Source organism: Bombyx mori, chromosome 10 (assembly GCF_030269925.1).
Source record: "Bombyx mori chromosome 10, ASM3026992v2".
NCBI lineage: Eukaryota > Metazoa > Arthropoda > Insecta > Lepidoptera > Bombycidae > Bombyx > Bombyx mori.
Genome location: NC_085116.1, coordinates 9,551,671 through 9,679,413, shown reverse-complemented (window position 1 = coordinate 9,679,413; position 127,743 = coordinate 9,551,671). Strand labels below are relative to the sequence as shown.

Genomic DNA, 127,743 nt, shown 5'->3' with positions numbered 1-127,743 from the left:
TCCAGTAGCCAGTTAACACCGGATGGGCTGTGAGCTCGTCCACATATCTAAGCAATAAAAAAAATTAGAGCAAGCTCGCTTTAGACTTTAGACGTGGATATCAGAAACCACTCTACGTGGTGTTTATCTATTATCGGAAAGCCTTCGACAAAATCCGACACTCTTTCTTCTATATGGACCGCCTTAAGCTCACAACGCGTTGAAAACAAATATATAGTAATAATAAAGTATTTGCACAAGTAGAGTTAAACTTGAGACAACAGGACCACCGATACCCATAAGGCGAGGCGTGTGTGAGGCAAGGCGACCCACTATCCCCGAAAATGTTTATAGCGATACTGGAGATGGTCTTCAGCAAATTAAATTGGGAAAGAATAAGGCTGAATCTTAATCATTAAGCAATTTCATCAACCATGTAACATTTGACGATATTATTCTACTATGCGAAAGTGCTAAAGATATGGAATCAATGATACACTCACTAAAAACAATGAGCTGCGAAGTGGGTTTGGAAATGAATTTAAATAAAACAAAAATTATGTCCAACAGTATAAAATATCCCATATATCTCGACGAGAAACCATTAGAATACGTAGGTAGATAGTTACTTAAACCTAGGCAAACTTTCCTTTGGAAAACAAAACAATGAATTAGAAGTTGAACGAAGAATTTCAGGCGCATGGAAAAATTCTAGTGACATACTAAAGGGAACCATGCCTATTAATTTAAAAAAGAAACTAATGGACACATGCCTGCTCCCCTCTATCACCTACGGCTGCCATACGTGGAAATACGCGCTATGCGTAAAGAACAAAATCAGATCAACGAAGTATGGAGAGAAGCATTACGAATGTAAAAAAAATACAAAAAATGCCACACAATATCATACGGGAAAAGACAATTTTTTTTTTAAGTTACGTTATGAAAAACTGATGAGAGTGAAATTTTACGATGCGTGCGCACCGTGACACAGAATTAACAGAATGAAGTTGCCCACTAAATCGCTCATTACAATACGACCGACGTAACTTGGCGAGTCTGAATATAGCCGCTGCCCCGCTGGTGAACTATCGCGCATTCATTTTTTAGTAATATAAATGACAAAATTATTATTTATTATTCATACTAAATATTATTAAATTATTAACGTTAAATATTTATTATTAATTATTTAAAATTAAAAAAAAAAAAAAACTTACGCGCGTACATAAGTATACACGCACCCTTTTTTTTATTGCTTAGATAGGTGGACGAGCTCACAGCCCACCTGATGTTAAGTGGTTACTGGAGCCCATAGACATCTACAACACAAACGCGCCACCCACCTTGAGATATTAGTTCTAAGGTCTCAGTATAGTTACAACGGCTACCCCACCCTTCAAACCGAAACGCATTACTGCTTCACGGCAGAAATAGGCGGGGTGGTGGTACCTACCCGTGGGGACTCATAAGAGGTCCTACCACCAGTAATTACGCAAATTATAATTTTGCGGGTTTGATTTTTATTACACGATGTTATTCCTTCACCGTGGAAGTCAATCATGAACATTTGTTAAATTTCATTAGAAAAATTGGTACCCGCCGGTAGGATTCGAACACCGGCGCATCGCTCGATACGAATATACCGGGCGTCTTATCCTTTAGGCCACGACGACTTCAAAATTACTACGACGACGACGACTAGTTGTAGATGCACTAAATTTCTGACAAAAGTTAGTGGCGCTGAACAGGCCATATGAGCGATGACCGTTGGACCTGTAGACTCACGTTATGGCGGGGGCCTGCAGGTATTAGAAAGAAAAGAAGACCGGTAACTCGTTGGGACAATGATATAATAAAAATTGTTGGTAAAAACTGCAAGACAATCGCCAAAGATAAAAACAAATGGAAAAGTTTGAAGGATGCCTTCACTCTCACATAAGAGGCGTTCTTGCATGTCTGCACGCTATATTAATATAACATTTTTTTACATATTTCACAACAATTTTATGAACTGAAGTGACCCGACTAATATTATACACATTATATATTATGAATTCTAATTAGTATGTAATATTATTAACAATCTTTAAAGTTTAGTAATGTCACTTTTTAAAAATACGAGAAATAAGCCTTTTTTTTTTTATTGAGAAAAATTAAGTATCACAGTAAAATTTTTATTAACAAAAAATATACAACTAATATACAATACAGGTCTACCTTAACATATTAATCATATAATGAAAGTAGTAGATCTCTTAAGTATACAAACATTTGCACACTAGCAATTGCAAACAGGTTTAAACAAGCTTGGTTTTTTTTGGCCAAATAAATTCAGACCCCACCGTTAACCACAATATTGAGTGAAAATGTCCTATAGTGTTAAAGGTTGGCATTTAATTCATATCTTTACATAGGTCTGATCATCAATCTCGATGATATCTTGTCTATCATTTCTTTCTTTCCAATGCAAATATAGTACACACCCTGTTATGATAACTATAATTGCAGTTAGTACAAAAACACTTTTGAGAATCACTTTGCTAGGTGTAACAAATAGTTGTGCTTTCCATTGAGATGGATCATAAGGTGGCACAGGTATTACAACTATTTGAGAATTTGGAATAATTTGAGTCCAACTTTTGGAATAGCCAGATAGCCCAACATTTAGTGTATCCACAAAGTTTGGTGTTCTGTCAAGACCAAATATGGAATAAGGAAGTTGTAAAGCAAAATATGCAGACTGCGGTAACTGTGCACAAACACCTGTTCTATAAGTTCCTTCTTGGGACCAAGTATTGTATCCAATTTTCGGTCCTGGTAAATTAGTACCTGAAAATTAATAAAAACTATTTATAACAAAGAAACCAAACAGCAGTTAATAAAAAAAATAACTTGTCCTTGAATAAAACTTACCAAAAGTAGCCTTTCTCTTGTATAAAGTAGTGTTTAAGATTGGCACTATAGCATTAGTTAAGCCAGTGACCACAATAACCTTGATAAAGTTGGTATCATATTCTAACTCATTTCTAAATGAATGCATTGTGTGTGTTTGAGATGTATAATTTTTCTTAACATAAATTATATCTAAAACTCCATCCATATAAAAATCGTAAAAAGTGGCCATTACAATATCATTACCAAATGAATCAAACATATCCCAGTGTATTTGAAATGTTCTGACGAATTTACATCCTGGTAAATTGCATGGTATATTATGAAGTAGGAACACTCTAGTGTCATTACTGTGGGTCGGACTTAGTACCATTAAAATATCAGGGTACCCATCCATATTGTAATCACCACTACGCATTGTAATGGTGTCTAAGTAAATTTCATCTCTTGGAGGAGTAAATCTCCATAACGTTCCTTTGCCATCATTAAAGTCCACTTGGAGATCATGCCACTCAATATTGTCATATATTAAAATAGTGCTGTTGAAACAATCAATGTCATAACATACAGGTATAGCCAAAAAAAATTCTCCAGATAAAGAAACATCTAGAAACAATGCCTGGCCATAAATAGCAGCATGGCCAATCAAAAATTCAATACTACAGTCATACTTAAACCCATTTGTATCTTCATTCAGCCACACTTCAACTTCTGATGTGGTAGTTATCAAGAGATCTGCTGCATCATCATCATTTACGTCCAGAAAAGAATGCGAGTGAGGTTGTTTGATTTCTTTGTATAATTTTTCATCTCCCATTGGTTTTTCTTTGGGTTTGTTACGTGACTGGTCAAAAATCCAAAACACTCGTTTGCCCTCAACATTGATACCAAACAAATCTAAGATCATGTCTCTATTGTAATCCATGACTAATGGCTGTTCAAATGTTATTGCTTTCGTTTGAAGAGCATCAGAACAATTTAATGTGGGCATACCTCCCCAAAGTATACTCACATTGTGAAATTTTGAAGTATTGTTTACATTTTGAGTGGTCAATAGTATATCCATGTAAGCATCTCCATCGTAATCTCCTGGTACAATACTAGTGATAACAATATCAGAAAAGTTGCATGCAAATTCGGATGGCCTTAGAAAAGGCTCTTTGTCATATGCAAGAAAAACGTTGACAGTTGAACTATTTTTAATAACGAAGGCGTCAGTTAATTCGTCAGAATTAAAATCACCGAATGCAGCTATAATTCCTTCGGAATATTTTCCAAACGAACTGCTAGTAATATCACTTACAAAAGAGCTTGTCGACAAAATTACATTAAATAACAAAATAAAAATTGTGTACACCATTTTCGAACATAATCTTATCTGATAAATTAATTTATGTGTTTATGTGTTTTAGGTAAATATACGAATTGGAAATCTGCTATTGAAATTTTACACTTTTGTCACTAAACTTATTTAAATGCTTTATGTCACATATTATGTACGGTACATTATTTACTAAACTTTGTGACCATGTTACATTTTTTTTTAAGAGATTTTATGACCTGGTAACTAAGACCTTTAAGTCATTGCTTATTTTACTTTATATTCTTAATTTTATGAAAAATGATAATATGGAGTGAAATGAAATGAAGATGATTAATTTAAGACATTAATCAACTGGGATGAAATTTAATGAAATGATATGGGATGAAATATAATCGCAGTAAAATGGTGGTCATTTACTGAGATTTTTTCAGTGGACTTTTTGGAGGAACCCGAGAAGTTACGTCCAGCAGCTTTGTTTCATTTTCCCACATTTGTGCACTTTCACGGATATTAAACAGTTAATAAACCACCGTTATTACACATTTAAACCTGAAGAAACACTAAATAGACAAAATAAAACAAATCACACAACTTCACTGCTCGCGTTCCCGCCAAAAAGTCCACCATGTTACATTTACGAATTACACCATAGATTATACACTTAAAATTACACTTGTCTCATCTGTGAATTGTTAATGAAAAAATATCTATACATACCTATTATTTTTTCAATGTGTCGATATTTTTGATAGATATTTAATATTTCGATATATCGATAGAAAAAGCCAAGTATCGAAAATGTATAAAAATCGATACTTTTTTCAGATCAATAATCATTCATATGTTTTAAGATGAATAAATCCTAAAAAAGAATACTTTTTTTATACTAACACATCTTTTTCAAAAAAATATAATGTGTGTATTTTTTGTTTTAGGTCGACTCGCTTTGTGGTTTTAAAATTTGGTTTTTAAGTTTCTTAAAACTACGTTTTATAAAATTTCTTAATAATTGTTCTTGATTTATTAAAATTTAAATGAAAACAAATATTTTCTATTAAATCATACCGATATATCGATCGATATCGGTATTGATATTTTCAAAAAATATCGATACTATATTTATTTATCCATACATCTCTAGTTGTCTGTTTATGATGCCGGCCACTGACATGCGCGCAAATATTCGTATATTGTACGAATGTTTGCGCGCATGTGAAGGGCCGTCAAACATTCATTCGCAAGCTTAGTGGCTGTGCAAATGGGTTCGGAACTCAATTTGCGAACCCGTTTGCGCTTCCTCCTACACTTGTTTACGAATGTCTCACGAATTTCTCCTCCTTTTTAATTCGTCACTAGAACATTGAAGAGAAAAAGAGTTTTTAATTCTTTGCCAGACATCCTTAACAGCCATGCTGTTTTTATGGGATTTCTTTTGATGAAGATACGCTACACAGTAGACGTCACGATCTATGAAAATAGCGAAACGTCCGTTGCCTTCGCAATCCTGGGCGCAACTGGTCACACGAATGTGTGGGAGACTACGCGAAGGTTCGCGGTTCGCGCGCTTTGATGTCTGTTAAAAAACCGACAAAGCTGGGAAAACCACGAATGCAGCGAAAACTTTGCATAATCATTTGCAAATGTCGTCCTACACTTGCGGGTTTGCGTATTCGTACGAATGTGAGTGACCGGTATTAGAATAATTAGAAATCACTGAAATTTCTATAAGCTTGTTAATATTCAATATCATTAAAAATAACTGAATTTATTAAAACCGCACTAATCTATTGAGTAATTGGCCGTCTTCACTGACATTTTTTTGTTGAAGTATTGTTAAAGTTTGTTGAAGTTGTCAATATTTTTTTGAACTACTTAGGAAATAATTAGACAGTATAAATGTACCTGTTAACAAAACGCTAGTAAATACGGCCATTGCCAGCTGACTGACAAAACCGGCCCATGCGCAATGTAGGCGTAAGGTGATGGTTTGCTTATTAGATAAAAAATAATTAATAATTGGGAATTTAATTGTTTTTATGATCGAACAATCACCAATAGTCGTCGAACAAACGACAATTGATCAAAATTAATTAATCTAAGATATCTAGTAAGGGGGCCGACTTAAGGGTGATCATTTGTTTAATTAAATATAAATAAATAAAAGACGAACAAACCATTTTTATATTCGAACATTAACGACCAAACGACGAACAAATAGTTAAAAATAAAAAAAATCCGAAAATAAAAAAAGAATGGGGCCAAATTCAGTGAGCCGGTAGATTATACACATAATACTTGAGATATTAAGAGTAGTTTGGTTATTTGATTTACTTATTACCGATAAAACGGGGTGATTAGGGACAAATTCCAACTTGATGAACAATTCTAAGGTAGTTGTTGATGTTTAAAATGTTATATCAGGATCAAAATGATTGAGTCTGAGAGATTGAGGGTATCTTTGTTATCCAATTTAAAGCTTTTAAGCATTCCTTTTTAGCATTCCAGTTTAAGCAAAAAAAGCAGAAATAGGTGCTATCTCTATTTAACCGGAAATTGCGGTTAATGGGGACGAAATTCGTGTTCATAGAGTAAATTGCTAGGGCTGACACTACTTGGTTTTAATTAATTAATTAATTTTGTTGCACCAATAAAGTGATCGCTGACAGTCAAAAAACTGACAAAAGTACATGGCAGATGTCACCTCAATTATGGTGCAACCGACGGTGCATTGAGAACAAAAATAAAAAAATAATATATAACTAAAACTTGAATACATTTAATTACTTATGATTAATTTATATTTACTTGGGACTTCTAAATCTGCGACAGATTTTTCCAGTAAGTTGTGAGACAATTATAAAAAACATCTATTTCATCACTTAAAATTGTCGGAGACCGCGCTACCGTGGACATTATCGTAGTCCCAAAGGATTATGTTTAAGGGAGAGTAAGCACCTAAATTCAAACGAGCGGGCTTTCTTTAAAAAAAAAATATCTTATAAAAGCGAGTTTATATTTCTTCGTTCTTGGTAAGTACTTAGAGGCTGATATTTTTATGTAGATTAAGAGATTAGGTGTGTCGATTATTCTATGGATTAATCAGATCTTTTTTGCCACGTACCATCCGGCTATGGAATGAGCTCCCCTCCACGGTGTTTCCGGAGGGCTATGACATGTCTTTCTTCAAACGAGGCTTGTGGGGAGCATTAAACGGTAGGCAGTGGCTTGGCTCTGCCCCTGGGATTGCTAACGTCCATGAGCGACGGTAACAATTCTCCATCAGGTGGACCGTAAGCTCGTCTGCCTATACGGCAATAATAAGTTAAGTTAAATTGCTTAGCTATTTCAACCAAAGACTTATTCCCAATTTCATAGGCTTCTTTTGTTGTCTTTAATATCAAGGGATCATATCTCTTATAAGGCTTTGCACTCTTTGATACGTACACGCAGAAGATATATCTATAAATAGAAAACAATACGTAACTGATAATATAAATATTTGCCAAACAATAAAATAACACTGCATTGATAATTTTGAATAAATTTTCTAGACAAAAACATCATGAATAAACCAGATTCCTACCAACACATTTAAAAAAGATTGTAATAACTACGTAGACAACCCTACAAACCTGTACCTATTTATACTTAGGTCGCTCCCATTTAACTTATTCTCATCCCAAGTGACCCCTTTTTCGTTGTTATTTGTACCTGAGACATCCCCATTATTTCCAAAAACAACAAATTTTTACATGTATTTTTATATTATCAAAAAACATTAAAACCAATAACAACTGAGTTTTACCTATAATATATATGATGGTCCAAACACTAAACGTTTATAAATCACAGTCGTCTTCTATTATTATCAAATAAATAAAAGAGAGCAAAGTTTCTAGCACTAAAATAATTACCACCACAAGAAGTTAATTTGAAATGCGATTTTTTATAAGTTAGCCTCTATTATCATGCATATTCAGAGATGTTTTGTAAAGTTTCAAGATTCTACTATTACACTATAAAAAATGGAAGATTTTGCAACGGTTTAAAAATTAATATTGAGCGTCGAAAGATTTCCTGGTTTTGTCCCCATTCACCTCTCAATCCCTAGTCACCTCATTTTACGGTACTTTCTTCTGGGAGTCACTATTTTTAATCCAAAGTAATGAAAAATACAGGTGAATGAAGTTAGCCCCTCAAAAAAATTTTTTTTTTCTATTTTATACTTCTTTTCTATTAATTCGTTTGTTCATCACTTGTTCTTGATTGTTCACTGTTAATAATTGTTTGTTCTGCATTTATTTATTTAAAAAAAATATTTAAAAATATATGTACAAGTTAGCCCCTCGATTGCAATTTTTAATATTTTTTCGTCCTTAATGACTCGTAAATATTCATTTTCGATTGTTCTTATATAAAACACGTTTGTTCTCTTTCGAAATTACTCGTTTTTTGTTTAATTTACTATTTGTATTAGTTGAATAAATGTATGCAAAATATGTGTACTGCGCATGCGTCAACTATAATGCCTAAACTTTCTACGCGGTTTTAATCGTGAAAAAAAAAACAAATATAAATCCTGAAGGAGCAATTAATTGGTATAAGTTTAATTAAAAAAATTAAAAAATAAATAAATGAAATAATGTACATTGGCGTAAAGTTAGACCAAATACATTTTTTCCATCCTCCTACCTATCGTTATGAAGGTATAAAAAAGATAGGGAGTTCACATAGGTAATATAAACAAATAAGTAAATAATATGTTCATTATTTATCTTTCAAGAGATAATGTAGGTATACATTATAATAACTTTTTTACACAGTCGAAATTATATTCCTAACATTAGTAAAATAAAATTTTTTTTTTTATAGGTTATGTATTGAAAGTGTTGGAAAATTATTTCATGTTTTAGCTGGAAAACCACATTGAGAATTATATGCAATACAAGATAATGGGCTCCATCAAATGAATTCGAATGAAACCAAACTGTTTACCATCCAAATTCGATTGTCGGGCAGATAGAAAACGAAAATTCACTCAAAGTGAACCTCGGCCTGCATTTGTGAAACGGCAAAGACTCATTATTGTCAAGGAGATTGAAGAGACGACTAAAAATGAGATGTGTTATATTATTATACCTTTGCCATCTTGTAGTCAAGGTAGGTGTAACTGTCAATAATTAGTAACACTCACAGATCTCATAATCAAATAACAATATCAGAAAAAACGAGAATAGTTAGTTAGTTAGTGGAAGTAGCTAAAATGGGCAAGTGGACCTCAGTTCCTATTACATAAGGTACTCGGAAGTTTGTGATAATGAAAATTTATCACAGTGTAATATCACTTACTTACTTTAACAGTGAAGGAAAACATTGTGATAAAACCTGCACACCTAAATGTGCTTAGGATTTTCTTATGTGTGTAATCCACCAACCAGCACTAGGCCAGCGTGGTGGACTAAGGCCTAAAAACCCTCTCAATGGTAGTGGAGGCCAGTGTCCAGCAAGGGAATATATTATATGGGCTGATGATTATGACTAGGAAGTTACATACTACTACTACTACTACTACTACAGTACACATATAATCCTATATATTTTTTAGGAATATAATTTCGACTGTGTAAAAAAGTTATTAAAATGTATACCTACATTATCTCTTGAAAGATAAATAATGAACATATTATCGATAGGTAGGAGGATGGAAAAATATATTTGGTCTAACTTTACGCCAATGTACATTATTTCATTTATTTATTTTTTTATTTTTTTAATTAAACTGTATACCAATTAATTGCTCCTTCAGGATTTATATTTGTTTTTCTTTTCACGATTAAAACCGCGTAGAAAGTTTAGGCATTATAGTTGACGCATGCGCAGTATACATATTTTGCATACATTTATTCAACTAATACAAATAGTAAATTAAACAAAAAACGAGTAATTTCGAAAGAGAACAAACGTGTTTTATATAAGAACAATCGAAAATGAATATTTACGAGTCATTAAGGACGAAAAAATATTAAAAATTGCAATCGAGGGGCTAACTTGTACATATATTTTTAATAATTTTTTTAAAATAAATAAATGTGGGACAAACAATTATTAACAGTGAACAATCAAGAACAAATGATGACCAAACGAATTAATAGAAAATAAGTAGAAAACAGGACAGAAAATTTTTTTTTAGGGGCTAACTTCAGTCACCTGAAAAATATTCGGTTCTCAAATATTAAGCGTATAATCTATGATTCGGAGTCCTCTGTCCTCTCTCTCATATTATGAAAGGATTTTTTTTGGCTAAAGCTAAAGTTTCTTATAATTCTAAAATATAAATAATAGTGGTAGAGGTGAAGCATAATTCAAATAAGTGCCGTCGTAACTATCAGAGGCTTGTTAACATTCGAACCAGTATAGACAAACAAAAGTATCTTGTCGCCATTCCACCAAAAGAAATGACCGACGGAGTTCAAATACTCCGACGCAATCGACCCGGCACCAAAGCCAAGGTATGCACAGCAAATGTAACTGAATTAAAACAGGTATTGTGGCGTTACTTATGTGCCACCATCATATATCAATTAAAATTATTTCAGGATTAAACCCTAAAAGTAGTTTCTATTGTGTTTATTATTTTAATTAAGACTCGCGAATATCGAAGAATATTCTAAATTACAATCATTGTTCTAATCAGGACTTCTGTCGCTGGCCTGATGAACCCTTTGAAGAAATGGATAGCACATTGGCTGTTCAACAATTTATTCAACAAACTATTCGACGTGACCCTTCGAATCTCGAAGCTATTTTGAAGATGCCAGAGGTGTTGGATGAAGGTGTTTGGAAGTATGAACATCTAAGGTATTTTTCTTGTGTTTATTTATAACTTACAGCTTGTTCTAATGTAATAGAATATATTCTATCATCTTGCTGCTGAAAGAACATGTTACACTGTTAAGATGTAATTTGGATTTACTTATAGTGTTTGGACTAAATTATATTTGATCAATATAATTATATTGTTAACCTTCTCTCAATGGCTGAACTTGTAGTTATTTTAAGTTAACTAACAGTGTAGTAAAGATTTTTTTATCAATTTTACTAGATGTTACATATTTACTATACATTTTTGTGTATGTATTTGCAATTTAATATAATTTTCATTCTACCTACCACTATTTACTCTGCACTACCTTTGGTTGACTGGTCGAGTATGCCTTAGGCATTTAGTCCACCTTTGTAAATGTTACATGAAGTGTAATAAATAAATAACATATTTTACAGACAATTTTGTATGGAGCTCAATGGATTGGCTGTGCGCCTACAAAATGAATGCAAACCTGAAACATGTACACAAATGACTGCAACAGAACAGTGGATATTTCTGTGTGCAGCACATAAAACTCCTAAAGAATGTCCAGCCATTGATTACACACGGCACACTCTAGATGGAGCAGCTTGCTTGTTGAATAGCAATAAATACTTTCCAAGCAGGTTTAAAATTTATATATTCTTATAATATTATACAAACCAAATGTTCTTTAATACAGTTAAATAAAACATTAATTAATTTTTTTTAGGGTGAACATCAAGGATTCATCAATTGCCAAGTTGGGATCTGTTTGTAGAAGGGTTTACAGGATCTTCTCACATGCATACTTTCATCATCGTTCAATTTATGATGCATTTGAAAGAGAAACTCATTTATGCAAGAGATTCACATATTTTGTAACAAAATACCCAATAATACCTCAAGAAATTCTAATTTTACCTAAACTTGATGATGAAGTACCAGCTGGTGAATCAGAAGCTTGAAATTTGTTTAAACAATTACAATTTAAACATTTCTCTGATGGAAAACAACATTTAAATTGAATTTATTTATTTACATACTTGTGTTTCTTCCACTACCAAGGTTAAATTATATATTTAAATTTAGTGTGAAAAATTGTGTACACCAATATAAATTAAATTATTTATATGCATTAACACAATACAATGTTCATTCTACATAGGTTTATGGTATTGATAGATCTGTAAATCAAGTATAAATAAAATGTGCACAAACATTCATTTATTTGCCAATTTCACTTATTGGATTCACACCTTTTATTACAAATATACACATAAATAATATCACAAAAAACATTGTGTCTATTATTGTTGAAGAAATAAATATTTTATTACAGGATAGTAATAGAAATTCATAGGAATTAATAGTTCACAGAAAAATATTTAATTTTTGCTATTTTGAATCTGCTTGAATACCTTTTTTCGTTTTGAGTGTAGTTGCTGTTTTTTATTTGGTTGATTCTCATTTTGTTCCCAAAACTTTTTTCCATTTATTGATTGACAACTAAAAGAGAATACAATTTGTGATTATTTACATAACCTACATACTTTGTCAGATTAATAATAGAGAAATAAATACTAAAATATTGCAGGAAATGAATTAGGTTTAATATAATAGATGGTGAGATTTTTGTGATTTGATTTTTCATCTAGTTTTGCCTATTTGCATAAAATAATATTTAAAGATAAATTAACAAATGGTAATAGTTACATATATCTAAAGGAAAGCTTAATTCAACAAAGATGATATACTTATTATTGTTTCGGTAATAAAATGAATATAAAAATGTGTTAAAATGTATATACAAGACTTGTTATGACAATCAATGTATGTAAAAGGCATACAAATTGAAGAAGGCTATTAATCACATATACTTGAAATTATATGTACTCCTAAATACCCATATGCAATGCCAGACTTTTAAAAAACACCAAGTTGCATAGGACAGCCTATCTATCTCTTAATCTAACTAGCTTACTATGACTCTGCAATGATCATCCTGCCTGTTCCAACAGCATAGCTGTCATTAGAATAAAGATATTCTATTGGTAATTAGTAAATAATATAAAATACGGCACATGAGAAGCAAAAATGAACTTCTTAATTTTCAGATAATGGCCCACAGACTTATATACATTGCAAGGCACATATTTATGGCAACAGGCAATAGTTATTATGGACACAAATTGAAAATGAAATAACTCACCCAAGTTGATTAAAATCTTTCAAAGGTTCACTTGTTAAGAGAATATGAATAGCAGGTATTTGGCGTTTAACTACTAACGTTTCTAAGCCTTCAATTTTAGGCTCCCAGTGTTCTTCTACTCTAAAGGGAAAAATCGATGTTTAATTAGAAAATAATGAGATTTTTTTATTTAAACAGATAATGATTTATCATACATTTGGTACAGTAGTTTGGTCACTTGGTGCTGAATAGAAAATTGCCTTTTTATAATTTCTGCACAAGATATTGTTTTGGAGATAGCTGCACCAACACCGCTCCAAACAACTGCTGTTGCTGTTTTATCTTCTAGTATGCCGGTTACGTGGTTTAGGAGGTTTGACATCTTACTTCCTCCTCTGACCTGTATCAAATAAGTAAATAATAATGTATATATAATTATAATTTCTTTATTTACTACATAAACTCTTAAATCATGACCTAGAATACTATTTACATATTTAACAAACTTAGAGATTACGCAGATGGCATCAACAATATAAAATTAACCAATGATCTTCACACTAGGCATAGCGTGTATCGTGAGGACCAAAATGCGATTTACGATGTATATAATTGACCTCAAAACGACATCACTATTATTAATAATTATTACGCTCAAAAACATGCGTTAGAAGATTTAACATATAAGATAATAAAAAAATTTGAGTATTAAAAATAACACATCAAATAATTACTCATATGTGGGGAGCGTAGACATAAACAATTATAAAATAAATTAATAAGAAAAAATAAACAAAAAGATACAAAATTAAAAAATCTACTGCTATTTCTTGTTTTTAATTAAGTTCTCTGTGTCCATAGAGTTCAATGTAAGCAACCATTTTTTCACTAGTGGTTTAGCTTGCCTGACCGTTTTGTGTTTTAGGTTTTCATTACAATGTCTGATTTAAATAAATTAATATTAAACACCCTAACCATCAAGTTTGACTCTTTTTTAATTAGAGTTTGCGATGTACCTGCATCCAAAGGAAATTATCAGGTAAGCCTTCAATGGGAATTTTATCTCGTTCAAACTCCTGTTCAACATTTTTGCCTTTTGTATAATTTTCCATTAGTGGTGATAATTTATACACAATACATTTATTATGTATGATATCTGAGGTTAAATCGTTGTGTTGAGGTTATATTTACGATTGTTTGTTTGTTTGAATTCGTCCATTAGACAGGCAAAGGGAACAAAGTTCATACTGCAAAATCTTTTGTAACAAATGCTGAAGCCTGTCGCATGAAAAGTGAAATGGACGGAAATTAAATTAAATTAAAAGAAGTGAGGAATTTTTGGGCGAGAAAGCGAGATACAATTTTTTTTACTAATTTAATATTTCTTGGAGTTTAAGCGTAGCATAGTGGTGGCTTGTTAACCGCTTACGATCTGTGAACGTGCAGAATACTGCAGAAGTGTAGGATAAGGTGTTTAAAGTCGTCGTGGTCTAAAGGATAAGACGTCCGATGCATTCGTATCTAGCGATGCAACGGTGTTCGAATCCCGCAGCCGGGTACCAATTTTTCTAATGAAATACGTACTTAACAAATGTTCACGATTGACTTCCACGGGGAAGGAAATAACATCGTGTAAAAAAATCAGACCCGTAAAATTATAATTTACATAATTATTGGTGGTAGGACGTCTTGTGAGTCTGCACAGGTAGGTACCATCACCCTGCCTATTTCTGCCATGAACCAGTAATGCGTTTCGGTTTGAAAGGTGACAAAGTCATTGTACTGTTGATGACCAACTGAGACTTTAGAAATAACATCGTGTAATAAAAATCAAACCCGTAAAATTATAATTTGCGTAATTACTGGTGGTAGGACCACTTGTGAGTCCGCACGTACTGTAGGCGCGCGAGTTCATGTCCATCCTGAGAAATACGGTAGTGCTGTGACCTAATTAAATATGGTAATGTAGATAATAACTACCGATTTAGTCAACAGCTGTCGATTTGGTTTAATGTAACTTAAGGTAATTTTGCAATTTATGGAATAAAATAAATGTGATAAGTAATTACTTGTTTATTTCTAATAGAGAAAAATATTTTTTAAATTCCTGTTCAATCACTATCGAATGAAAAGACAACCGACAGATCAGAGTCGGAATCAGCATGTATCTTTATCTCTATCTGAACTTATTGGAAGCGGAGTAGTCATGGTTAAATAACACAATAGCGTTAGCGTAAATTTTCGATATCGTTATCGTGCGTTACAACCGTGACGGACAACACTCGACGTCAGACAAATGCGGGGAGACGGGTGAAGGTGGGGCGGGCTGCCACCGCGCGTCTCCTCTGGCCTCGATGGACATTAACTCGCGCGCATACAGTGTACACACTACCTAAATGCGCCACCCACCTCGAGATATAAGTTCTGTGGTCTCAGTATGGTTACAACGGCTGCCCTACCCTTCAAACCGAAACGCATTACTACTTCACGGCAGAAATAGGCAGGGTGGTGGTACCCACCCGCGCGGACTCAGAAGAGGTCCTATCACCAATAATTACGCAAATTATAATTTTGCGGGTTTCATTTTTATTACACGATGTTATTCCTTCACCGTGAAAGTCAATCGTGAACATTTGTTGAGTACGTATTTCATTAGAAATATTGGTACCCGCCTGAGATTCGAACACCGGTGCATCGCTCAGCACGAATGCACCGGACGTCTTATCCATTAGGCCACGACGACTTCAATAGGCCAAGACGAATTCGTTGGTTCTTCGTGGTTCTTCTGGTTCCTTCAAAAGGATGACTGAAGTCTCAGTAAATCTCCACTATTTTACTGGGACGTTATGACATGTCATTTAATCTCGTTTCCTCCGATTTCATCTCAATAGATTAGTATCTCAAATAAAATACGATACGTCGTCGTCGTGGCTTAAAGAATAAGACGCCCAGTCCATGCGTATCAAGCGATGCATCGATTCGAATACCGCAGGCAGTTTCCAATTTTTCTAATGAAATACGTACATATCAAATGTTCACGATTGATTTCCACATGGAAGGAAATAACATCGTGTAAAAAAAATCAGACCCGTAAAATTATAATTTACATAATTATTGGTGGTAGGACGTCTTGTGAGTCTGCACAGGTAGGTACCATCACCCTGCCTATTTCTGCCATGAACCAGTAATGCGTTTCGGTTTGAAAGGTGACAAAGTCATTGTACTGTTGATGACCAACTGAGACTTTAGAACTTATGTCTCAAGGTAGGTGGCGGCATTTACGTTGTAGATGTCTATGAGCTCCGGTAACTATTTAATACCAGGTGGGCCGTGAGCTCATCCACTCATCTAAGCTATATAAAAAAAAAACCATTTCATTCTGGGCCATTTTCATATAACGTGTATATTCCTTAATTGAAGATTTTTTATAATCTCGATAGTGGCAGAAATAGCATTTCAAGACGTCAATTGCCATACTGAAAAGAAGAAGAATTTAGGTGACTTAATACAACATCTTAACTATTGGAGAAGATGATCAGAAATAACCTCTCAGTGATGATAGAAATTTTCTGAGAGACTTAATGGATTTTGAAAGAACACGGGAAGCAACTTTGTATATTTTTTTATTAAGGTCGAAGTTTCAAGTGTATGATGGCCATCCTACCATTCAAGCCCGAACCTATGATCGTTTCGTTTCGATCGTTCTCCCAAGAAATAGGCAGGACGGTCGGACAAGATAGTCGAGGGATTAGGTGTATGAAGTGAGTACAAAAGGTACAACGACCATCAAGAATAAGGCCTGGGAACCTCAATTTTACCCTAACCTAACCAAAGTAATTGTGATGAAACGCTAGTTCGACAGTTAATATTATATTTACAATTCTGACTTCGATCTCAAGTCTCAAGATGGTTGGCAGCATTCTCCTTGTGATGACGGCCTACGGACTCAGGTAGCACTTCAACGCCAGGTGAACTTTGATTTCGTTCGCCCATTAATATTGAAGGTTTGACACAATGTCATTCCCTCATCGCGAAAGTCGATCGTGAACATGTGTTAGGTATGTAGTATGTCTAGAAAAATGGATACCTTTCTGTAAATATTTTTTTATACGAGAACACCGGGCGCCTTATCCATAATTAGGTCTTTAAGAGCTAAAAACCAAATTTTTTCAACTCCATTTACTGACCTAGAAACTGTGAAGATATATATATATATGGCTGTAAGATATGGATATATGGTAAGAAAATAATTATTAGATTTGAATTTCCCCTTTTAATACAAATAAGTAAGTAAGTTATCAAAGTAACGCCGACGCACTAATGTTCATAAAAAATATTGTTAGTCTGGATCTTAGGGGATCCTTTAAAATATTTATAAAAGATTATTACCATGCCCAAAATGTGCTTAAAATTTAGAAAATGTACTTAATGTTCTAATAATTATCTAATATATTATTAATATTAGGAAACATATTGTTTTACTAATAAGTGTGCGTAAACCACAAACACTATTTATTTGCATGATTAAAAGATTAAAGGTTATCGAAGGAGTTGTAAGTACAGAGCAATTGCGTTATTTATGTCAGGGCTATCGTACAATAATACCGTTCGAAGTATTTTCCCGTTTTCCAGTTAATTAAGTTTCTATCTAAAAGCACTATGCAGTGTTCTCGAGTTAAAGTAGCGTTTTTATTTTTATCTGTTTTACCATGGACTATTATGGCAGCGAAAAGACCGTTCGTTATGGATGAGCGCTGGGTATGTGCTGTTAAGGTCTCATGTTTTGATTGTTTGAAATTATCCCAATGCTCGTGGTGTGTAAAAGAAAACAAATGTTTCTCAAACGAGTTGTGGGGTAACAAAGGCCTCTGCGTAAACGATACTATCGAATTTACTGATTTTGGACGTAAGTACAAGCTCTTAGGTAAGTTTAGTTAAAGACCTCTTTCGCCTTACTCCAGTTTTTTTTTTTTTTTTTTATATTGCTTAGATGTGTGGACGAGCTCACAGCCCACCTGGTGTTAAGTGGTTACTGGAGCTAATAGACATCAACAACGTAAATGCGCCACACACCTTGAGATATAGTTCTAAGGTCTCAGTATAGTCACAACGGCTGCCCCACCCTTCAAACCGAAACGTATTACTGCTTCACGGCAGAAATAGGCGGAATATTATTATTTTTATTAGTGAAAAAAAAACACCTTTTTTTCAAGTAATAGAAAAAAAACATCATAGCACTGAAATTTCCAGTTTATCATGAAAAAGTTCTTAAATAGATTTTATCACGAATTCCTGTAATAGGATTAATTTACTTAAGCAGTATCAATGTAGGTATTGTGTGCAGGAAAATTTATTACCTACCTAATTGCTCTACTATACCAAAATAATATAAATGGGTTTTTTTTACGCCGTGTTATTTTCGAATACCTATAGAAATATATTAGGTAGGTAGGTATATTAAGAAAGAAAAATGGTTAAGATGAGTGAAGAATGTCTTACTTCGTGAACGTAACCAGGAAGAAGCCGAAAAGGACACATGAGCATATTCTACTCTCTCAAAATCCGGCAGTTCCCATGAAAGCAAAGAACTTTAAAAATAGGACTAATACAAATTGATTTTTTTCAATGTTCATTCATACAGGCACAGGAAAAATCTAAAACGTCGTCCATTTATTTATGTATTTAAAGATTTTTTATTGCATATATGGGTGTACGAACTCACGGATCACATGATGCTAAGTGGCTATTAGAACCCATAGACATTACGATGTCAAAATCGCCACCTATTTCGAGTCGTGAAGTTGATGTCTTAATTGTATTGTATTAAATAAAAGCCGTCCCACTCTTCCTGTGAACGCCTCGCAACAGAAATAGACTGTAATTAGTACCTACCTACCCGTGTGAGTTTATGGGGCTTAGAGTTCGTCATACTATGAGTAATTAAGCCAATTTATATATTTCATGGGTTTGTTAAATTGCACTATGTTATTTCGATGGATGACGTGAAAACGTCTAAAGTAAGTACATATCTTGGTACCTGTCACGAAATTTGAACACCGGCACCGTCGCCGCGTCGTGTCACTTATGCTGGGAGTCGTACAATTTAGGCCACGACTACTAAAATAATTATTAATTTTAATACGGGCTCAAAGAATATTCGGTAGACTGCTCGGGTAAGCAGGTAGGTATTGATTAAAAGTTTTATTCTGTAATCGTTTCAAAATGAATCGTTTTCAGACTAGAGGATCTTGCTTATTTATCAGATGTAAGGGCACGCTATGGCACCAATTTGTCTAGGTGAGCTGCGGTATTTATGTTGTGCGTTTACAGATTCCGGGAACGGGCCTCTTCTGTCGAGCCTGAAGTTCATTTAATAACTAATGATGTTGTTTTTTCAGTTAGTATCGTAGAGAACGCACAATGTTCATGTCAGAGCAAAGAAAATGAAGATAATTGCTTCTCTCCAGAGGTCACGAAGGGATTGAAATGCTCTGGACGGGGAACCTGTGTTTGCGGTCATTGTGTTTGTGATACTGATGCCGCTAATCCTTCTAAGGTAAATCGATGAGGTTTTAAAGTATGAATATTTAATGTAATGTAGTTTTTTTTATTGCAAAGATTGGTGGACGAGCTCACGGCCCACCTGGTGTTAAGTGGTCACCGGAGCTAATAGACGTCAGCCACGTTAATACCGCGGCTCATCTCGATACCTGAGTTCGGAGTCTCCATTTTTACAGTATAGTAGTTACCTATTTCTCAATATTGCTTTCATTATCTTTATAGTACTTTAGTTGATAAAAAATATTTTTTTTTTATTGCTTAGATGTGTGGACGAGCTCGCAGCCCACCTGGTATTAAGTGGTTACCGGAGCCCATAGACATCCACAACGTAAATGCGCCACCCACCTTGAGATATAAGTTCTAAGGTCTCAGTATAGTTACAACGGCTACCCCACCCTTCAAACCGAAACGCATTACTGCTTCACGGCAGAAATAATTCTAATCAATGTTGTTATCAAAAGCGGTTTTGACTAATAATATTCACTGTTATGGTCATTTTGACTGGTTCAGAATTTTGATTGTAACATAAATGTATGAGACTTATGGTATTTCTATCTTGATAAATTTAAGTTCGTTTCGTTTTATTATATAATATCTTATATTATATTTTAAGAGATTTGTATCAAAATTGCGAATCACTTCGTATATTTTTTGTTTTATAGATGATCATGGGGGAATACTGCGAGTATGATAATTTCTCCTGCGATGGGCCAAAATGCACCGAAGGCCCATATCACATCAGCCAGGTGTACGAAAACGACGGGTCATTTAAAGTATACAGAGACGACAGTTTAGTTGAAAAAGACTACTCTTCATAATTTTTGTAAATCATCTACTTCAACGCACCAAAGAATAAGAAATAAATGGAATATCTTAATAGTAATACGCTGTTGTTTTTCAGAAAACCCTTTATCGGCACTTAATTTCCATAAAACAATCACTCGAGTGTCTATAAGAACAATTTTAATGTCGTTTAAATCAAGCAAAACATCTTAAAACTAATAATAATAAGTTTTGAACTATTTTAGGTGCTTATAAATTAAAAATCATTCATAGTATTATGATATATATTAGTGGAAAAAAAAACTTCGTTTAACACTACAAGTCCGACTGGCGGGCTTTTGTGAGTTTTCGTGAGTTCGTTGTTCCGGGCTGTTGGCGAAGATGATATAGAAATAATGTTTACGCCGATTTGGTATGAGGTTTTAATATAAAAGCGACACAATAACTAAAATAAAATACAAAATGAGTTGAGAATCGTACACTTAAACTAAGACTCGCAATATTTTACTGGTCGTCGTCGCGCGCGCTGAGGGCGTGTGTTTTCGCGCTCAGAGAGCTCTGTCTCAGCGGGCGGTAAGGTGGCGGCGGGGGCGGTATCGCACGTTCGGAAATTACGTTCCGTTATATCCTCCCCCTCCGAGTCACTAGAACGCCTCGTTGGTGGCTCGGCAGAAACAACAAGGCGGGGCCGTCCACGCAGGCGCCGAGGCTGTACTGGAGCTGAGACCTGACCGGTTTGATTATGATACGGCTTCAAATGAGAAGCATGAAATTTCCCTAAAACCTGCGAATTCAAATCAGTAACCTCATAGGTAGTAGGACTAACGATATTACTAATCTGGTAGGGTCCGTCACGCTTAGGCATGAACTTCTTCGTTCTACCTTTGGCGGCATCACTTAACAAGTGCGTAGAGAGAAGGACTAGATCACCTACTTGGTAACTGGGACCAGATAACTGAATTTTGTCGGTTTGCTACTTCCTATCATCCTGATGATGTTCAGCGTAAGGCATTGGGGCTCCCCCTGGTCTGAAGACATCCTCGTTGCACTGCAGAAGAGAAGCTAGGCGGTTAACGCTCTGGAGGACACAGCATAGTTCCCTCGTCTTCTCTTAAGAAATCAGCAGCAGAACAAGGCGTGAGGTCACTGGGGTACTCGAACTCCAATGGAAAAACTCGTTCAGAACCATGGTAGCGCCATGTCGAAGTATGGAAGTCGATGGCTAAACCAGCTGCTACTAAAAAGTCTACACCCAATAATGTGTCATTATCCTGGGCGTCCGGAAATACGACAAATTCCACGGGAATAACTTTACCCGGTAATAATTTTACATCAAGTGTCGTTGTCAGCATTTGTCGTGTTTGCATTGAACCATCGGCGAGCTTAACATGCATAGAACTACGCACAAAAGGTTGATTATGCTGTTGCAGTAGGGCGTAGAGTGAAGAACCGGCAACAGTTCGCTTGGCTGCGGTGTCGATTAAACCTCTACCTCGGATTCCTAAAATCTCTATACCTAAAATAGGTCGTCGCGCGTTGCCATTTTGCGAAGAAGTTACAGACGAAAAGGTGACAAAACTATCACAATTAAAATTTGTGGTCCCTTTAACCGGTGCACATGTTTCCAGGTTGTGTCCTGAAAAATTTTTGGTCACCCTACTTTTATTATCGAATTCCTGGTTTTGTCCTGAAAAAATCATGGTCGCCCTAGTTGGTAACGGACCACGTGATGGACACTGACGAGAACGTTTCGTTTTCCATTTATGTCTATTATTTACGACGCACTGATTAACACAAAATTCCCTAGGAGATACTGATTTCAATTCGCTAGGTACATGAGTGCGGTTAAAACACTCCCCCTGCTTAACAGGACGAGATAAGTATGTAAACAAAGGCGTATCGTCGGAACGCGGCAAATTTGAAATAATTTGTTTATCAACACGTTTATGGGACGAGTTTACATTACATTTACGGGCAAAATTATTATTTACGGGGGGTGTACTTACATTATTAAGTGATACCAAACTTGGCTGAGCAGTGTGTAGCGATGAATTAACATAATTTGGGCGCTCAGTATGAACACTACTGGATAAACACAAGTCAGGTACAGCCCCAGTAAAAACCATAGGTAAACTTGCCAAATTACTCACCTGGGCGGACGGCTTACCAACAGCTGATGTCTCAGCGGTCGTTGTACTTCGCGATCGTGTTCGCGGTATTTGAATAAAATCGACCGCGCTAAAATTTGAACTACATTTGGAACAATTAGAACGTATGACTCCGCTCGCGCCGCAACCGTAACATTTAATATTATTTACTTTACTAACTACGTTGTCATTACTGTCATTCGCGGTTTGTTTTAATAACAATTTACGACACTGATCACGCGTATGACCGTAACTTTTACAATAAACACAGTATCGACGTTTCTCGGGTTTTTCGGCGGTCGGAGTGGCGTCGGCGTTATCGCCTGACGAACGTTGGCGCGGGGAAACTTCTACAGCGGCCGTAGGTACACGCTGCGTTGCAGGCCGCGGCGGCTCGAGTCGAGCGCGGGCGGCGGCGGCGGCACCCTTTGATGTCTCGGCGACGGCGTTTGAAGTATGCGCTTCTTTCGTAGAATCCTCAATACTTCGTGCTTTTTGCAGGAGAACATTGAAACTGGTGATTTCCTCTCTACGAAGGCGTTTACGAATTTTATGATGCAATAATCCGTATATCATATCGAGCTCCACTTTTTCACATAGGTCGCCTCGAGGTAGCTTCGCGAGGAGTGCTCGAGCCCTGGCGACAAACAGGTCGGTTTTCTCCATAGGCTGCTGGCCGTCTGCGAATAGGTCGACATAAATTCTGTGGGGTGGGCGGCGATCACCCAAAGCACTTCGTAGATTTGAGATGACGTCTTCCCATGTAGAAACTTGATGCTTGATACCCTGCCACCAGGTAGCGGCGGTGTGTGTCAGCAACATGGAAATACCTTTTACGGCTACGTCATCGGGAACATTGGCGGCGTCTCTGTACGATTCTATTGCGTCGATAAAACCTTCTACTGACTCGTCTGCGCGTCCGCTGAATACAGATTTGCAGCGGCTGAAGTTGTTGGCGGGCCGATGGTCGAATGTAGGAGTCGCCGACTGCCTGACGCTATCTAACAGCTCCCGGAACGCGTCTAACTGCGTTCGTTGAAGGGTGTCGATCAGCATGGTGATGTCTTCCGGGCGGAAGCAAACACTGGCGGGCGGCGCGTCACTCGACGGCGCGTGGGGTGGCGACGCGGCTCTCGCGTCGCGCTCCTCGGAGTTGGGCATCTTCTTCGGCGGCATTATTTGACGACGGTTTAGTCGGTAAAGTCAGGAAAACACAAATCGTTCATGCAGGCACAATAATTTCTTATAAATATCACTTCACAGCTAAACGTTCGGGCGCCATTTTTAACACTACAAGTCCGACTGGCGGGCTTTTGTGAGTTTTCGTGAGTTCGTTGTTCCGGGCTGTTGGCGAAGATGATATAGAAATAATGTTTACGCCGATTTGGTATGAGGTTTTAATATAAAAGCGACACAATAACTAAAATAAAATACAAAATGAGTTGAGAATCGTACACTTAAACTAAGACTCGCAATATTTTACTGGTCGTCGTCGCGCGCGCTGAGGGCGTGTGTTTTCGCGCTCAGAGAGCTCTGTCTCAGCGGGCGGTAAGGTGGCGGCGGGGGCGGTATCGCACGTTCGGAAATTACGTTCCGTTATATTCGTTAAAAAGCGTTTACCATGTTAAGCGAATGTGTGTGATAAAATTAAAACAAAATGCTTTTCTTTTTAATACGCTTTTATTAGCTTCAGACGTATATGTATGTGAGTATGTAACGGAATCTTTGAACATGATTTTGACCCCCTTCAAAACAACGGATTAACTCGAAATTTGGTATACTTATTAAGGAACGATAACAGTTCAACATTTAAAAAAAAAGTGGAAAAATTGAAATTTAACTAAAAAATGAAAAATAAATAATAGTTTAAAAAAACTAACAAAATACGCTTTTATAGAAAATCCAATTAAAAAATGGAAAACAAATTTTAATGAATTTGAATTAAAAATAGTGTAAGAAAAATCATTTTATTGTAAAAAAAAGCGTGGGATGCATGGTATCAGTAGTTATAAATATTTTATGAACAGATATGATATGGTTAATTTGATAATATCCTGAAAAGCACCCCAAATTTATTTTTAATTTTTTAGTTGGATTTTCTATAAAAGCGTATTTTGTTAGTTTTTTTTAAACTATTATTTATTCATTATTTAGAAAAATAGACGTAATCATAATTTCAAGGTTTTGTAAATGATAGCGTTTATAACAGTTAAATTAAGAACGGTCTGTGTAGGTATTCGTTGTGTGGAACGACTGAGCCGGGAACGAGAGGTTTTCAGAAGAAGCGTTCGAGCGAAGAAGCCTCGCTCAATTAAGAAATTGATATCAGCGGACGTCTGTCGCGGATGGCCCATCGGAGTCGAGTGCCTGCCCGTTATGGGTACGCGAAATTAGATTTCAACGAGTCTATTTTTCTCTCCGACAACGAGTTCACCTTTTATTTCCTCAATATTGAAAGTTCGTTCCGAGACGACATAAAAAAAATACCGAAACGAAATTATTAAGAACTTTACATTTAGATTTGTAGGTACAATGCTAACGAATTTTTTTTTATTTATTAAATACTAGCTGACCCGGCAGACTTCGTAGTGCCTCAATCGATAAATAAAAGACACATCAAGGGGACACATCAAAGGAAAAACAAAAGTGTTTTTTTTTTTAATTCCGAGCATTTTCATATTTTTTCACCTTTTAAACCTTCTCTGGACTTCCACGAATAATTCAAGACGAAAATTAGCCAAATCGGTCCAGCCGTTCTCGAGTTTTAATGAGACTAACGAACAGCAATTCATTTTTATATATAGAGATTAAAAAACGAGAGTTTTTTCAGTATCAAATTCAAAAAGAAACCCTACTAACTAACTACTTTAAGTTTGATCGCCAAAGTAGTAATGGAAATAATCCGAAAAAACCCTATCTGATTATGTCTAGAGAAATGAATGTGACGCATCGAAAGCTGACTCAAAACTTCAGCTTATAATAGGTGCGCTAGTCATCTCTTTATCCGATTATTGATAAATGATTAGGGTGATAAAATCAAAACAAAAGGGTACACAAAGTGAAGACACAGATTTTCTTTCTACCGACTAGTCCTTTTAAACTGGCTTCAAAAAAGGAGTAGGTTGGCAATTAGACTGTATTTTTTGCAAACCTTAGAACTTTTTTCTCGGAGAACCGATTTTAATGGTTCTGTTTTTCTGAAATTTAATCCTTCTCATGAGGTGCTATTTAAATTTTGATCAAGATTTGATTAGTACTTTTTAGTTAACCTTAATAATACATATTTAATTAACTTCGACAAAGTTAAATAATATTTTCATTTTATAACGGTGAGGTCGGTTTTATTTTAAACTAGCTGATCCGGCAGACTTTGTAGTGCCTCAATCGATAAATAAAATACCTAAACTTTTGTACAAAATAAACTTAAAACACACAAAAGGATTCCGTCCGACGGGGGACACATCAAAGGAAAAACAAAATTGTTATTTTTATTTAATTCCGAGGATTATCATAGTTGTCTACCTTTTAAACCTTCTCTGGACTTCCACAAATAATTCAAGACCAAAATTAGCAAATTACCAAATCGGTCCAGCCGTTTTCGAGTTTTAGCGAGACTAACGAACAGCAATACATTTTTATATATAGAGATTATTATATTATGTTAAAAATTTGAATTATTGACTATTGAACAATATTTTAATGAGCATGATGATTGATTTGATGCTCAAAGTTCTATAGCAACTTATTTATTGATCAGTAGGCCATTATAAGAGTTCGGTGATGTATGATTTCGGGTATTTGTGTTCGTCCTTTCAAGGTGTGAACTTTGGTATTTCAGCTGGTGATATAGCGCATTTGTTAGCCCGCATCGGCAATTAATACCATCGTGCCTATATCTGCCGCGAAGCGAAGCGAGTGACACTTCAGTTTGGGTTGAGACTTCACTCATCGCGAAGAGGTGGTTAAACCTTTTAATAACCACCATGTTCCAAACCGAAAATGTTCTTTCATCAAATCCTGGTTATAATGCTCGATCTATACAAACATAGCTTTAAACGAATGTTTCTGACCTGACGAGAACTGAAAACTTGTTGTTTTCTAGTCCTGATCTTAGTCTACATTCGATAGTCTCTTTAGGTTTGACATTATTGCATGCTCTAAGCATCGTGATAATTGGGGTGTCCCTAAAATCCTTCCATAAGATTTTCAGTGACAAGCTAGCAAAACCTTGGAAAAAGTACGATTTTCAAAGTTAAACGACTTAAATTCGAATTAAATTCTATATTTCAAATTTCATTATAAAATTGTGTTCACTAACGCACACTTCAGTAATAAATATTTCAGATACCTAATAAAAGAACAGAAAAAAAAAACGTTTTCCTTATAACACTTGTTATTACAAAACTAAGCATTAACTTCGTTAACATTTCAATCTAAATCTTAAATGGGAATTAAAATCGTTATTTTATCCTCCATTTCCAATGAATTAAATAGGGATGACTGTTCGCGGCAAATTAGCATTCCGATGGTTAATTTAAAATGTTGAATTTTAGGTTTAAATCAATTTGTGTTTCGTAATTGCGGTACTGGAATAAGGGCGATAGAGTTAATGGCTCCTGCCGCTCGATTCGATTACGGAAGGAACGCCTAAATTGTTTTAGAGTCTGTCGGTACAGAGAGAGCCGAGAGAGAATGTGTTCAAACAATGTAGTACGAAATAGGCTTGTAAGTTATTTGTTAGATTAGATATGATTAATGCGGAGAACTAATTCCGACGTCTTCTACTGTCTGGGAATGGCAACATATTTGATATAATATGAAGCTGTAAAATTCGTGAATTTATTGGTAGTTATATTGTAAGCGCGGCTAGAAACAACTATTTTGTGTGTACAACTTTCAGTGTAATTGCTTAGCTTATGTCGCTGAAATGTTTCACCCCGATTGAAATTAAAGACTGGATCAAACACCTAAGTCCTCGTAAGGCTCCTTGGCAAGGACCTCTTGTGTGTCCGCACGGGTAGGTACCACCACCCTGCCTATTTCTGCCGTGAAGCAGTAATGCGTTTCGGTTTGAAGGGTGGGGCAGCCGTTGTAACTATACTTAAAATAATAAATAAATAATAATAGGTGGCGCGTTTACGTTGTAGATGTCTATGGGCTCCAGTAACAACTTAACACCAGGGGGGCTGTGAGCTCGTCCACCCATATAAGCAATTTAAAAAAAAAGGCTCCCGGTTCCGATGGTATATATAACCACGTCATTGAGCTTCTACCCGTACAACTCATCGTGATGTTGGCATTTATTTTCAATACCGCTATGGCGAACTCTATCTTTGCCGTGGAGTGGCAAGAAGTGGACGTTATCGGCATACATAAGCCCGGTAAACCAAAAAATCATCCGACGAGTTACCGCTCGATTAGCCTCCTCATGTCTAGGCAAACTGTATGAGCGTCTGCTCTACACACGCCTCAGAGACTTCGTCTTATCCAAGGGCATTCTCATCGATGAACCATTCGGATTCCGTGCAAATCACTCATGCGTACAACAGGTGCATCGCCTCACGGAGCACATTCTCGTGGGCTTAACCGACATAAACCGTTATACACGGGAGTCCTCTTCTTCGAAGTCCCAAAAGCGTTCGACAAAGTCTGGCACAACGGTTTGATTTTCAAACTTTTCAACATGAGCGTATCGGACAGTCTCGTGCTCATCATACGTTATTTCTTGTCGAACCGCTTTTTTCGATATCGAGTAGAAGGGACCCGCTCCTCCCCGCGACCACTTACAGCTGGAGTCCCGCAAGTCTCCGCTCCTATTTTTTTTACTAACGACATTCTCCGGTCGCCCGTATTTCGATTAGGCTATGCGTCATGATAATCGCCTTATCGTTGCCGCCGCTGACTACTCCCCGAATTCTGATCACGCAGGAGCCAGTCACCGTCGACACCCTAGACACGTCCGTACTGATCCATCAGATCCAATAACATTTTGTATTAGACGCCTTCAGCTCTAATACTAGGAGCAGGCTTAGGGGCCCCGGTAACCGTACTCATCGAACTCGACAAAGAGGTCGATGTGCAACCTAACCCATGCATCAGCCCGCTGAGTTTCTCTCCGGATCTTCTCAGCAGGTCGCGATTCCAATCCGGTAGTAGGTTTATGTATTCTTCGGAGGCGTTCGGGCGCCTGTTAGAGAATCCCACCCCTTCTGGCTGAGCCTTTGCTCGCCCACCCGTCCTGGTGAAACTGGAAAGGCCTCCGGGTCACAAGTAATCCTTCAATCATAAAAAAGTCAACATATTTATTAATAAATAGAAAACAAATTATTCAGAAAATTACTTAACTTAATTTTTTTTTGATAAAAGCCATCCTATATATTTATTTATATTCATGTACTTACCCAAGTACTGCCCTATTTTATTTTCAACTGAATTTAGAAAGTACTTATTGAATAATTCGCGCCTGAACGTGATCGGAGTCGGTAAATATAGATGAAAATGTCAATGGGACCGGAGATATAAACGTACAGATAGATATCGCAATAGCGGCCGGGTTCACACATAATAATATTCTATTGGTATTCCGGAGTGAGGAAGAATGCACATTCCGAGACGGGCGCCTGCTCGGCGTTGGTACCTCCCTGACTTAGTGTCGCCGGAACTCGAACCACCCTCAGCCTGACACACGTATTTTTTTATACATCTAAAATAGACATGCATAATTAAAAGTATTTTTACGATTTAATAATTGTTTTTTTTGTAATTTTTTCGTCACTGTTTTCGTGGTCACGGACGCCTGAAGCCTGAAAAGTATATAGACGATAGTTCCAGAAGATAATAATGCAATTTTATTAGTATTTATTATTTTTATTTATTTATGTACACACAGAAAACAAGACACAGTACAGAGTAATAGGAAAATTATGTACAAAGGCACTGCTTATTTCTTTGAGAAATCTCTTCCAGCAGACCTGCGAGAGGATAATGAGAATAATAATAAAAAGTGATAAGTGTGTGTAGAACAAATAACACATAACTAAAATAACAAATACAACATGAGAATTATAGCACATACCCATAGCAAATATTATAAGTAACACAGTAACACTCGTATATGCGAAGAGTATAGAACCATGATCATTCGGTTGATGAGAGATAAAATTGTTTGACCTTGTATTTAAAAACAGAAGCAGACTTACAAACTCGGATGTCAGCCGGCAACGAATTCCACAGTCTGACCGCGTGCACAGTAAAGGAGTGAGAATAGAAATTGGTTTTGTGGGAAGGGAATAACAAAACAGAACGTTGGTTGGACCTGCAGGGAGCATCAGGAGAACGAATGAAAGAGAATCGCTCACGTAAATATAAGGGAGAAGTGGGCTTATGTAGGATATTGAATAGGAGACATAATATTCGAGTTTATTAGTATGAATAAATGAAACGTAAAAGTCTAGAATTTTTTTACAGAACAGGTAACTACCGTTTTTTTGTGCACAATTTACAAATGTTTAAAAGCATACCCCTTAAACAGGTTATGTATTTACTTTAAGTTAATTAGAGTTCAACGTCACTAAGAATATCTCGATACACGAACTCACAGACATTTAAATTACGCTAACGCTACGTAATATGTTCTTTCTGTCAATTAGTTTTTCATCCATTTTCGTCATTTAAAGAAAACCATTTCCGAAAATGGTGTGCCTTAAGGTAAAAGTAGGCACAAGTGTCAATCTCAAAGGCGCAATTGTGGAATATTCTGGGTGAAAGCACGAACCCTGTATCCGTGAATATTCATGATGGCCGCACTTCTAGACCCTTGAAAGGCAGCAAGTTCTTTCCACCATCTTCGCGCTATTTAAATTATTAATAGCAAATTCCGTCAGGTTGGTTAGAGAGAAACGAATTTTAGGTTGATTTAACTAAACGTTTATAAAAACTGTATTCGCTTTGGTTTTTAATCCTCCTGTTCAGTTACGTATTATCTGATGTATTTTTAAAAACATCTAAACTTTAGAATCTGTAATTATTTTCAACTCGATTCAGGACGAGGTTACGTAATTGCTATAAAATATTATGATATGAAAATGATTAACAATTTAATAGTTCAAATTATATTTGTTGATTCTAAAATGTGAACTGTATTGTGTGAGATTAGTTTTAATCATGTACCTAATTGAGAAAGTTTCATCAATTTTCTATCATTCTATGGGGCGACTATGGTAGATAGCAGCAGGGCCTTGAAACTGCGATAGTTTAAGACAAATATTTTTGTAAATGAAAACTATCGACATCTTGTAGCGGATGCCCCTAAACTTATATGTTGTTAAAGTTAAGACATTTAGTTGTTGTGTAACTAAACCCATAAAATAAAATAAAATCAACAAATCATACAAGACTTTATTTGCTGAAGACAAATTGATTGAATTTTATCAATTAGTGGTTTCTGTAAATTTACAAAACCTTCATTAAAAATAAAATATAGGATAGGTAATATGTTACTGCCATCTACAGGAGCAATGAGAAACGAATCGAAGCGAAGCCATGTAGTGGCCGACGCCCGTAAACATTTTTGTTGAGTGATAGAGTCGCTTATCTATAACTAATTTATCTGTACTATCTATGGGTAGCAGCTTGGCTGTGTCCCTGGCATTGCAGACTATTCCATTTTTTTTTTTTTTTTTATGATTGAAAGTTTACTGGTGGCCCGAAGGCCTTTCCAGTTTCACCAGGACAGGTGGGCGAGCAAAGGCTCAGCCAAGAGGGGTGGGATTTGCTAACAACTGCCCGAGCGCCTCCGCAGGAGACCTAACAACTCAAGAGCAATTGTTTCGCGAATGAATCTACTACCGGATCGGAATCGCGACCCGCTGAGAAGATCCGGCGAGAAACTCAGCGGGCTGATGCATGGGTTAGGTTGCACGGTTACCGGGTTACCGGGGTCCCTAAGCCTGCCCCGAGTATTAGAGCTGAAGGCATCTAATGCAAAGGTTATTGGATCTGATGGATCCGTAAGGACGTGTCTAGGGCGTCGACGGTGACTGGCTCCTGCATGATCAGGATTCGGGGAGTAGTCAGCGGCGGCAACGATAAGGCAATTATCATGACGCATAGCCTTATCGAAGTATCGTTCCGACGCTTACTTCATGTATTTCCGAATTGATTCGAGGCCCAGGTCGTCGTGTAGGTCAACGTTCCTCACGAACCACGGAACCCCGACAGCTAACCTGCAAAAGCGGGATTGTAGGGATTGGAGGGTGTCTATGTGTGTGCGGGCCGCGTGAGCGAACACCACACTCGCGTAAGTCATGACGGGCCTTATGCAAGTTTTGTAAAGTGTCACCTTGTTCCGAAGGGACATTTTACTCCGCTTACAGATCATGGGGTAGAGTCTACCGAGAATAAACGCGGCACGGTCACGGACTGATTTTATATGCGGGCGGAATGTCATCGATGCATCCAGGGTAACGCCCAGGTACTTGACCTTCCTGGCCCAGGGTATGGGTTGTCTAAAGAGAGTAATCGGGGGTGTGAGATTCCTCCTCCTAATCCGGGAGGAAATCCGTGTGGAGCTTCCCCTCTGAAATAGCACCGCAGTACTTTTCGCTGGGTTGATGTCTATGCGCCATTTTCGGAACCACTGTCCTAGGGCTAGGGCTGCGCTCTGAAGCTTCTTTGCGATTAGGGACTTATTTCTACTAGAATAGTAAACAGTCGTGTCGTCGGCGAATAAAGCTAAATGGGTCGGCGGCGACCGGGGAATATCGTTGACGAATAAGCTAAATAGGAGGGGTGACAGGACAGAGCCTTCGGGACTCCAGCTGTGAGAGGTCGTGGGGAGGAGCGGGTTCCCTCGACTCGATATCGAAAAGAGCGGTTCGACAAGAAGTCCCGTATGATGAGTACGAGACTATCCGGCACGCCCATGTTGAATAGTTTGAAAATCAAACCATTGTGCCAGACTTTGTCGAACTATTCTAAGTATTGGAGTATCTAACTCATACAACTAGTATCACAAAATAAAACTTCGAAAAAAGAAACATTTTCATTCGAATAATCTAAAATCACATAATAGGCAGTTTTTCTCAAGTGAATAAACTTAATTTTGAAATCACCCCATAAAAACTAAAATCGAGATAATGTTAATAAGACATAATTTATTTGAATACCTAATTCTAGTAGTGCTGTATCACAGCAAGCTCATTACTATTTTTCATATTATTATACTAATAAAATCTGGATTTTAATTTTTTTAAATTCCCTCAAACGGTACGTCTCATCAAAATTTTCGAGCTCCAAGCAAGACTTGTAGGATTCCTTAACAAGTTTTATGTTTTGGTACCTAATATAAGACGTAAAAAGAGGCTCAACTCATTGGTGTTGATCTTAGTTTACCCATTAATAGCTCTAAAATATACATATTTTAATTTCCTTAAGTGTGTAACAACGTAAAGTATAAAACGAATTTTAAAAAACGCTTTTTATCTCTCGCCGTTGTAGTCATAGCACTTCATAGTTAGTGGTCACCGCTATTGAGGCACACTACTGGTGGCAGGACCTCTTGTGAGTCCGCACGGGTAGGTACCACCACCCCGCCTATTTCTGCCGTGAAGCAGTAATGCGTTTCGGTTTGAAGGGTTGGGTTAGTCGTTGTAACTATACTAAGACCCCTGAGACCTTAGAACTTATATCTCAAGGTGAGTGGCGCATTTACGTGGTAAATGTCTATGGGCTCCAGTATCCACTTAACACCAGGTGACCTCGTCCACACATCTAAGCAAAAAAAAACGCCAGAAATATCAAAGGCTACGCCATGGTCATAGCCAAGTCTCTGCCTACTGCTTATTTTCTTATTTTTTGTTGTTCTTTCTCCATATTTTCTTGCACTGTCATCGGAATCTAAGCTATGATTACAGAATTTTATCATATAGAGAAGTTTAACTTCAATAATAAAATTCCACATGACATCATAGAAGACAGTGATTTATTAATAAGGTATTGAAATCGAAATCGTTTTTTGAATCCCGATTAATGACTACTTTTATTCGATGAAGAATAAAAAGTTGAAAATCCGCGAAACTATACTATTTGGTTTGCTATACTAACTGAATGATCCTGTAGTATGGGGAAGGTACACTGTCAAAATTCAAAGTAAATAATAGCATGCTTGTCACCTTAAGCGGTGTTTTAATAAAATGTATAGTAGTGATCATTTAATAAATATAAAAGTTTCTATGTTTGGATGTATAATATTACACAATCACGCAAAAATAGGTTGAGCATATATGGCTGAAATTTCCCAAAACTATAGCTTAACAACTATGATATGAACACATTTTATGTGTACTTATTTATGGTAAGTGATAAATTTATATAATATGGTAAATTAGGCGCATCGAACAACGCCAGGTAGTTGTGGTGTAATAAAATGTACGTTTATTGGTTCGTGATTTTATATCCCAATGAATCGATATTTCGACTGATAATTTAAGCATCAGAGAGTGATACTCATTCCGATAGAGGCACCCGTCACGTGCGGACGTGCTCATCGACCACTCGATCGCCCGGTCTTTGTTCGCCCGGCTTTTGTTAGCCCGGCCATTGTTCGCGCGGCCTGTGTTCGTGGTACATCTGCCGACTAAGTGCTCTTTCTGGAAGTTTTTATTTTTTTTTGTTTCCTTTTGTTGTTTCTGTGTCGTGGTACATCTGCCGACAAACTGTTTTCCTGGAAGTGTTTAATTGTTCTGTTTCTTTTTGTTATTTCCGTTTTCTTGTGTTTTTTCTTTGTCCTGTAGTAATCGTGCCGCATCGCCACCTGTGTTCAATAGAACCGCTCAGGTCCGAGAAGTTGGGGCCTCGCCGCAAGGCGAGTGTTTTCAAGACCCGGGGCCGCCCCACCTGGGCACTCAGCGATCATGGACGCTGTATTCGCGGAATTCCTCCGACTTCGCCACCCACAGCTCGCCTCAGAGTTTCTGGCCTTCAAGGCCGATCACACCGCGAGCCCTCTCGTGGACTCCGCCGAGCTCGCTGCTCCTGCGTCGCCTGTACCTGCGTGCAAAGCTTCTGCATCGAGCACCGCAGCCTCCGTCGTGCCTGCCGTTCCCGCGTCGCCTATACTGGCGAGTAAAACTGCTGCGTCGTCCGCCGTGGCCACCGTTCCAGCAGCGCGATCATCCGCAGCCTCCGTCGTGCCCTCCAAAACACCTGCTCGTAGGTCACCTGCGCCCGCCTCCTCGTCCTCCGACTCTGACTCGGAGATGGAGGTCGACCTCGCTCCCGCCTCATCGACGGATGGATTCACCCTGGTACAAAAGGGTAAGAAGCGTGCCGCGGAGTCTCGAGCTCCCGCGGCCGCTAAAATTAGCAAAGCCGCGAACGCGTCGCGCCCCCGCCCTCAGACTCCCGTTGCGCCTCCAGCCCGTGCCACTCCGTCGCCGCGTCCGGTGGCACAAAATAAAACCCAGACCCCTCCCCCGGTAATCCTCCAAGAGAAGGCAGCTTGGGATCGAGTTTCCCTGGCCCTTAAGGCCAAAAATATCAACTTCACGAATGCCCGTAACCTCGCGAACGGCATTCAAATTAAGGTTCGAACACCCGACGACCATAGGGCCCTCACCTCTTACCTCCGTAAGGAGCGTATAAGTTTCCACACGTATACGCTCCAGGAGGAGCGCGAACTCCGTGCCGTCATACGTGGCATCCCTAAAGAGTTGGATGCCGAGCTAGTCAAGGCCGACCTTCTCGAACAAGGCCTACCGGTTAACTCCGTACACCGCATGCACACAGGTCGCGGAAGGGAGCCATATAACATGGTTCTCGTCGCCCTCCAGCCTACCCCCGAGGGTAAGCAAATATTCAACATCCGAACGGTCTGTAGCCTTTCCGGAATCGCCGTCGAAACCCCACACAAGAAAGGCACACCTAGCCAGTGCCATAACTGCCAATTATACGGGCATTCTTCCCGTAACTGTCACGCGCGCCCCCGATGCGTCAAGTGTTTAGGAGATCACGCCACGGCCCTCTGCACTCGCGATCAAAAAACCGCGACGGAACCGCCTAGCTGCGTCCTGTGTCGTACACAGGGTCACCCCGCAAATTACCGCGGATGCCCCCGAGCCCCGAAAACAAATCGCCGCGTCGCCCGCCAAAACCGCCTCCGAGCTTCCGGCCCAGACATCAAAGCCTCGGCACCCTCTGTGTCGCAGGCTAAGCCAGCGTTCGTTCCGGCGCCGGTGCCCAGTGTCTCGGCTTGGGCGAAACCGCTGCCGTACACGAACACGGTTACAACTCCCTCCTCCGCGATTTGTCCCGCCCCCGCAACTCGTCCCTCTCCCGCGACTTGCCCTCCGACCGCGTCCGACAATCTCGCTTTAGCGATCGACTTCTTTCAGTCGATCAACTTTGAGCGCGTTAACGCTTTGGGCGACGCCATTCGCGCTGCCTCCACTGCACAACACTTTATCGCCGTTGTGCAAGAATACGCCGACGTATACGCGTCATTAAATACGTACGTCCTCCCCTCACTCCGCCGGTAATCAATGGCGTATATAAGTAGAATAAAGCCCCTATCCGTAACGATAGGATTCTTTAACGCTTACGGTCTCGCAAATCAACGTGATCAGGTTTCTGATTTTTTGCGTGACCATCAAATTGATATCTTTTTAGTGCAGGAGACCCTACTTAAGCCCGCGCGCCGTGACCCTAAAATCGCGAACTATAACATGGTCAGGAACGACAGGCTCTCTGCTCGTGGTGGTGGTACCGTCATTTACTATAGAAGAGCCCTGCATTGCGTCCCGCTCGATCCTCCCGCGCTCGCTAATATCGAAGCATCAGTGTGCCGAATCTCACTGACGGGACACGCGCCGATCGTTATCGCGTCCGTTTATCTTCCACCGGATAAGATCGTTCTAAGCAGTGATATCGAGGCGCTGCTCGGCATGGGGAGCTCTGTCATTCTGGCGGGCGACCTAAATTGTAAACACATCAGGTGGAACTCACACACCACAACCCCGAATGGCAGGCGGCTTGATGCGTTAGTCGATGATCTCACCTTCGATGTCGTCGCTCCGCTAACACCGACTCACTACCCGCTAAATATCGCGCATCGCCCGGATATACTCGACATAGCGTTATTAAAAAACGTAACTCTGAGCTTACACTCGATCGAAGTAGTTTCAGAGTTAGATTCAGACCACCGTCCCGTCGTTATGAAGCTTGGTCGCGCTCCCGACTCCGTTCCCGTCACGAGGACTGTGGTGGATTGGCACACGCTGGGCATCAGCCTGGCTGAATCTGATCCACCATCCCTCCCGTTTAACCCGGACTCTACCCCGGCTCCTCAGGATACCGCTGAAGCCATAGACATCTTAACGTCACACATCACCTCAACATTAGATAGATCATCGAAACAAGTTGTAGCGGAGGACTTCCTTCACCGCTTCAAATAGTCCGATGATATTAGGGAACTCCTTAGAGCTAAGAACGCCTCGATACGCGCCTATGACAGGTATCCTACCGCGGAAAATCGTATTCGAATGCGTGCCCTACAACGCGACGTAAAGTCTCGCATCGCCGAAGTCCGAGATGCCAGATGGTCTGATTTCTTAGAAGGACTCGCGCCCTCCCAAAGGTCTTACTACCGCTTAGCTCGTACTCTCAAATCGGATACGGTAGTAACTATGCCCCCCCTCGTAGGCCCCTCAGGCCGACTCGCGGCGTTTGATGATGACGAAAAAGCAGAGTTGCTGGCCGATACATTGCAAACCCAGTGCACGCCCAGCACTCAATCCGTGGACCCTGTTCATGTAGAATTAGTAGACAGTGAGGTAGAACGCAGAGTCTCCTTGCCACCCTCGGATGCGTTACCACCCGTCACCCCGATGGAAGTTAAAGACTTGATCAAAGACCTACGTCCTCGCAAGGCTCCCGGTTCCGACGGTATATCCAACCGCGTTATTAAACTTCTACCCGTCCAACTCATCGTGATGTTGGCATCTATTTTCAATGCCGCTATGGCGAACTGTATCTTTCCCGCGGTGTGGAAAGAAGCAGACGTTATCGGCATACATAAACCCGGTAAACCAAAAAATCATCCGACGAGCTACCGCCCGATTAGCCTCCTCATGTCTCTAGGCAAACTGTATGAGCGTCTGCTCTACAAACGCCTCAGAGACTTCGTCTCATCCAAGGGCATTCTCATCGATGAACAATTCGGATTCCGTACAAATCACTCATGCGTTCAACAGGTGCACCGCCTCACGGAGCACATGCTTGTGGGGCTTAATCGACCAAAACCGTTATACACGGGAGCTCTCTTCTTCGACGTCGCAAAAGCGTTCGACAAAGTCTGGCACAACGGTTTGATTTTCAAACTATTCAACATGGGTGTCCCGGATAGTCTCGTGCTCATCATACGGGACTTCTTGTCGAACCGCTCTTTTCGATATCGAGTCGAGGGAACCCGCTCCTCCCCACGACCTCTCACAGCTGGAGTCCCGCAAGGCTCTGTCCTTTCACCCCTCCTATTTAGCTTATTCGTTAACGATATTCCCCGGTCGCCGCCGACCCATTTAGCTTTATTCGCCAACGACACGACTGTTTACTATTCCAGTAGAAACAAGTCCCTAATCGCGAAGAAGCTTCAGAGCGCAGCCCTAGCCCTAGGACAGTGGTTCCGAAAATGGCGCATAGACATCAACCCAGCGAAAAGTACTGCGGTGCTATTTCAGAGGGGAAGCTCCACACGGATTTCCTCCCGTATTAGGAGGAGGAATCTCACACCCCCGATTACTCTCTTTAGTCAATCCATACCCTGGGCCAGGAAGGTCAAGTACCTGGGCGTTACCCTGGATGCATCGATGACATTCCGCCCGCATATAAAATCAGTCCGTGACCGTGCCGCGTTTATTCTCGGTAGACTCTACCCCATGATCTGTAAGCGGAGTAAAATGTCCCTTCGGAACAAGGTGACACTTTACAAAACTTGCATAAGGCCCGTCATGACTTACGCGAGTGTGGTGTTCGCTCACGCGGCCCGCACACACATAGACACCCTCCAATCCCTACAATCCCGCTTTTGCAGGTTAGCTGTCGGGGCTCCGTGGTTCGTGAGGAACGTTGACCTACACGACGACCTGGGCCTCGAATCAATTCGGAAATACATGAAGTCAGCGTCGGAACGATACTTCGATAAGGCTATACGTCATGATAATCGCCTTATCGTAGCCGCCGCTGACTACTCCCCGAATCCTGATCATGCAGGAGCCAGTCACCGTCGACGCCCTAGACACGTCCTTACGGATCCATCAGATCCAATAACCTTTGCACTAGACGCCTTCAGCTCTAGGAGCAGGCTTAGGGACCTCGGTAACCGTACTCGTCGAACTCGACAAAGAGTTCGCCGTGCAACCTAACCCATGAATCAGCTCGCTGAGTTTCTCGCCGGATCTTCTCAGCGGGTCGCGATTCCGATCCGGTAGTAGATTCATTCGCGAAGCAGCTACTCTTGAGTTGTTAGGTCTCCTTCGGAGGCGCTCGGGCAGCTGTTAGCAAATCCCACCCCTCCTGGCTGAGCCTTTGCTCGCCCACCTGTCCTGGTGAAACTGGAAAGGCCTCCGGGCCACCAGTAATCCTTCAATCATAAAAAAAAAGAGTGATACAAGCAATGCTTTTTAATGGGATTTTGCATTTGTAACGTCTTCCATTGTTTTCCAGGTGAACTTGTGGAGCGCGTTTAACTTTGTTTGTAGTCTCTTAAAGCAGTTGTTGAAACTTCGCTGTTCATTGGACGAACTTTTGTCAAGAATGAATTACAGATACATTAAACTCCTAGATTTCAACTAAAGTACTGTATGCAAATAGAACCCACAGAAACACAGTTCTATACTATTATCACGCCTGCACAAAAACTCCGGTCATCGTTCTCGTCGAACCCGTCGCTTGCGACGATGAAGGGCTCGACGAGTAAATTAACCCACAGACACAGCCCACTGAGTTTCTCGCCGGATCTTCTCAGTGGGTCGCGTTTCCGATCCGGTTGTTGGTTCTGTGAAGCACGGCTCTTGCTAGGGTTTGTGTTAGCAACGTCGTCAGGTTTGAGCCCTGTGAGCTCACCTACTAGTTAAGGTTAGGCTGAAATAGCCTCTCAAGGCTATCTATCAGCTTCATCATCATCATTCTTTCCTATTACCCTCTGCTGGGGTGTAGGGCTCGAATCAAATTTTTCCATTTATATCGGTCTTGGGCAGTCTGTTCTAGTTCCTCCCACGTCGTGCCCAAGACCCCTAGCTCCTGCTCCACCGAGCGACGCCAAGTTGTTCTGAGGCGGCCTCTCTTCCTTTTGCCAGACACTTTCCAGATCAGTGCTCTCTTATCTATCAGCTTAGGTAGGAAAAAAAAACACTTACAAAGCACAGTTCCGGGCTCGCGTGATGTTCTGTTCTCATCTCTGGTTCTAGAAGCTACTTAAATTTTACTGCTTAACGACAAGCTACGTTCGTACAGGCCTTGAAAAATAGAACAATAGGAACACAAAATTAACCTTTTTCTTATATTGTTATATAATTAGCTGAGATATTTTATTAGTCGAATATTTTAAATTAATCATTAAATGTTGCAATAAAACATAAATCAAACAGTACACTTCGGCCTGTGTGTACATTGAAGAAAAGTAATTAAAATAGAAAGAAGTAAATCAAGAAGAGAGAAGAGAATACAACATAAACTAATGATTTTTAGAAATATTTTCTGTCTTCATTCTCGTAGCTTTCGTAAGTCGATAGAGATTAATTAAGAGCAGAATATCAGCATTATTTCATGAATATCGTATATTGAAAAAAAAAAACATTCTTGATCTAAAGATTTTTGGATCTCACTTTTATTCAGTTAGATGTTAGAAAAGCAAATATTAATATTGTTGATGAACATATTTAACGAAATGGGTATGGAAATAGTTTAAATTCTTGGGAAGAATATAATTATAAAATTATACATATTATAAAGAATTAGATTAGCGTTTTATCTACAACTGAATATGAGTTTCCATTCAGACGAAATAAGTAAGTATAGTTCGCTCGGGCGATACAGCGTGAAGAAAGCACAAAAAAAGCTAGTTTTTCAAAGAAATGTCAAATAAATATTTCTCTAAAAACGACAAAGCATTGTTCAGTTAAAACGGATTGAAATAAAGAGTTCGCACATAATCTAAGAAAAAAAGATTTTCCAAGAGTCGAATACGTACTTAGAACATCCAGCTGACACAATGAAGTGGTGTGGAACGGTGCAGTGGGCGGGCGGAAGCGGTAAACTGATAAGATTTAAGTATCAGAAAAGAATTCAAATATTGAAACATTTAATCCAGAGAAGAATATAATGTATAATACGTGAAGCAAAACTTTGTACCCCTTTTTACGAAAATTGCGCGGACGGAGGAGTATGAAATTTTCCACACTTATAGAGAACATAGAGAAGTGTATGATGCTGTAAAAATTTATTTCTAATTTTTAATTCTGAATTGAAAATACATTAAATTAATAAAGAAAACATTACACACACTACCATATATTTGACACAACACATACATATAAATATACTCTTTGTGTATTGTCAAACTTTTGTTTGCTTATTACTTAATCTGGTCAAATTAAGAATAGGCTAATATTGTTTATCTTTAATATTATTTATTTATAGTGTGGTCTTGGCGAGATCTGTGAATAAAGAAGTATAATAATCTTTTATAATTATTTTTAAAGTTATAATTTCAATTAATTTTAGTCGAATTTCGACTACTGCGGGACCACTAGTATTCATAGTTACTACGACTTGCTCGCTAGTGTGGGTTCTGCTCCTATCCCTCCAACGTCCGTGCATACTTATTTATTCTGTCAATATTCCAACAGTGGAGTAGCCATTGAACCACTGTTATTGATATATCGATGACAGGAAGAAAATATTAACACAAATATGGCTTTCGGTAGCTAGTGAACATAAACTGAGTTGAAATTTAAAGTTGTTTTTGGTATTTCAGGGAAGATTTCTTACATATCATTACTATATTTGTGTTTTGAAGTAATGGGTGTATTCCATGTAGTTAATAAGCTATTGTCCTAACGAAGCTTGGAATTTACTAGGCTAAAAATAGTTCAAACGCTATGACAAATTATTTTTGGTTTTTCCCTCTTCATATGCTTTCAGCATTTGTCTCATTTGAATTTGGTTTACCCAATACTGATTCTGGGGATAGGCTTTACTGTATCCTCGTTATGTCTATGAAGACCAACGTATGGAAGAAGCGATAGTACTAATTTGAAACATTATAATATTAACTTTATTTGTATATTGTGACCGTACTTAATTATCAGTTATATGAATGACAACCGCCAAACTATACATAGGTAAGTATGCACAACTTGGAAACAAATTTGTATTTTGTGACCCGCAAAAATATTTCATTATTTAGTAAAGCAAATTTCGTTTAATTTAATCTCATGTGGTAAATGCTTGTTGTTACCTTAAGATAGTGTTTTTTGCAATGTCGTTTTGATTATTAGCCATAGGTTGTAAATAAAATACAATGGTCGTATTTGAAGTCAAGAATTTTAATGGCAGTCAAAGGAATGTAAGGTCATTTAATAAGAGTTAATAAGTTGCGTGTAACTAAGCTTATAGAGTTTATGGTAAAGAATACTTGATTGAGTTTTTTTTTTGCAATTGTGTCAAAGGAGAATGACCAAAAGTCGTCTAGCAAAGTTGTATGTTGCAGAATCAAAATAACATCGAAATGCTTTGTACAGGACCGGAATTATGATTTTAAGATTAATAGTAAATCAACAATTGTTCGCATCATTTCCGTATTAAAGTCATGACATGACGTTTCGTTCTGTCTATTTAGACAGATTACTCATGCATGAGTTTTTAGACTCAATCATCACAAAAATGATATCCAAATCTTGTACAGTTCAATAACTAGGTATATTATATTCTTATATTATATTTTACAACGTATTGAATTATGATTTTATCATTAAGTAAAATAATTATTTTTTCTGTGTTCCGTTTCACGCAGACGCAACTATCAACCCACATGAATTCACATGATATTGTCGATAGACGAGCCGGTGGCTGCGACCCAGCAAGCGGCCACATGTTTTTATGTACCTAAAAGTGTTTTATTATGCCAGGACGTTTGTATGTTTTGTTAGTCTTCTGTAATTCTGTAATCATGTTGATGCTTGAGCCTCTGATAATGAGGAGAAGTCGGTGTGTGAAAACTATGATTAATATGTAATGTTTGTGGGCTTATCATTATTTATAGGTTATGTCCGTTTTGGTCTAATTACTTGAAAACCCGGTTAATTATGGGGAAGCGAACACTTTTATTCGATAATATATAAAGCGTAGTCTATAGTAAATACAGATTTATTGTGCAACAACTTAAGACGGAATTCCATACATATGTGGTAATTGTCCTTTGCAGCCGCTTTGAGCTAGATTGTCTTCTGCTCTACAACTGCTCCACCAAAACGAAGGACGTTCGACAATCAAACAATGAACCCTTTCAACGACTGTTTAAGCTTATAGGCTATAGCCCGCTAATTTTCTCAGCGGGTCACGATTCCGATTCCGTGGTAAAGCTTAAACACTAGGGCTTAAGATTAGGAAGAGGATTAGGAGCTAACAAGTTAGGATTCCTTAGAAAGCGCACGGTCATTTGTTGGTAAACGCTCCCCTCCCGGTTAAGCGGCAAGGCCTCCAGACAAACCGCATGCCTTCTATTCCCAAAAAAACGATATGTATGTAGGATGCTTACTCGCCTGGAACCCGGAGGCGGAAGCACTCGCCGCGGATTATGCGTGGCGTAGCGACCTATCGTATCACCGTATCATCCGTGGAGCACACTCAGGCGATGCACCGCCTAGTTGGAGCAACGCGCGGCCTTCGTGGCAGTCATAGGAAAGAGCCTGTCGCTGCCTGCCGTCGTGGTTACGATGCTCGGCAGCGATGCGTATCGGAGCCGGGGCCGAAGAAGATTGTACAAGCGTACGTCCCGGCCCCTATAGGAGGCGGCCTCCCCCGGTGAAGGTCACGGGACGACTTGAGGTGGTCGAGGACGCGTGGCGCGCTAAAATCAGAAGTGACATCATATGAGTGACCTGTTGGTCTTATATCACGTCCCGACCCGGCAAGCTGGTTTCGACCCAGCCGGATGTCCCGAGACACTAGCGGGTCCGCCTGAGCGGCCTGACGGCCGTCGTACGGGAACGGCTGATATTCCAGAGCCTTCGTTTTGCCTCGAAGACTCCGTCGGCCAGGTGTTTTTGGGATGAGCCCCGCCTTTGGATGCAGTGCTGACTGCGGTAACCCCCTTATCCCGTCCAAGTTCTGACCTCAGGCGGATCCGACGCTTGGGCGAGAATGCAGGTGAGTCGTTTAGTGGGTAGAGCCTTAAGTACCATACTTGGGTCCGCGGGCCGCTGCTAATATCTGCGTCACATAGTGCCACATACCTACAACGCGCGTACCTCGTAGGAGGTTTAACCCCGGGCCCGCAAAAAAAAGGACATTATTCTTATGTAAATTTATTTGTTTTGATATATATTTCACAATATACATAAAGCTAACCGAGTATTGATTTATATTTTTATTAACTTCGTATTAAATTTTCCTAACGAATTCTAAGAAATCATTGCTGTATTTGTAAAATCAATTTTGTTTGTGTATTACACAGATAAACGCAAATATTTGTTTTGGAGATCGAGTAGCTTATTATGGTATGGCATTAAGCCTCAAATTTATTATATAAATAAATAATCTATTTAATAAGAATATGTACACTTAATCACTACATAGTATAAAACAAAGTCGCTTTCTCTGTCCCTATATCTGTCTGTCACTATGTATGCTTAAATATTTCAAACTACGCAACGGATTTTGATGCGGTTTTTTTTAGATAGAGTGATTGATAGAGGAAGGTTTATATGTAGTATAATAACATCCAATAAATGGTGGAGAAATCAATAATAAATTACAGTTTCCGAAGCGTAGCGAGGGCGGGTCGCTAGTATGTAATAAATAAGATAAGTTTACTTTTTTTACTAGTTTACCTGAACACACTGAATGAATGATGTAGTAAGCAGTCTGAAACTCAGTTCCGTGTCCTATATTTATATATTTATATTTTCCTATATTTATATTAAAACTACCCTTTACAATTTTCGTAATCAACCAAAAAAAATTTTTTTATTAACTTCAGTTATATGATACTTTAATGATATATACACATAAGCAAACTATATTTTACAAATCGCTTTTCACTAATGCGTGGGACCGCGTCTACCATGACTTCCCAACGAAAGCCATCAGGCTCGCGTCCGCGCCCCCCGCGCTCTTCTCGCTCACTCGGTCGCAGAAGTGTTGGCTGCGGTGGTCGAGTCAACTGGAAGCCGTCGCGGCACCCACATCGTGTCACTTAGTCAAAGCCACCAAACTTCTCCTAAACTTAAAAAAAAAAAACCTTATAATGGATGTCGAAGAGTTTCGTGTGCGCGGTAAAGAGATGGTAGATTACATATGCACTTACATGAACACGTTGCGTACCCGGCGCGTTGTGCCCAGCGTGGAGCCAGGATACCTACGAACAGCACTTCCGGCCGAAGCTCCTCATCACCCCGAACCCTGGGACGATGTGATGAACGATGTCGAGCAAAAGATAATGCCAGGTGTAACACATTGGCAGCATCCACGTTTTCACGCATACTTTCCGGCAGGCAACGGGTACCCTTCGATACTCGGAGATATGTTGTCTGCTGGCATCGGATGCATTGGTTTTTCCTGGGTATGTAAATAACTTAGCTCTAATATTAGTTCACTTAGCTTCATAACATATTTACTTAAAGAGCTAATTAATATATCCTTAGTAAATTATTGCTCATATCCTTAGTCGGGTAAATCCTCAGAAAAAAGTGGATTTTTAAAAAAATTCATAGAAACTAATTTATCCGTGTATTTTATTAGAATGAGAGTTTAGGAAAGGAAATATATAATTAAAACAGAGTTAAACTGAACAGTTTTAAGTTCAAACCTGATTTCATTAAGCCACGGGTGCTTTTACCAAATGAAGTGGTGATATTCAAAATATTTCTCAATTAAGTAAACTGTTGGGATAGTTTATTCTACAAACTAGTGCATCCATAATATGATTCGGTCATTGCCGACTCCTGCTTTTCGGTAATACAGCTCTCGTAGATAAAAATTTAAAATCCTAATGAATACTGCCATTTGTCTGACATTAATCGGCCAGTCCACTTGCACCCAGGGTACTTTTTGCTGTAGAAAACCAGATATCCAGAAACATAGGTAGCCAGACTCACGGTACTTTTAGCTTTAGTAGATTCCGGAGTCTACAGACATTATCAGAACATGAATACTACTCTGAAATGGAAGGAATCCAGGGTTTCCGGGCGCCAGGATCCATCCTTTTTTAAACTAAGTATGTATTAATAGAGTCTTCAGCGGTTCACGATGCTAAATAGTGACCCACGTATAACGTCATGTATGCTAGTCTAGCTTGGTTCTTGAAAAAAATTAGGTCGAGTTCATTTACTTTTTCTAATAATATCTCGTTTGAATTACAGTATTTTAAATTAATTTTGTCTTATTTGCGCTTAATTCCCGAATGTAAATTACATATATGATGTGTATTTAAGTAACCCAATCTATGTATTTAACAACAGAGCAAAATATTATCATTGACGAAATCGATTGAATATGAAGTTCAGAACAAATTTTTCAATATTTTTTTATAGCCTACTTAGTAGAAAAAGCTCTGGATTCATATTGCGATGTCTTATGTGCTCTGGTCACTAAGCACCAGGTGGGTTGTGAGCTAGTCCATCTATCTGGTGCAATAAAAAATCGCACTCTACTGGAAACAAAACTATACATCAACATTTTATATAAAATGTTAGCTTAGATATCTAAGCTATATGTGTAAATTATCGTATCTAACATTCATCTTAGACAAGGGATGATGAATAGGCTCGTAAGACATGGACGTTCATAACATCGATATCGTATCTGTGTATTATGTTACATTTAGGTACATTAAAATGATCTTAGACGACGGGTGTAACAGACAACAAATTAGAATTTTATAACAAACTGTTTTGACATGGAAGTTATCTTTTTTTAAATCATCTTTTTCTTCATTTTTTAAGGGTTTAGGACCTTTAGGCTTAGCTGATGTTAACGTAGCGGGTACTGCAATGTAATGAAATGGGCGACAGTTTTCGTATAGCGATGTACAGGAACTTCGGTAATTGCTGATTTCAAATGGCCCATGGGGTTTCAATCTATGCTAAAAAGAAATAATATCCACTAGTGTAATGTAAAAAATGTATTTTTTCCGTTTAAATAATTAAACTCGCAAACTTGATGAGTTTGTAAAAGATTAAGCTGATAATAAAGAGATCTAATATTTAATTCGTACCATTTTATGATTATTCAAAAGCGGAATGAATATGTAAATTTTAAAACGACACAAGGTCTGGACTGCATCGATTGTGATAGTATCGATTGTTTTGTAAGCGTTTCATATAAATTACTAACGACGTAGTACTTACTTTGAACGGCTTTTGAACTTTCGATTCAAATTTTTTGCACGACTTATTAAATATATTAATAAAATGAGATAAGCGATCGTGCTCCTATTAAGCTAAATAAATGGGTATACAGTCAAACCTGGGTAAGTGAGAACTGGATAAGTAATAAAACTCTATAAGTGAGAGTAATAGCAAGGACCCGTCATTTTAAGCTCCCAAAATCTCTATTAGCGAGAAACAGAAACCTCTGTAAGAGAGAGTCGTTTTTTCCTCATGGACCTCCGTAAATGAGACTGCTACCTATCTATACCTCTATAAGCGACAGCCGAGCTTTATTTATATTATTTATATTATTTAGGAGGAACAAATGACAAAACAAATTAGAAATTTAACATCTGCTATTTTATGACTCATTTTTAACTTTCGTGGAACTTCTTATCATTGTTTTTGTATTGTTTTCTCGTGAATATTGAACATATTTTATTTCGTGGAACTAAATAACTTTGTTATTTTATCGTATTCTTTTATCGCATTATTTTCGAATGGACACGTGTGCCTGTGTACCGTCCTGTTTGTCGGACTTACTCAGATTATCGTTAATCAATTGCGAAGGAAAGTTCTGTTCTGCATCATGTAAAAACGGAAAATTAAAGTACTGTCATTAAAGTCATAAACTTAAAATAGTAAATGCATTTGAATGCGGAAAATCGCGAATCGAAATTCAGAGGGAGCATTAGCGAGAAACTCGGGTTAGTGAGAAACCTCTATAAGCGAGAATGAGATTTTGCTCCCTTGAACTCTCGCTTATCCAGATTTGACTGTATATTATTGTCCGTTTTATTGCAGGCAGCAAGTCCCGCCTGTACTGAGCTAGAAATAATCATGTTGGATTGGATGGGTAAATTGTCTTAATCATATCTTTAAGCCATAATTATTTAGTATGTTGTAAGCATTTAATTTATTTGATTGGTAAAATTATGTTCATTGTTTTTTATTAAATACTAACACTCCTGAAATGACCATAGTACGTGAACTTCATTTGTTTTAAAAACATTTCTTCTAGTTCTTAGGATGCTTAGAAATGAAAACATCTGTGATATGTAATTATAAATTAGCGAGATGTATAGATACATAAAAATAGACTGCTTGCTACATCGTAGCACTGTACAATGAAGGATCCCTGTTAATTCGTAACTAGGTATATAACGAGAAGCGAGCCTTCATAACGTGACTTTTTTATCGTATCATATTCTGATTAACAGGAAAAGCGATTGGACTACCGCCTGCCTTTTTAGCGCTTGAAGAAGGTAGCAAAGGGGGCGGTGTTATCCAGGTAAATTCATTTCGTGGCTTGTTTAAAAAGTAACTTATGTGACTTTGTATCGTAATATTAAGTTTTTTTCTTTTTTTTTACTGCCCTTGTAGGCAGACGCGCATACGGCCCACCTGATGGTGAGTAGTTACCGTCGCCCATGGACTTCAGCAATGCCATGGGCAGAGCCAAGCCGCTGCCTACCGCTTAATACTCTCCACAAGCCTCGTTTGAAGGAGGACATGTCATAGCGCTCGGGAAACACCGTGGAGGGGAGCTCATTCCATAGCCGGATGGTACGTGGCAAAAAAGACCTCTGGAAACGCACTGTGGATGACCGCAGTGGCTCCAGGTAGTATGGGTGTTATACAACCATCACTGGCCGGCCGCACTGAAGATCGATTGGAGAGACCTATGCTCAACAGTAGACAACTATAGGCTGAGATATATTATTATCGGGGCAAGAACTACAAATATTTGTTAAAAATATGAAGTGGATTACTGAAGAGCACTTCGTATCGTGCTATTGTTTTAAATAAATAATTGGAAATCACTTTGATCATCACACTGACTCATTACGTATTATTTATTAAATTCTTTGTAAGAAGCAATTTTATTTTATTAGTAAACGAAATCAAGAGTCAAAGACTGCAAAGTAAGTATGAATTTTTGATTAGGATTTCGCGTCAAAAACCTGTGGATTACGATCGCTGAAGCGCTCGGATCGCGAATTGACTTTACTCACTACATAATTAAGGGTTTTCACCAATTGTTGGACATTTTTGATTAAATTTGATTTGAGTGAGATTATAGTTCACAGAACTCAGTATATGTTCATATACATTAATGTATATTCATATACACAATATACATAGAAAAATTAATGATAAAAGTAACTGATATTCAATGCATGGAACAGAAAACCTCCAATCTTCAGTGCATGAAGCGGACAAGCTAGTGGTTTGAACTTATTCATGTCATTTGACTCCAAAACCGCTTCCTGGCATTTTTACCGGCAAAGTAGTGATCTTTCACAAATTCTTGCAATCTATTATTGTTTAGTGGTTATTGAGATAAAATGGTAGCATTACACTTACTTACACTTACTGTAACTAGCATCATTCCATTGATATAAAACAAATTCACATGTCTATAGTCATCTTTCACAAATTCTTGCAATCTATTAATCTATTATTGTTTATTGAGATAAAATGGTAGCATTACACTTACTTACACTTACTGTAACTAGCATCATTCAATTGATGTGAAACAAATTCACATGCATCTATGTATACCACACGTAGAAGGTACAGACTTCCAACTTAAAATTAAATAAAATTACAAGCAAAAACATTCGTATTTAATTTGTACAATAATATTTTACCAATTTAATTTACAGGGATCTGCTAGTGAATGCGTTCTTGTATCTATGTTGGCTGCCAGAGCCAATGGAATTAAAAGATTAAAGCATCAATTTCCCAATGTTGACGAGGGACTTTTGCTATCAAAATTAATAGCATATTGTTCTAAGGAAGCCCATTCATGCGTCGAAAAGGCAGCCATGATTTGCTTTGTGAAACTTCGTATCTTACAGCCGGATGACAACGGTTCTCTTAGAGGTGAAACACTAAAGGAGGTAAGGCAAAATATTGAATTAAACGTAAATTAAATAAAAGCGTAGAATTGTACAGTTTTTTAAATAGAATTGGGACACGAGATGAATTGCAAAGCAGGGTGCAGATAATCGGGCGGTAATTGAAGAGCCTCCACGGAGGCTGCCTGCGACCGTGGAGTCGTCCCACGTTTAATGACTCGCCGGTGGATTCCGGAAATACGTAGCGAGCCAAGCGGTAATGGAACCGCATTGTGTGCCACTTTCTATGCTGCAAATATTGAAATTTCATGATACGATACGACCCTCTTGTGAACAGATGTCGTTAAAAATTGTTTTAAAAATTCGTTCACAGAATCGTGTTTGTGCATAATTATCGAACATTGACGAAAGGTGTTATATGAACAGAAAGTATTACTTCTACGGGTATTAACCGCAACATATATATACCTATTATTATGAATTTAAATCGAGGGAGAAATAATAAATTAATTGCCCACCTTATTAAAAAATTAAACCTACGACACTTAATCTCACAATAAAAGCCTAGGATCGGCTTTTTGTTGAATTATTTAATTTCCTTCATTTATATAGTGCCTTATTAACCGTATATCATTTTGGATAGTGCAAGACTGTGAGAAGATGAAACGAAATGGTGGCACAGCCTACTGCTGCTCATTTTCTTTCAATTTATTATTTAACAATTACCTCGTTCACGAAGTTTGTTGTAAGTCTTCGTTTGGTTGCCTTCATTTGTCATGAATGGACGTTCATTATCTATGTTTGTATTCCCGGACAGTTTAAGATTTGCTAGTAATCTAAATCTTGGTGCAAAAACTGGACCAAGGTGGTCACGACCCTCAGTAATGAGGAAACGACAAAGAAGAAGATAATTTAAAACCGACTTCAAATTAAACTGTTTGCACTAAAAAGCCACTTACGCCCTACCACTTTACGCCTTACGTGAATCCGAAGAAAATTGTATTTTTGGAAACAGGTGGTTTCTCCACTAGTAATTTGAGCAATCTATGTCTTTTTATTTTTTATTTAGGTTTCTCTACTATTAAAGGTAAGCAGTTCGCTGGGAGTCACCACTAAAAATTCAAGGGACGCAATTTTATTTAATTGGATGAGATATATTTTTTTTTTTTCGATTTGATAACCAGCTACCCGAGCTATACTGTTATGAAATTTCTATGGAATCAATTCGTCATTCATTCAATCATTTAAAAAAAAGAAAATTTTCACATCGGATATAAATGAAGAAGTTCTGCAGGAGTTTTAAAAAATACACATTGAGAATTCTCCTCTTTCTTAAAGTCGCCTTAAATGACTAAAATTACCTAAATGACTTAAATGACTAATAAATGACTTTTTTTTATCAGAAACTTGTGGCACGTTTATTTAGCGATATTAGAATAAGATATCCAAAATTTCAAAAAAAAAGTATATTGGAATGCAAGCTACTATTTTTCCTATCGTAAAACCCCGGAAACATAGAGCTAGTCAAAATAAAATTACTCTATTATTTATTTGCGTAGCTTGAATCGAATTTATAGTAAAAAACATTACCGCATAAATACGGTAATTCAATTTTGTCCCAGTCGCACTGAATCTTCTAGTGGTAGTAGTTGTATGAGATAACAAGAAAATATTTTACAAAATATCATACCAAAATTAAATGATTATGTTCATATTATTATCTATTACAAGATTAGCTGACCCGACAGACTTCGTAGTGCCTCAATCGATAAATAAAAGACCTAAGCTTTTGTATAAAATAAACTTAAAACAAACAAAAGGAATCCGTCCGACAACATTAAAGGAAAAACAAAATTGTTATTTTTATTTAATTCCGAACATTTTCATATTTATTTACCTTTTAAACCTTCTCTGGACTTCCACAAATAATTCAAGACCAAAATTAGCGAAATTAGTCCAGCCGTTCTCGAGTTTTAGCGAGACTAACGAACAGCAATTCATTTTTATATAAATATACATTTATTTGTCAATTGTTTATTTATTATTTACCTTCTAACAGGCTATGGAAGAAGATGAAGAGGCAGGGCGAGTACCGTTCTTTGTCGCTACGACATTGGGGACTACTTCATGTTGCTCCTTCGATAATTTGCCTGAAATAGGTCCCATGGTGCGGAAATTCCCTTGCGTCTGGCTTCACGTGGACGCCGCATATGCTGGAAGCTCATTCCTCTGCCCAGAACACAAGTATCACTTAGCTGGAGTTGAATATGCTGACTCCTTCAATACTAATCCTAATAAATTAATGCTTGCGAGTTTTGACTGTTCACTATTGTGGGTCACTAACCGCTATCTTCTAACATCTGCCCTCGTGGTTGATCCGTTGTATCTACAACATTGCTACGACCACACTGCTATCGATTATCGACACTGGGGTATATCGCTTAGTCGTCGTTTCCGTTCGCTTAAGCTATGGTTCATGTTGAGAAGTTACGGTATTAGCGGCTTGCAAAAATATGTCAGAAAGCATTGCGAACTGGCCAAATATTTTGAAAGGCTTGTCAAGAAAGACGATAGATTCCAAGTCTGCAATCAAGTAAGGGTACGTTTTTGTTTTCTTATTGCGAGTATCTATGTTGTTATCCATGTTGCCAAGTTAATAAGTACGTAAAATGAAACCACTTTCAGTTGGGTTTGGTTTGCTTCCGCCTCGTTGGAGGTCCCGACGAGACTCCGGAGCAAATTGATGAGATGAACAAGAAACTCCTCACTAATATAAATGCATCTGGAAAACTGCATATGGTCCCGGCCTCTGTTCGGGAACGTTTTGTGATACGTTTCTGTGTGGTCGCTCAGCACGCTACACGTGAAGATATTGGTAACTCAAAGTGTTTATACATACACTAGTTGACCCGGCGAACGTTGTTTTGCCATATATAAGATTTCTAGGGAATTTCTAGTATAGAAAAAAAAAACTAACTTATTGTAAGTGTGTAAGGATTAACAAATAAAAAATAAGGGTTGATCGTAGAGGGGTGAAAATTTAGGGTTGTATTTTTGTATGCTGTATCATAAAAAAAAAACAATCTTTTTTGCCAAAAAATAAAAAAGTAATTTAGGGGTGTACCATCCTTAACATTTAGGGGGATGAAAAATAGATGTTGTCCGATTCTCCACCCTGGCCGCAAGGGCGGATCCAGCTTTGGCGCCAGGAGGGGGTCACATAGTCAAATTTAGATGCGTTCGTTACCAAACGTTTGCCATTATACAAAGTTATTATATTATATTAAATTAACTATATATTGAAGGTATGTAGTTACATAAAATCTGTATGGTGACAAAATATATAAATAAAATCATTATATTCAATTAGTGGTCCACTTAAGTCCTGGACCCAGCTCAGGGGGTGGTCATGACCCCCATGACCCTCCCCCTGGATCCGCCATTGCCTGGCCGATATGCACGCTAAGATTCACGAAAATCGGTCGAGCCGTTTCGGAAGAGTTCAATCACGCAAACCGTGACACGAGAATTTTATATATTAGATTTTATAACGCTTTAATTTGACATTAATATTTTGTATAATAATGAGCAGAACCGCAAAGAATGGCGTTTCTTGGTATAGAAGGCATAGATCCAGTTTGATTCGCTTAACAAAGGGAGTTAATAAGTTAATTAATATTGCATACCTACTTTAATTATGGTAATTTACATTCACAGAAGTTGCTTGGGATATAATATCCGACTTTGCTACGGAGTTATTAGAGGGTCCGGATAAGGAAAGGGTACGTTATAGACTTTTTTTCTTTCAGTTCCAAATATCACATTCAATGCAAACAATTTCTCTTGTCATAAATTTGTGTTGAATGTTACACCGGTCACTCACATGCGCACGAATACGCAAACCCGCAAGTGTAGGACGACATTTGCGAATAATTATGCAAAGTTTTCGCTGCATTCGTGGTTTTCCAACTGTGTCGGTTTTTTAACAGACATCAAAGCGCGCGAACCTCGAACCTTCGCGTAGTCTCCCACACATTCGCTTGCCCAGTTGCACCGACGATTGCGAAGGTAACGGACGTATCGCCGTTTTCATAGTTCGTGACGTCTACTGTGTAGCGTATCTTCATCAAAAGAAATCCCATAAAAACAGCATGGCTGTTAATGATGTCTGGGAAAGAATTCAATACTCTTTTTCTTTTCAATGTTCTATTGACGAATTAAAAAGGAGGAGAAATTCGTGAGACATTCGTAAACAAGTGTAGGAGGAAGCGCAAACGGATTCGCAAATTGAGTATGCGAACCCATTTGCACAGCCGCTAGGTTTGCGAATGAATGTTTGACGGCCCTTCACATGCGCGCAAACATTCGTACAATGTACGAATATTTGCGCGCATGTCAGTGGCCGGCATTAGCGTAAGCCGTCCCAACACTAAATAGTTCTAAAAAAACGAGCTCTACTAATTCAAAGAAAACTAACAAAAATTTAAAACCCATAGGATCTAAACGAGGAACGTACTCGTCGCAATCGTGCCGCTCTAGCCCACAAACGTTCGTTCTTCGTACGTATGGTTAGCGATCCAAAGATCTATAATCCGGCTATCAACAAAACTCCACCACCGGTAGCTACATCTCCTCCTGGGTCACCACCCGCTGCTGCACCTTCCACGCCAGATACTCCATCCGACTCTGGCTCCATTCAACAGCCCACTACGCCGTTAGTACATATGCGCTATTTAGTTTTTTTTTTGATTTCTCGTTAATTTATGAATGTCGTTTACCATTTAATTTATTTGCGAAAATAAAAATTACAGTCACGTCAGTGAAAAAAAATGATTGCATTCGCTACTTTGTAGAACGTATTTACTCTAATTTTGAATGTAAAATTATGAAAATGCAATCGAATATATTATTAAGTTAGGATTCCGGATATGTTATTGAACGGATTGTAAACAAAGACAGGCTTATTGACATCTTTTTCACAATTTTCAAATATAGAGATCGTGAAGGATTGTTCCATTCATTCTTTTAAAACAGCCATTGGCTAAAAGTTTGCTATGTGCGAAGCTGTGGTTCTATTACATTATATTACAAAAAACGGAATGCCTGAAATAAAAAGCTGTTTGTTAATAATATTTAATTTTTGGAAGTTAGAATTGTTTACTATGTAGGTTGTATGCTTGCACGGAAATCATGTTTTACAGAAGATTTTCTCTGAACAGGAAGCAATCGTCTTGGATAAGCTGGCCTCTTGGATTCTTTTTCCAGAGCGTTGATCACGACTCTAACGATTTGCCACTGAGGTACGTTTTTAAGCCGTTCATAAACTTTCGAGCTATCTTCCATTCTACCTAGTATTTAATTATTAGCAGATTAAAATAGAAAAACTTTATTTGCGTTAAACACAATGTTTAAAAATTTTTAAGATAAAAGGATGTGCCGAAATGACAAGTTGGCCTATAAAAAAATTGAAGTAGGTACTTCACGAATAAGATATCAAATACATATACAATACTTAGATATCAAAGACAAACTAACTATAATTATAGTGTATTCTAGGTACAGTTAGTTGTATTGTGTATATTTAGTAACGATTTCTAGTAATAATAAGTATTAATGTGTTCGGAAAAAAATTGATAAATGGAAAATACATCGTGTTGAAGTATGAAAATAGCGCCAGTGACATAGAAAAAATTAAGAGGCGATGGTTATCGCGATGATCATCAAAAATACCCTAGGTTTAAAAGTAGATGGTAATGTGAGGAAGGGGGCGTACTGAAAAGACTTTTGTGCATAATGCGAGTTTTATAACGAAAGTAAAAGTTAATTCAAATTTGTATGGAGTTGGAACGTTTGCCGCTAGGGGCGCTGTTCTAACTGCATACAAATTTGAGTTAACTTTTACGCTATCGAGAACGTTAAAAAACTCACACTAAGCACACTGGATGGACTGTCTGAAAGAGTAATTACGAGAGAACGATGTCAGAGCAGAGATGACGTATGATAGGCCTGAATGGAAAAAGAAGATATGCTGCGCCGACCCTACAAAGTGGGGATAAAATGAGGAAAAAGAAGGAAGATTTACTGTAGACCTTCAATAAATCATACTCATCCTACGATGGTGGATAGAGCTTAATGTGTACCAATATTGGTATAATTTATACCAGGGAAACTTACTTGCCGATTTAATGGAGAAGAAAGATGCTTATTGCTTAGATGGATGGACGAGCTCACAGCCCACCTGATGTTAAGTGGTTACTGGAACCCATAGACATCTACAACGAAAATGCGCCACCCACCTCGAGATATAAGTTCTACGGTCTCAGTATAGTTACAACGGCTGCCCCGCCCTTCGAACCGAAACGCATTACTGCTTCACGGTGGAAATAGGCAGGGTGGTGGTACCTACTCGTGCGGACTCACAAGAGGTCCTACCACCAGTGATTACGCAAATTATAATTTTGCGGGTTTGATTTTTATTACACGATGTTATTCCTTCACCGTGGAAGTCAATCGTGAACATTTGTTGAGTACGTATTTCATTAGAAAAATTGGTACCCGCCTGCAGGATTCGAACACCGGTGCATCGCTACATACGAATGCACTGGACGTTTTATCCTTTAGGCCACGACGACTTCGAATTCGATTGATTTCATTATGTCGCATGTGTACAAAGACGAGTTAAAACAATCGATAATTAAGGTTTTAACTGATTTAAGTCTGGCAGCCTTTCACAAAGGCCTAAATAATACAAAATTGGGAAATATTTTGAAAAAAGTAATGCTATAATTCTCTTATGATCTCGGCAGACATAAAAAAATGTTATTTATTATGTAATCATGATAATTTATAGATTTCGTCATCTCGACACGATGGTGAGGTTGAAGAGTCCCGGAGCAAGTCGTCGGGGCTCCACGCCGTGCGCCTCACCCGAACATCGGGCCTCGTCGCCCTCCAACAATCACTAAATGGCATTTAAACTTTTTAGAAAACCTTTGAATTCATTGTACTTATTCCTGTAATACATACTTACTGAAGCATCTAAATGTTTTTTATTCAAAACTTTTAAACAACTTTAGGTACCTGAAAGTCGCTTTTTAAAGCAATTAAAGTAATTCTTATTTTTCTATTGAGTAAAAATAGTGGCAATCTTCAGACGTCGGTAAAATATGGTTATTAGATGTCTATGCCATAAAACTACCGAGGGAACCGGTGGTCTTGTCGCCGGCGGCCGCCGCTCCGGTGTTTGGGGAACGGCGGGATGGATGAAACTCTGCGTCGACCCTGTCCGTTTGTTTCTAGTGAGGTTCAACTCCCATATACCCGCCCGGCGGGTGGGAATCCGGTGATTTTCTAATGCGGAAAAAAATTGCCATAAAACTAAATAAAAGTATATTAACTGCTTATTTTGTGTACTTTTTTACAATCGATAGCACGTTAACTTGGCACCCAGATTATCCAAATTTTTTTCACAATGCCATAAACTGTTTCTATGTTTATGGCATAATTGCTGTTGATAATATACAGCTAATACTATGCTAGTAAGTGAGCAAGTTTTGATTTTCCCTTCACCGTTTCTCATTAACTATGGTGATATTTTTCCCAGTTATGTGCGAGTTTTTTAACTTCTCGATCGCGTAAAAGTTTACTTAAATTTGTATAGAGTTGGCCACTAGGGAACGCTGACATTCTGATCATCTTCATAATAACTGCTTTCAATTTATCTTAAGTATTTACCTGACGTTTCTGCATATTCTTTACTCTATCCTAGTTTCCACTCTCCTTCCGACGAACTCTCTACTTTCAAGTTTTTACAGCAGTTAAGCGGTCCCTATGTATAACCAACTAATATCATAAATTATTTTATGAAAGAAGTTTCCCCTTTAACTAAGAGTTTGGCAAATTCTGTATGTCTAGTTTTTTTTTTTTTTTTTTTTATTATTATTGCTCTAGCAGGCAGACAAGCATACGGCCCACCTGATGGTAAGTGGTTATCGTCCCTCATCGACGTCAGCAAATGCCAGGAGCAGAGCCAAGCCGCTGCCTACCGCTATGTTTTTATATTTAGACAAGTTACAACTATTTATTACTGGTGGTAGGACCTCTTGTGAGTCCGCACGGGTAGGTACCACCACCCCGCCTATTTCTGCCGTGAAGCAGTAATGTGTTACGGTTTGAAGGGCGGGGCAGCCGCTGTAACTACACTGAGACCTTAGAACTTATATCTCAAGGTGGGTGGCACATTTACGTTGTAGATGTCTATGAGATCCAGTAACCACTTAAAACCAGGTGGGCTCAAATTACTAGTTTATTATGGTATTGTGATTTTTACATTGATCTCTAATACGTAATATTAATTTTGATACATAATATTAAGCATACATAATACAACTACACTAAGACATTCTTTATTTATCGTCTTTGATCTTTTGAACATTACACGACCCACCTGATGGTGAGCGGTTACTGTCTGTGCTGGATGTCAAAAATGATAAGAAAGCGCTACCTATCAATTGAAATTCAACTCGTATATAAAAATGAAAACCTTGATAGATGGATTTTGAATGATTTAATTTGCGACCAAATTAAACTTGGTAATCTATATGCATAAAAATTTATTGGTATTCATTAGCTTAAAAATAATAAGATCCTTATTTTAATTTTTGGAACAAAGCGAATTTAAGTTATTGTTTAAATTATATTACTTTCACTTTATTGGACAGCCTTCGGGCCAATGTTCAATGTTTCAAAATATTGAGCTTATTAAAAAAAAATTATTTTATGGAGTTAAAAGTTCTTAAGAGAAATATTAACGGAATACAATTTGTTTGAGCATGATACAAAACATTTCCTCTTTGAAAACGATAACTTTTATATATGATGTTCTCTCTATGGTTATTTTATTTATCCAAAAGACGAATTAAAGCCACAGACTGTAAAAATAAAGTAAAAGCGCGAAGATCAGTAACTATGGCTCATCTATAATGCTGTTTTCTCATAAAAATAAATTTGTAACTTTAAAGATAATTCACAATATTCCACACTTCCGTATTAAGCACTAATCTGATGGAAGATTGTGTGATTTAACAGTTCCATCCCATCCGACTGAATGAAGTTTTCTCTCGTTTGTATCCCAAGCAACTCCTCTCACTAAGTTAGTGTGCGAGTTGTTGCGGTAAATTATTTTAGCTTTGTCATCCACTGGTATATTGCATACTGTCAATGTTGTATTATCACAGCATACTGCTACTTTGTCATTCCTGAAAGAAGTTTTTATATATACAACCAATTTGTCCTCTCTCAACTTAGTTCTTCATCAATCAATAAAGTTTAGTAAAAAAAAATTTTGAAATTTATTGAATAAGACAGAACATTAAAACTTACTCAGGATTGAGGAAAATTTTGTGAACAGCTGCTGGAAATTCAAATAATTTCAGTGTGGAGTCCACATATCGAATATCTACTGAATATAACATTCCTGCTTCATCTCCAAAAAGTAATTTGTTTTCATCTACCCACTGCAAACATCGGATACTGCAGTCATTCTTTGTTATATCTATCAGAAAGAAAAATATATGTTCTATTTTTTGCCATCTGAGCTGAATGGCACTACCGTGAAGTACCATTTAGCACGGCCATATCGTTAATTACCGAAAAGAACTCTTTCTAGAAATTTCTAAGTTTTGAAACAGTGAATAAAGGAGCTTATTTCTGAGCTATAAGGTTGCTGTTTGTAAATATTTAATTAATATGTTTGCTTCTGCTCTTAAATGGCAAATTAAAAAACATGCACATTAAATAGGTGTTAAGCATACATACATATATATAGTACACAATATGTAAAGAAATATGTGTATTATATGAAAATCTGTGAAATGATAACTGAAATCTATTGGAATAAAATTGGTCAAAATTTGTTAATAAGCAGTCTTGGGAGTATTATTCTTGAGGTTCTTATTTAAGACTTAATACTAACCTAAAACAGCTTTATCAATATTCTCATCCCACAAAGACATATATTCATCCATAGATGCTGTGGCAAATGTTGTTGTTGATTTTGGCCGAACTGATACTCCATATATTTGTTTACTGTGTGCTGCCTTGTAATTTCTAACACAAGTCGTCTCTTTCACATCCCATATCTGAAAATTAAATATAAATAGCATTATGATAGAGAGCATCGTGATTCAGAGACTTAGGTTTTTCAATCTGTATTTGATTGTCCATATAGTTAAATTTGATAGTGAGTAATCTCAGTCACCGAATGATTTCATCAAAACTAGGTACATAGCCAAGAAGCTGCCTACTGATAGACATTACATGTATTGAAAAGTTGCTAACACGTTCTGCTGCTGATATATTTAGTACCTTATACACTAAACTAATTCGTTAATGAGAGACAATACAAAGAAACCGTCTTAGACAGTATTAACAATTAACATAATAACATGCACGTTTGAACAAATAGAAAATTCAGTTTTAACAATTTCTAAATATTATTAAAAAATACCTTTGCATTCCCATCAGCCCCTACTGTCACATATTCAAAGCCAGGTTCCAAACAGTCTATAGCCATAATAGAGTCATCATGCTCTGCTACTGACATTTCTTTTACCCGTATTGACCATGCATTATCTTCTTGATTCTTTTTGGAGAAAATACTCATTGAACCATTGTCTTCACATATTATGACCTGTAAAATAGATATATATATATATATATATTTAAATCGATGAAGACTTCTTGCGTCTTTTCATAGTCGAACCCTGTTGCATCCACCGTTTCCAATGGGTTTTAAACTATTATTCGTGCGAATATAGTTACATTGGTGTCATGTGAATTCTATTACCAACAATAAATTTTATTTAAATTCAAAAATAAGATATTCAATTTGAAATAATTTTCGCTGGTTTTTTGCATCCGTTCATGATGGAAATCATGGGTCACATTGTATATTTCTGTATTTGTTCCATACATTTCATCAGTTTTTCGAAATCCATCCAAATGTATGGATATATCGGTTCCGTATATTGTCCTGTATTTATTCTATGCATTCTACTAATTACATGACTACTTTCTATATTTGAGATTATATTGGTACCGAATATTTTTTCTGTATGTACTCCATAAATTGTTTTGAGGTTGCTGCTTCCTCCTAAACTTATAGTAATATCGATACCGTATACTTTTTGGAGTGCTGCCGTCTTCGATTAATGTAATAAATAATAGATCCCAATGAACCAATCCCAAGAACCATCTCCTTTTATGAAGTCAATTAAAATAAAATTTATGTAGCTTTGGGTTTGGATGCCGGCTTTTTTTCCTATTCGCCGGTAGCCTAGGAGACTATTTCAGTTACGACCTTACGGGTAGGTGAGCTCATGGCTTCAACCTGAGAGAATTTGCTAACACCAGCCCTAACAAGAGCTGTGCTTCGCTGAATCTATCACCGAAACGGAATTGCGACCCACCGAGATGACAATGGTTTATCGATAGCGAACACACTCTTCAAACAACATCCACGCAGGCTTTACACTTGAACTTCACCTCAATACCGAAATCAAATTGACTATATACTTATAAAATCAAGGTGGAGTGGTGGAGCCGACTACGGATCCGATCCTCGTCTCTAAATTCCAACTTAAACTTCAGGTTGCAAGGAAAATTAATGAATGCGAAATAATTGCTCCTCATAACACCCAAAATTTTTTTGTATCTTTCGAAAAGTTGAAAAGAAATGCAAATTGAACGGCATGATCAACTGACGGCTGAAGAATTTTGGAATAGAACAAAAGCAATGATTTGAGAAGCAGTGAAAATATCTAAACCTGCCAAATCTGAAACCAAAAAATATCAGCACTGGATGAGTGCTGAAGCTTTACCGTTGGTGGAAGAGAGACGACACAAAAAGCACAGGGAGTTGAAGTGCAAATACTGAACAAACTGGTGCTAACATTCAAAGAGCCTGTAGGAGGGATAAAAATAACTTTCTGCTCGAAAGTTGAAGCGCATGTTGAAAAACACGAAGCAAGAGATTTGTACCGGAAAATTAGTGTAATCACCAAGACTTTAAGTGTTAGACCTGGGCTGTTGAGAAATCGGATGGATGTGTAGTAGTAACAGAGCTAGAAGACTTTCAGACCGATGAAAAGAATATTGCCAAGCTCTCTTCTTTGACCCCGACTGCAAAATTTTCCCCCCAACGACATCAGATATCCAAGAACGCGAACCAGAAATACTGAAAGAAGAAGTTCGTCATGCCATCAAACACCTTAAAACTGGAAAAGCAGTAGGAAGTGATAACATCCCAATCTAGACAGTTAAAGATTTTGGCCAGAGTGGTGTCGAAATCTTCCATGCAATTTGTAACAAGATATGGAAATCTGGCACCTGGCTTACAGAATGGACGCACTCCCTTTTTATTTCTTTGCATAAGAAAGGTTCGACAAGGAAGTGTAGCAATTATCGTCTTATTGCCCTGATATCAATCACACTGTAGCAAAATTCTACATATTCTTAATGAACGTTTAAAAAGCTGTTTAGCAACACAAATAGCCCCAGAGCAAGCTGGCTTTGTAAAGGGGAAGGAAACAAGAGAATCGATCTTGATTGTGCGACAAATAATAGAGAAGCCGAGAGAGTTCAACATGCAAACGTTCATTTGCTTTGTTGACTTTCAAACAGCATTTGACTCTTAAATGGCCACATTTATGGAAAACCCTCGAAAATATGGGTGTGCCAAAACATCATACATTCAGTAAAGCTGGACAACGTTGCCTCATAACCTCTGCGTCCTAGCGCTGGAGTCCAGCAAGGGTGTATCTTGTCACCTCTCTTGTTTAACATTTACACTGAGGCAATTATGAGAATCGCTCTAGGTGACTGGACTCGGACACGGTGGGATCGTGCACCGGTTCCCGGTCGTGCGCGGTGTTCCACAGGGGTTGGTGCTCGGCCCCCTTTTGTGGAATATCGGGTATGACTGGGTACTGAGGGGTGCCCTCCTCCCGGGCCTAAGCGTAATCTGTTACGCAGACGACACGTTGGTCGTGGCCCGGGGGGGGAGTTTTGCTGAGTCTGCCCGTCTTGCTACCGCTGGGGTGGCGCATGTCGTCGGCAAAATCAGGAGATTGGGCCTCGACGTGGCACTCAGTAAATCCGAGGCCATGTGGTTCCACAGGCCCCGGAGAGTGCCACCTGTCGATGCCCATATCGTGGTTGGAGGCGTCCGGATTGGGGTCGGGGTGCAGTTGAAGTACCTCGGCCTCATTCTGGACAGTCGTTGGACCTTCCGTGCTCATTTTCAGCACCTGGTCCCTCGTTTGTTGGGGGTGGCCGGCGCGTTAAGCCGGCTTCTGCCCAACGTCGGGGGGCCTGACCAGGTGACGCGCCGTCTCTATACGGGGGTGGTGCGATCAATGGCCCTATACGGGGCGCCTGTGTGGGGCCAGTCCCTGGCCGCGGGGGTGGCGAAGCTGCTGCAACGGCCGCAACGCACCATCGCGGTCAGGGTCATCCGTGGTTATCGCACCATCTCCTTTGAGGCGGCGTGTGTACTGGCTGGGACGCCGCCTTGGGCTCTGGAAGCGGAGGCGCTCGCCGCTGACTATCAGTGGCGGGCTGACCTTCGCGCCCGGGGCGTGGCGCGTCCCAGCCACAGTGTGGTCAGAGCGCGGAGGGCCCAATCTCGGCGGTCCGTGCTGGAGTCATGGTCCAGGCGGCTGGCTGATCCTTCGGCCGGTCGTAGGACCGTCGAGGCGATTCGCCCGGTCCTTGTGGATTGGGTGAATCGTGACAGAGGACGCCTCACTTTCCGGCTCACGCAGGTGCTCACTGGGCATGGTTGCTTCGGTGAGTTCCTGCACCGGATCAGAGCCGAGCCGACGGCAGAGTGCCACCATTGTGATTGCGACTTGGACACGGCAGAGCATACGCTCGTCGCCTGCCCCGCATGGGAGGGGTGGCGCCGTGTCCTCGTCGCAAAAGTAGGAAACGACTTGTCGTTGCCGAGTGTTGTGGCATCGATGCTCGGCAACGACGAGTCGTGGAAGGCGATGCTCGACTTCTGCGAGTGCACCATCTCGCAGAAGGAGGCGGCGGGGCGCGTGAGAGACGCACAATCCCGCCGCCGTCGAGCGGGGGCCAGGGAGGCGGATCTCGCCCAAGCCCTGGCCCTCTAAGTGTTTCGGGTCCCCCTCACATGTCGGTCTGGGGACCGGCGAAGGGGGCCTAAGAAGACGACGTGCAAGCTGCTCTGCACGCGTTTTACGCAAGAGCATCCGGGTGATGGAAGGCCGGCTATCCTCGACTCACGCTGGTTCTGGTCCAGCGGGGTATTCCGTAGGATAGCTCACTCTAACCGGCGCCATCTAGGCGGGCTTCGGATAGCCTGCCGACCGAGAGGGCTGGTGGTCGTGGCGCCGACGACCGCCGGTCCGGCGTCCCGAGGGGGAGGGTGATGGGAGAGATGTGCTCCGCACTAAACGCTTCACTTTCCCCCCTCTGCCTCTTCATGAGTTCTGTCTCATGCGAGGTTTGGACGTTGGTTGTTGAGCGACAGGAGGTTTTAGTCAGTTCGACTCTGACATGCTCCGCCCTCTATCCCCAGTGGAAGGCGGAAGTCCGGCGATTTCCTCCTGACCAAAAAAAAAAAAAAAAAAAGGTGACTGGACTGATGGTGTGCCCATTGGTGGCAAAAACATATGCAGTTTTCGTGATGCTGACGATACTAATCTGCTGGCTTGTAACCAATTGGCAATCAGATCTTTGCTACAAGCAAAAGAATTGCTAAATCGCGTCGAAACAGTTGCCTTGGTCTCCGAATCAACAGGCACAAAACCAAAATTATTATAGTGGACAAGCAATAACAATACCCCGGAGATTACCGAGATTGCAAGCTGTGAGGTCGTTTCATCTTATACCTACCTAGGTTCACTAGTGACTAACACTGGTGGTTCGGAGGAAAAAATTAAGCGGCGCATAATCATAACGCGATCGGCCTTATATAAACTCGGCTTGTAAGGACCGGAATATCACCAAGACCATCAATTTCCGATTGGTAAGGGCACTGGTGTTCCCCATCTTTTTATATGAGGTTGAGACCTGGACTGTGAAAGAAAGAAGAAGGATCGATGCATTCGCTAGCGACCGGGTTTTATCGTTAATTGACACGCTAAAAAGTAGTGGGGAGAGAGCGGAGCCTTGCGGAACTCCGGCCGAGATATCGAGTTCCCTCGACCCGATACGGAAACGAATGGCTCCACAAGAAGTCTCGTATGATGAGCACGAGACTGTCTGGCACGCCTATTTTATACAGTCTGTAAATTAAACCGTTGCGCCAGACTTTGTCGAATGCCTTCGCGATTTCGAAGAAGAGGGCCCTCGTGGAGAGGGGTCTACGCTATTTATCCCTATTAAGATGTGGTCTGTGAGGCAGTACGTTTGCTGAATACTAGGCTGCACTAAAAGTATCGGGAATGGAATATTTCCACTGTTCCTGTCATATTAAAATCTTTTTAATTGAAAACTCCTTGGTTTTAAAAATCGAATACCATTTATTTATTTAAAAAAAGATTCTCGGTCTTGTCACGAGGTTTTGTCAAACTTGTTTAGTCGTTGAGAAAATGGAATTGACTCGAGAAAATTCAAGAGCGATGATTTATTATGACTTTCGAAGTGGTTTAACACAAAAACAGTGTGTTGACCGGATGATTTCTGCATTTGGTGATGAAGCCCCATCCAAAACCACGATTTATCGCTGGTTTGCTGAGTTTCAACGTGAACGTGTCAAGCTCAGTGATGATCCCCGTCAAGGTCGTCCAAAAACTGCAGTCACCCAAGAAAACGTTGATGCTGTGCGTAAGCTGATTGAGGAAGATCGACATGTGACATACCGCGAAATTCAAGCAACTTTAGACATTGGCATAAGTCAAATACAAATAATCTTGCATGAACAATTAGGTGTAAAAAAGTTGTTTTCCCGATGGATACCGCATTCGCTCTGTGAAAAGCAAAAAGCGACTCGCGTTACTTGGTGGGTCAGAACTCTCGAAAGATTCCACGCAGGATCCTCAAATGCTGTATACAACATTGTATCAGGTGACGAATCCTGGATATACGCTTACCAACCCGAAACAAAAAACCAGTCACGAGTTTGGGTGTTCGAAAATGAGTTAAAGCCAACAAAAATTGTTCGTTCACGGAGTGTTGCAAAAAAAAATGGTGGCCACGTTTGTCTCCAAAACCGGCCATGTTACGACTATTCCTCTTGAGGGACAAAGAACGGTTAATGCAGAATGGTATGCTAGCATTTGTTTGCCACAGGTCGTTTCTGAACTCCGTAAAGAGAACTGCAACCGCCGCATCATCCTCCATCACGACGATGCGAGTTCTCACACCGCGCACAGAACAAAAGACTTTTTAGAGCAAGAAAACATAGAATTATTAGACCATCCGCCGTACAGCCCCGACCTAAGCCCTAATGATTTCTATACTTTCCCTAAAATAAAGAATAAATTGCGTGGACAGAGATTTTCATCACCTGAAGAAGCTGTGGACGCCTACAAAACGGCCAGACCCCAACTTCCGAATGGAATGGTTGCTTCAATGATTGGTTCCATCGTATGGAAAAATGTGTCAAATTTCGCGGAGAATACTTCGAAAAGCAATAAATACATTTTCAAATAATAATGTTGTGTCACTTCGTTAAATCCTGAAATTTTCAGTGCCGCCCTCGTACACGAGCGCTTTGCGTGGAATCCGAACTTTTCGTCGATCAGGATGCCTTTCTAGGAGATGAAGTCCCAGAGGCGTTTGCGTAATAGTCGCTCGTATAATTTGCCTAACACTGGGAGGATGCTGATCGGGTTGTACCTCGCGGATTCGTTTTTAGGTTTTCCAGGTTTGTGTATGCCGATAACGTTCTTTCTACACCCCGGGAAAGATGCAGTTCATTATAGCGGCATTTAAAATAGAAACTAACATGATTATTAGTTGGGGGGGGGGGGGGGGTTATAATTTTTTTAAAACGCGGCATTTGTTTCTGGCGGAGCCGGGGGCTTTCCTTTGTTGGAAGTTAGCGATTTTTTCTTTTACTCCGTTAATGGTAATGTGGGGTAACGCGTCTGAGGGTTTTTGGGAAGCTCTGGGTTCGACCTCCCTAGCAATTAACTCGGTTTGTTCGGGGTCCACGGCTTGAGCACTGACGGTGCACTGCTCCTGCAGAGCATCGGCTAATAACACTACCTTTTCATCGTTATCGAAAGCCGAGGGTTGGCCTGAGAGGCTTACGAAGGAATGTATATTGGCGATAGTTTCCGGTTTGAGGGTCCTAGCTAGTTGCCAGTACGCTTGGTGAGAGGGCGCGCGAAAATACGTGGTGTGCTTTTTAACATATTATTCAAATAACAATTCTTCATATCTGTCAGAAAAATATTTATAACTAATAACACCATGCACCCCACGCTTTTTTTACAATAAAATATATATTTTTTACACTATTTTCAATTAAAATTTATTAAAATTTATTTTCTATTTTTTAGTTGAATTTTATATAAAGCGAGTTTTTTAGTTTTTTTAAACTATTATTTATTTTTACAAATTAAGTGCATTTAAAACCATAATTATATAATTCAAAAAACAATACTCATATAATTAAATAACAAGTGTCGACAAAAAAGAACAAAAAACATTGCGAAAACTCAACATGAAAGGAGATTGCCATAGCAATTAAGATTAAGAATAAGAATTATTTAAAAACGACTAATTAGAGTAGTTTATTTTATCATTGGCTATAACTGAATAAACTTATGTAATGCGTATGTAAGCAACACTAGTTTGCATCCGCGGCTCCGCTCACGTGATTCGTTGATAAAAAGTATTATTATACATTCTCTAAAATACTGATATTCACACTATAGGCGTCGTTACGTCCGCGCCGGCCGGAAAAGAATTGCAAACAAAATCACGGCGCTTGCATGGCGCATGCTAACTCCGCCCCCTCACCCCTGTTGTTCCCGCGTTTCTCTTGGAACGGTGTCATTTTGTGTGACGTAATTAAATCACAAATTGGAATTGATAAAAACTTTTTTTATATACAGAAGCCAAATTATCGGTGCAATATACGTAAACAAAATATCCAATATACGCTACCGATATACGTCGCGGAGAAGCGACCTCCAAAATTCGCGTGCCAAACAGCGGAACTAAGAAATACGCTGAGAATCAATCCGGTGACAAAATAACGTCCATGCCAATATTTTACCCACGTATTGTACGGATCTTTCGGCTACCTCTGGCTGAATTTGAGAAATGGACAATCTTGCGTCCATATACAGGACGCAATAAGTCGGTCGGATGCAATATCATCGTTAAAAACCGCCATATAGGACGTAACATGAACTCCCGGATGGAAATATATATATATATATATATATATATATATATAATAGATATACACATAATAGATATAGATTTCAGCAGTGAAATGTATGAATTTCAGTTTGGATATAGAATATATGCATGACTCGTAATGGTTATTTCTGCAACTGATAAAATTATGTGGCAGTGATTATAATGTGGGGAAAATGCATAACATGTCTGAACCACGAACAAAATTCATCCCATAAAAAAGTATTTTACTTATATGCCTATGTGTAATTGCCATGTTATTCCATTTATCCTATATCAATTCATTGGCTTATCAAGTTTTGTACTTTTTTTTAACTAGACTTTTGAATATAAGATAATAATAATATACAATCTTGATACTTTAAAGGAAAAACTAATGGTTACATTATATGTAAAACCAGCCTTTGTCAGATTATTTTGTTTAATTAAATTGTTGGTCGCGTTTTTTTTTTAATTGTTGCCAGCTGAATCTATCACCAATTTTCACACATGATGATTGCCGACAAGGCTATTGATAACATGCACAATTTGAAAACTTAAATGTTCCAATTTTGTCATTAAAAATGGTGACCATAAAATAGCCAGATATTGTTTAAATAATAATAAATATTACATACATACATTACATACTATTATGACTATGACAAACAATTATAACGGAATTAATTTATTTTCTTACTTTTTGCAATCAGAGGATATTAGCGTAGTGAGCACTCTTGTAAATGTCCACTGAAAATTATTGTTGAATAATAGTGACACAGTCATGTATTCTTTGAGTGACAATTAAGAATGTTTTACCACAGTGGCAGATCGGCTATAGCTGCTACTCATATCATGTTTAATTACTTTTGTTTTATCCAATCCTAACTGTTAATGACAAAGACAATACTCTAGTGGCAGTTTTGGTCATATCATGTTTATTAATCTAATAGATTAAGACTATAAAAACGAATATGTATTTAATTAAATTCACCTTATCAGAATTTTCCATAAAACAGCCATCAGCCGTACCGCTGGTAAGCCACAAATCTTTATTTGTTTCATTTACATTTTTTGCTTCACCAACACTTTTGAATAGGCTAGCTGCCCCAGTCCAATAACGGCCTGTTAATTCTGAACATCCTATAAATACTGTACCATCTGCAATCAAACAAATATTTCCAATTGAAAGGATTTATTTAATAGTCTATTGAAATTTTTTGACACGTAATGGAATCTGTGATGTATTTTCTCTTATAAGTGAATTCTTCTTTTCATCGGTTGATTTAAGGGGTTAAATGAACAGGAAACGTTTATAAAACATAAAATATATTTTAGTTTACCAGCGTGTATGCGTATGTATTCTAAGTAGGCAAAAGAACTGGTTCCAGTCGTATCAGTACGGTACACTTCGGCATTCAGGTGTGGTGGCACAATTTTATTACATTGATCCATTTTAATCTACAAAAAAATTATATCTACTGAAAACATGGAGTTAATAAGTACCTACAACTGGAGTGCTGTCTAATGCCGAGAAATCGGTCTCGAAAGAGAATACTTTTTGGTCGCGGTGTCCTTGTCTAATGTGGTGACCATATAAAATTTATTTATAGGACAAAATTATACACATGCATCAGTTTTGAATTTACCTTAAGTAATTCTGTGTAGCCCTATGTAAATACAAAACACGTGCTTGCAATAGTTTATTTATGTAAATTCAATTCTAAACATTTCTTCGTCGTCATTTTAACTTTTTTTCGACGTTTTTTTTTGGAAATTGCTGCGTTGTCGAAAATCTAGCACTGAGTTTTATTACAAACATCATTACCTCAGTTCTATTACTTAAACTTCCTCAAATTCATGTTTAACGTCCGAATACTCAACCGCGACTTAAATATTATGTTGAACTTAATTACGCAATTCCTACTTTAATGTACTGGCTAAGTGGGCTGTGCAAATTAATATTTGACACACTGAGTGAGACACTGCAACACACATTATCGGGTGCTCTTTTCCTACATTCACATCTTCAATTGATTTAAAATTACTTGTATTTTTACTTCTGTGCTATTTTCATGACACGTGTATATTAAGTCTACTAGTTGCATTTTAGGAAATAAAACACAATGGGTAATAAAATGAAATTAACTAAAATTCATTTATTTGTTATATGTAGACAATTAAATAACTCTTAAATGACAAGTCAATACACATAACACAATACACATAGTACTTGATCTCTATTTACAAAATATTGGTTATATTATTATTATTATTAAGTTCAGTTAATTTTCTGTAGTCTTATAATATAACATTTCCTCTATTTTAAGTAAATTCTTTTTTTTCAACGAAATACATAATTTATTTTAATTAATATCTAAATGGACCATGAGTATCATTAAAATTTCGCAATTTAAATTTCAATTCAATTAAAAATTGCCATTTTTCTTTAATAAATCTTTTAAGTTTTTGTTTCAATACCTTAACATCTTGTCGTAATTTTGCTTTTCTCGGGGTATTTTTTATTTCTTGCGTTTGAGTACTTGATTCCTCTTGTTTGACCTTTATATAGGACATTTTCCAGAAATTCCAACGTTATACTTACTAGAAGATCCTCCTCGTTCGCTTAACGTCAGGCAAATGATATACATGCTTGCGTGCAACGCTATTCAATACAATAAAAAAGTTCAAAAAATACCACATGATGGCTCTTATAATATGAAAAATACATTGCAAAATTATAGTTTTCACGATTGTTTTTCCAAATTTAGTATATGACATAGATTAAGTACAATTTACAAGACAAATGGTATTAAATATTATAATGAGAAAAAATATCTCACATTTTAAAAATATATGCTCACACTAGTAAAAATTTATCAATGAATCTGACATATGGAAGGATATTCCACAAACTGGAGAGGATTCTCGCTTATAACCACTTACAATACAAGTGTTCACCATGATTACACGGAAACTTTCACGATTTTCGAAAAAAAACAAGCCACAAGCTGTATCAGTGCCCTTTTAACTTCAAACTACAAACGTAAATAGACGCCATTTTTCTTTTAATCCATTCATAGCTCTTTTTCGGTGATGCCAACAATTAATCTGGCTTCCCACCAAATTCAACATGAAAACCATCAGAAATCTACGTACCTACCATTAAATTTTCCATTAAACAGAGTTCTTATTAATATAGAACAATAATTTTTTTGTTAACGAGCTTTATTAATATATGATGTTCTATTAAAAATCAATATATATCATATAATCAATACTTCTCATATAATTTATTTTAATAAATTGTCATCATCAGAAACTAATTTCACCATAACTTTGTACGTTTATTTTGGACCAATTCAATTTTTTACGTTGATGGAAATTCTAAATTCTCGCAACATTTTCTAGTTAAGTTTAAGTCAAAGTCACATCGTTTAAATAATATGTATTTAGATATATTATTGTCATAAAATGTTTAAAATCCTGTAAAGTGGATTGATTTTAACCTTTTCGATAATTTTCAACAACGCCCAAGCTACTAAAAAATCCACTAACCACTAAATGCCATTTTTTATAAGTAAGATAGGGGTCCAAATTACGAGATTTTGTGGAAAATCCTCTAAGCTAGCAACACTGCTTTTTGTTTGTAAAATGTGCGAGAGGGACACCACCACTTAATAATCATTCTCTTTTCAGACCGTTTTTCCTTACATCTTTTGCTATTTAAAAATAAACTTTAAGTCATAGAGATAAAGTATATTTTTTGTTTTTATGTCAAACGAAGTAAGCACTCCAGTTAGGATAGTAACTCTATGACTGAAAATTACAAATTTAAAATTACGAGTTACAAGCACAGAGCAAATACAAAACACATTTTTTTTGTAGGTAATTTTTCGGCCACTGGCTACAACACCTTATAGCTTCAGTTTTTTTTAAAATAAAATGCGTATATAGGTAATCATCTGTTAAGAGGTTGACCCCAACTGTTCTGGTGAAACCGGAAACAGCCGCAGACCATCTGTTATCTCTTCCTTCGAAATAAAATGAAATTACATTAGTTAAATGGTGGGAATTTACTTGTAGCTCAATGGGTTATTTGGAAATTTGGTTTTTTCCCACTTGTAACAATGCGTTTTAGATAGTGACAATTGTAACAATGCGTTATAGAATGTTTAATATGCCACCATCAATAAATGCTTAAATCTAAAAAAATACTTAATTCAAATAAAATTTCATCGCATTTTTGTCAATAGTCGCAATTTTATTTGTCCCTTAAATGTTATCTGGACATTTCTGGCCAATGGCCCTAAAGCCATTGACTTCCATTTTTTTGAAAAACCTTAAATGTCATATTTGACAAATATTCTACAGTGATTATTTCAAAAAAATTACATTTCTGAAACAATTTGTTTTCAAGAACTTCACTCTTCTCGAGTGGCAAACACGAAGTGAGTACATAACTTTACTAATTTATCTTGACTAATTTAATGAACAAAACGTATAAACAATAATACGTGTATTAAAAAATCAACATACTAACGTTTAAAATTTTCCAAAAAGATTCCACAATGACTTATTTGTATGTTTATACATAAATTAAGTGTTATAGTTCCTTAATAGCCGAATATTATGTAAATTTCCAGTTGACGTCATTATTATACAAAATAAGTAAATAGAATAAACGCTTAAAATGTTTAAACTGGAACTGATTCAAAATCTGGCCGGACACAAGGGTATAGTTTGGAATGTGTCGTGGCATCCACTTGGAAAATATTTTGCTTCTTGTGGTGAAGATAAAACTATAAAATTATGGAGTAAATATGGACAAGATTGGGCGATTAAGACTGTACTTGTCGATGGACATCAGAGAACAATTCGGGAAGTAGCCTGGTCACCCTGCGGTAATTTCCTCGCTTCAGCCAGTTTTGATGCGACTACTGCAATTTGGGATAAAAAAAGTGGTGTGTATTTTTCCCTTGTGACCCTGTGAAGAATTTGTACATCCAAAATTAAAATGAGTAACACTTTATAGGTGAATTCCAATGCAATGCAACTTTAGAAGGCCATGAAAATGAAGTTAAAAGTGTAGCATGGTCACCTTCAGGCCATCTCCTGGCTACTTGTGGAAGAGATAAGTCTGTTTGGGTGTGGGAAGTAGCTGGAGAAGATGAATACGAGTGTGAAGCTGTACTTAATGCTCACAATCAGGATGTGAAGAAAGTTAGTGCATGAATAAACAAAATTGAGTTTGTGTTTCTTACATATAATGAATGGATAAATTATATTATTTTCTTTATAGGTTGCATGGCATCCTTCTCTAGATATCTTAGCATCAGCATCTTATGATAACACAGTAAAACTGTACCAAGAAGATCCTGTAGATAATGATTGGACTTGTGTTGCCACTCTACATTCGCATGAGTCAACAGTTTGGAGTTTGGCATTTGATAAAACTGGAGAAAGACTGGCGACATGTAGTGACGATAGAACTGTAAAAATTTGGAAAGAATACAAACCTGATAATCAAGAAGGTGTTGTGGTGACTGATCGAGAGGCAGTCTGGAAATGCATATGTACACTCTCTGGATTTCACACACGATGTATTTATGATATTGCTTGGTGTCATAAAACTGACCTCATAGCTACTGCTTGTGGAGATGATATCATTAGAATATTTAAAGAGAGTGAAGATTCTGATCCTAATGCTCCCACTTTTGAACTTCTTTGTACAAAGAAAAATGCTCATTCTCAAGATGTAAACTGTGTAGCTTGGAATCCTTCAGGAAATCAAGAACTGCTTTCTTGTAGTGATGATGGAGAAATAAAAATATGGAAGTTTACAGAAGCTTAAAGTAACTAATTATTGACAGAAAGATCAAATAGAAATGATCAAAAAATCTAACAAGGAGTGATAATAATTTTATATTAAGGTTATGCCACAAGACATTAGCTGTGATTGTATCTAGCAAGATATAAATGTATTGTAAATACAGTATAAGTTTCAGTCTTTATAATAATTGTTGAAAACATGATTTAGTATTATTGTTCACGAACATAACCCAAATAACTAATAAAAAAAATAACAAAAAACATTATAACATAGATAAAATGTTTTGGTATACACTGCACTGGCTTGCTGATATAATCCATGGGCTTACATATTTTTTTTAAATATGAAAGCTTTGAAAATCTGACAATTATTATGAAATATCAACTTCTTTAGATCCAATCATTGAACTATACAAAATACCCACAGTCAGGTTTTTTTTGGTATAAGAAACGGTCTTATAATATGAATTAACAAAACACTAAAGTACTATATTATTACACAATATACCATATTAAACTATTACAAACCATATTAAAAATTAAAAGTGGCATTATAAAATTCCAATTTATAAATTAAACATCAGTTAATTGTTTTTATAATGGAGTAGTTAGTTTTAAAGATAAGGAAAAAGGAAATAAAGTTTGGATTAAAATAATGATGAAAAACAGCATTTATTATTTCACTGAATCTTTTCAAAATGCCTTTTGGTAAAATTTAATTTTTTAACAATGTTTTATTTCAAATTTATTAGTAAATTTTACATTTAAAAATTAAACTTTTTTCAGATATTACTAATGTTCTTTCAGTTAGGCAGGCACATTTTAAAGTCAAGAAATTCAAGGAATCACTTGTTCACACATTTTATCAAAATGTCAACTGAGAAATTCTGTGCAGTGTCTTTGGAAAGAGTAGTAACAGTACTTGAAAAATTTGCTCCAAAAGAATTGGCAGAGAGTTGGGATAACACTGGTTTGTTGGTGGAACCTTACACACCGAGGTATGAGCAAATTTATTCTTGACTACAAATACCCACTAGCAGTAACAAAAAAAAATGTTATTCATTTAAAATTATGTACTATTATAATAATTATATTAAGGTAGCTACTGCCTCACATAGAAACTGGTAATGACAGAGATGCTAAGCCTTACTGTGTATTGCTTTAGTCTTTAGACTTATTGTAGAGGATTACACAGAATTGGCCGTGTGGTGTCCGTGTGGTGTGGCCTCGATAAAGAATAATACCGGGCGACTAACGGGTTATCCAGAGAATGAGCGGCAACGTTCTCTGAGTATCATAACAGCATACTGCGATCGCCAACCCGCATGCCAAGCGTGGCGATTATGGAAACCCCTCCCAACATGTCTGACACAAATAAAAACCGCCCAGTCCTCGGCAGCTCCGCTATTCCTGGCTACAGTAGCGGTCAAGGTAACGGCGGGGCAGGGGGTGCTAAGAATCTCCGGCAGAGATCCGGCTACGTAAAAAACGACGATTGGACCTGGCAACATATAACGCGCGAACACTGCGGACCGATGAGAAGATTGTGGAACTCGAGGAGGAATTGAGCAGGTTACGGTGGGACATTGTGGGCTTATCTGAAGTCCGAAGAGAGGGAGAGGAAACGATAATTCTGAGGTCCGGTAACTTGTTCTATTTTCGGGAAGGTGATCATCTGTCTTAAGGTGGTGTCGGGATTATCGTCCACAAGTCCCCTATGAATAATGTGTTGTAAATCGAGAGTGTATCGACCAGAGTGGTTGTACCTTGTACTCAGAATCACCAAAAGGTATTCGTTGAAGATAATACAGGTTTACGCTCCGACTATGTAATAGGACATTTCCAGAGCCATGCATAGCTCTACAACTCACTTCACCATTGTCATGGGGGATATCAACGCCAGACTCGGTAAACGGTGCGAAGGGGAGCTGCGAGTAGGACCATTTGGATTTGGGCATCGAAATCACCAGGGAAACTTACTTGCCGATTTCATGGAGAAGAAAGAATTATTTATGATGACCTCTTCAGAAAACGGGGTCACAGGAAGTGGACCTGGATGAGCCCCAATAGCGCTATCAAAAATGAGATTGATTTTATTATGTCGCAGATTTTATTATGATGTCTCTGTGATCAATACGATTAAAACCGGAAGTGATCATCGGGTGGTAAGAGGCACAATGAACCTCAATAAACCTTGAGAGATTCCGAGTTATGAGGTCTACGCTCCGTTCAGCACCAGCTCAGATCCAAAGTTCTAGACACTTTCAGCTCGAACTTCAAAACCGCTTCGAGTGCCTAGGAGGCTCCGTGGACGATTACAATAACGGGTTTGTGAATGCTGTCCATACGATCGGTTCCAAGATTTTTGGAACCCGTCGTGCAAACAGAACCAAAAAACTCTCAGACCCTACTTTCAAACTCATGGAAGAACGTCGCGAGATGATTATGCAGTCTTGCAGAGATGTTATTTCTCCGAAACTATTTACCGCTGCGTTGGAAGACATTTTCAAAGTTCTGAACTGGAAAGGGCTAGCATAAACATCATCGGCGAGTACATAGTTCGCCGACGATATTGTGACTATGGCCGAGACCTTGGAGGACCTTAGTACAATGCTCAAAGACCTCAGTAGGGCTTCTATCCGAGTGGGCCTGAATATGAACATGGAAAAAACAAAAATTATGTTGAATGTTCATATAGCGCCCACTCCAGTAAAAATTGGAAGCTCTACGCTCGAAGTTGTTGACGAGTATATTTAACTGGGACACACTGTCCTGCTAAGTAAGTCCAACTTCGAAAAAGAGGTCAATCGTCGAATCCAGCTTGGATAGGCAGCGTTCGGAAAGCTACGTAAATCTTCTCATCACAAATACCACAGTGTCTCAAGACGAAAGTCTTTGATCAGTGTGTGTTGCTCTGAAATGTGGTTGCTCACAATGGCCCTTATGAGAAGGCTCAAGGTCACTCAAAGAGCAATGGAGAGGCTATGCTTGGAGTTTTCCTGCGAGATAAATCAGAAATGAGGAGATTCGCAGGAAAACCATGATAACCGACATAGCCCAAAGAATTGCGACGTTGAATTGGCAGTGGGCAAGGCACATTGCTCGTAGAACGGATGGCCGTTGGGGCCAGAAAGTTCTTGAGTGGCGACCGCGTACCGGAAGACGTAGCGTGGGCAAGCCTCCCGCAAGATAGAACGACGATCTATTGAGATTCGCGGGAATCTGCTGGATGCAGGCAGCGCAGGACCGGTCTTTGTGGCGAGACTTGGGGGAGCCCTGTGTCCAGTAGTGGACGTCTGTGGGCTGATAAGAAGAAGAAGACATAGAATTGATAGATAAGTCTTAAGTATTAAAGTTATGATTACCTTCATGCTTTGGGTTGAAATTGTATGTGCTTTGAAGTTTCAAATTATAAACTGTCAATTCAGCCGTATGTAGGGTATATAAAATATATAGGCTAAAGTGTCTCTTTGAATAAAGCCAATGATGACATTATTTGAGGATTACCAAACATGTTTGATTAAAACATGGGTATATAATTATTTTTCATATATAATTATATTATATTATTTCATTGAAAATTGGTTTTCTGTAATCAGCTAACCTATTCCTCGAAAACCTTTTTAATAAAAATAAATAAAATTACATGGCCAATGCCCATTGCACTTTTGCGAATCACAAGATTTAAAAAATACAGTCTATTCTCAAACACAACCAGTGTGGACTAAAAGTCACTCCCCTGTTATAGAAAGATCTATACAGAACACAAAGTGAGGATGCAACTATAATATGAGTTGATGATGTAGAAGTGGTACCAGCTAAAGTCAAATGCCTGTAAGTTCAGACATATAATCGCCAAACTTATAAAAATACTTTAAATAAATTTCCATTAGTTAATTTGACAAATTTAAATTAATTTTCTTTATGTTTTTAATTACCTATTTAAAATATAATATTTTTTTATAATTTTCAATTCCAGACAAATAACCAAAATTTTGTTAACTAACGACTTAACAGAAGATGTGGCCTTGGAAGCTGAAATTCTGGCGTGTGAGATGATTATTTCATATCATCCTCCGATATTTGCGCCTTTGAAGTCTATTGTTCAGCGGTAATTATTTATATAGTTCTAGTCACACGTCTTTGACGCTATTTATCACTTTGTCAGCATAGTATCCATATATTTTATATTATCAAATGAAAGTACAGTCAAACCTGGATAAGCGAGAGTTCAAGGGAGCACAATCTCATTCTCGCTTATAGAGGTTTCTCACTAACCCGAGTTTCTCGCTAATGCTCCCTCTGAATTTCGATTCGCGATTTTCCGCATTCAAATGCATTCACTATTTTAAGTTTATGACTTTAATGACAGTACTTTAATTTTCCGTTTTTACATGATGCAGAACAGAACTTTCCTTCGCAATTGATTAACGATAATCTGAGTAAGTCCGACAAACAGGACGGTACACAGGCACACGTGTCCATTCGAAAATAATGCGATAAAAGAATACGATAAAATAACAACGTTATTTAGTTTCACGAAATAGAATAGGTTCAATATTCACGAGAAAACAATACAAAAACAATGATAATAAGTTCCACGAAAGTTAAAAATGAGTCATAAAATAGCAAATGTTAAATTTGTAATTTGTTTTGTCATTTGTTCTTCCTAAATAATATAAATAAATAAATAAAGCTCGGCTGTCGCTTATAGAGGTATAGATAGGTAGCAGTCTCACTTACGGAGGTCCATGAGGAAAAAACGACTCTCTCTTACAGAGGTTTCTGTTTCTCGCTAATAGAGGTTTTGGGAGCTTAAAATGACGGGTCCTTGCTATTACTCTCACTTATAGAGTTTTCTTACTTATCCAGTTCTCAATTACCCAAGTTTGACTGTATTAGTTATGACTAAAATCACGGTGGACTATACGTCTGGGAATTGATTATTTAAATGCCAAAAAGCACGGTGGCAAAAGTGTACCGTCTGTAAAATTGTAAATCTGAAGGTTACCTATCCATATTAATATAATAAATATAAAAATGGTATACACATTGTGCGTAGAATAGAAAAGGACTGAGAATACCTTGTATTTAGACTTTTAGTGTACTATTCCCGAGGGATATTTTTTATACAATAACGCTAGCCGAAACTATTTTAATAGAATGTTATAATTATATTATATTATATTATATATTTATATTATATAACTGTTACAAGACTTTAGATCAAGTCTATTTACAACTTGGCGATTTCAAATATGTATTTTTTACAGTTCGTGGAAAGAACGGGTTGTATCTTATTTATTAGAAAAACGAATCGCCCTGTACTCGCCACATACTAGTTGGGATAGTGTGCAAGGCGGGGTCAATGACTGGTTGGCATCTGCTTTCTCTGTCGCAGAGTCTAAGCCAATTTTACAATCAAACAACCCCGACTTCGGAGCCGGCAGGTAAGCTATGTTAAAAGTTCGCCCAATTATAAGAATTTGATCGCAAACACTGACCTCATAATGTTTGCATTAATTAAATGTAATTATTATTGTATTATTGTAATAATTTATTATTAATATTTTTTTGATTTTCGTCGCTGTCAAACCAAAATCTTCTATGTGCAAAAACTCTATTTTGAATTAAGGAGTAAAAACATTTTCGTATAAAATTTTATAAGGTGATTTTTTAAGAACTATATCAAATGAAAGCTATATATAAAAATTAAAGCTATAGACACATAACTGTTTTTTTTATAAGGTATATTTTTTATAAAGATAAACTGTACGAAGATAGGCTGTAAACTATACGAAAATGTTAAAAAGTAAAAATCTCAAAAAGTGCACATAGCAGATTTTTGTTTGAAACGACGTTTTGCTATTTATATTTAAGTTTGAAAACCAGAGAAGAGAGTGCTACTTATCTGATTTGTTTGTTATAAATATTATGGATTCTAAGGAGTCTTTGAAATAATCGCCGTCTTCGGTATTTACCAAAGAGTTTCGGTTACAGCCGTCGCAACATTTAGCACGAGTACCCTTTACACGTTAGATCAGGAAGACATCGGCCCTAAATTAATTGAGAATATTTTTTTGTAGATTACTTCATTTGAGCACCGGAATCCCATTATCTGATGCAGTAAACAGAATTAAGGAACTTACACGACTCTCCCATGTCCGCATCGCTGCCGCAAAGGGAAAGTCTATGACGCACACCGTTCAGAGGGTAGCGTTATGTGCCGGATCCGGAAGTTCGGTATTAAAGGGAGTCGATGCTGATCTTTATTTGACAGGTAGTATATTATAGTATAATAAGCTGATAAATTCTATTAAATTGATTAATATTTCATATTATTAGATGAACATTTAAATCACTTTAAAACATCATGTATAGGGAGTAAGGTAGATTCTTTTCGAACGATCGTCATTATATTATGCAGGGTGGGAACACTGATAGGCGTCCAATAGGGAAAGAGGTGCTACCTGTAAGTCTGACTGATTTTGTTTCGATCAATAAGAAATGGATGATATTATTGGCTAAAGAAGTACCTGAAATTTCATTACAGTTTATTCAGATATTTCCTTTTTCGATAAGCATACTTTATTTAGTATTTTAACGAAAAACATGCAACAACATAATGTTATGTTATTCTATTTAATTAAAAATGTATTGTATAATATGTATACTTTTATGTCGTACATCTTATACTTACACATTAATGTTTTAAATTATATTAACTTGGACAAGAAGTACGTCAACGATATTTGGCCCCTAACAGAAGTACCATACCCGTCCCTCTGAGGATTATCTAAAATTTCATGCCTTAAAAAAAAGTAATATATACATATATATATATTTATTTTTATTTTTTATTGCTTAGATGAGTGGACGACCTCACAGCCCACCTGGTGTTAAGTGGTTACTGGAGCCCATCCACAGACATCCACAACGTAAATGCGCCACCCACCTTGAGATATAAGTTCTAAGGTCTCAGTATAGTTACAACAGCTGCTCCACCCTTCAAACCGAAACGCATTACTGCTTCACGGCAGAAATAGGCAGGGCGGTGGTACCCACCCGCGCGGACTCACAAGAGGTCCTACCACCAGTAATTACGCAAATATTATTATGATTATGTTACCTTTATACTTTATCGTATAAAAATATGATATAAATGAAACAACCAATAAAATCACTTGTTTTGGAGCTATTTCTGTGCCCAAACAAAAATATCAACTAAAGTGATGCTGACCTCTAAATGATGTATATTGAATTCTTTTTTTGCAGGCGAAATGCTTCATCACGACGTACTTGATGCAGCTCAAAAAGGTATAACAGTTATATTAACGAATCATTCGGACTCCGAAAGAGGGTTCTTGCGAGGATTTGCAAATTATTTACATAAAAATTTGAATGAAGAAGTTGAGGTTTTCGTAAGCAAAGTCGACAAAGATCCTTTGATAACTGTGTAAAAAGTCTGCTAGACGTACAAATGAAGATAAAATTAAATAGGTAGTTTTTGTAAGAAATAAAAGAAATATTAAATATAGTTATGTTTTATTTACCCAAATACGTGAGCGTACTTGGTTGTATACTCCAATCAAATTGGTTTGTTAAAATAAAGTTGCGAGATCATCTTCCTTATTCTATTTAAGTACACTCCATATGTAACTCTACGTTTTAAAGTTTGTCCACTTGGTCACTGTATTTAGCTTACAATATCTGGCAAGACCTTTCTATATAAACTTTCGTTTTCACATTTTTATCAGCTTTTCTCTTTCTACTCGTTAGTTTTGGATGATCTGGAAGTTGCACTGAAATATTTCCATTTTAAATGAAGGCCGGTTATATTTGTGTTAGAGCGTTCATTAGTGGCATGCATACAGCTTTACTTTCGTAGCGCTATTTTGTTTATTGTTTTAGGTTTTAGTATCTGCCCTTTTGGACTATCTAAGATTTCTTTTGAGATCTTTTTCTTTCTATAACTACCCCCTGGGCTGGTTGTAACTTTACAAACCGAGGACACTGTTCCATTTTTGTCATCATAGTTAATAACATACTCACGTCGCCTTGGAGATTTGGATCTGTTTCGTTTTGAATTTATATCCTTATGTTCGTTTTTTATTTGTACAGATTTCATTTCGTATACAATTGTGTTTTGATCCATTTTCTTTAGTGGATCTGATTCCTTGGATGTATCTTTAGAACTCTTCTTATTTTTATCGTATCCCGCAGATTTCTTCATAACTGGTTGTGATTCTTTTTTGCAATTATCGTCAAGTGTTTTTTTCGTTTCATTTCTATCTGGACGACAGGGCGAAGATGACGTTCGATTTTCAACTTTCGACCTTCTAGGCGTGGATACTTGCCGTACACTTTTGAACGAAGTTTTATGCGCCGCTTCAAGATCTTTTTCGTTTTCCATTTTACTTACATTTTCACCTTTATGTGGTTCTCTGGTTTCACTACGTTTGTTTGTGATCTGTGAAATCCTTCTCAAACTGCCTATCCCATTGGTATTTTGTGAACTTGACTTTGTATTTCTGTCATTATTGCTCAATTTCGATGTCTTAACGTCTTCGCTTTTTTCCTGTCTTTTTACATAAGTTTTCCTTGTAGGAACTTCTGGTGTTATTGACGTTTTAGGCTTTAGTTTATTTTTGTCATAAATAATATTAGATTCCCGTCCTGGGTGTAGGTTCTCGTAAATAGGAATCATTTCTTCTATTTTCTTAGAACGAGGGGTAGCAATTGTCACTTGGCTTTCCACAGCTTCTCTAACTGTGCGATTGACAGATCTGAAATAAATAGATTATATCTATGAAATAATTCTTTGTCAAAACTAAATAATGGGCTTTTCTGGTACGGCACACGGTTTAATCGAATAGATGGGAAAACACGCCATGGTTATTTGGTAAGAATAGAAAATCAATCATGCTTAATTAACCTCCTAATTCTGGTCTAAGAATAAGTGGTAAGATGTGCTGCAAAACCGCACGAGTGGTACAATCGCCCCGTTTATTTCTACTGTGAAATTATTGTGCGTTCGCTTTGAAGAACTTAACAGAATTTTATTACGCAGATATATACTATGTATATCTTATCTAAGTCTTTAAGGGGTTGAGCTTAGGATCTTTTGTATATATTTTTGTTTTTAAGTTTTGTACTTCATTCCAAATAATTAAAAATATTCGTTTCAAACTTACCGCGATGGCGTATTTGCTCTCAATGACTGTTTGGAATTTGAAAAAGCTTTGTCTCGTTTCGGTGGTTCAGATAAGCTTCTATTAGCAGATGCTGTATGTTCTTGCCTTCTAGATTTTGAGCGTCGCGTTATAGATTTTACATAATCATTTGTTTCAGAACGTTCATGTTCAATAATTGGCTTTAGTACTTTGACTTCGTGGATTTCGTTAGGTTTATCTTCATATCTTGTACGAAGTCTAGGCTTAGGAACTGGGATATAGTTGTTGGTAGCATGGAAGTTTTGATATTCAGGTACGTCATCAGATTCAGCTTCACTATTGCAAACGCTGTTTGAGACTTGCTGAATTAGTCTAACAGATTGAAAGATATCTTCTATAGCAGAATCCTCTGATAGATTACTTTTAAATATCTTTGATTCAGTATCTTCCTTTCTTCCCTTATTTACTCCGAAATACGTTAAGTCACTTTCTCGTAATTGTCTTGCTTTCGTCCTGTGATCATTGGAAGGAGAATGTGCAGACTCGAATTTTGTTCGTAATAAGTCTGTTTTGTTTAATTTTTCCACTTCTTTTAGAGGTGTTTTGATTTGATGCGAAATTGGCTCGGTAGCAAAGACATGATTCTTGTTTATTGTGGGACCTAAAACATTAAAAGCGTCTGTGCTTAGTAATAGTCTGTGTCAAGTGATTAATACATTGATTTTTATCAACTCTATCGAGAAATTGGCATTGGTTACTGTACAGAAATAAATCCAACCATAAAGAAAACCACTGTACAAGCCTGTAGCAAATACTAAAAATAGATCAGGATTGTATCAAATCCTTTGATTTTGAAAACGAAACCCATTGATTTAAATATTCAACTCTCTAACGAAACCATTGTTTTGTTGGATTAATGTAGATAGACTGTACTGTGTGTTATATCGGGAATTCATGACCTATGAAAATCCTGGTAAGACCCTATAATAGTCTGTATCTATAATGCACATATCCGTGAAAGTTTAAAACAATTCGTAAATTAGGTTAATTATTATATTATTTATTTTTTAAATTATAAGGAGAGAACCTTGGATCAGGAATGCTGAATACCAATTTAAAGAGTTCACAAACTATTTCCACGATAAAAAAAATCCCGGGTGTCAGAAGATCTTAAATGATGAACTATTCATTCAGCTATCAAAAAGTCACATGGCCCGGAGAACCTCGAGTTGGCTTTTTTTTTTTTTAACTTAACACAGGGGTGTTAAGTTGCGGCGGAAGTTCGAGCGCGGAAGCTTCAATCTCGGCGTTCCGTGCTCGAGGCGTGGTCTCGCCGCCTGGCGGACCCCGCCTACGGGCGACAGACCGTCGAGGCGATCCGCCCGGTCCTCTCGGACTGGGTGAATCGCGACCGAGGACGTCTCACCTTCCGAGCGACGCAGGTGCTCACAGGACACGGCTGTTTCGGTCGCTACCTGCACCTCGTCACCCGGAGGGAGCCGACTCCGAAGTGCCACCACTGCAGTGGCTGCAACGAGGACACGGCGGAGCACACGCTCGCGAACTGCCCCGCTTTCGCGGAGCAGCGCCGCGTCCTCGTTGCAAAAATAGGACCGGACTTGTCGCTTCCGACCGTCGTGGCTACGATGCTCGGCAGCGACGAGTCTTGGCAGGCGATGCTCGACTTCTGCGAGTCCACCATCTCGCAGAAGGAGGCGGCGGAACGGGAGAGGGAGAGCTCTTCTTCCCTCTCGGCGCCGTGCCGCCGCCGTCGGGCCGGGGGCCGGAGGAGGGCGTTTGTCCAGCTCCAGCCCCTATGATGAGGCAGTCTCCTCCCGGTGATGGTCACGGGGCGACCTAAGGGGGTTGAGGCTGCGCCGCACGCTACCGTCACTCTAGCGCGCTGGCACCAGGAGGACGGGACGGCGCGTCGGCGGCTGCGGACTGCGATGCGGTCCGCATTTTCGTCGTCGCTGTCGTCGCCGAACATACTGTTGAAGAGCAACCCGGTCGGCGGTGTATCGCGTTCCGACCCGGCAGGCTGGTTCTGGCCCAGCGGGGTATCCCGGAACACCAGCGGCACCGCCCGGGTGGCCTGGTAAGGCCGCCGTACCGCGGAGACTGACGTCGTTGGTCGTCGACTATCGCCTCGACGACCCGTCAGTCGGGCGTCCTCGGGGTGGCGCCGCGTGTCTGGTTGTAGTGTTGACCGCGGGAACCCCCCTACTCTGAACGGGTTCTGACCCCGGACGGAGATCGGACGTCGGGTGTAAGAGTGCAGGGGAGTCGTTTAGTGGGTGGGCCCTAAAATCCTTGGGCCCGCGATCTGCTCTCAACACCTGCAGATCGTTGAGTCTCACATACCCCGCGCGCCCCCTAGGCGCGTGGACCTCGTAGGAGGTTTGGCCCCCGGCCCGAAAAAAAAAAAAAAAAAAACGGTTGTTAAGTTATTAAGTATATTATTATATATTAAGGGTTGGTTCTCATCCTGTTTTTTAATTAAATTACTACTAAGTAGGTTTGATCTCGGACAAGAGGGTCCTGCTGTTAAATAAATCTATATTAATCTGAATTATTTTAAGTATACATACCGTGCCGAGCATGGAAAATGGAATTAGAGCAAAACGAACGAGTGTTGCCTATTTAATATCTATTCATCAAGTTGGAAATTTAGTTAAACAGCTTTGCTAATCCAGCAAGACATCCTTCAGAACCCTTGGGAACGAAAGCTAGAGCTTCGATACGAAATAAAGGGAGTAGAATTTGGAAGAATCCTAGAGCAGGATAAAAAAAACTGATGGGATGTACGATAAAATAATAGCAGAAATTGGTGGGACTGGGGTTGATATATTTTTAGATTCCACTGAAAACAATTAACACTTAAAACAATTAAAACAATTAAATTTAAACTGGTGGTAGGACCTCTTGTGAGTCCGCACGGGTAGGTACCACCACCCCGCCTATTTCCACCGTGAAGCAGTAATGCGTTTCGGTTCGAAGGGTGGGGTAGCCGTTGTAACTATACTGAGACCTTAGAACTTATATCTCGAGGTGGGTGGCGCATTTACGTTGTAGATGTCTATGGGCTCCAGTAACCACTTAACACCAGGTGGGCTGTGAGCTCGTCCATCTATCTAAGCAATAAAAAGAAATAAAAAAAATAAGTTGATACATTAAGTAAGATTAATGAATTCGGAATTACCTTCATTTGCTGTCCAATTTTTTTTACTTTGACTAGGTTTGCTATTTTTCGATGAGTCCGTTGAGTTAATTAAGTCATCATAAATTCCTTGCGGCTGAAGTTGTTTATTAATCAACGACACTGCTTTTAATACTGTAGCGGGTTCACTATTAATGCTTTCATTCGTCTCATCATTCGCTGACCCAAATGCCATGTTCTCTCCCAAGAGATATGGTTTGGGTTTCGGAATCTTATTTTTGAGAATACTTTTTGTAGCTGCTGTATTCTCATCAGTTTCGACATAATCACTTATCGAACTACGTAATATATCTTCCAACTTTTCTTGGTTGGATATAACGGTGGTCTTTTCCCCAAATAATGTTATTGGTTTGTCTACCATTTCTATGGGAACAAAAACACTCCGTCTTTTTCGGAAGTCGTTTGATGGCGGTGGTTTATCATCCGTTGCAATAATGTTTACTTTTCCTGATTCTGCCGCAAAATGTAGTTCAGTTTTACAGAATTCCACTTTTTTCACTTTTCTTTGGTGATCTTCACTACATTTTTCGGTTTTGTTGAATAAAGAAGCTTCATCGTATGTTTCAATTTTAGTTGGTAAAGTTATTGAAATTTTTCCAGTTGACTGTAATACTATATTGCTTTCTACAGGATCCTCGATAACAACATCATGTTCCCAAGACGGTTTGAATTTATTACCTTTGTAATAATTGTTCGATCTGTTTTTGGCAAGCCAATCTTTAAAACATTCATCGTGACTATTATTCTGAATGTTTTTTCGCTCAAACGGTCTTGAATGCGTGCTTTCTTCTACATGATCGTTCACAATTTCCGTAGATTTGCAAATACCACTGTCCGTTGAAGAGTCCATGGCAAAAGTATCAATACTGTGTACTTTAACTTCATCCAAAGAAATCTTCGTATCTTCAAAGCTGTAGCTTTTCCTGCGGTTGTTCCAATCGCTACTGTTATTTAAGAGTGATTTATATTTTAATGTGTTTAAAGTCACAGGGGCATCCAAAAGAGGCGAAACCCTGGACGCAGTTTTTTTGTTCCATTGAATATCGCTGCTTTCTGAATCGTATGAGTACTTCCTGTGCAAATGTCGACTGTTTTTCGGATCTAAATCAATAATACTAGCATTGTCGGTGGACGAAGACTCTTCACTTGGCATTCGGATTGAGCCTGTTCCTCGAGAACCTCTCCATTTAGAGGGTTCAGAAATTTCTAAGTCGTCTGGCTCGGTCACTTTATATGTATCTGGTTCAACCTGGGAATCATGCGACAGCTCCAGTGGAGTTGATGATATTTCCAAAGGAATAGCTGGAATTGATGGTATTGAAGGTGGATCCGTAAAGTTATAACCAGATGAAATAACCTGAAAATAATATGTTTTGTCAGGTACTGCGTACATTTTATTATTGCAGAATAAAATAAAATGAAAAGACTCCTCACTGCTTAATTAGGTGCACTCATAGTTAATTCCCTTAGGCTAAAATTGTGATAAAAATTAAAATGAGTAGGTAAATAGACGATTTTATCGCAATAAATGATCTTTTTTTTCTTAAAAGGTCGATCGAATTCACGACCAATTTGCTGTTAAGAGGTTACCTGATACCAAAAACGTCATAACGTGCATGCTGTCATCCAACTTGAGACCAGATTCTGTATCTCAATTGTATATGCAAATTACTATTTGATTTTTGAAGGTTCTATTTTTATTGTTGTTATTCCTTCGTCGTAGATGTCATTCGTGAACACGAGCTATGTACTATTTCTTTAGGAATAATTGGTATCTGCGGGATTTGAACACTGACACAATCTCATCGCTGAATAAGAATACATCAGGCGTCCTAAGCTTTACGCCTTTAACTTAAAGCCTAACCTTTAACAAGAAAAAAAATATTTTCATCTAATAAGGCGTGTGAATCGCGAAGGAACTCAAAATTAATTTTGAGGTGGATCATGAAAGAAGAATAGAATACGTTCATCTAAGTACATCAGATAATGTAGAATAACATAAACCTTTATATAAAAAAGAAAGTTACCCTTCTTGAAGAGTGCATCATGTACGATGAAGCTGGTATTCCAGGTCCAGCAGACGAGTGATAAGAAGCACGCATAACACGGACGCGAGCTCCGGGACCGGTGGCATTTAAAACCTCCATAGCTCGGGCTATTTGACGTGTGACTCCGCCTTCTGTCACCTGTTAAAATAAATATTTAAATCATAAACGTTTCTAGATTTAACAAATCAATTACGCAGCGAAGGCGAACATGTTCTTTTTATTTTGGGAAATAAATTACGTTCGCTGCCATTAATTACGGAAGGGGTGGAGTCTGGTTTTTTTATTTGCTGTAAATAGGCTAGTGTATAACAGTGTGACAGTAATGTGGTTCGTGAAAACAAACATACGTCAAAATCACTCGCGATCCAAGGTGCGACTGATCATAAATAATACACTTATAATTCCACCAAGAACCGTGAGCGATATGAAGTTGATAAATAAATAAAATTATACAGAACAATAACAGAAAAAACCTTATTTATTTATGCCTCTTTGTTTAGTCCATCGTGTTGCGGCCAAGGCGGCCAAACCACTTTCGTGTCCCTCAAAGACTCAAAGCAAACTTGTCCGGTAATGTTCTGAACCAGATGGTGACATCATCAACGTAATTGTCTTTTTCAATCAACTTCACCTTTAATTTATACACTTGCTTTAGTCAGCTTTGTTCTATTATTAAGTACCTACTTTCGAAACGGTTAAAAAGATTCTTTATTTAGATCATATAAGTAATTAGTAGCAGCATAGGAGTAAGTAGTATGCAGTAAGCGCTTCTGCAAAACTTGGGGCTTTTTACCTACGCCTGTAGACAAACAAATGCACGTTTATCGTATTGTGTGCTTAATGCGAGTTTTTTAACGTTCTCGATAACGTAAAAGTTAACTCAACATTTTATGGAGTCAGAACGTTTGCCTACGTTTGCCGATAGGGGCTGCATATAAATTTGAGTTAACTTTTACGCTATCGAGAACGTTAAAAAACTCGCACTAAGCACTAAGCAATCAACGACATTACTCTTGTTCATTTACATAAGTATTATTGTAGTCACTACGGCTCACTCCAGAATATATTATTTAACTAGTCTTTTTTTGCTACCTATCCTAGTAACCTCGAGAGGTTATTCTAGTTTTACCGAGCGTGTCTAGTCTCTAGTCTTCTAGCTTAAAATATCTCGTCGCTATCCTCAAGCTTCGGATAGCTACTACAAAATCGTATAAATAATTAAATATATACGACTCTAATGTTTTATGTAGGTTCGAGCAATAAGACAATTCAATGTGTCCTTCATAATTAGTCAAGTGAGTGTTGTTTGTTGGGAATGACGTGATCGACGATGCGGGGGCGAAATGAAATTGCTGTGTGCCGTGATTGCGATCTTTTCAATGAACTACTCGGTTTTGTGACTGCGAGTGGGAGTCGAACATCAATGTATTTACATAGCACCAACGTTCTACACGTAAACCGATTTCGTTTGTCTAAACGATTTGTTTTGACCTGTATCTAAACTTTTTTATTCATTTCTCATGATTGTTTTAATAATAAACAACACAAAATAGGTAGTAAACTGAAGAGTACTAACAGAGCACGCCGTGAGACTTAAATGTCATTAATGTTATAATTATAACAGAAATTTGAGAATTGTAGTTTTGTTGTTTCTGTTCGTTCTGTATTTGAAGTATGTATCCCAAAGATCCCCACACTAACGAGAAAAGCTACAGAGAATAAGGTTGAGGTAACAGTAAAATAATGTCCATGTACTGATTAGAAATTACTGTATGCGTGTTGTTCTGTGGTATTTTTTGTATGACTACTGTAATGTCTTAATGATTATTGAAATACATATAAATTTAATACTGTATTCAAAACATATCTAATGTTTATTTTGTTAGAAAGGTAAAAACTGTTTAGCATTGTGGAGAACATTTACTTTATGGTTCAAGGTTAATTAATTAGACTAAGACACTGCAAGTGTGCTTGCTTAAATTGATGTAAAACTGTTTTTTTTTTTTCATAATGAAGGTATTTTATTTTTTAATTTCATTAATATTTTATACACGCGATTAAACCGTAAAAGTAGATACGACATAGTAATATTATTTTATTTTACTAAATTAATTGTGTTAGATAAATAAAATATGAGTAAAGACGTGAGATTGTATTTTTTTTTACTGCTTTATATAATTTTCATGACGTCTACGAATCGCGAAAATCGAAGAAAATATTAGACTCTATTTTACGTGTCTACCAGAAAAATCTTTGAAATTTTATTACAAACAGATTATAACGATATCTTAACATTCAGGACATTCCACACAGATCTAATATAATCGGTATTATCGATATTAAGGTCAAGGTATTTATTATTTTAAATAGTTTCAGCTTGTATAAATTTTGGTAAAATGTAGAAAGTCCGATATATACAATAAAATTTTTAATAATAGGGTAAGTCCGGGGTAGATGGCCATATGGGAGAGACGGCCTATCAAAATATTTCAAGGTATCGTTCACTAAATGTCACTGGTTAACGTTTAGTTTTCTGCGCGACATGCGTGAGGGCAACGGTGCGACAAAATATTTGGCGAAAAAAGAAGAAAAAGTAAGTAATTCCTTTGTTTTTTGTTTCGACTATTGTAAATATTTATTTGATGTTTTATGTCTTACACAATTTTGGTATCAGTTTCTTTAAATTATGGTGATATTTGTATTTGATGGAAAGTATACAAACAGTGCTACTTTAAAACCTCAAAATTGTTTGTTTCGTGTCATGGCTTGTTTTAATTTTTGTTGCGGCCGTCTCTCCCAGAAAAAAAGGAGAGATGGCCAAGTGCAGTCGGTGTATGATGGCCATGGTTCCATGTTACAGAAATGATGTTTTCTGCAAAGTATTAATGTGTTTTCTTATTTGTTTTAGAGCCCTATAATCGTGTTCACAAAATCATGCATTAAAAATGCCACGATGTCTAATGTTTTACACCCGAGTGCTCCGAAAGAGGCTTCGTTCAGTAAGAATCCAGATTACACCCCATCTCGAATTCTACAGGATATATCAACCAGTCCACAAAAACTGACTCAAGTGTGTAAATGAGCAAAGCAAGTTGGAACACTTTTTAATTCGAAAGAACACATCTAGAACTAGAAAAACTGCTGCAGAAAAAAGTATAAAAAAGAAAAAGTAATAAAATGTGTCAAAACAAAGAAGGAAAAAACAGACAATAGAAGGACTGTTCAATGTATAAAAAAAAAGCTATTCGAAAACTATCTGAGAATAGTGATATGATAATCCATTAAAAATATTGTCAGATAAAAATGAGAAAAGAAAGTGACACGAAAAGGACAACTGTCGTGGGTGTGGTAAAAATTACTAGGGAACACTTCTCATCGAAGAGTGGCTTCAATATACAGTGTCAGTATTGAGTTCACGAACACTATACTGAATTTGAAACGACGTGCTCCAGATGTGACGAAGAGGGGAAAACAATACTTAAAAGTAGAAAATGAGAACAAAAGGCAATTATAAGTCTAGAATTAAGCTATGGTCATTTTACCTCTAATACTATGGCCATCACACCCGGACACCTTGGGAGAGATGGCCAATTGTGATTTAAGAAAAACTTCAATTTATAAGGTGATCTCATTAGAAATTGTTACTTTTTGGTTTATAATATCATAGTCGATTCTTCAAAGTTTAATGAAAAATAAATATAATTAAAAAAACATAAGTATTTGATTTTTAACAGAACTTAGAAAAAACTATGGCCAACTACCCCGGACTTACCCTATTAGGAATGAAAATATCATGACTTGCATTCAAAATATTCAGACTTTTATTTTTGCACTAGGCTAAATCCATTCGAGTCTGCTTAGAATAACGGTGAAACAGTTCGATGGCCTTGGTGATCTTCCGTCATGGTTTTAAAATTCGTCACTCACAGGCGCAGTTATAGATATAGATTATCGTCATTATCTTTATTAAAGAAAACGAATAGATAGGTACTATAAATTTATATGAATTTTGACATTGACCTAAAACTTACCGAATTACAATTCCGACCGGATGGAGGTCAACGTGTAGGTAAGTAACGTTTGTATGTCATCGGTCAAGTGTAAATAAATACTGTCATAAATAATTTATTTGCGTTATTAAATAAAAATGGAGTAAGCATAACTAAGTCTCTGGTTGGTTGGGAAACGGTTTCCGTCACGTCTGCGGTCGTCGACTCTCGCGCGAACGTTTCATTATCAAAGTTGAGAGGAAAATCGATAAATACCAACGCGTTAACATAATTCTGAATCATCAAATTAATGAGAATACCCCAGAAAAACGATCACTACGTTTACAGATGTCGACACGGATTTTTTGAATTTAGATATTACCGATGATTCAATAGAAACGCTGGATAAATATATATTGTGAAATTACAAAAACGGTATTTTATCCTCATTTTTTATCTAAGGTTAATACGATTAGGAGCACTGAAATAAATCTATGTTTGTATTACTGACTGACAATACGGAAGTTGCAACATGTATTTGTACAACGACTTACGTAAAGTATTAACCTGCAGAATACAAAATCATTCTTATTACGTGCACACATTTTTTTATTGCCCTTGTAGGCTGACGAGCATACGGCCCACCTGATGGTGAGTGGTTACCGTCGCCCATGGACTTCAGCAATGCCAGGGGCAGAGCCAAGCCGCTGCCTACCGCATACTTAACTTACATACTTAAAGCCCTATTGACTCCCGTGTTCTCTTGTTACCCTATACTTCAAAGTAGGCAAAACATCATTTACAGACATAATGCTGTTACAGCACCAAGTTAATGTTAATGATGAAGTTAAAAAACAAGCGAAGTTTGTAGACGTGTTTGCAGCCTCGCGGGTTGGCGGCCTTTGTGCAGGATTTCCGGCAGCCTGCACACGAATCCGACCGACAAAACAAATCATTTCCCCAGTACTTTAATGAAGTCGTATTACTATAAAGCAGCAAATGAATTCGAGAAATATCTGAGACTTCACTATTATTAATATGTATTTAGATGAACCCAGAACTCTTTCTCGCGAAAGCGAGCTTTTACTCCACGCGTTAAGACTGAGCCCACAGACTTAACATTTTGAATACCGTCACCCATCAGATCAGAGTTGCAATTGTTTTTTTTTTCCTACCTAAGCTGGTAACCTAGGGGGCTATGCCATCGTAACCGGGCGATTTTATGTGTATAACAGTTTTCCCAACCTCCAAAGCAATACGCATGACTGCTTCTCGGCAGAAATAGGCAGAGTAATGTACTTGTTTATGACTTGTTTTTTTTGGCCTTTTGTTTCAGTGATGAGTTCTATTTTATCAGGGTGACCTAAGCAGTTCTCGGCCCCGTTGGTGCTTTGCGAATAGTGGTACAATAGACATCACAACTTAAATGCCACCGGAATGACGTTGAAGCCTGAACTGCATTTAAATAATGATTAGCCTTGGACAGGACTGAACTATTTCTCTATGGTAGAAATAAACAGGACGGTGGTACCGATCTATGGGAGTTTAGAACTCGTTCTTTGAAACCATAGGAACAACTAACTAATCTAAGCATTCTCAGCGTAAATTTAATGTTTTCTATTTATTCGCTTATTATGTAGACAGATAAACGAACGGCCTTCAGCCATCTTGAGACATGAGGTCTAAGTTACTAATGTATACTAATACAAAGTATATAACGACTATCGTAGCGTCAAACCGGTCCACATAATTGATTCACGCCAGGAAGGGGCAGGGTGGCGGTATCTATCCCTACAAGCTCACAAGACGTCGTAAACATTATTTTTGAGATGATGCCTCGTACGTTCGCTTTAGAATTCGACAAATCATCAAATAAAGACATCAACGCGTACCACCAGGTACCTACATTCTTAAAGTTATACTTTAAATTTAGTCCTTTTTAAGGACTTGAGAGTTTATTCATAAAACGGTTTGTGTATAATCAGTCATGTTTAACATTTAGCCTGAGAATTTAGATATGAGAATATATATATTTTATGAACAATATTAGGGAAATGAGGTAATTAAAATCGGGAAGTAACCCGAACGCTCTATGGATAGATACAAAGACGGAAGAAAGGTAATTATTAGTTCATTCACGTTTGCCACTTTCACTATTAGAAGTTACGGAAATCAGTTGGTGTTTAAAATGATTCTGAGCTATGTATATTATTTGACGTATTGTGAGAATGGAGGGCGTTTAGTGAGACCATACGGGTATGTAGGTGTTACCATGTTTCCTACATCTACCGCAAAGTAGTTGTGCGTTCCGTCCGAAGGTTAGGATAACTGTTGTACAAAAAAATATTGGGACTAGCACCTCATGTATAACGGAATCCATGTTGCAATATCTACGATTTCTGGAAACCACAAAGTGAGCCGTTAACTGGTTTACTCATACAGACAATCGCAAAAACTTTAAACAATGCTTAATGACGTCTTTTGGGGATATTTATATCTCGTAGGCATCCTTCACATGGTCGCCTTCATGACTTTCTATCTGACACATATTATTTTGTACGTAAATACTTGAATTATACCCATTCACGGCCGTCTGAAGAAAATAAAGGTTCAAAAGGACCTCACCATCTTCTTAACAAAATTAAATGCTCCTCTGAATTAATTCACAAATAAAGTCCTAAGAGTAGACTTTATATAAACAAACAGCTTGTAGACAATGTAGTAATAATATTAGTAAATTTAAAGTCAGTTTCTCAAAGTATGCACATCTGGAATCGGTCTTTAGTTGTAACATGTAAAAGACAAAAAAACAAGCTCCACTGCTCGGACTGGTTTAACGGGGATTTTTTCATTTCAATTTAAGCCTTATGAGTTCTGTGTAAAGCTCAATTTTTTAATTGAATAAAATTTTAAATACCGAGCAATCTCGCCGAGTTTTGACTCCGTAATAGGAAATGACCACTTTAGCCTTTTGGCAATGACCGCTTGTTAATCGGAACACTAACAATGTTTGCTGACAATTAAACAAACCCTCAAATTACTCCTTTAAAATATTATGCACCTAAAATAATTATTCGTATTATATTTTTACTCGTACGTAGGTATAATAATTGTGTTTGTACTTATTATGTTTCATTCATAATAAAACGAGTAAATGTGTAGGTACCTATCCTAAATCAATTAAATATTATAGCTTTAGAGGAATTAAAGAGTCATTTAGTTTAATGAAATGTCCTGTAATAATAATCTGTAAACATAGTTTTGAAATCTAATAAGATGTGTCTGTAAGAAACAAAATTGGTACTAATATGTGATAACTTTAATTTGTTTACTAAATTTACCTTTCCATATTCGGCGGCTCCAGCCCACTCCTTCCGCCACTGGCCTGCCACTTCCATTTGAGTTTTTTGTTGTTGTTTTCGATCGTTGCAGCTACACTCGTAAGCACTAGGATAAGTCACAAAGCGCGCACAGACGTTCAGTTCACGCTCTAGCTCAAAGCCTACTGAGCTGGCTGACAGTTACTTTACTTGTTAGGTAGGAACAGACAGACCACACGCTGTTGACTTCAGCGGCGACGCGACGTAACGTGAACAGCATCGGCCCACAGAAATATTTACATATTATCGTCAATTCGTCATTGCCTTCCACAGCCAAAAAACTACCTACTTGAAGTCGACGCCCACTTTCAAAAGTACCTAGGCCGTCAACGAGACGTAGGTCGCGACCCACGCATATCAGATCTAAGCCAGACATTGCAACAACGAATCAATGCTGATTTTAGGTGCAACATTTTCTACCTTCTAAGATCTTTTATGGAACAAGACTACACAAGACTAGACAAAATAGAAGACTACATTCTTGTAGCAGTAGCACGTAATACGAAAGTGCAAGCTTGAGGTGTGCATTCTTAAGTTAACAATTTTTTGAAATTCGCTTTAAAAAGACCTAAAGCTTATTACCTACCTGTGCGGGCTCAGATACAATATTTCAGAACATGTCGATTGGCGATTGCAGTACTTCGCTAATATAATACTCAGAAAAAGTTGATTCCCATTCTGCTGTAAATCCTTATGATGTTTCTTAATGCGCCCACGAGAAGAAATGGAGGGCAGTCGAGTTCGGAATTCGACAGTCAAGTGAAGTTTTTATTTTTTATTGTTTTGATGGGTGGACGAGCTCACAACCCACCTGGTGTTAATATGCACGAGCTTTGATACGTATCTAATATATTTGCGTTTAAATGTATCTAGTATATAAAAATAAGAGTGTGGGCTCTATGCGTTCTAAGCCTCGTCTAATTGTGAAGAAACTTGGTAGTTTAGTTGACAATGAAGGGATGATTTATGACCGGGGACTATCAACGTGTGATGGCGCCCTAGTTTCAAGAAATCTGTTTTTTATACAATCAGCTATAGTAACACCAATGCGTGAGATTTCACTAGTATATAATAAACACGTTTATTATGAAATGTTTTCACTGCTTAAACGTTAAATGACTAATAGCAATATTATTATAATATGGTGAAATCTAGATAAGTCAATGTTTAATTATTTTTATTGCTTAGACCGACTGAACGAGCTCATGAACCACTCAGGATTAGGTGGTTACCAGGACCCAGAAATAAAAACAACTTAAATGCCACTACCAACCTTGACACATGACATGAAGTCGTCGTGGCCTAAAGAATAAGACGTCCGGTGCAATCATATCTAGCGCTGCAACGGTGTTTGAATCACCAATTTTTCTAATGAAATACGTAATGTACTTAACAAATGTTCACGATTGACGGTGAAGGAATAACATCGTGTAATAAAAATCAGACCCGCAAAATTATAATTCGCGTAATTACTGGTAGGACCTCTCGAGCCCGCACGGGTAGGACTATCGCCCTGCTAGAGCAAGAGCCCGCGACAGCCAGACCTTCGTTATTTTATAAAAGCTGAAAGTTTCTCTGTGTATGTCTCCAACACAGGTAAGAACGACCCGCGATTATAGAATTCCGATTGTGGTTACTTGGGCAGGTAACAGGCAGTAAAGGTATATAAAATAGTACCCTAAATTCGTTAAAGTATAAAGGTTTTTTTTTTAATATTTAGTCCAGAATATCTTTAGAAATCATGATATCCGTTGCCGGACACTTTTTCCAGTTGTTACCCCCTGCCAGACACCCTTAAACTTTAATAAATTTTAATTATACTTTCGTTATACTATAAAAGCTAAATTTTATATATGTTACTTAGGGACTTATAAAAATATGTTACCCCAAGAGCCGGACAGTTTTAATGGTTCTTACATCTTGCCAGACACATTGAGAGCCCGCTGTAGGTGCGAGCGCGAGGTAGCAACTGTTCAAGCGGGTGTGAGCGAGATAGAGTGCTTAGTTATTGTGACCTTTTAAGATATCCAATAAAAAAATTATTTTATTACGTTCATAGCAATATTATAGAAAATAAAAAAGGTTATTTTAATATTATAAAGTACAAACAAAATATTACATGTCAAAGAAAAATATTTAATCGTTCTTATAATTTTCCTCATTGTTGTCGATATTGAACTATCGAGTCGGCCTGAGGGGCCTACGAGGGGGGGCATAGCTACTACCGTATCCGATTTGAGAGTACGTGCTAAGCGGTAGTAAGACCTTTGAGAGGGCGCGAGTCCTTCTAAGAAATCAGACCATCTGGCATCTCGGACTTCGGCGATGCGAGACTTTACGTCGCGTTGTAGGGCACGCATTCGAGTACGATTTTACTGTAGGATACCTATCGTAGGCACGGATCGAAGCGTTCTTAGCTCTAAGGAGTTCCCTAATATCGTCGGGCAATTTGAAGCGGTGAAGGAAGTCCTCCGCCACAACTTGCTTCGATGACCTATCTAATGTCGAGGTGATGTGTGACGTTACGATGTCTATGGCTTGAGCGGTATCCTGAGGAGACGGGGTAGAGTCCGGGCTAAACGGGAGCGATGGTGGATCAGATTCAGCCAGGCTAATGCCCAGCGTGTGCCAATCCACCACAGTCCTCGTGACGGGAACGGAATCGGGAGCGCGACCGAGCTTCATAATGACGGGGCGGTGGTCTGAATCTAACTCTAAAACTACTTAGATCGAGTGTAAGCGCAGAGTTACGTTTTTTAATAACGCTATGTCGAGTATATCCGGGCGATGCGCGATATTTAGCGGGTAGTGAGTCGGGGTTAGCGGAGCGATGATATCGAAGGCGAGATCATCGACTAACGCGTCGAGCCGCCTGCCATTAGGGGTTGTGGTGTGTGAGTTCCACCTGATGTGTTTACAATTTAGGTCGCCCGCCAGAATGACAGAGCTTCCCATGCCGAGTAGTGCCTCGATATCACTGCTTAGAACGGATAAATCCTATAAACGACAGCTGATGTGCAGTAAAAGGTCACAATAACTAAGCACTCTATCTCGCTCACACCCGCTTGAACAGTTGCTACCTCGCGCTCGCACCTACAGCGGGCTCTCAATGTGTCTGGCAAGATGTAAGAACCATTAAAACTGTCCGGCTCTTGGGGTAACATATTTTTATAAGTCCCTAAGTAACATATATAAAATTTAGCTTTTATAGTATAACGAAAGTATACTTAAAATTTATTAAAGTTTAAGGGTGTCTGGCAGGGGGTAACAACTGGAAAAAGTGTCCGGCAACGGATATCATGATTTCTAAAGATATTCTGGAATAAATATTAAAAAAAAAAACCTTTATACTTTAACGAATTTAAGGTACTATTTTATATACCTTTACTGCCTGTTACCTGCCCAAGTAACCACAATCGGAACTCTATTAACGCGGGTCGTTCTTACCTGTGTTGGAGACATACACAGAGAAACTTTCAGCTTTTATAAAATAACGAAGGTCTGGCTGTCGCGGGCTCTTGGGCTATGCCTATTTCTGCCGTAAAGCACTAATGCGTTTCGTTTTGAAGGGTGGGGCAGCCGTTGTTACTATACTGAGACCTTAGAACTTTTATCTCAAGATGGGTGGCGCATTTACGTTGTGGTTGTCTATGGGCTCCAGTAATCACTTAACACCAGGTGGTCTGGGAGCTCGTCCACCCATCTAAGCAATAAATAATTTAAAAAAAACTAAAGTTCAGTCTAGTCTAAACTAAAGTCTCAGTTCTTTAGTACAATTTCCCCGACTTTTAAACCAGAATGTATTACTACTGCACAAAGGCAGACGTAGTGGGTGGTGGTAACAACCCATGTGGACTCACAAGACACCCTATACATAGGTGATATTTCTAAGCATAATTTTCGTGTTGCGGAGTTGTTGGAAAATAATGTTTAGAGTTTATTTTCATGATATGTAATTATTTAAACAAATTAAACAATTTGCAAATAACTAAAAAATTTTTAAGGATTGCAGATTTTTAGCAATTATTTTTTATTGTAACATACATTTAAAAATTTATCATTATATAGTAAGAAATAAGGCAAGACAATAAAAGGAGTGTTGTGTGAAGCCAGCCTAGAAATGTAAAATAAAATAACAACAACATTTTAACAATAGAACTCAAGAAAAGATTATATGGTTATTTATCATCATTTTTATTGATTTAGCGTTAAAGTATATAAGATGAATTTTATTGATTAATGTATGACTGCTGTCGTATTTCACTTATGTACAAGTCAAATAATGTATGATTACATTTTTCAAATTGCATTATTTCAAGAAATGCTTCATTTTTATTGTTATTTTTTAAATTGGGACATCTACGAAATCTTGCAAAAATAACATCATTTCTTTGGTTAGTGGCACAAAAACTGTAAAATAATTTCTGTTCATAACATAACTGTCTACTAACACCATTTTTAAAATACCTGTAAAACAATTGTTTTTTGTATTCACACAAGTTTTCAATTTCTTTCCATTCAATTTCAGATAATCCAAATAAAAGGCCAACAGAAGGACCGCGAATTATACAAGTAATTTGTCCTGATCTATCTACAACCCTTAAAGTAGCAACTGATGACAAAACATTTTTTTTGTAATGATTGACTTTAACAGATTCAAGGGTGTAGTCCGTTAATAATCCCCAGCCTTCAGAGAGAAGTTTGAGTTTTCTTCCTTCGGTTAATTTGATAGGACACAGATCATACAAATTTAAATTATCTTTCTTCCTTTCCACAATTTGCATATCAGCTCCAGATCCTTAATTTATTTATTGATACACTCAAATACATTGATACTCTTTTTTTCTTTTCTTTACATACTACTTAAGTGTAACAAGTTGTTACCACTCCGAGGTTGTTGCAATTTATTTGCATTTATCTTGCATTAATGTTGTACCTGTGCACATAATGGTGTTTATTTAATTTTAAAATATGTTGAAGACTTTGAAGAGCAATTTTACCACAATGATAGGTACTAGGGATGTAAACCGGTTCGAAGAAAACCGGAGAAAAACCGGTTTTTATACATACCGATAAATACCGGTTTTTATTTAAGAATACCGGTTTTTTACGCTTTACATTCACAGTTCACACCAGTGCTACCAGATCAAATATACAAGCTACAAATATTAAAAAAAAACTGTGTTTCAGAATCAAATTGCCGTGCATTACATTTAAAAACTACAGTGCACAGTGCAGTAAAACCACAATATGGTTGGTAGACTTTTAGCGTACGAAATGAGGACCGTGACCCAAATATCCACATATCTGCACCCAACACTCAGAAATGGCTTTTGCCAACCAGAGCACGTGTTGTCTGCAAAAGAGATGGTGCATCGTGAACTGGGGAATCTTCTTGAAGAACTTTCAACTCACGCTTTATCATCGGAACAGCCAGAAAAAACCACAAACAATTTTAAAAAGCCTGGTATTCTAGATTTTTTGCATTCGCGAAAACGGGATATTCCCAACGCCACGGCGGCCGCAGTGAATATAGTGCGAATGTATATTGAGACTGAAGCCGCCACAGTAAACCATACCGAAATTGCTGGCACGTGCTAACATCCAGAAGGAGCAGGCTTCTGAATGACGCAGTGGATCAACTATGCCTCTTACATCAAAATGATTTAATACAATAGTATTAAATCAAAAATAAAAAGCTTTTTATTATTGGATAATATATATTATGATCATTAAAAGCCTATATAAAATATGCTCACCCAATTAATTGTATGAAGAAAACTCTTCGTTTGTACGTAAATTTGTTTTATTTACTGATTATTTAGCCTTTATGGAAAAAACCTAAAAATACCTAAAAAAACCGGTTTTTTGAGAAAAAAACCGGAGCCAGAAATTGTAATCGGTTCACATCGCTAATAGGTACCAAATAATACCAATGAAGTAAGAAACGTAATAGGTCTATGAATGATTTTTTTTTCTAAGACATTTTATGACCTGGTAACTGAGACCTTTGGGTCAAGTCTTCTTTTAATGTATATTCTTATTTTTAAGAAAAATGATAATAATAATCCATAATATATTAATATATTAGTTCTAGGTGTGTTCTAGGTACCTACCGTACTATTATTATTATTATTTATTTATTTATGTTCACACAAAAAAGAAGACAAAGTACAGAGTAATAGGAAAATTATGTACAAAGGCACTGCTTATTTCTTTAAGAAATCTCTTCCAGCAGACCTACGAGAGGATTCTGAGAATAGTAATTAAAAGTGATGAGTGTGTGTAGAACAGCTAAAATAACAAATACTAATATGCTTGACAAAAAGTTTTGTTTGATTCGTTTAATGGACAGGCAATGGAAACCAACGTCATTTAACGAATGCTGTATGACAACAAAAGTGAATGGAACAGAATGAAATGGTACTGAATAAGCAAATAATTTAAGTGAAATGAATGAACGGAGGTGTTTCATGAGATTTAATAGCCTCTCATTACAAAGGTTGGAAATTTATTGACTGTACGGGCTCTTTAGACGAATGTGAGAAGTTGCGACCGGCGATTCCCTTCCATGTTCCACTTATATGTAACTTGATGACTTGGGTCTTTTTTGCAAAAGATTATGAATGAACTATGTTCCCTTTGTCTATTCGATGACCCAAAAAAATAGGTTAAAGTCAAACGTCAATATTTTGCAATACCTACAAGAAGTGTATAATCTATGCCTACAAGCGTTGTAACCTGAGAAAGTGAGAAAGTTATATAAAAATAGTCCTAATGAGAATTAGTTGGATTCAAAAACTTGTTAATAAATGGCCTGGAAAAAGGGCTTTTGGGATTTATAGGTTTCTCCCTATTTTTTTCTTACTTGGTGCTAGTTTGGAATTTTCTATGATAAACTGGAAAGTCGGTGAAGTGAATTTTTATAATACATTCAAAAAACGCCAAGCTCGAGATTTAATTGAAGAAAAAATTAAAAAATATTCAGTTTCATAAAATGCCAGCTGGAGTAACTTGGGGACAATACATATCTTTTTCAATAGCGGCCATGCTATCAATGCTTGCAGGATCTCAAGTAGTTCATCTATACTACAAGCCATTACAGGATCTTAATGAGTATATAAACAGAGAACTAAAAAATTTACCAGATAACATTCAAGTTCAAATAAAGGATGATCTAAGTAAAGATGGTATTTTAAAATGAATGTTGGATTGGAAACAATAGTTTAGTGTTAAAATATTGAAGGATTGTGAAAAATGTAAGAAATAATAATGTAATAATAAATAAGTACATAAAATTGTTTTTTTATTTACATATATTTTTTGCCTGGTGAATTGAAATTGGTAAATAATAACATAATAATATCAAGCATATTGCACAGAGAATTAAGATACAATTGTAAATATACTTGGATAATTTAAAATTAATACTTATGGGTAATGAAAATACTGTCATTTGTGGTATCAATGATTGACAACAGTGTATAGTGATTGTTACTAACCGGCTTAATTCTGATGAACATTATTTTTGAGCATTTAATATTTGTTATTGTATAAATGAAAATATAAATTACATAAACTTCAATGCTGAGTTGGTTGTAAAAATACAATAGAAAATGGTGATAATACTCACAAGATCTAACATTGCATGCTAAATCTGAAGCTAAACTGTTATAGAGAGCTTGGAAACACTATCAGATTATGATTGCCAGCTACAGTTATTGACATATTTATTTTGCATACTGTAGGGTAATCAGTTGTTTAGTGGGCGGGCCCTAAAATCCTTGGGCCTGTGATCTGCTCTCAACACCTGCAGATCGTTGAGTCTCACATAACTCACGCGCCCCCTAGGCGCAGGGACCTTGTAGGAGGTTCGGCCCCCGGCCCGAAAAAAAAAAAAAAAAAAGTGGTAGTCCGCCTGAGGTGGAGGCCTCGGTGGCTAGAGGAGTGAAAATAATTCAACTGCACATGAGTAATTGTCACTACACAAAGACGACTTTTAATGCTAATTTTAAAGAAAATTTTATTATGGCCTATGGGCACTTACTGCACTAGCAGCTTTTGTCAACTGTTTTCTTTTTAAAAAGAGTTATATTTTGAGAAAAACTTAGGTAGTCATTTTATTATAGTGCTAATATGAAAATAAATGTAGCAAAATTAGATTCAATAAGACCCAAGAGACATTGAAATATGAAAGTTTATTAAATAATTTGGTTCCCTCACTTAAATAAATTACATATTTACAAATTACATTATGTTTGTTATTCCTAATCTTATTTAATAATTTGAAGAAAATACACTATAAATAAAATAAAAAACCAAAATCAATTGGGAGTGGCACAATGAAATTCATGATTATTGATTGAAATTCACTCATCTGTAAATTTAACAGGTGATACATTGATACACTTCAATATTTTGAATTAAATAAATTGCCAAACCTATTGTAGAAAAACATGGGAAGTTGTCCTGAACAGCTTTTTGGTAACAAAACATTTCAAAGGACTGATTATAAGAGAATCCGACCATTTATAAAATAATTACTTATTCCAAAGCTCTGTAACTTAAAAAACAAAAATTAACAACACAATCATACTTTTTTTTGATTAAGCACTAATTGTCATTGTGGTGGGTTAGGCCTCAGAAATCCTTTGTTTCTGCCTAGTGACAACATAACACGCTTTATGATTCTTATTAACACAATGTGGTAGGTACTTGTGGCTATCAAAATAAGCTAAGTACAAATTATAGGTGTAATAATGTAATAACATTTTGAAGCGTTAATTGTAAACAAACCGCAACATCTAGCGCCGTACTATATTTAAAAAAATTGTCAACATATTAAATTAGAAATAGGCTGTGAAACATCGATTAATTTATGCAGTCTTTGCAGTACCCAAGGTTTCTAAATTACGGTCATCTTGCTGAATCAGAAACTGTTCTGCGGATCCAATCAACGTGTGATGTGACCGGGTCGTATATGCGAGGCCTCCCTAGACCTATCTTTGCGCAAGCTATGCGCCATGCACTGACACCCATTATTGACCAACGCTTCGTTTTATCATCAAAACACATCATCGAACTTCCAGCATATTCTTCTTCCTGAAAGTATTTTTTTCTGTTACATCACTATTTAATAAACGTTTTCAGTTTGATTGGATGATTTTATTATTTTTTATATGGGTACATGTGACATTCTAAGGTCAGTGTCACTCTGTAACGTTAGAAGTCTGAAGTATCAATTATATCGACGACTGACTCACTCTCCAAACGGAAAGACAACTCGAAGCAAAACATTTTATTTTTTATTTTTTTATTGCTTAGATGGGTGGACGAGCTCTCAGCCCACCTGGTGTTAAGCGATTACTGGAGCCCATAGCCATCTATGACGTAAATGCGCCACCCACTTTGAGATATAAGTTCTAAGGTCTCAGTATAGTTACAACGGTTGTCCCACCCTTCAAACTGAAACGCATTACTGCTTTACGGCAGAAATAGGCAGGGTGGTGGTACCTACCCGTGCGGACAAGAGGTCCTACCACCAGTAATTACGCAAATTATAATTTCGCCGGTTTGATTTTTATTACACAATGATATTCCTTCACCGTGGAAGTCAATCGAGAACATTTGTTGAGTAAGTATTTCATTAGAAATAATTGGTACCCCCGCCTGCGGGATTCGAACACCGTTACATCACTAGATACGAATGCACCAGACGTCTTATCCTTTAGGTCACGACGACTTCAAAAGCCATGTCTATTTAAATTGTCATACGACACCCTACCCCTAGTACTTAAGGAAATTAAATAAGCATACGGTAGTTAGAATTTTTTATTACACTATGTTATTCTTTCATGTTGGAAGTCGTTCGTGAACACTTGCTGCTTACGTATTTAAAAGATTAGATTGTTTTTGTACTGTTACTTACGTCACAGTCATCTTGGTCGTACAAAGGTTCCGAGCAGATGCCGTTTGGATTGGCTATACTGACGTTTTCACAAGTGCTCATTGGACTGGGAACTATGTGAACTCTTTGCAGCTGGTCTCTATTTCTTGTCCATCCAAGTGTGTTACAAACACTTCGTTCTTCACTATAAAGGGCCTTATTCGATAGACATATTGGTCGCACAAAATCGGTCATTTCAACGGGCTCTTCAAGTCTAACCAGTACCAGCATGCTACCTTCAACGGGAGATCGTACCATTCCGACGATACGACGTTCTTGCTGCCATGGTGTCGTACTTTGTATTCGGACTGTGCCAAATCTGGCTGTCCATTCTGCTTTTGGTTGCCCCTGCACGAGTAAAAAAATAAAATGATATTAAAAAACGTTATTTAAGTAGGTTTTACAGACGCATTAAAATAACCATGATTTTAGTAAAAATATCTAGATAATTTAATAAATTAGGTAGTTTGTTTTTTGGGGTCGTGGTATAAATCACATTTAAATATTATATTTTAGAGTCGTTAAATAAGTATTCAAATCAAACTAGAATGTTGGTTTATTAAGCATCCGTTTTTTTTTGTTGGTTAAGTAGGTGGACAAGTTCACGGCCCACATAGCGTTTAGTGGTCGCCGAGGCCCATAGATAACAACGTAAATGCTGCCGTTCACCTTGAGATATGCCTTCTAAATGAGTCGTCTATTATCAAAGGTGGCAATCTGTACATTTGGACAAAAAATTTTTATTGATATGTCAATACAGATTTATTTGAATATAATCGTCTCCTTCAAAGAATACGGTTCAAAACCTGCATTAAATAAAGGTTAATAGTTAACCTGTTATTTATCTAAGATGTCGTTCCGAAGAGTTTTGTGACTGCCAATGGAATACAAAGTCAATAATTCGTTTTTCTGATTTACCAATCATTGTCCAAAAGTCAGATTGCCGCCTTTGATAATAGTCGACTCAAATATCAGGTTTTACAGTACAACGGCTGCCCCACCCTTCAATTCGAAATGCAGTAATGCTCTACGGCAGAAATAAGCAGGATAGAGGTACCTACCCTAGCGGACTCCCAAGATGCCCCACCACCGTTTAATGTGTTATATGCAATGTTATTTATTTTGGCATTTAAAGATAATAATTTAAAAAATACTAAAATCACTAAGCACTAATAAAATAGTCGATGTCGCCTAGAATAGACCTTAAATGCTACAAGATTTTTTGTACTGCACGCAACACAATCTATGACAGTTCTATGAAAATTAATTGGCAGGGGTATCAACATCTTAATTCAAACTCAAAGTATCAAGGTATCATCATATCACATAGCAATTAAAAAAAAATCAAGCAAAAAAACTACTGCTAATGCTAAGCTAATGTTCAGTTACTGTTTCAATTTTAAACAAAATCAGTGTTTTATAGTTAATTGCCTTCATTTTTTTTTTATTTTTACAAATCCAAATGATCACCTGAAAACATGACGCTGTAGTTATAAGCCACGAAGGGTGTATAAGTGAGCCATCGCAAGCATGGATGTTAGATCTCAACAACGAAGCTTGCCAAGGCCAGTCTCCCGGCCGAGCCGAACGGGGTAAGCTGTCAACTCCACTCGTCGAACTCGTGCCTCTTGCTGATGGTATTCCACAATCTATTATAAAACGTAAAACCTCAGCGGTCATGTTCAATGTTTATTTCCATAATTTACACGTAATCTAAGAGTTTCTAAGAATATAGTTTACCAAGTTGGTCACAAATAATTCTAATGACTTTTCGCTGCGGACATTCACTCTTGACGAAAGATATTTCAGCAGCAAAGGGATCTACTATTTCCACGTATTCTGCAATCGACCTAAATTCTGTTGAGTTCTCGAAGTTTGTTTTATTTAATTCCTCTGCATCAAGAACCGCCTCTGCGCTTATTGATGATCTGAAACAAAAAATGGCTTGAAGTTTTTCATACCTCATTTAATATGTATATTGCTAAACCAAAGATTATTTTTGAAATATTAATTGTGTATTAGCTTACGTGAACGTAAGTGCTTTGCATAAAGATGAGGCAACGCTTTTAAGAGCTTTTTTATCGTTTTCAAACGGAGTAGCACATATTTTTCCATATCTTCCACGCTCAGCCCAGAGAGCGTATCCGGCGCGATTCCTTACAGCTCCCAATGTTGTTTCAGAATTTTCCCGTTGCCATGAAGACAGGGATCGAGAAATCCACACTAAAATAAAAATAATAATGAATTCTATAGCTTTGTAAATAAATTAACTCACTATTAACAAAATTAACACTAATTAACTGTTCAACTTAAAAAAGGATGAATTTTGTGTAATCACACACAATTCGAAATTTAGTTCTTCATAATTTTTTATTTGAAAGCAGGTGCGCTATAAGTGGTTTGATTTTACTAAGATCTGACCATATGTTTTAGAGTTATCCTTAATTAATGTATAATTAATTGACTTCGAGTAAATTGATGTTATATTGCCGAAGTCGGTTTTATTTTTTGTACATATTTGTGTTTTAATATTATTATCAAATTAAACTTGTTTCATAATATTATCTTACGACATCCAGCCTCATCGCTTCCGTCGGGGCAGTCCGGATTTCCGTCGCAACGTAAGGCGGGAGGCAGACATCGCTCGTTAAGGGCACATCGTAGGGCGCCGGCCCCCGCGCTCTTGCAGTACGCACATTCGCGCTCATCAGCTGCGTCGGCGCAGTCAGGAATACTATCACACGCTCGCCGCGATAAAGCTAGCCGTTGTAAATCACTATGACAGTCTGACAAAAAAAATCACATTTTTTAATATAAAAGGACATTTTCAAATATATTTTATCCTCTTTGGTGGTGGTGATGGTAGGGTGTGTTGTGAGTACGCACGGAACGGTACCACCGTCTTATAAAGTATTCCGGTTTGAATCCTGGAGCAGTCATTATACAACATCATGTCTCAAAGTGGACGGTGGAATTTATGTTGTGCTTGCTATCTATGGATACTAGATTTTTTTTTATTGCTTAGATCAGTGAATGAGCTCACGACCCACCTTGAGATACGAGTTCTAAGGTCACAGTATAGTTACAACGGCTGCCCCGCCCTCCAAACCGAAACGCATTACTACTTCACGGCAGAAATAGGCAGCGTTGCGGTACCTACCCGTGCGGACTCACAAGAGGTCCTACCACCAGTAAAAATTATGGGAAGATGGGAATTACAGGCTATTACGACTAATTCACTATCTATTACAACAAGAATTTTGAATTAGAATTTTTTATTGAATTTAGAATTTTGAATTTTTAAAGAATTATTTTTAAGAATAAAAAAATTATAACGTAATAAATAGATATTTTATCAATTTCGGATTTGGTTTCTTACAACATTTTTTTAATAGTTAAATGAGTATTAAAATTACCTGGTTGTGGAGCACAAGATCCGATCCCAAAAAAGTCTGGAAATCGCGCACAGTCGAAATGTGCTTTTAGTCGTTCAGGTAGGCGAGCACCGCAGCCTTCGTGGAAAGCTCGACAGTAGGAGCGACACGGTCGCACTACATGATTACCTTCGCAACGAGGCTGTAGCATTTGACATACGAAATCCTAAAATAGAAGATTAACATGACGGTAGATATTATTTATATACCAAAATTTTTCTAACTACCGTAAACAAGTGCCGATCGCCCAGTTGTTTTTATATATAATATCAACAGACGACCTCACCACACCACACCGAATGACACACAGCCGTGCGTGTTTTTATCGCTATATATACTTTACTGGTAATATATTTTACTGGTGGTAGGACCTCTTGTGAGTCCGTACGTGTAGGTATCACCGCCCTGCCGTAGCAGTAATGCGTTTATGTTTGAAGGGTGTGGCAGCTGTTGTAACTATACTTGAGACCTTAGAACTTATATCTCAAGGTGGGTGGCGCATTTACGTTGTAGATGTCTATGGGCTCCAGTAACCACTAAAACGAGGTGGGCTGTGAGCTCGTCCAAAAAAAATTATATATATAATAAAAAATAAGTAAACGGAAAAAACGGTGTTCACGAATGCGTGCGAAGTGCGTTCACGAATGTCTAATTTAGCATCATCTTCCAGCGTAAGCTATTTAAAAAAATACATACCTGAGCAAGGTGAGAGCATTCAGCGTCTAAAAGCTCTCTAAACGCCACGAGGTCTCGCATAAGAGCATCTTTGTCCGAATGCCCCACCATATTTGGATAAGAGGTGGTATTGTAAGGTAAGTGTGAACATAATCCCAAAGTAACCGGTACACATTCGCGTCGTTCCACTTCAGGTTCAGAACTTATAATTTCAGTTGTAGGTGGTTCTAATGTGGTCGTTTCGTCTTCCTTCAATTGCAAAGATGCAATCATGTAATTCTCCTGCAAAAGAATCAAAAGTTTGCATTTAATTTTAGAATTTAAAGCTTGGATCGATTTCATTTATACTAATATTATAAAGCTGAAGAGTTTGTTTATTTGAACGCGCTAATCTCAGAAACTACTGGTCCGATTTGAAAAATTCTCTCAGTGTTAGATAGCCCATTTATCGAGGAAGGCTATAGGCTACATAACATCACGCTTAGACCAATGCAAGCGGATCACCAATAAAGAATGTTTCAAAATCAGGGTTTTAATCCCCTTTGAGAACTTTCACTACGTGCGCTGCGGAGACGGTTAAAGTTTCGCTAAGGTAATGTATGAGAGAATTGTTTCTGATTCAAATATCTAAAAGAAGTCTACCCTTTGGAACAGAAAAAAAAGAATTTCAGAATCTGTTCAAGCATTCTCGAGAAATCGGTGAACATACATAGATAAAAAATTATGGTTGAATTGATAACTTCCTCTTTTGAAGTCGGTTAAAAAGCGTGATTTTGGTACAAGGAGTTATTTCCTTAATATTCTATTATTCAAAAATATTTTCACTTTCTACGTAAGTGAAGAGGCGGGTAAAATTTAGCGTTATGCCAAAGTAACTATTCCACGCGGACGGAGTCGCGGGCAAAAGCCAGTTATGCATGTATTTATTTGTAGTAGACGGGTCTAAGGGAGCACAGATTGGCTTAAGATTGGCTCTTAAGATTACGGATGCTCATGAACGATATACTGTCACTTTCCATTAGCGTTAAAAAAAAATGACTTGTGTTTTTAAAATAAAGAACAACAAAATACATCAGTGTGCTTAGTGCGAGTTTTTTAACGTTCTCGATAGCGTAAAAGTTAACCCAATTTTGTATGCAGTTGGAACAGCGCCCCTAGCGGCAAACGTAGGCAAACGATCCCATTCCATACAAATATGAGCTAACTTTTACGCTATCGAGAACGTTAAAAAACTCGCACTAAGCACACAGTTGTAATTTTACATAACATGCACTCGTGTGACTAAAAGTCATTATGAGTTCCGAAAGCGACTATTAGATAAAATCTTACGTAATTTAGCACCGTCGTACAAATTAGTGGACTACATATCTACGTAAGATGTTAAACGTATTAATAAAAATGCACGATTTCGCAATTAAAAAAAAACACTATTTCATGAATAAAATATGATTTTAATAACATCCGACAGTTGTTCTTGGACATTAATGAAAATAAGATGTAATATTGTTAATTAATAATGTGTATGTAAAACAACAGATATTTTTTGTACGGTATAGGTACTTTACATTTGATATCTAATCACAATAGTGAGTAATAAATTAACACATTCGTTAGACTTTACGGTTGATTATTGGCATTACTTAAGTACATAAATATTACATATTCGTTACTTAGTTAAATAAATATATTAGTGACTCGGTAGTGCAGTAGTTAGCGGCCCTGAGTGTTACGTTGAAAAGTTTGTGGCTTTGATTCTCTTTGCCTGGGTGTTTATTATCTATACAATATATGTACGTATATATTTGAACGTATTTATGTATTTATCTCAGTCAGGTATCCACAGGGAATCTTAATTTGGGGCCGAATGACCGTGTGTATTTGTTCCCAGTTATTTATTTATTTAGTTTAGTTTATTACTAAACAGTACAAAGAAGGTTAACCGTAAATTAGCTTTAATAATTATGTATTTATTTTATTATGTGCGGGATAAGAAAAAAATTATAATATTATTAATTTAATTGCACGCCCAAAATAAATTAAAGTTATTTTGTTTTTTTGCTCTGACAAATCAACCAGCCGATGCGATGCTCAGTGGCTACTGGAGGCACTAGACATCACAACGTGAATTCCACCACTCAACTTATAACACGAGTGCGAAGCCTCAACAGTAGTGTATAATCGATTTAAAACATTGACAGATAACGCAGCAAATTCAAGTTGTTAGATAAAATATTAAATACCTCTATATGTAATGTTTCTGGATACGTAGTGTACCGGCTAAAATAAGTTGTCGGCGAAGTCAACTCGCGAGCGAGTACGGCTGTCACCTCAGACGTCGTTACCGCAGTAAATATAGGCTCGAAGGATACTTCGAAGTGTATACGGATACCATCCCGCCTTTCCTCTGTGCTGTAAATAATACAAAACATTAAACCAGTTACGATAAGTTAACACAGGTAAATGAACTCGTCTGTTCGACCAGTCTTTTATTATTCATCATATTGTACTTGTTATTATAATTGCCATCGTAGGCAAACGTGATTGTATGTGCTTCATGATCATGAATAAAGAAGGAAATGTAGCGTTCAGATAAAACTTAGCAGGGAGTCATTTCAGGGCATGATAGTAAAATTCACCTTCAGCTCATACAAAATTTGATCTACTCCACTGCACCATGCCCTTAGAAATTTTCCGTGTACGGTATGTCGTCTAATAGCCTTACTATCGTTTGGATAGTAATAGTGTTGAAAATATTGAGTATTGTTGCACAGCCAAAAGCAGAGTTTTTGGAAAGCAGTGGTAATCTCGACAGTGACTCCCAGTAGGAAGCCTTGTCAACGACTTAGTGATAGTGTAGTAGATCTTGACGAGCTTACATACAACCACTGATTGCTTATTTAGGGGTTAAATTTCAAAAAACAATTCCTTAGTTGAAGTTCAAAGCATTAAGGTACCAATTTTCTAAAATTTTTCGGTCAAGAAGCGTAATTATAATAATTTAAGTAAACATGGAAAATTTTAAGAGAAACTAAATTCAGTACTTTTTTGTGTAATCATTGATCATAACATAAAAATATGGTTATAAATATCCATTAAGTACATTACATAAATCATATTTATTACTTATTAATTGATTAAAGAAATACATTTCTAAGTCAATTTAGATTTAAATCTATTATATTACCATCAAAAGTTGCATAATACCCGCGGGAATGGTTTTTTGTTGTGTTGAATTAGTAACAATCACGTAAGGCGTAAATAAAAAGTAAGTAGAGCAATCACACAAAATTGCTATGCTTGCATATTGTTTAACGAATGTTGTAAAACGTAGATAGGTTTAATATTTTAAAAACACAATCTACTAATTAATTTGATTATGTCATCTTGGTATTTTCTTTGAATTTCACGAGTGGTACATATAAATAAAGCTTACGGTTTAATTTCACATTTTTTATTGCCATTAAATTATTTCTGACATTTCGAATATTCGGGCGAGCATACGTTAATTTACTTGTGGGCCACATGGAAATCGTTGTCGAAGATATTTTCTGATTTTCATTTAAACTTTATAATTGAAATACATCAAAGTAATATGTTCAACTGTAAGGCGGCACTGCAAAGAGCATGGGAACTGCTTGTGTGATTCAACATCTAAAACACCAATGAAGTGAATCTATAATCGCAATATCACGATCGCTAATTTGAAACGTTGTTTCTACGGTGATTTCTCTTTTATGCGTCTTAAAATATTTTATATTCAGCCCACAGAAAGAAAGGGCTGCAAAATAAAAATATTAGGAACACAACCTTCACTGTGGATTACCTACATAAGGTAACGCGCGCCGCATAGAAAGTACAAAGCTTCGAACCAGATCACGTATTACGGACTTTCTCATGTTGTTGTATTCGTTGTTGACGTGATATTGATGGAAGAATACCAAATTTGTGGGTTAATTTACACTTCTAAAATATTATTAATATATTATTTAGCAATACACAAAACACATCACATCTTTTTGACCTTCATTTTGTAAATGGTTTTTTTTTCTTTAATTTTAAGAGCTAATGTTCTTAAGACCTTGTCAATAAAAAGTCAATCGAGTCCGACCGTATTTCTCCATCTTTACAAGATAACAAAACAAAAGAGAAAATGTAAAACACAAAAAAAAAAAATTGGAGATGTCAGTAATTATAGTGAAATATTGACTACTTGGCAAACCCTGGTAGGTACAGGGAATTACTCCCGCTTCCGTAATAACAACATATTAAAAATACGTGGGTCAATAACCGCACTCGCAGCATATTACTCATCAGTTATACTTACTCGATCTTATATGCTGATACGGGCTTTTTAACGAGGTTACGAAATATCGACTTACTAAAATAACATTTGTCTTAACAAGTGAATAATACTTATTTTCCTATCATATTAAAATTTTCCACTACCCTTTGTCATCGATTAGTAGGTAGTTAAATAAATAAAATGCGAGCGTGCATGTGGAATGGTGTTTTTAGCAAGCTGAATAATTTTTTTACATTTGCCGGAAACGTTTACAAACAAAAACAAGTACCACCAGAAGCCGAAAACGAAATAACTTCAACAATTCGCTCAGCAATATAATCCTGACCTCTGCTACTGTAATCACGGTCACTAATAATCGACCTTAATGATCTGTGTGAATGTAAATCAAAAGAACAACTCTAGCGGCTTCCTTAAGTTACTATACTACTTTCCTGTCATCCGTCCTTAATTAAAGTTTATATATTTTTCTGTTGAACTCGCAGACCCTAACTCAAACCGTGGAAAATGGATTGAAACTTCACAATTATATTACTCGATGAGCTTTCACGTTGTAGTCTCAAATAAATAGTCAACTATCTCGATGATATATGATAAAAAAAACTACATATAACAAAATCATTCAGTTTTGTGTCGTTATGTAAGCAGAATATAAAACTGCAACGTACAAGGAGATATGGGTATCTTATGCACGCTTGATCAATCGAGATTTCGTGAAAGTTCACTTTCTCCACATCTTTGCACATAGCGCTTGTAACAACAAGAGTATATAACGGATGGTAACGGTTATAATAGCAGGTCGTTTTTAATGTAAACAATAATACAATGATGGTCTAATGAGTTCGACTCGATGGAACAAGAGGGCATCGTACGCAATCTCTAACCTTCACATTTCACAGGATCGAACATATTTGCAAACATAATGATTTACCTATGTCACAATATACCTCCAAGATGAACGTACGTGTATGAATATTATTTATGATTTTAATCCTTTAGACTTTTATAAATTCATGTTAGGTTGAATGATTTAAAAAAAATTTTTTTTACTGAAATCAGATATTTATTTTAGATGTTAATATTAAGGAAAGAGTTCCCGAGCCATTCACGAGATTTAATGAAAAGTGGTATCTACAGCACTTGTCGGCACTGAAATGAAGATTTTTACCATAGTACCAAAAAAAACATACGATAGATAAATAGCGAGTAGTTCCAAGAAATCAATGTTTTTCACACAATTAGCACTAATCATAGCGGACAGTGACCGGGTTTTACTGGTATTTAATAATAATAATAAATGTTGTATTTACCTGTCTAAAGCTAATACGTCAGCAGATACAAAACAAGATTGTAGTTCGGAGTTCTGATAGATTTGAAATAATATGTGCTGAAATGCATTTTCTGTAGTCTGGTTACTTTCCTTCCAACTTTGAATGTCTTCTGCGTTACTTTTTATGATGAAAGACCCACGGAACGTTTGCTTATTCAGAGGGTCACCGAATAAATACATATCTGCAAAAACAAATCAACGATAAATAATAGATGCCACAGTAAGACGAGCCAACCTATCAAAAAAAAAAAAAAAATAACCTACTTATTATTGATAAAAAAATACTATCGCTACAAAATGTTGCAAAATTAAATAAAGGACTATCATACACTGCCTTCCTATGTAAATCAATATAATTTGGGTAGTTAACATGTGTTAAGTCTCTACTTTGTCACATTCTACTGCGGCTCTACTAGCGGAAGTCAAATTCGAATGCTTTGTTCTCACAAGCCAGTTCACGCTTGATTTTAAGGTGATCAACATATTGTATAGAATTATTATTCAGGTTAGATGTTTTATATTACTTTAGATACATTTAGAAAAAAAAACCAGTGCATTTAACTATGTTGCAATTTGTAGAGTAACTATTCGATAGAAAATTTTAGTTATGTATTGAAATGGCCAGTAATATTTGATCTTCATTTGCTAGGCGACAAACCAAGTCTGTGATATTTAGTGCACTTGTTGCGGCGAGTGTGGCAAGGCCATTCGGGTCTGGCCTTTACTCGGTGACGGGTAGAATGTCCCCGGTTCGTACCGCCTTTACAGAAATCATGTTTACTAATAAACATTCTTAATATGTTTAAAACATTCGATTAATAATGTCGAGACTTCATATTGAATTTCTCATATTATTGATATAATAGGTATGATACTAAAAATTAGTACCATATTTGTTTCTAAAACTTTTTATTCTAAACACGTACTTATACCTACAGGAAGGAAAAGTCAATGTTTCAATTTAGAAATCTGATTCATAATGTTATTTCATTACTTTGTTTACATAATAAATTATAGATAACTAGTCTATTTCTGTTTAAGAAGTAAAGGTTGCAATAACATTTAGCAATAGTTATGTAGGTTCAAATGTCCGTACTTCGCAACATAGAAATAGCTTGCCGCTTTTAGCTGTAAGTACTGTAACATCTAGAACGGTAATTATGTTTTAGAAAATACTTGAATTGTTTTACAAGCTATTATCTTCTGTTGTAACTTGAATATAAGATAGATATTTTTGAATCTAACTTAGATATTGTAAGAAATTACATATAAGTTTCACATAAGAGCAGAGGCGGATTATCCGTAAGGCAAACTAGGCACAAGGGGCGCGCGAGCTCAGAATTTTTAAATAAATAAAGAAAATAACATATCGACGATTAAGAACTAAATGCCTGAACTAAATGTCCTGGTCTACTAAAGTCTAGGGTTTGATGATACAACGTCATAAGTAATTGCAAAAACAACTCGTTAAAATGTATAGTATTATGATGGCCATGTATGGCCGGTACAGGGGCGCCGATAAAGTGATTGCCTAGGGCGCTCTGGATCTTTCAACTGCCACTGCACACGAGAGAATCAGAAAAAACTTACGACCAAGGTATACAGCAACAGCTGCAAGCAGCAGTAGCACTAGAAGCGCTGCTATTGCAGCACAACATCCTCGACAGGACCGGCTAAGTTTTCTCCGCGTAAATCTGATGTCACTACTGACTGACATAGTTGACTCCGGTGGGCGATGACGCACGCATCGCTGTTGTCCGCTGCGTGACCATCCATAGCCAAGCTGAAATAATGTATCGTAATAACTTACATTTGAAAAAGTATTATAATTTTTGTTTGAAATTCAAAACGATTTTGAAATACTTTATTCATGCAGATGAGGTAGACGCCTAAAGGAAATAGTCTATACTATACTATTGACAATGTAACACTGTTAGCATGCTGTCAACTATGAATATATACGCGTGGCAACGCTTAAATAATTTCCCGTCATGACGTATGCAAGCGTAGTGTTCGCTCACGCAGCCCGCACCCACTTGAAATCCCTTCAGGTTATTCAATCACGATTCTGCAGGATAGCCGTCGGAGCGCCATGGTTCCTTAGGAATGTGGATCTCCACGATGACCTGGAGCTCGACTCATTTAGTAAGTATCTACAGTCGGCATCGCTGCGCCATTTTGAGAAGGCGGCACGACATGAGAACCCTCTCATCGTAGCCGCTGGAAATTACATACCCGACCCAGTAGACCGAATGGTAAACCGTCGACGTCGCCCAAAGCACGTAATTACGGATCCTCCTAATCCATTAACGGTGCTTTTAGGCACCACAAGCACCGGTCACCGTCCTCGTCGAACCCGTCGCTTGCGACGAAGGGCTCGACGAGCGAACTAACCCATAGACACAGCCCACTGAGTTTCTCGTCGGATCTTCTCAGTGGGTCGCATTTCCGAGCCGGTGGTAGATTCTGCGAAGCACTACTCTTGCTAGGGTTAGTGTTAGCAACTCTCCAGTTGAGCCCCGCGAGCTCACCTACAAACGTTAGGGCGAAGCTGAAATAGCCTCTCGAGGCTATCAGCACAGGTAGGAAAAAAAAAAATTTTACAGAATAAAATAAGGTTGATGATAGTTGATACTCATACATGACGAGTCTCAAAATTACATTAGTCTTCACTGCATTAGGGCAAACCACAACGTTAGTATTTGATTTTTTGAAAAACATTTGTTAGTAAAATGTATGAGAATGTGAAAACTAAGGAATTTAATAAATTTTCAACTACCTCTAACAACATGTGACATAGTTGAGTTTTTCATCGTGAAACATGACATCTTTGTGAAAATATATCTTATTAATATCACATCGTAGGGCTCATGTTTATCGCTGAGTTGGTCTGATGATGGAGTTGGAAGTTTTTATATCTCTCAAACTCCATCATCTAAATGAGTGTGAATGAGACAATGCTTAGTATGCCCTAACGAGTCTGCCTTATTCTATAGAACTGATAAAGAATCTAATTATGAAGAAGAATTATGATTACCAAGAACCTGTGGAAGTACCTAGTTCTCGACGGAAAAATAATAAAATTTCAAGTTTAAACTTAAATTATGAACATATATTATTAAAAGGCTAAATTATCCTAAAACATTACAAGACTGAATGTAGGTATTACTTGAGATAAACACGGGTATTTCTCGAAAAACGATTTTGTAATTATTTCTTCTTCAATCATCCTGCATTTTAATTAGATGCTGCTGATAGAGTAAGCCGCAGGATCGAACTTTTTTCTGTAGCGGAGTTGTCATTGTACAAAGCTATAGACTAAAGGGCAACTGTTATTCTAATGTAAATATTACTTCAATCTTAATTTTCAATGCGCGGATGAAAAACTATGTAAGTATGACATTAATAACTAACAAGAAGGGTAAAACAAATACGCAATATTCGATTTCAGAATATACGACGTTCTTCATGCCACAATGCAAATGGCAAAATCATTTATAAAAAAAAACACTACACCTGCCTTAAATCTGGAAGCATGGATGTATTCATAATGAGATCAGTTGTATTACTTTATATAAAAATGTAGTTTATTGTCCCCATCTTTTGGCATTCTTAAAAATATACCATTGTCTTTTAAAAACTATTATGTTCGGTTTCTAAAAGAGCACTAAATAAACAAGTCCATCAATAGATGTAGGCTAAAAAAATCACTTCAACATTATAATACTGTATGTAATCTACAAATATGTATTTTCAATGTCTTAGTAGGCTTTGAACGAGACTTTGACGAATAAACCAAGTCTGCAGACATGACTTACACCAAGAACCTTACGAGGTAAACAGAAAGAGCTGGTTTAGTTTTGGTTGCCTGCTTTTTGGAAGTATCGACCTCCTTATAAAAACTTTTTATTATTATTTGGCCCAGGTGCTTATTAGACAATGCTTCAAAAACCGTGTACTTTTCTTATAATTTACGATGACTAGCTAAATGCTGGGATACAATTTCGGTAAAACACTATAACGGTTAATTTGTTAAATCTTTTCAAAATATGTGATTCGCAATGTTTTCGCATCGGACATGTGCTATCTGTGTAATAACTCTATATTTAAATAGATAATTTTATTTCTACTCAAATAGATAACAAATTAGAAGTATTTTACTGATAATGTTCACTCATGTCAACCTTTTTCAGCAGCAGTAATGATTAATGATAATCATTATATCATTTTTGGCATCATTCACAGTCGTTCTATGTACAATTCAAAATGTGGTCACATTAAAATCTAGCATAAATTACACATTGTAAAAGGAAATAGGAACATGACGCTTCGAAGCATGTTTTGATACAAGCCAACGGAGTATTATTACTTTAGTCAGAACACGACCACTTGAAATATTCGTTGTGACAATATCCAGACTCATTAACGATAACAAGTAATAACAATCACGACATCCGGGACCCTGTTGTTGACAGAAGAAGCATTCGGTAGTTTTAAAATTTGCCACGCCCAATCTGTTGTTGTTGAAATTATTTAACACTTAAATTTTTTTTAAGATGATACCTAAATGAGTTGTAAAAAGGAAATAAGCATGTTTAAGCCCCGTGAAAACATAAGAACATTTTAATTATAATTTTACTTTTAAGGGTTTTCAAAATATGTAAACCTCTAATATTCGTAGTACACAAGCCTTTAATTAGTTGTAGAATGTTTACTACTTATATACATAGGTATAATAAATAATCAAGATTCGTCATTTTAATTTTATTGTTGCTTAACGAAATTTTATCAAATCTTAAAGGCCGGAGAGAATATCATTACAGGTACCTAAGTTGTTAGGACAAAAATAGTTACCGACTATAAGTATTAAATCAAAAACATCTTTATTGCGAGGTCTGGACAAAGGCTCGTACATGTAAGTAACGTACGAATTCTCGTGTGTGGTCTACGGACTCCATTGTTCACCGCTTAACACTAGGTCGGTCATAAGCTGAATCTCTGAATAAATCAATCAACCACACTTCCAATATCACAGGCGATTCAAAAAGTATTTGTTAAAAAACCGATCGTGATCGAACTTAAAAGCTGTGTTGCACTTTAGTAGATCGGAATAGATAAAGGAAGGCGTTTCACAATGTTTCGAAACAGTAATTCTCTGGCGAAAATGCCACGAAATAGAGCTATATAAGGTAGATAACATTGAATTGGTTCACCGCAAACAAAGTCGGACACAGAAATTGATATTTCGATCAACAACACCAACAAAGAATGAAACTAAGCCCATTCAAAGGCACGTACGTATATACCTAGTTCCTTTTCTTCGTGCGTGATTCGCAAGGTTAAGCTTTGTGTATTAGCTCTAGCAAAAAAATCTTCACCAACCTACTGACGTTGAAATCGGAATTTAGATCCTAATAAATTATTATTTGTTTAACGCAATATGTAAATATAATAGTTTTTCTGTTTGAGATTTTATTTCACAACTCAAGCATTTGTCGAATCGGTTGTTTATCAAAAATTTTATTAGTTAAACATATTTTACCGATATCTTGATTGTAAACATTTGGATAGATTAAATTACGAAATAATAAGCCTTATTCTTAAAGTTCACAATTAGATTAAAAGTATGTAAAACAATGTTAATGTTACTTCATTCTTTGCGAAAAAACAAAACCCGGATTTGTCTCTTTGAATCAATAAATATAAGTATACATACATTTACATTATAGTTATGTATAGTCTATCAATAAAAATATTATAATGGAACCTGTATACTCTTTCCTGATTCGTGACGAGATTTGAGAAACCATGTAATTTTAATTGATTAGGAATTGACGATGTATTTAATACCGTGTTACACGCAGTAGTGGGTATAGAAGCTACGCTGCGTGCACTTGTCGCGACCTACATCCAGCCTGCCTGACGCTCACGTTTTTGCTCTACGCTGCAACAACCAACAACAAAGAGCTGTGTTCGCCGTAGCTTTTTCGCTCGTTTCTATAAAGATCTCTACTGAATTGAACAATGCGGACGCCCTCACTTTCATTCGGCTTGTGCTCATTTTTGGATAACCGCTCTTGCTCCACACGGAATTATTTAACGTAAACAAATATTCGGCAGGATAGTTTACGATCGATTTAAGCCATGCAATTACATGTTTCCAACAGACTAAAGTTCCATTATTTAATTAAAGTTATAAGTAATTTGTAGATGCTTCCAATTTGTAGATGATTCCAATTTAATCCCGTCTATCTTCCGTGAAGCAGTAATGCGTTTAGGTTTGAAGTGTGGGGCAGCCGTTGTAACTATAGGTACTGAGACTTAGAACTTATATCTCAAGGTGGGTGGCGCATTTACGTCGTAGATGTCTATGGGCTCCAGTAACCACTTAACACCAGGTGGGCTGTGAGCTCGTCCACCCATCTAAGCAGTAAAAAAATAAAAATTAATCCTTTAAAATACGTAATTTTAGAAAGACGTAGTGTTCAAAGACAGTAGATATCTGTATAGGAATTGGTCAATTACGAAGATGCCAAAAGGCAGCGTTATCTACTTTATACTGTGAATTTTTATTTCGAGCGTCCATTTTGAAATTGTATGTGGGTATTAACCTACTCTTTGAATAAAGCATTACAAACTTGTTATTCAAACCTCACCCAGTTCTCAGTACGAAATATGCAAACAATATAGAATTTAATGTTCAGTTTAATTTAAAAATAACACAAGTAAAAAAGTTAAATATAAAATTCTAAGCAAATATCCATCAAAAATCCATAAGATGAACATCGTGACTAATTCCGAAATTGTAGAAGGTCGTGAACTTTAAAATATTGTTCACCTTGCGCGTTGCAAGTTTGTTTCTCTTCGTATTTCGGTGCGACTACTATCTTAACAGCTTTTAAATATTATGGTTTGACCAAATTCTTTAAGACCATTTGTTTTAACTGAGATCTAGGATATATTCAAGAACATACCTAGTGATTCTTAGTATATTAAAATGAAATAATATCAATACCAATTATAGTAGATGGTATTGGTATTACAAATTCAACTTTATACAAAAGATACGAACCTATTTTTTTGTATTTAAAATGCATTTATATTTGAGTATTTCTGTTACATAGTGTGGTTGGATTTTAATAGTCAGTAATATGCGCCTTGTTGCGCCCTACTGTTTTCGCTCACAACCCGTTTCCATTTAAAAAAAATGGGACAACGTTTCAAATTCGCACCTGCCTTTCAAAATTGTATAACGTGTCAGGTGTCCGTGTATTCTGCTAACAGAGGTTATCCGTGGACACTTTGTTTTTTTGTCAAGAGGCCAAACCTCATGCATGAAGTTTCCGCGCTCTGAAGGCGCGCGCGGTGTGTGGGTCTGGACGGTTCGCTATGTTGGAAATAGAGCGCGGGACCAAGGACACCCGCCGACGAAGCCTTAGAGGCCAATCGAAGGTTGATTTGTGCACATAGATATCTTGTCTTAAGCTGTGAGAGTTATTGATAAACACAGGCAGTTGCAAAGCAGGCGCTCAGCCACTTGTGTTCCTGGGCTAAAACTTAATTTAGACAAAAGCGATCCACCTGATCATGTACTTATAGTACAATAGGGTACTGTAACAGCAGTGGCTTCCATTACTGTCGTCGTTTATTTTAAACATTCATCTTGGTAAATGGTATTCTTGTTCGTTGGTAAACCTTACTATTTTGGACAATCTTAATAAGGTTAATCAATGCGATGCAAACCGAGGCAGATGTTTCCTCAACATTAAGATTGTATTACATCAACTTCGTTACATCTATGCCGTCATCTATGCACCTTAATTCTACAATAATCAACCAGTAGTAAACTATGTAGTTAAATTATCAAATCAAGTGCACACCATAGATCCATATTCATTGGTAATGTCTTATGCTCCTGGCTGAGCCCTTGCTCGCCCCCCTGGTAAAACTGGAAAGGCCTCCGGGCCACCACTAATCTTATAAACATAAAAAACGTCTTAAAATAGAGGACTTAAAATAAATGAAAAAAGTGTCTAGTTCACATAAACATTTTGCTGACTTTATCATCTTAATTTTCCAGATTTTTTTTCCATTTACAAATACCGAACACCGAAAATTTAAAAAAATCGATCTTTCTCTCTCTCTCCTACAAAACATTTTATTTAAAAAAACTCATTGTAACCTCTATTTTTTTATTTATTAAATAAAGATAAGATATAGAAAGATGTCACACACTCATCTGCACTGGAATTTTATTGAATTGTAAACTTAATTGTAATTGTAAATTGGAAACAAATCTAATTGAACTAATAATGTATAACTACGTGCCTCGTACGTCTATAAGTCTATGATATAATCTCAGGATGAAATCTTTGGCAATATTTGATAATCACGTGACGACCAATAAAATTTTCTATAGTAAAAGATTAATTCAAAAAATAATATTTGTATAATAATATTTATACTGTGCCCATATTCCATGTTACATATGAGTCGACTATTATCAAAGCCGGCAATCTGACTTTTGGATAATTAATGGTAAATCAGAAAAACGAATTATTGACTTTGTATTCCATTGGCAGTCACAAAACTCTTCGGAACGACATCTTAGATAAATAACAGGTTAACTATTAACCTTTATTTAATGCAGGTTTTGAACCGTATTCTTTGAAGGAGACGATTATATTCAAATCAATCTGTATTGACATATCAATATTATTTTTTTGTCCACATGCACAGATTGCCACCTTTGATAATAGACGACTCATATGTGTTATGTATGATATACCACATACCTATACCACTAAAAACGAGTCATTTCATGGTCTTCTCTTTTTTAGAATTTTTCAGTATTGTAGACTTTTGGAAAAGCTGCAATACATACTTCAGTCATTAAATTGTAAAAAAATACAGTAAATAGATTTTACATTATTACGGAGTTGAGTAATTGAATTTTGTGTTTATCGTTAGAGAATCGGCAATATCTCAATAGCTGTTTTCAAGAACACACTAGGTATTTTGGAATATATTTAATACAAGACTTTTAGATTGGAAATATGGTAGAATAGACATTAGCTGGTAAACTCTAAATGGTATTAAGTATTTAATTAAAATTGCTTATCCGTTTTTAATGCTTCCATCAACAGCAGAGATCTAATCGAATTTAATTAAGTTATAATAATATTCGCAATATCGGACACAGCAAAAGTCTCAGTGAATAAGAATGTCTCGCTTGGCTAATAGAAAATGTGAGTCGAGTGGTCACTGGTCGGTCTCGATGGTCAAGCGACCCGGATCGCGGATGTCATCGCACTTGGGCAAACTCGACTGATTGACACACTTCTCTGTGTTCACACGCTTCATTTAACAAAGATAATAGGTACAAAATAAATATTGAAAAATAACTATGTATCGCAAGACCTAAAAATAACGATAAATTCCTTTTCTCGAATAGCGGTGACGCGATGTCGCTGTAATGAGATTGTCATTCACACATCAAATGAGAATGTTAAAATTAAACACGCCTTTACCACCTACATTATGATAGAATCGATGACAACGTCGTATGTATTCATTTAAATAATATTAATTATACATTAGTTAGATCGTAAAGGAGCAGAACGAGGACGAGATCGTATGATTATTAAATAGTTTCATTTAAGCATGTAGGTATGCCTCTGTTTTATGTGTTCGGTACATGATGTGATGCATTTTTTTCAACAATTCTCGTTGGATTCTAATTGAACGAAATGAAATTAAGTAACCAAAACAAACTTTCTTTATTAGACATTAATGTCATTTTCAAAACACGTGACTCGCATCTCTAATAATATCGTTACTCAACTATTTTAAAGTTAAATACAAATTATCTAGGAAGCTATATTTTGAACTACGTATTTTTTTTGTATTAGCAAAAAAAACGAATGCAATACCTATTGTAATTTAAATTTATTAAAACAAAATGTAAAGACATGTGCACATTAACCAGTTCTTAAAAACACCCTTCATGATTTTCAAATATTATAGCGATCTATAGTTTTTTCCCGTTAATGCCTAGTAATCAATAACAAAATTCATTCTTATTAAAACAAATAAGTAAAAATGCTAGAATTCAAAGTAAAGGACATATTAATAATAATAATCGTTCATAATAATTTTCGTTCATGCTAAAGCTTATATTATATTGTTCCAAACGATATTTAATACCCACGAATCGTATAATTACTAGATAAATGAAATCTGGATTTTCTCTTCTAATATTCTGAGAAACTGGTTATTTAATAAGATCTTGTATAGAGAGAAAGTAGTAATTAACAATACATAACTGTCACACGCAACTTAAGAGGCGTGATAAAAAGGTCTTTCAATGCAAATCATCAAAACAATGGGATGAATCATTTATATGTCAGCACATTTCTATTTTCTATCAGTATTCAATTCTCACCTCCGATTCCCATGTGTCTTTTCGCGTTTTATTTTCCTTCATGTTTCCAGAGAACGTCATTGCTATATTTTTGCGGCCGTTGCACTTTTACACCATGACCGGTCAGAGAAAGCACTATTTAGAACTTCAATGCACAATAATTCACAAATTTAAAAGCGCATTTTTTTATTATTAGTGAATGTACTATTTTATTTGTTTTATGTGCGATTCGGAACGTTGGCGGTCGTTAACATCTCAGCGTCAAGCGTTGCGCGAGTGTCAAATACAAGTAAGGTAAGCTCGAGCTGCCTGCGTTTCGTACACAAGTCAGGCGCACACTAACCGCGGCGGCTCTCGGTGTATCGGGTACGCACTACAGTTAACTTTCTCTCAATTAAGTCAGACGACTACAACTTAGCGCCATCGAAAGTCTCCACCGGCACTGCCTCACGGGTCAAAGCTTCCGTTAATAGTAAAATTGTCTAGAGCTTCCTGAATTTTATTCTGAGCATTTATCGGACTTAAAACGCCAAACACAGTTTTTAAGAAAAGAAAATTAATGAATAGAATTTGCAAATTAAGCTGGAGACTTATGGTACCTCCTAGTGACCTTGTTAGTGTCGATGTTAACCGAAAAATCAGTTAGTAGGTATGTAGGAAACTCTAATTGTAAATTCTTCCGTTAATATTTGTCATTTGATTACAATGGAATTCTTGTTTCCACGAATATATTTAGTCGCATCACTTTAGGTATTCAGAATATTTTTTAAAAAATGTAATGCTTTCGGAATTGTGTATTTTACTCGTGACAAGGCATCTTTGACCCCGCATGGGCCGCCTATATCAGTTGTGAAGCGATTTGTTCCGATTTAAAAGGTATGATAGCCATTTTCATCGAGACTTCGGCCGTCGTCCGTATTTAGTGGATGTTAGTATTACTGGTATTGTTGTAATATTAATAAACTCCAGTAACAACGGAGTACCTCCAAGCGGGCCCATTGGTTTATGGGCAGACGATTCATCGATAGCGTAAAAGTTAACTCAAAGTATGCAGTTTGAACAGCGCCCCTTACGGCAAACGTAGACAAACGTTGCAACTCCATACTTGACTTGTAGGTGAGCTCACGGGGCTCTAACCGGGAGTGTTACTAACATTGGCCCTAGCAAGAGTAGTGCTTCGGAGAATCTACCACCGGATCGGAAACGCGACCCACTGAGAAGATCCGGTGAGAAACTCAGTAGGCTGTGTCTATGGGTTAATTCGCTCGTCGAGCCCTTCGTCGCAAGCGACGGGTTCGACGAGGACGCTGACGGGTGCTTGTGGTACCTAAAAGCACCGTTATTGGATCGGACACTAAGCACACCGAACCCATGTCGCCA

The 127,743-nt window shown here is 37.2% G+C and overlaps 10 protein-coding genes and 1 long non-coding RNA gene across 20 annotated transcripts; 6 read left to right on the top strand and 5 right to left on the bottom strand.

The window, feature by feature from the left end:
* Positions 1–2,140: 2,140 nt before the first annotated feature.
* LOC101745661 (T-cell immunomodulatory protein) lies at positions 2,141–4,434 on the bottom strand. The gene is made up of 2 exons (XM_004924825.5): positions 2,896–4,434; positions 2,141–2,811 (listed from the first exon to the last, which is right to left on the bottom strand). Exons 1-2 carry the CDS (start codon positions 4,232–4,234, stop codon positions 2,381–2,383), a joined length of 1,770 nt encoding a protein of 589 aa, XP_004924882.2. The 5' UTR covers positions 4,235–4,434; the 3' UTR covers positions 2,141–2,380.
* Positions 4,435–10,406: 5,972 nt separating this feature from the next.
* LOC732938 (preimplantation protein) lies at positions 10,407–20,677 on the top strand. Of its 4 annotated transcripts, none has more exons than XM_062670348.1 (7): positions 10,407–10,707; positions 10,893–11,056; positions 11,480–11,689; positions 11,776–12,668; positions 13,432–18,139; positions 19,632–19,789; positions 20,457–20,677. In XM_062670348.1, exons 1-4 carry the CDS (start codon positions 10,654–10,656, stop codon positions 12,008–12,010), a joined length of 663 nt encoding a protein of 220 aa, XP_062526332.1. In that variant the 5' UTR covers positions 10,407–10,653; the 3' UTR covers positions 12,011–12,668; positions 13,432–18,139; positions 19,632–19,789; positions 20,457–20,677.
* On the bottom strand, positions 12,255–14,384 carry LOC101745517 (ribonuclease P protein subunit p25-like protein). The gene is made up of 4 exons (XM_004924824.5): positions 14,250–14,384; positions 13,449–13,633; positions 13,255–13,374; positions 12,255–12,551 (listed from the first exon to the last, which is right to left on the bottom strand). Exons 1-4 carry the CDS (start codon positions 14,343–14,345, stop codon positions 12,431–12,433), a joined length of 522 nt encoding a protein of 173 aa, XP_004924881.1. The 5' UTR covers positions 14,346–14,384; the 3' UTR covers positions 12,255–12,430.
* Positions 20,678–44,755: 24,078 nt separating the features above from the next.
* LOC101745224 (tyrosine decarboxylase) lies at positions 44,756–57,272 on the top strand. 2 transcript variants are annotated; one of them, XM_004924822.4, is made up of 10 exons: positions 44,756–45,558; positions 48,170–48,221; positions 48,586–48,656; positions 50,035–50,271; positions 52,289–52,828; positions 52,915–53,104; positions 53,947–54,011; positions 54,726–54,943; positions 55,449–55,529; positions 57,080–57,272. In XM_004924822.4, the coding sequence occupies exons 1-10, from the start codon at positions 44,992–44,994 to the stop codon at positions 57,192–57,194; spliced, it is 2,136 nt and encodes a 711-aa protein (XP_004924879.2). In that variant the 5' UTR covers positions 44,756–44,991; the 3' UTR covers positions 57,195–57,272. The 2 variants fall into 2 exon arrangements, with proteins under 2 accessions (XP_004924879.2, XP_062526626.1); XM_062670642.1 differs by having other exon boundaries at positions 44,949–45,558; positions 52,289–52,822.
* Positions 57,273–58,778: 1,506 nt separating this feature from the next.
* On the bottom strand, positions 58,779–72,533 carry LOC101745075 (methylosome protein WDR77). 2 transcript variants are annotated; one of them, XM_004924821.5, is made up of 7 exons: positions 72,440–72,533; positions 69,957–70,101; positions 69,608–69,774; positions 60,737–60,919; positions 60,203–60,368; positions 59,611–59,782; positions 58,779–59,486 (listed from the first exon to the last, which is right to left on the bottom strand). In XM_004924821.5, exons 2-7 carry the CDS (start codon positions 70,066–70,068, stop codon positions 59,285–59,287), a joined length of 1,002 nt encoding a protein of 333 aa, XP_004924878.2. In that variant the 5' UTR covers positions 70,069–70,101; positions 72,440–72,533; the 3' UTR covers positions 58,779–59,284. The 2 variants fall into 2 exon arrangements, with proteins under 2 accessions (XP_004924878.2, XP_037869113.1); XM_038013185.2 differs by lacking the exon at positions 72,440–72,533 and having other exon boundaries at positions 69,957–72,426.
* A 148-nt stretch (positions 72,534–72,681) lies between these two features.
* LOC767622 (NIF3-like protein) lies at positions 72,682–81,980 on the top strand. Of its 4 annotated transcripts, none has more exons than XM_012689219.3 (6): positions 72,682–73,064; positions 75,232–75,443; positions 78,425–78,556; positions 79,719–79,895; positions 80,532–80,725; positions 81,721–81,980. In XM_012689219.3, the coding sequence occupies exons 2-6, from the start codon at positions 75,241–75,243 to the stop codon at positions 81,903–81,905; spliced, it is 891 nt and encodes a 296-aa protein (XP_012544673.1). In that variant the 5' UTR covers positions 72,682–73,064; positions 75,232–75,240; the 3' UTR covers positions 81,906–81,980. The 4 variants fall into 4 exon arrangements, with proteins under 4 accessions (XP_012544673.1, XP_004924877.1, XP_012544674.1 ...); XM_012689220.4 differs by having other exon boundaries at positions 72,947–73,064; positions 75,253–75,443; NM_001098275.1 differs by lacking the exon at positions 72,682–73,064 and having other exon boundaries at positions 75,316–75,443; positions 81,721–81,905.
* On the bottom strand, positions 81,974–96,473 carry LOC101736312 (uncharacterized). 2 transcript variants are annotated; one of them, XM_012689257.4, is made up of 6 exons: positions 96,217–96,473; positions 88,866–89,024; positions 86,821–88,195; positions 83,640–84,279; positions 82,498–83,231; positions 81,974–82,247 (listed from the first exon to the last, which is right to left on the bottom strand). In XM_012689257.4, exons 1-6 carry the CDS (start codon positions 96,271–96,273, stop codon positions 82,147–82,149), a joined length of 3,066 nt encoding a protein of 1,021 aa, XP_012544711.2. In that variant the 5' UTR covers positions 96,274–96,473; the 3' UTR covers positions 81,974–82,146. The 2 variants fall into 2 exon arrangements, with proteins under 2 accessions (XP_012544711.2, XP_012544710.3); XM_012689256.4 differs by having other exon boundaries at positions 81,974–83,231.
* Positions 89,015–92,422, top strand: LOC105841435 (uncharacterized). The gene is made up of 2 exons (XR_005245084.2): positions 89,015–91,479; positions 91,795–92,422. It is a non-coding gene; the product is annotated as an uncharacterized LOC105841435 (long non-coding RNA).
* A 6,559-nt stretch (positions 96,474–103,032) lies between the features above and the next one.
* Positions 103,033–103,553, top strand: LOC101744217 (small integral membrane protein 4). The gene has a single exon (XM_004924817.5). The coding sequence runs from the start codon at positions 103,033–103,035 to the stop codon at positions 103,249–103,251; it is 219 nt and encodes a 72-aa protein (XP_004924874.1). The 3' UTR covers positions 103,252–103,553.
* LOC101744359 (ubiquinol-cytochrome-c reductase complex assembly factor 6) lies at positions 103,253–103,553 on the top strand. The gene has a single exon (XM_062670663.1). It carries the CDS (start codon positions 103,253–103,255, stop codon positions 103,457–103,459), a length of 207 nt encoding a protein of 68 aa, XP_062526647.1. The 3' UTR covers positions 103,460–103,553.
* Positions 103,554–104,434: 881 nt separating this feature from the next.
* Positions 104,435–126,707, bottom strand: LOC101736175 (atrial natriuretic peptide-converting enzyme). Its single transcript, XM_012689226.4, has 12 exons — positions 126,385–126,707; positions 117,531–117,723; positions 115,921–116,122; positions 112,551–112,719; positions 110,332–110,592; positions 109,618–109,801; positions 108,772–108,987; positions 108,229–108,424; positions 107,942–108,129; positions 107,672–107,850; positions 106,184–106,549; positions 104,435–105,357 (listed from the first exon to the last, which is right to left on the bottom strand). Exons 1-12 carry the CDS (start codon positions 126,442–126,444, stop codon positions 105,172–105,174), a joined length of 2,400 nt encoding a protein of 799 aa, XP_012544680.3. The 5' UTR covers positions 126,445–126,707; the 3' UTR covers positions 104,435–105,171.
* Between the last annotated feature and the right edge of the window lie 1,036 nt (positions 126,708–127,743).

What these genes read in the sequence shown, in the direction of transcription:
- LOC101745661 (XM_004924825.5), bottom strand. Translation starts at nt 4,234, where the DNA reads ATGGTGTACACAATTTTTATTTTGTTATTTAATGTAATTTTGTCGACA. An exon ending in CAAGAGAAAGGCTACTTTTG is followed by an intron (nt 2,812 to 2,895) that starts GTAAGTTTTATT and finishes ATTAATTTTCAG; the next exon opens with GTACTAATTTACCAGGACCG.
- LOC732938 (XM_062670348.1), top strand. Translation starts at nt 10,654, where the DNA reads ATGACCGACGGAGTTCAAATACTCCGACGCAATCGACCCGGCACCAAA. An exon ending in GACCCGGCACCAAAGCCAAG is followed by an intron (nt 10,708 to 10,892) that starts GTATGCACAGCA and finishes TGTTCTAATCAG; the next exon opens with GACTTCTGTCGCTGGCCTGA. An exon ending in AATAAATACTTTCCAAGCAG is followed by an intron (nt 11,690 to 11,775) that starts GTTTAAAATTTA and finishes AATTTTTTTTAG; the next exon opens with GGTGAACATCAAGGATTCAT.
- LOC101745517 (XM_004924824.5), bottom strand. Translation starts at nt 14,345, where the DNA reads ATGGAAAATTATACAAAAGGCAAAAATGTTGAACAGGAGTTTGAACGA. An exon ending in ATAATTTCCTTTGGATGCAG is followed by an intron (nt 13,634 to 14,249) that starts GTACATCGCAAA and finishes TATTTGATACAG; the next exon opens with GTCAGAGGAGGAAGTAAGAT. An exon ending in ACCAAACTACTGTACCAAAT is followed by an intron (nt 13,375 to 13,448) that starts GTATGATAAATC and finishes TTTTCCCTTTAG; the next exon opens with AGTAGAAGAACACTGGGAGC.
- LOC101745224 (XM_004924822.4), top strand. Translation starts at nt 44,992, where the DNA reads ATGATATATACACATAAGCAAACTATATTTTACAAATCGCTTTTCACT. An exon ending in AATCATGTTGGATTGGATGG is followed by an intron (nt 48,222 to 48,585) that starts GTAAATTGTCTT and finishes TCTGATTAACAG; the next exon opens with GAAAAGCGATTGGACTACCG. An exon ending in AAGTCTGCAATCAAGTAAGG is followed by an intron (nt 52,829 to 52,914) that starts GTACGTTTTTGT and finishes AACCACTTTCAG; the next exon opens with TTGGGTTTGGTTTGCTTCCG.
- LOC101745075 (XM_004924821.5), bottom strand. Translation starts at nt 70,068, where the DNA reads ATGGATCAATGTAATAAAATTGTGCCACCACACCTGAATGCCGAAGTG. An exon ending in ATACATACGCATACACGCTG is followed by an intron (nt 69,775 to 69,956) that starts GTAAACTAAAAT and finishes GTTTGATTGCAG; the next exon opens with ATGGTACAGTATTTATAGGA. An exon ending in GGGCTGATGGGAATGCAAAG is followed by an intron (nt 60,369 to 60,736) that starts GTATTTTTTAAT and finishes TTTAATTTTCAG; the next exon opens with ATATGGGATGTGAAAGAGAC.
- LOC767622 (XM_004924820.5), top strand. Translation starts at nt 73,307, where the DNA reads ATGTTTAAACTGGAACTGATTCAAAATCTGGCCGGACACAAGGGTATA. An exon ending in AATTTGGGATAAAAAAAGTG is followed by an intron (nt 73,578 to 73,648) that starts GTGTGTATTTTT and finishes AACACTTTATAG; the next exon opens with GTGAATTCCAATGCAATGCA. An exon ending in ACAATCAGGATGTGAAGAAA is followed by an intron (nt 73,837 to 73,915) that starts GTTAGTGCATGA and finishes TTTTCTTTATAG; the next exon opens with GTTGCATGGCATCCTTCTCT.
- LOC101736312 (XM_012689256.4), bottom strand. Translation starts at nt 96,273, where the DNA reads ATGGAAGTGGCAGGCCAGTGGCGGAAGGAGTGGGCTGGAGCCGCCGAA. An exon ending in TGATGCACTCTTCAAGAAGG is followed by an intron (nt 88,196 to 88,865) that starts GTAACTTTCTTT and finishes TATTATTTTCAG; the next exon opens with GTTATTTCATCTGGTTATAA. An exon ending in AGAGCAAATACGCCATCGCG is followed by an intron (nt 83,232 to 83,639) that starts GTAAGTTTGAAA and finishes TATTTATTTCAG; the next exon opens with ATCTGTCAATCGCACAGTTA.
- LOC101744217 (XM_004924817.5), top strand. Translation starts at nt 103,033, where the DNA reads ATGAGAATTAGTTGGATTCAAAAACTTGTTAATAAATGGCCTGGAAAA.
- LOC101744359 (XM_062670663.1), top strand. Translation starts at nt 103,253, where the DNA reads ATGCCAGCTGGAGTAACTTGGGGACAATACATATCTTTTTCAATAGCG.
- LOC101736175 (XM_012689226.4), bottom strand. Translation starts at nt 126,444, where the DNA reads ATGACGTTCTCTGGAAACATGAAGGAAAATAAAACGCGAAAAGACACA. An exon ending in AATGCTCTCACCTTGCTCAG is followed by an intron (nt 109,802 to 110,331) that starts GTATGTATTTTT and finishes CTTCTATTTTAG; the next exon opens with GATTTCGTATGTCAAATGCT. An exon ending in ATCTTGTGCTCCACAACCAG is followed by an intron (nt 108,988 to 109,617) that starts GTAATTTTAATA and finishes TTTTTTTGTCAG; the next exon opens with ACTGTCATAGTGATTTACAA.